We start from the raw sequence: 144,179 nt of genomic DNA on the forward strand, positions 1-144,179 counted from the left end.
GAAAAATTAATAAAAGAGATCAAGGACATAAGGATCAAGATGTCAGTTTTCTTTCCAGTGTTCCTAATTATTTTATTCTTAAACCTACTTTATAGTTAGAAATTATGAAACATAAATGTCACAAATCTGTGACTCATAAGTGACACTAACTTTTCCTCGATGAATCCAATGAATCCTTTTGGCTTTTGGGTTCATGGGGTTCACGTTCAGGGTCATACTGACTTCTGGGAACTGCTTCCCCCCTGCTAGCACACAACCCAGCAAAGTGAATCGTTACCTCCTTGATTGCTCTCTGTCTTCCTTAATAACATCAGCTGGACTTCCATGACCCTCCTTCCCCCTTTTCTAATCTCCCTCCTTTCTAATCTATCCTCCGTGAGGATATACAGAACCAACGAGCCTTCAGTATAGGTTGCGAAACTGCTGTATAAGTTGCATAAATATTTGCGGGACAATTAGCGTCAAGCACTGTAGGAGGCTCCAGAACCCATCAGTGAACACAAGAGATGTTTCCATGAAGACGATACAGACAATAACCGTTACAAAAACAAATAAACACGCTGAATAAACACATGAGTAAATTGAAAAAAAAAATTAAGCAACTTCTGCCATTGATAATGACCAAGAGAAAGGTCAAAAGAGGTCACTGTGATGGAGGAGACGGAGGGCCGCTTTAGCAAGGTCATTGGGGAAGCATGTCAGGGAGGGTGACACCATAGTTAGACAAAGCTGATAAGAAAGGGATACGCAGAGGGCACTTCCTTGTCTGTTTTGATTACTTACTCCCTCTTGGGGAGTGGGAGGGACCTCACAAAAAGAGTTTAAATTACAGAGAACTAGACAGTTGGAAGCTTGACCATCGTTTGTTTGCTTTAGAGAAATAAATATTTCTTTAAAAAATAGTGTTGCAGGGTATAAGCCATACCTCATTTACATACTGTAAGTTTTATTCTCTTTAGTTAAAAAAGAAAGCCCAGCAGGATTGGATGAGTACAAGAAACCGTGAGAATGCAGAGGTTTAAAGATAGGGACTGTTTTTCCCCAAAGTCACCCAACCAGGAAGTGACAAAGCCGAGAAATAGAAGAACCCTTTAGTCCGTGTTTTGTGCTCTTCCAAGGACATTGGTGCCTTTTTGTTACGCACTTCCTGCTTTATCAGGGACCACAAACCCAGCCCCTGACAGAGGCCAAGAAAATAACACAATGAATGAACTTGTCTAGTGGTATATGAGAAAATGAAAAGAACTGTCCTATCTTTAGGGAGCCTTCACTACTCAGTTTAGCTAATTATTGCAGAACCAGGGCTCTCAGATTTTCTGATTTTTTAAAAAAATTTTTAAATGTTTATTTCTTTTTGAGAGAGAGAGAGAGACATATTGCAAGCAGGGGAGGGACAGAGAGAGGAGACACAAAATGTGAAGCAGGCTCCAGGCTCTGGGCTGTCAGCAATGAGGCCAATGTGGGGCTGCAACTCATGACCTGAGCCAAAGTCGGATGCTTAAGCCACCCGGGTGCCTCCAGATCGTTTGATATTTAAAGAGAAGCCAGAAACTGGAATTTTTATGTCACATACGAAATTATTTTAAAATCATTTTTTTTAATGTTTATTTATTTATTTTGAGAGAGGCGGGGGCAGAAAGAGAGGAGAGAGCGAATCGCAAGCAAGCTCCGCGCTGTTGGCTTGGAGCACAGTGTGGGGCTTGAACTCACATACCATGAGATCATGACCTGAGCCGAAACCAAGCGTAGGACACTTAACCGACCGAGCCACTCAGGCTCCCCCTTTAAAAAAAATAGAAACACATTTTTAAATGTTTATTTATTTATTTTGAGAGCGATAGAGCAGGGGGAGGGGGAGAGAGAGAGGAGAGAGAGAGAACCAAAATAGTTTAAATGTTAGCAATTAGCACAAAACAATACACACACGCACACAGGCACACTCCATCTGTCAGCAGGATGCTGTCCAAGGGCCCTCAGGGTCAAAAAATCCCCAGGATTTGGGTTCAGCTCTCAAAATGTACCACCACAAGGGGGAGCTCAAACTTTTTTTTTTTTTTTAAAGTTTCACTGGAAGGTAACGCTAATTAATGCAGTAGCAGAAATTCTCATCCTGTGACGTCTCAGGCTACCTCTTCCTGCTGAGATTGTTTATGCGGCTTGGTTTTGTTAAGAATTGTTTCATTAACTGTAAAAACAGACAGCAAACAAACTCCGCTAAGAGCCAGCCTGACAGCGTTATCGATCTATTTTTATTTTTATTTTATACCGTATTGTTTTTGTTTTCCAAATTAATTCAGGGTTTGTTTGTTTTGTTTTGTTTTTCTTTTTGAGCAACGCTATGTGCTCCAGGCAGAGGTAAAGGAGCAGGAAGAGTACAGAGCTTTGGGGGCCTATCGGCTCATAATTCAAATTTTAAATTAAAAACAGACAAACAACAACCCAGGATTCTCTGAGAGACCAGAAATAGGTTTTCATTTAGGCAAAGGAAAACTTACATTTAGTCCCTCTAGGCTGAGGTACATAAAGACACTTCTCCAGCTTGGAATCTAGCTGTTTCCTAGGTTTCCGGCTTCAGTCCCTTCAGGCTTCTCGGCATCTCTGTCAAGCTCGCTCTCCTGACACGTCCATTCGCACACCACACCCTGAGCTGAGATGTAGCCTGCGTGTGGTTTTGTCTCCTGGTTGTTCCTGCTGTCCGGAAGGTGCTTTGTTGGCCCACCTAGGCCGCGGCCATTTTGTGTTTTTGTTTTTGCAAATACCTCTTGTTTCCAGGCTTAGTTGGAATCGAAAGCTCTCTGAGAAGTCTCTCCAGACCTTCTCGGTCCGCTTTACTCACCTCGTCTTCCCTGAGGGTAAGAAGTTCTAACACAGCCTCTGAGCACCACACAGGGGTTCACTCGGGCAGGCCTCACACTAGACCGAGAGGTTGTGTGAAAGTTCTCCTCGACGTGCAGTTGAGGCAGTGGAGAGGGAGAGGCTGTGCCAGCAGGGTTAATGGCACTGGAACCCGGCGAGTCTCCCCCTGCTAGGTTAGACAGGTTGGTACAGCACAGGTTTCATGGCTTTATCTTAGCATCTATAACTTCCTTTTCTCCTTCTTCTCCTCCTTCTCTTTCCCTTGCCTTTCCCTTCCTTCCTCCTCTTCCTCCTCCTCCTCCTCCTCATCATTACAGCTACTTATTTATGCATCTATTTACCCCATTAGAGTCTGGCTTTTGAAGGCTAGAGGCCAAGTCTTGTCACTACTGTCCCAGCTCGAGGGTGCCCATGCCACGTGGAGGAGGGGGGCCATGGAGCCTTGAAGAGCATGAGCTCCAGGGTCCAACGTTCGGGTAGCATCTGCCCCTTGTTAACCAGGTGAGCGACCTGGGGAAAGACATACTGCCCTCTAGGCTTATTGTCCTTCCCTGTAAAGCCTGGAGAATAACAACACTTCCCCCACGAGGCTTTGCGAGAGGAAGTTGAATTAAAGTCCACGAAGCGCTCCATGCAGGGTCTGGCACATGGAACTTCAGACGGGCTAGGAGTTACAGCGGACATTTGATGTGGATGAACCTTGTTGAGTTGACATCCCTGGAATTCAGACTGTGACATAACTCACAGTTTTCAAGGCAGTTTTTTAAGCGTTTTGAAAGAAAATTCTAGCTAGATTGCTAATATTTTACTTTCCCTGGTCTTTAGCATGAAGAAAGTTTACGAATTAATGACTAGCATTGGGAGACTGGAACATGAAACCAAAACAAATGTCAAATAAAAATTATTTAAAATGTAAAGATTACCACATACCACATGTATTTAATGTTTAAAAGTTAACATCCTTGAATTAAAAAAAAAAAACAACACGTTGATAACCGTGATCTGTTTTGTAATGAAGATCACTTTTATTCTGCATTGGTGTTTGTTCACTCATCCAAAAGATTTTTTTTTCTTTTTAAAGTTTATTTGTTTATTTTGAGAGAGACAGAGAGCAAACATGAGTGGGGGAGGGACAGAGAGATTGGGAGACAGAGAATCCCATGCAGTCTCTATACTGTCAGCATGAGCCTGATGTGGGGCTCGATCCCACAAACCATGAGAATATGACCTGGGCTGAAATCAAGAGTTGGATGCTCAGCCAACTGAGCCACCCAAGTACCCCATAGCCATCTTTAAGTTGGGTATTAGGATACATATTGCTTCATATAAGTTTATTTCCTTTTTAAACAATGTCGAGTTTTTGTTGAAATCAATATGCTTTTGCTCATTCAGATATTAGGTCAATTTCTGATCTCCCAAGGGATAATCCTTCAATAATATTTACATCTTCTTTTCCTTGCATTTCCTCTTTTAAGTCATTTACAAAGAACTGTAGACTAGAGCAACTATTCAGACCCTCAAAATGCCAGAAAATGTCATTGGGCAGTATATGAATGAATGACAGTAAGATCTCCTAGGAAGTTCACAGGACTGTTCAGAATCACTGATTGAAGTTGCTAATTTAAGGACACCTTCTGTTTTCCAAACTTTTTATTTTTTGACACACCACTCATTGGATTTGTTTAAAATATGCCATGAGATAAACTTATCGGTATCTATTTCATTGACAAGAATAACTGTTAGCAGACTGGACCATGAACACTCATTTATACATGACAAGAGCTACGGCAATACTGGATTAAATCATTCCTGCTTCTCTCCTCCGTATTCCCGTTCAGGTTTCTGGAAAGGTTAGTCCCAAACTTCAGATGTCTTGCTTTCTACTAGATACCAGGGAATTCCTTACAACCAGTAATTCCTCCATGTTGATTATTAGCTTGCAGAAGAATTAGAGTCCCCCCCCGCCCCACCTTAATTCCTCAACTGAGCTTTCTTGAGATTCTGAAAAACATGACTTCCAATGACATCCTGGGCAAGAATATCCACACTGACACTGCAGTGCAAGATACTCTGGGTGCTCTTCCCGCCTTTTCCGCGGGAAATTTCTCACACTTTTCTTGTGCTATGAGTTTCCTTATAAATCCAACCTGTTGGGCTCTTGTATTTCCAGAATTTCTCACAATTTCTTATCTATTATAAGAGATGTCTTCTTTTTATTTTTCAGCGTGGCTGAATATCCTTTAAAATGTGTTTTCTGTCATCTCTGTGGGTTTGATGTGAGAAAGAGTGCAACCATTACAATGTCTTGAAATGACAGTTTAGCAATGCCATTTCTAAACTGACTCCTTCAGTAAAGAGATAAGTAGATGCTCTTTGTAAATGTGGTATTGGAAATGAAGGAGATGTGGGAGTCCCCCCTGCTTTAGGGAAAAATGGTGCTATATTGAGCTGTTCCTATAACCTGTGCCTGGGCACTAAGTAATTTGAGGAGCAGTGGTTTGACTCTATTTTTTTAATCTTTATTAAAACGAACCGTTCTCATTGCAATAACTGCTTTGATAGATTAATCAGTACTTTTTGACTAAATGCCATATTTCATCATACCGTGCCGTTGAAATGACTGGCTGCGTGATTAGAGACAACTTTCACGTCATGAGCAAATCTGGCTTCAAATCTGTTCACTGCTCACAGCTGCCCTCCCCAGGACCATGTGAGTGTTAGAATAGTCAATGTGGCTTCAATCCTAATGCTTTCTAGCATGCCCGTTTCTTTGTTATTCTGCTTTAATTTGTATAGTGAACACTTTACAGGTAAAGGAGCAGAATGAGTGAGAATGAGAAAAGTCTCCCTCCAAGACCCTCCTCCACCAAAGCATTTTCCATCAGTCTTGCTTTATAGCTGGGGAAGGAGGAATGAATTAAATCCATCATGGGAAGTGACACGGGGCACCAGAAGTCCTTGACTAGCATGTTCCCAGTGAAATTTCATACAGTTGAAAAATGAGCACCGCAAGCCATCAATTTGTAGTGCCATCTGCAACCCAGCATTTTAGTTTAACCCAGGCAATGCTGGTATCAGACAATTGGATAAAAATGATGACATTTTAAAATCTTATTTTACCAAAAAGTGACAAATGGGAAAATTAAAGAGCAACAAGTAACAATACCATGGAAATAAAAACGGACTTCTCTAAAAGATACTTAAATGATAAACCCCAATCTACGTCTAACACTTCAATGAGGTGTGTGGATGAGAAAGAAAAGAATAGATTTAAGAACACGTTCAAAATGGTGGAAGACTCTGTTGTAGTGAAGATTTGACACTTTTTGGCTGACTTCCTGTATTAATCAGGTTCTCCAGGGAAACAGAACAGGACCGATAAGTTGTGTGTGCGTGTGTGTGTGTGTGTGTGTGTGTGAGAATTGACTCACATGATGATGGAGGCTGATAAGCCCCAGGATCTGCTGTCAGCAAGCTGGGGACCCATGAAAGCCCATGATGCCTTTACAATCTGAGTCGGGCTTGAGCACCAGAAGATCTGTTGGTATAGATCCTGTCCAGAAGCTGGTAGGCTAGGAATCCAGGCAGAGCCAGAGTTACCAACATTCCAGCTCAAGGCAGTCATTAGTTCCCATTACGTTCAAATAGTATTTGTTCTATTCAAGCCTTCAATTGATTGGATGAGTCCCACCCACCTCAAGGAGGGAAATCTGCTTTCCTCAGTCTAAAATTTAAACACAACCTCACCCAAAAAATCCTCATAGATATACCCAGATTATCCAGTCAGGTTGACACATAAAATGAACCATTGCAGTGCCACTGGGGAGGTTAACTTCTGTTTGGAGTAGTGTCTCCCCTGTGGAAGCCAAAGGGGCCACATCTGTCTCTATTCTGATACAGCCACAGAGCCGGCATGTGACTTAGGCTCAGCCAGTCAGAAACTTTCTTTGACTCTCACATGCGTGATGCACAAAGACATGCTACCCATTGGAAACCCACTGAGGGGAAAAATATTGTGTGTGTGTGTGTGTGTGTGTGTGTGTGTATCTTGACTGAATACTTTTAGCATATTTTATTTTTCGGAGAGGAGAATCTTCCTTACAACATATGCACTCAACAGTCTTACACATTTTTCAAGTATGTGTGACATGAACAAGCAGAAGATTGACTCTATTTCAGAAAAAGAACTAACCAAAAGGCCCCAGGCTGCAACTATATGGGTTTCCGTTGAGGGGGTTTTCACTGTAGATTGTAGAAGTAGGAATGAAAGGGAAAAAGCCACTATGGAATTTCCTTACCTACAGATTAGGGGTAATATACAGACCTCATAAGAATGGGAAACTGAAATGTAACTCAATGAAAGCTACAGTGCTCAGAAAAATACCTGTCACTTAGTATGTGTTTAATAAACATTTGATGTTGATGGCAACGATGACCACGACGACGACGATGAGGCTGATGATGACATGTGGTGAGTTTGTTTTTTTTTTTTTCAGGGATAATCCAGTGATAGGGGTGAATATGAGCCAGAAAAGTAGGTGGTGAGAAGAAGAACTTCTGGGAATCTGAAACAACAGTACCAGGATACCAGTACCGGTTACCAGTAGCCAGATTTATTTCAGGTGAGTGAGCATTGATTTAGCACTCAGGGGATATAAAGGTTAAAAAAAAAAAAAAAAGGAAAGGAAGCGTAAACAATGGTGTCATATCTTGAGCTTCCATCTTTTCTTCTTCCAAGGCAACAGGGCCTCCGCTTAGAAATGAAGCCCGAGATTCAAATGAACCCACTCTTAAGTTGAGATGTCAAGTGGATCCTGACCCATGACTCATCACTACACTAGTGTGAGTTTGAAGAGATGTTTGGTATATTGGTCAACAGATTTGTTATCATATATTTCTCAAAAAGAGGAACTACAATTTTTCACACAGACCACGAGAGAGCCCAGTACAAATTCCCAAAGCTTCCGTGCCCAAGTCAATAGGATGCGGCTTACGTGGATTTGGAAGCTGCTGAAGGTCAGGGAAGGCTGAGGGAAGCCAACTCGGTCTGACCATCTCTGGATGAGTTTAGGGAAGGCCTCTGAATTGGAAACAGTTTCATAACCAATGTATAGCATGAGACCACTCTGAGAAATGTGTAAGACACTACTTACCAATAAATAGGACATACATACCATCTTCAATGGATTCACTGGTAAGGATGGGAGTGGTTATTAAATGCTCGTTAAATATACAAATTTCTAATCTCTATCTTTTTTATCTTTTCAATCTTCGTCCCTGCTGAGTGGACCCTGAACTCTACATTTTTAACAAACTCCCTTGGTGTATTTATGCAGGATAACATTCAATTGCCCTGTCTATTTAAACCAACAGGAGTCCTGGAGGAAATTAAGTCTCTGGAGATGTGTTCCCCACCACCTCCAACCGAAGAAGGCATGGAGCTCCAGGGGGTATGAACTTTCCTGGATTGCTGAACTCATTGGGGAGAATCTCAGAGCTGCCAGGACTGTTGACTCTGTGCCAGATGATCTCCATTATCAAGATCATAGAAGAACGTTCAACACTATGGCGTACGACAAGTACTCTCCTCCAGAGAGAAACTCCTGCATGATTTCAAATGTAGTGATGATCTGAAAGATCGGAAGCTAAGTGGGGTGGAAGATTCAAGATGGCCTCACTCTCGTGTGGGTGGCGGTCATAGACTGGGATGTTTACCATCATTTTAAAGTCTGTCTGAGCCTTATTTTGTTGTAATCTCAACTCCATGTTTCTTTTCCCTTCCTCCTCATTTTTCCAAAAGCTGTTGCACCATTTACTTACATTAACCGTGTACACAAAACTTGTAGAGATATGATATATTAAAAGTAATAGGGTCCCTGAAATTAAATTCATGCTTACTCTAAGCTAAAAGTTGAAAGTAGAATTTGTTCCTGGATGAAACATCACATTTTCCAAAATGCATATTCTGTTTGATTCTTGCAACTAAATATATAGTTGGAGGAAGTAACAATTTTAAAACTGCATCTAATTCTGATGCAAATTTAAGGACAGAAGGCAAGGCAATTTACAAAACCACGTTTTACATAATTTGAGAAATGGAAGAGAGATGGAATTAACACTGTTACAATTTTGATGTTATTTTCGACCAGTTTTTAATCCATATGTTCCATAATGTTGTCATAATTGCTTTAAATGCTGCCTTTAAAATAAGCTTATGCCACAAATAATCTTTCATATTACTATATGATACTCAACACATATTTTTAAGGGAGGGTTAATTTTCCATCCAGTGAGTGAACTGTAATTCATTTAACCAAGTCCCTATGGGTGGATATACACTTTGTTTCCAAATATTTTTTGTATTGTTTTGCCTCCTTTTCATTATTACCTAAGGCCAGATTCCTATAAGTGTAGTCAAAACTTATGAACATGTTTATAAGACATTGCAGATGTCAGTTCCAGAGAGGTGGACTGATTTACTTGCCCATCAATAATATATGAGCGATATTATCTGAACTCTCCAGCATTTCTAGTATTCACAAAATATTACTATTTTCATAATTTCTTCAAATATATTTATTGAATGCTTTTCTATGTGTCTACAGATACAAAGAAGAATAAAGCCTAAAGAAGTTTGTAACTAAATAGGAGATACAGACATCTGAAAAATGTATTTCCAGTTCAATTTTAAAAACCCATTAGGAGAGATTTTCAGTTAAGATGGCCCTAGATCATCATGACTGCAGTCTGCTTCAAATATATGCCAGTGATGGGTAAAGGGCAAAAAGTATACAATTAAAAAGGCATAGCTGTATTAAAAGCCAAATAAAGCTGAAGCTATGGCCTGCGGGGCTCCTGGTTCTGGCATCTGTGGCGTTGGAGGAGGAAGAGACCAGTGAGTTGACAGATCCCTCCCCCGACCCCAACGAATAATACATACCACTATCAGTGTGTGGCAATTTACACAGAATGTCAAATACATTGATAGATCCTTTAATTCCGCAATGGAAAACACATACTTTTTTACTTTGTTTAATGCTTCATTCACTAAACTCAAAACCTCTCTGTTATTAACACTCACTTAAACATTGAGTGACCACAAACTTTCTAAATATTTCTGTACTACTTATAAAGCAAATCTATCAAAACTTTTAAAGTTAAAGTTAGAATATCTCAAATATTTAAACAATTAGGAACCTATTTCACTTTACTCTTCTAAATGTTTAATTAAAATCAAAACATAAGACATGAAAATCTCTTAAATGCCTTTAGCAACTTAAGGAGCAGTTAAAACGTGGACATAATATCACACCAATTACAAATACTAGAGTAAAATTCAAATATAGCTGACCCTTGAATAACATGCGTTTGAACTGTGCAGGTCCATTTATACGTGGATTTTTTATAGTATAAATGTATTTTTCTCTTCCTTATGATTTTCTTTCCTGTAGCTGACTTTATTATAGGAATACAGTATATAATATATACAACATACAAAATATGAGTTACTTGGCCGTATGTTATCAGTAAGCCTTCCAGTCAACAGGATAGTAGTAGTTCAGTTTTTCAGGACTCAAAGTTATACCAGAATTTTTTACTGTGCTATAAGGGTGGAGGGGAGGATTGGAGCCTCTAACCTCTGCCTTTGTTCAAGGGTCAACTGGAGCTGTAAAGATAACGATGAAAGCATTTATCTGCATTAATTAATGATTTCATTACATATTTACATTCTTATTTTTGCTCTTATGTGTTTACTTTTCCAAAATTGCAGTAATTTTACCGGAAGGTGTTGATAATATTTTCAAACCCTAAAGCAAATGAATACTCTCTCTGACTTGCCAAGGTCCAGGGTTTACATTCTAGAGCAGTTGATTCTTTGTTGAGTTGCAGGACCCAAAGTTGCATTCAAAGTGATGCAACGCTTAGGATAAGTCCTTTCTAATGATCAATCTCCCTTGTTAGATCATGAGACCTTGAGACCATATATTTTATGAAATTATCTGTTTTTGAAACTTGATACTTTTCCAAGAATAAGGTATGCTTGAAAATGGACAAATACTGATTGATAGTCCTCTCATTTTGAGGGTTTTTTGGCATCACTGGAAATTTACATATATTTTTATGAGGGTGTCATGATTACTGGGAGAATCATCAAGGGTGTAAACTTCTAGAATGAAATTAATGAGGGAGTGTGGAAGGAACCAAATTTCAAGGATAGAAATGGTGAGAAACACGTTTTTTAACAGCAGAAATTTTAAATTTATTGTAAGGAGTAGATTTATTATAAGGAGTAGATGTTTGGCAAAAACAGTATAATCCAGATCCACATAGACTTTTGTCTTTTTTTCTCTAGGGCTTGGATAGAGCTCTCCTCCAAAGGATCCTGTGTCCCTTCAGTCCACCAGAGTATTAAAGACCAAAAGTTAGATGTTGGATACAGCTCAGTGGTGGGAGTAGAAAAGAACATTAAATTAACCTCCTGAAGGAGTTTATCCTTCTTGATGCTACTGTAAATGGAATTGCTTTCTTAATTTTCTATGGAGATTGTTCATTGTTAATATATAGAAGTTCAACTCATTTTTGTGTGTTGATTTTGTATACTGCTATTTTGCTCGATTCATTTATTACTTCTAACAGGTATATGTGTATTTTTGTGTGTGTGCGTGTGTGTGCGTGTGTGTGTGTGTGTGTCTATGGAATCATCAGTTATTTATTTATTTATTTTTATTTTTATTTTTGAGACAGGGAGAGACAGAACATGAACAGGGGAGGGTCAGAGAGAGGGAGACACAGAATCCGAAACAGGCTCCAGGCTCCGAGCTGTCAGCACGGAGCCCGACGCGGGGCTTGAACTCACGGACCGCTAGATCATGACCTGAGCTGAAGTCGGCCGCTCAACCGACTGAGCCACCCAAGTGCCTCTCATCAGTTCTTTACTATGAACTAAAGCTGTATAAAGTTTTATGAGTCATATAAGATCAACTTGTCTGTGAACAGAGATAATTTCACTTCTTCCTTTCCAATTTGGATGTCTTTTATTTATTTTTCTTGTCTAATTGCATCATTTTTAAAATGTTCATTCACTTTTGGGAGAGAGAGACAGAGCATGAGCAGGGGAGGGCCAGAGAGAGAGGGAGACACAGAATCTGAAGCGGGATCTAGGCTCTGAGCTCTCAGCACAGAGCCGCACACAGGGCTCGAATCCATGAACTGTGAGATCATGACCTGAGCCGAAGTCAGACACTAAACCAACTGAGCCACCCAGGCGCCCCAACTTTTAATTTTTAATTCATTTTGTGAAATTGATCTGAATCAGGATATTCAGGCCTCGAGGCAGAAGTGGGTCAAAATCCACTCTAGGTTTTCAAACAGAGGAATCAAATACAGGGAATTGGTTATACTCAGATAGCTCTGTGGGACCAGCAACAAACCCTCTATCTGAAGGAATATTTGGAGGCTATGGGCCATCAGAGTCCAGAATCCTGGAGAAGGGGTCTGTCTGGACCAGTGCTGAAACCAGAAATAAAGCACCACCCAAACCCGTACTGGGGCAGCTGAGGGGCTACTGGCCAGCATGCGATGGTACCTACTGTTGCTGCGGATGCCAGAAGTGCCATCAGATGATGATGGAGTGTTGGCTGCTCTCTTGCTGCTGGAAAGTGCCAACAGAATCCAGAACAGGAAGCAAATCCCGTCTCCCCACTCCAGCCTGCAAGACTCCTGCCTGTACTTCCCATTGGTAGAAAGGATCCCAGAAGCTTGGGGCAAGAATCTGTGAAAATGGAACATGCAGATCCCTGGACCCTCTGAACTGAGCTGAGAACAGCAAGCCTACTTGTTGTCAGGGACTCTGAGTGGGTGAAAACGTTCCAGAAGGTCATCTATTTTACTTTTTCAGTATGTGTCTTTTCTTCTTTGAGAAATGAAATCAGTCTGGTGCCTTTTTATCCTCATTTGGATTGGTTTATTTCCACAGGTTTCTGAATCTCCACCAGGTGGAGTCAGAGGCCAGTTTTAAAGGGTTAAATTTAAGAAGCAAATTGGTTGGGAGTTTCAGTTTCAGATTGGACCAAGCAAGGATAAACAATACCAAGGGGACTCTTGCTTTCCTCTGATGTTTCCTGCTAGAACGTTACCTTGTTATTATTATATTCACTTTGACAATTCTGTCAATGTGCCCCATTCTCTAGCTATGACTTAGGACTCTTCCGTTCCAAGGAATGGAGACTCATTCCAGCTGGCTCAAGAAAAGAGAATTTTATTATAAATATACAAGAAGAAATATCACAGACATTTCTGGAAGAGAAACAAAATACAGCAAAGGCTTACTGGGGGCTGCTCTTTGCTTCTTTAAGGGAACACATACTCACTCTTTTGTCTGCTTCTCATTTATTCATTATTCATTCATGAATATGCAAAGTATCTGCTATGGTGCTAGGGACTTGAGATACAGGGGTAGATAAGGCAGTAATAAGGAAGAGAGATATTAAACAAACATGCATATAAAATTGTAAATCACTATAAATGCTCCGCATAAAATGTGTGGCTTTTTAAGAGACAGTGTAACATGGGGACTTAATTACAGTTATGAGGTTATGGGAAAAAATTCTTTAAGTGGCATTTAAGTATGGACTTAAAAAGACGACTCACGGCCCAATTAGAGTGAAGAAGCAAATTTGCTCAGTTACAAAGTGTGTGAATGAGAATCCAATTATTTTCTATGTATATACATAGGCAGAAGTCTTGTTACTTAAGTACCTTATTATTTTAATAAGGGGCATACATATTTGTGGTGAGTGGTGGAAATCTTATCAAAATTAGTGAAAAACCTTTGTTGTGAAAACCTTTGAAATATACACAGTGCTATTCCACTCAGATGGTTTTTTTTATTTTATACTTGTTTTATGTAGTACCTGAAGGTAGAAATCATCAATTTGTGATTGACACAAGGTTTTCCAATGCTTGTTCCTAAAGTAATCTTAAAGTGTATGCAAATAACTCGCTTCACATTTTCAGTTGGCCAAACTCCCTGCCTCTTGGGGGAGATTTATTACATACACTAGCAGATCTGGTTCTCTTTCTTTCCACCAAAATGGCACAAAGGCAAATCTGAGCTGGGCAAATAAACAACGTCCTATCTACAGATGATTTTTCTTTTAAATCAAGTCGTCGAACGTCCCTACACACTGCCTGACACGCATCTGGTGCCACTGTGTCCAGGGTGTAGACTTGAGTGTCAGAGATCTGACAAACAGTCCTAATTCTCCCTAATCCTTAGCCACAGTGCAGCAGGCTAATTGTGAATCAGCGCTTTAGCCACCCTGGGTCACAATGTTACCGGTGGCCTTATTGTCCCCAGGTCCTGATTTCACAGATAACAGTCCACAATTAGTGCACTGATTTAATAAAGCTCCAGTAACAATTCTGATGCCTATGTTGATGTTCCTATAGTTACTGGATTTGGGATACATATTAATAGACCACAGATGCACACATAAAAAATTGAAGAACAGGAAGCAGATCCTAAAAGTCTACTGGAGTAAATGAATGAGTATAAAATGATCACTATTCTCGCTTAGCTACGTAAGCCTAGCAAATGGACTATTTGAAAACTCTAGGGGGTGCCTGGGTGGCTCAGTCCACTGGGTGACCAACTTCAGCTCAGGTCATGATCTCACGTTGTGTGGGTTCGAGCCCCGGGTCGGGCTCTGTGCTGACAGCTCAGAGCCTGGAGCCTGCTTCAGATTCTGTGTCTCCCTCTCTCTCTGCCCCTCCCCTGGTTGCACTCTGTTTCTCTCTCAAAAATAAATAAACATTAAAAAAGAAAAAAGAAAACTCTGTCCATAAAGGAAATATTCCACTTAGAATTTTCCGAGAAATACCTAGAAAACATAACTAATGCAAATTTACTTGTATTGCTGGAATGATAGAATTGGAAATTTAAATGAAAACTTTCTAGTAATCCAAGAGATCCTTTGTAGGTATTTATTTAAGGGAGAGAAGGTATCCAGGTCTTTTTTTTTTTTTTTTTTTTTTTTTTTGCCTTCTGTTAACTCATTCCAGTAAAAATATCTAGAAACATTTAGCCTCAGCCAATAGTATTTGATTATTTCCACAGTTAGTGGTTGGATGGCCAAAAGATAAACCAAGATATGAAACTTATTCCACTCTTCAGAATTAAAGCCCATATTTTTCCTAGATATATGGGCTATGGGCATTGCTCCCATAACTGAATCATCTAGAATTAACTAGATTAATTAGGTCCGAGGTGGACAAGATAGAATACCCACAAAAGAAGTGGGTTAACCTATAAATATGCATTCTCTTATGTTGACAGTTTTATGTTTAGTCTGTGGACATGTAAAGAACATGAGAGAACCAGCAAGACTTAAAAATGTTGTTCATATGTCAGTGCATGGATTAAGATGACAGGCCAGGATTCAAATCTTAGCTCTACCTGAAACTACTGCATAGCTGATAGGGTCAGTTACTTGAGTTCTTGGTGCCTTAGTCCTATAAAAGGGTCATCAATATGATTTATACACGTCAAAAGGTTATTGTCAGGGTGGGATGATAGCAGGTTTCTAAAGTACTTGGCACGTAACAAGCCCTTACTTAAAAATCAGACAGGGCCACCTGGGTGGCTCAGTTGGTTGAGGGTCCGGCTCTGGTCATGATCTCGTGTTCGTGGGTTCGAGCCCTGCATAGGGCTCTGTGCTGACCACTCAGAGCCTGGAGCCTGCTTTAGATTCTGTCTCTCCCTCTGTCTCTGCCCCTCCCCTGCTCGTGCTCTCTCTCTCTCTTTCTCTCTGTCTGTGTCTCAAAAAAATAAAATGCTAAAAAAAATTAAGAAAAATTAAAAAAACCAGACAGCATTATTAACAACCTGCAATTTTGTTTCATTGCTTATCTCTGCCATGGTGTACCTCCAGGTCCATGATTCTGAACTGGGGGCTACCCTACCTCCCATCCCCAGGAGGCATTTTTGGTTGTCAAATCTGAGGAAGGAAAGTGTTACTGGCATTTAGTGGGTAGAATTCAGAGGTGCCGCTAAACATCCCACAACGCACAGGGCACTCCCTACAGAAAAGACCTATCCAGCCCCAAATGGCAATGGTACCATGGCTGAAAACTCTACTTTAGAGTTTACTGGGTCTCCGTTTCACTGAGTTTGTGTTGTATAAGGGTGTGACTTTGTGTTGTGTGCTCTAATTCACTCTCTTCTTCTTCTTCCCCCATCCTCACTCCTCACTCTCTTAGACTCCAAACTCCTTGGGGGCAAGTGTTGGGGCAAGTCTATCATGGCCATGCTTCCATCGTCCAGCCCAACGCCTGGCCCAGACGCCTCAACAAATGCTTGCTGAAGGATGTTGCAAAAAATGCTTTTCAGGAAGTCCATAAAAAGCTAAATCTATTATCGTTGGCTAGGCATGGTCACCATGTATAACCATGTATAACTAAAACTCAGGCCATTTGTTTTGACGAGGTATGAGAATGTTTATGGTATAGTCAGAGCACATTTGTTTTAGAGTTAGAAAGACCCAGGTTTTAATTTTGCTCTGAACTTCCCACTTAGCTTGTTACTTTGACAAGTTACAAAACTGTTGATAATCATGCATTTACTCCAGGGGTCCTGTGAAGATTTCACAAAATAGTCCATGCGAAATGCTTCGTTCAGGACACAGGTTCTTAGCAATGAGGATATCCTATGACTTTGGGCAAATTCTCATCCCTACCTCCCCAGCTACAGCCTTCATCAATACAATAGAGACAACTATTTCTTGGCATGAACTTCAAGGCTTAAATGAAACCATGATGTGCATAGCAGAATTTAATACGCAATAACTATCATGGTTATTATGTTTTTATTTCAGTGGCAAAAAGAAAACTCAAGAAAAGAAATAATTCTTTGCCTTGTCCTTTTTGCTGATGCCGTCTCCCATATCCATACTCCCCAAGAACAACAGGAAGGAAACAAAACAGAACAGAACATGGAATCCAGGAAGAGACATTTTAAGATCCTTTGCACATATTCCAAAATAGTGACATGCATTTAGAGCTCTCTTCCAAAGCAGAGTTGGACCCCTTAGTTCTTGTAGCTACATTGCCTAGAAGAGCACTGAGGCCTTTTACTTGTGTTTCCGGGCTGTTCTTCAAAGTATTAAATTATCCCAGAATGATGAGTTTCTTTTCTAGGACATGCAACAACAAAAAATAAATTGTGATGATTGCTGTCACCTTCTGCCCTGTCTCTTTTTAAACGCAGAGTTGAAGCTGCCCAAACATTGAAAAATGGTTTCTATCAAAAGTATGGTGGCAGCTCAAGAGAGAGGAAATAGTAGGTATATAATATGGGAATATCTCTTATTTGGTTATGAGTATGGGGGGGGGCGTGGGGGAAGAGACAGGGAAAGAAAAAGAGACAGAATGAGAATTAGGCAGGTTTTGTCTTGTTTTCAAGGGCAAAGATTCAAGTTAAAAGGAAACTTTATGGCTCACTGGCCCATGCCTTAGGATGGACTCCATTTGGGCTGGACTGAATTTTATGTCATACCTGGGTACATCTCAAGGAAGAGGATGGAATATTGTTTTCCTCCCAGCGGGAGATTGGAATTCATCAGGGGCCCAGGGGATTAGGCATTATTGATTACAGGTACCTCTCCTCTGGATTCTTTCTTTCTTAATATCTTCCTCCTTTCTTTCTTTCTTTCTTTCTTTCTTTCTTTCTTTCTTTCTTTTTCTCCCTCCTAATTTTGTAGTGATATGAAACCATTTGTTACCTTTCTTACGGGACCTATCTTTTTTTTGTTTATTTTTTTGAAAGAAATGGGAAATTTTAAAACATCATAATCTATTGGTGGATGTGAGAAACACCGGCTTGGCGTTACAGTCACTAAATAATGCCACAAGTTGCTTTTAGTGACCCTGACAGCTTTTCAGAGTCCAACATGTTGAATGTGCCTCAGGGACCCTGGGATGACCAGGTCCTGATGTGGGGCTCCACCCCACGATCCCCCATGGGATCATGACCAGAGTGGAAATCAAGAGTCAGACACTCAACTGACTGAGCCACACAGGTGACCCTCTGTATCTCATTTTCAACTAAAAATCTGTTGTTGAAGCAGAGTATGTAAATAATACAGGAGATGTTCTGGTCAGAGCTGGAAGGAGCAGGCAGAGCTCCCCAAAGCTGGCCATTCACCCTTTGCCTTGCTGCAAAACACCTCTGCCCCGTTCCATCAAGCAGGCCACGTGGGACAGTTTGCACAAACCAGAATGAATGCGCGAGAAGCAGGCTGTCACTTTAAAACAAACCTCCATCCTGTTGAGCCCCAGAATGATAACCTCTTATCAAAACTGAATGGCAAGGGCTATTATACTAAAAGAGCAAGACCGTTCCACATATGCTAGGCTGTCACCCTCAATAGGATGCAAATTAAGTAGGTCACTGGTATGGGACTACAAACCCAGGAAGATCAGAATTCACTCAGAGTCAACCGGATGGGAATTAATGCCCATCCCAGCAGTTAGAGAACATGCACAGGTTCCAACTTTCCCAAACCATATGAAGTGAGAATGGAGTAAAGCTGGCTCCCCAAACACATACTAAGTTGGTACAACAAACCAACCACCACCAATATGTATGGCAGCAACTCTCAAGTCACTTCCCAACTCAAGGTGCAAATAGCAAACATTTTTTGTTTAGAAAATTGTAAGTTGCGAGCTGCTGGGAAAGATCCCAGGCGACAAATCAGCAATCCTAGATTCTAGTTGTAAAGCTGCCACTAAGTAGCTGTGTGATAGCGACCATCTCGCTTTACCTCTAGGACCCTCAGTGTCTTCATCTATATAATGATAGGTCTGGGCTAAATGTATACGTGATTCCTTCTCCCTTATAGCCCCGTGGCAGGTACAGAATGATTTTGTCTGTTTCTAGAGGGCTGATATTGACTTTGCAGTCATTCGATGCTGACTTCCTCCTCAAATCTACAGCGGACAATCTGTCACAGCCAGAAGAGCCCTGGAAAATTCATTGCAATGTGGATGACTTACAGAAATGGAATTTCAGTGCTTCTCTTTTACCTGCTGGGTATAATCATGTCAGAGCTTCCCACATTTCCTTGATTCTGAAAAAGCTTATAAACCAGGAGAAGATCAGATGGGATATTTATAAGCCTAGCAAAGCCATTCTTTTTCTTCAAATTGCATCGTCTGCCTTATGGGAAAATCCTACCTGGTTTTTCCTCTCCAGAAAGTAACTCAAAATGATTGGAGAGAAAAAAAATGGTAATGCAACAGTGGAGAGAATATCCTGCAATCCTTTAATATCCTCTGCATAGTCATTTTCTGCCTATTCTTGCAGTTTGAGATCACAGGATTCTTGACAACCTAATAGCACTTCATGCCAATAAAGTCGAGACTGCCTTTTTGTTTGATGTCGTTTGGAACGTGCAATTATCCCAAGGGCAGGTTGTAGCTAAACATTTTCATCTACCCTCAACCCTTTCTGCCCGAGGAGAGGCTGTGACAGACTTCTCAGTTTCAGTTATGCAAAGGTCCAGGATTGGCAAGGTTCAGGGCTTTTACCTTTTAGAATGCCTGATGTTGCAAATCCTGTTTGGGGGAGGTTTTTTGGCTCTTTAATCATGGCCATTTTGCTTCTAATATTTACTTGGATGACAGATCCAGAAATTTCCATATTGCTCCACCTCCATCACCATTCAGACCTTCTTTTGAAGCTTTTGTCCGTCTTTTAGATATGAAGGGATTTGCGATCAAATTCTCAAGCCCCAAATAGAGAGGGATCTCTTCTGGATGGAGGTACAGACAGCCTCTATTCTTACACTGTCCCCACCCACCCTGCCCTATGCTCTACTTACTATTTAGAAATGGCAAGGAAACAAGTAAGAGGAGGTCAGAGTTTTGAAAGGAAACAGAGCATCCCTGAGGAAGTCATGTTACGGCGTCGTCATCCCAGGAACACTGAGCGCTGCATCCCATACGTGCATCCCTTCCCTATGCAGAGCTGACCACACGCGGCTCTCCTTTGACGTTCATTGGCAAAGTGAAGGAGAAATGCCACACTGCCTCCATGCGCCACCTTCCTTCCTCCCTTTGACTCTTTCCCCAGTACTGAGCTACTGTCCTTTGCCATAGCTGCTTCTCCAGCAGGCTCTGAGTTTAAAAGTATGGTGAGAGAAAGAACAATTATTGACGGAAGGGCACTGTCTAGGAGCCTGGAGTAATGAAATCAGAAGATTTCAGCATCATCTTTGTGCCGTTATGCCTTACCTGTGTGAACCCGAGCAAGTCGGTAAATCTCTTAGAAGTTGGGATTTCTTATATATCCAGTGGGATAACCGTACCTTCCCAGCTCACTTCACGAGACATCACAAGGATCAAATACAATAAAGTGTGGGCAAGTATCATATAAAATGCAGTAAAAATGTTAGCTGTCGTGAATAATTTCATAGTTAATGATTTCCCAGCTAACCTGTACGAACCAGGGGCTGTGAGCCGAGAATCAGGCTAAGTTAGTTACTTACGTGGATTCTTCCAACCCTCCAGAGTTTTCACTGTTATGTCCCCGTTTCACTGAGGAGATGAAGAGAGTAAAACCTAGAACGGTTATGCCACCCAAAGGGGCTCAGTTACTCACATCAGAGTCGGGAGCTGGCTCTTTTGAAGCAAGTCTGTGTGATGTTCGAGTTACCTCTCTTGTGCAAGATCTCTATAGTATTTCTTGTAAGGTTCGCTGTGCCTGCCTGGGTGAAGAAGGGCAGATTTCTGATCTTCTTAGCTTGTTCTTCTCTACCTGCAGCCCATGCAATGACGGGCAGCTCTGGCTCTCTCTTAGTCTCTTTTTCTTCGTCACTGGGTTCCATACCCTTTCCATCATTCCCAGACATAGAGGAGTGGGAAGAGCCAATGGCCAAAACCAGGGTCGTGGCAAATCCAACATATATGATTTATATATGAGACCATTTTTTGGAAGTGTAAACAGAGCTTGCAAAGGACCAGGGTATTGGAGCGCAAATTCACCCTGTTACTTTTATTTGAACTTCTAATACATGGTAAAGCACGATACTGGATCTCAAAATCTAAAATAAAAGCAAAGCATCCAATCTCAGGTTGCAACTTTTCCATCCGATGAGTAAAGCAAGCAGGTAAGCAGAGGGTGACAGTTTGGACCAATAACTTCCAGGTGAGAGATCGACCGAGCATCTTGGGGAGTACATAGGAGAGCCAAATAACTAGATGAGTGGGAGACAAGCGTGCAGTAGGGAGGCTTCTGGGTTAAGGTGACCATTGACTGAAGCCATGAAAAAGCATCACCAAAGTCAACGCTGTAAGAAAATACAGTTCTTCTTTCCCCTTCAGCACCTGTGACTCCAATCCCCTTGTGCTTTCATTCCTTACTTCTACAAATCTTACCCTGATTTTCCCCTGAACCATCACTTCGCTCTTTGAAAATTCTTAAAAGTAAATACGTCTTCCTCCACCTTTTCCCTTCAGACTTGATTTGACCGAAAACTAGCACTCCCTTGGTTATTGGAGGGGATGAGCCCTAATAAAATCCTTTTATCTTTGAACATCGGCTGAGAGCAGCTTAAAAGTCTTGAGATGTTACAGAAGTATGACAATCAATTCTCTTGGCTGAAGAAGACCTTGGGCACTGGAGTTGTGGATGCCAGTGTTTTGAGCATCATGAAGCTGGGGAACATTTTAATGCATGAGATGACGGCTTCCTTTGTGTGCTCCTTCGTGAAAATGATCATGAAAGAGACATGGAGGGACTTCTCCAGCAGCTGTGTCTTTGGGGGTTAACTGCCACCAAGACCTCCCAGTCTATGGATCTTTTTGACAGCAGAAGTCAAGAAGAATATAACAGAGAAGTCTGGGACATCTGGACTTAAAGGTCAAAAAGAGGAGGAAAAATAAAATATACTTGAAATCTGAAAAGTCTCAATGACTTTTCATGCAACATTTAAGGCAAAAGGAAAAAAATTAAGTTTTGCTAATTATACTCTATAGTTTGGGATTGCCTGACTGTGCTTTGATGCCCAGTTATTACAGTTTATTGGTTAAGAATGAGGAGGGCTATGTAGTTAGACTGCCTGGCTTTGAATTCTCATGCTGCTACTTACTCAACATGTAAGCTGAATTTTCTGCACCTCAGTTTCTTTGCCCACAAGTTCAGGAAAGTAGTTCTGGTCTAATGTAGTTGTTGAGAAGAGGTGATGAGATGACTCATTGAGTGTGCCTACAATAGTGGCTGGAGTGAACTAAGTGGTCAGAGAGGGGTGCTGCTGGTCTGTGTGTTGTTCTCTGGTGTTGGGTGATATCCCATGGTATTTCGTGGTATTCTGGGGCGGCTGCACCTTCCACTCTGCAGGGAGGGTCACGAGTACTTCTGAGGATCACCATAGTCTTAGCCAGATTTAGCAGTTGGAAGAGTAGAGAACAATCCAGGTTCATGTGGAGACAATCTAACTTCTGGAGGGGGGGAGAAGCGGAGGAAACCAGTCTGTTTGGCAGTACGTCAAAATCTCCTGAGGGAGAAATTACATGCTTTCTACCTCGAGCTTTCTGGGGAGTACTCACGAATGGAAATGAATGAAGAAGACACATAGTGTAGAAAATCTACTGGCCTGGTTGTCTAAGACTATGAAGCACCCTTTCTCCCATTGTGCCCTGCACTGTACCCTCAAGCCTTTGTTGAGTATCCAACACGGTTGCTGAAAGAATTGTTTCTTCTATTTTCTCAAATCTAACTCAGAACTTAGATTCAGTTACACTTTCCAGAAGTGAGGAAATGGAACATTCTCTGTTTCTGCCAACAGATCCTCCTCCTACTTACCTACCCTTTCATTGTTATCCTACACTCATACTTGGTTGGAATATGATAAGACAATTCCACTCAATTGAGAAGTTATTAAAGAAAAAAATAGTGAATGTCTCTCTAGAGGTATCTATCTTAGGATCTGGCAAGACGCTTCCCATTACAAGTAGTAAAATGCAGGGGTACCTGCGTGGCTCAGTCAGTTGAGCCTCCAACTCTTGGTTTTGGCCCAGGTCATGATCTCACTGTTGTGAGATTGAGTAGGGGTGTGGAGCCTGCTAGGGATTCTCTCTCTGTCTCTCTGCCCCTCATCCTCTCTCAAAACAAATAAATAAACTTAAAAAAAAAGCCAAGTGGTAAAAACGCAGCCATATATTTTAATTTACCACACACAATAACTTGGATGAATCTCCATAGAATTATACTGAGAAAAAAGGTCACATACTGTGTGATTCATGAAATGACAAAATTATAAAAATGGAGGACAGATGGCCAGGTGTTAAAGAAGGAGAAAGGTGGCAGAGACAGGGTATGACAATAAAAGAGGAACCTGAGGAATCCATGTGATGATGGAAAGGTTCCGTATCTTGTCTGCGATGACATCAATGTTCTGTTGTGATATTGTACTACAGTTTTGCAAGATGTTACCATTGGGGGAAACTGGATAAAGGGCACATTGGACCTCCATTTTTTTAAATGTTTATTTATTTTTCAGAGAGGGCGAGCATAAGCAGAGGAGGGGCAAAGAGAGAAGGGAAGAGAAGATCTGAAGCAGGCTCTGCCCTGACAGCAGTGAACCCGATGTAGGGCTCGAACCCACAAACTGTGAGATCACGAAGTCAGATGCTCAACTGACTGAGCCACCCAGGCGCCCCCGAATCTCTTTTTATTATTTCTTATGACTACATGTGAATCTATAATGACTAAAAAATTAAGAGCTTAATTGAAAAAAATCCACTTAAAAAAAAAAAAAGAAAAATCCCACAACAATGTATTTGCTGTTGATTTTAAGAGTTCTCCTTGTTAAATTTTTATGGCTTAACTTGGAATTCAAGTTTTCCATGATCTTGCCCCAAACTGCCTGTCCAGCTTTACTTCTCCACCCAGCAGGGCCATGTAAGTTCACCGTTCACCATGTAAAGTGGGGCTTTTCCACTATTACTTTTCATTTCCAGGATAGAACATGCTCCTTGCTTTACTTGCTCATGTTCAGGGTCTGCTGCTCTGTGTCGGGTTGGGCCACGTGCTGCCTATTTCGTGAAAGTCACTCCAGAAACTGACCATTTTCCTTCCCGCAAACAATTGCAGATTTTGTTGCTATCCATCTTACGGTACTTCATACATTTGATCTTTTATTTTCATGATTTCGTGTATATTTCTCATCTCCTCTACTAGATGGAAGCACGGTACGAGCAGGATTTTTCATTTTTATATGAAACAAATAACCTGTCTAAGGCACCTAAAATTGTGTTTGCACAGGACAAGGACTTAATATTCATCCTTTCTTTTGCAATACACAATATTTTGTACACAGTAGACTTCTGATAAGTTAAGAAGTTAGCACATTTAATGGATTTTAATCTTTGTAACTCTATCAAGACACTCTGCTTTGCAAGTGGTTGAAGGTTTATTAAAAAAAAATATCACTTGGAGGTTTTTCCCTTTTTAGACAAAAGGAGTAAATTCCAATAAATAAAATACATGCAAACAAAATGCAGCATTACTTTTTTTAGACAAAAGGAATAAAAATAATAAATAAAATACAGCACTGCATGTTACATATTTAATCAAGTATCAACGTAAGCATCTACGATACCGCATGGGACACAGGCAGTGGCATAGAACTAGGAGTTAGAATATAGGGGTTATTAGCTAAACCCTGCCACTGATAATTTAGTGATGCTTCAAGCATCACTTGATTTCTGCATGCCTCTGTGAAATGAAGCTATTGGGTTAGAAGGACGCTAAGTTATTTTCTAGCTCTGACATTTTGTGGTCGCATGAATGCAAGGTGACTGAACATTGAACACAAATGCTAAGCCATGTGCTTTTAAGTCCACTAATCCTCACTGAATGCATGTGGGCTGAGTCTCTGAATCAATCACCGGGTGACCAATGTCATTGTAGGTTCCTGTGCTGCATTTGAAACCAGCCTCTTCAGTTTGTTGTTCTCTTAGTCCCGCTGTCCCTGACTATTAGCTTACGGATTAATCATTATGACTGGCAACTCAGGGGTGAAAGGCAGTTGGGTTCATTTAATTAGAACTAGCCCCACTTTGGTACTAAATGTATTTAAGTTTCTAACTTCGATTCTAAGCCAAGTTTTTTGCTCACATTGTCCTCCACTCTGCTCTTTCTTTGATAATGAATTTTCACCTGTGTCTAAAGGAATTATATTTTTTAAAAAAGATGGTGGGGAGGGATGGGCAGATCATAATTATATGGCCCTAACTGAAGGTAGCCTAATAGCTAGGACACAGGAAACCAGAGAAAGAACTTACAGAAGATACAAAGTCAAGGTCAAGAGAAAGATACTTCCTATAGTGTCTAAAGAAACTTTATTATCTTTGTTGATATTGTTATTATTCTTTTTTAATTTTTTAAATGTTTGTTCTTGAGAAATAGATACAGAGCGTGAGCAGGAGAAGGGCAGAGCAAGAGGGAGACACAGAATCTGAAGCAGGTTCCAGGCTCCGAGCTGTCAGCACAGAGCCCGACGCAGGACTCGATCTCACTGGTCGTGAGATCATGACCTCAGCCGAAGCCGGATGCCCAACCGACTGAGCCACCAAGGTGCCCCGATATTGTTATTATTAATTCCAGAATCTTCATCAGTAGATCAGTAACATGTATTCAGTATTTGTTATATGCTACGAAGCTTACTAAGCATTTTACAAACATTATTTCTTTTAATAGAATAACTCAGATAACTACAGTATTAATTCCTCCTTACAGATTAAAAAGCAAAAACAAAAACCTGAAATTTAGAAAGGTTGGTTATTTTTTTTCCAAATCCCAAGGCCAGTGGGTGCTGAACAGGCATTGGAAACCAGATTGCTGGACTCCAGGAGCCCATGGGCTTATGTACAATATTATATTGCTTCCTAAGTATCAACAGCCACCATTACCTGTTGAATGATGGCTAAATGGGAAGGGCTTAATAATTGACCTAAGCTAATACCACTCGTGAGTGGTAGAACCAGAATTTAGCGTCTCTTTGACTCCAAAGATCAAGATCTTCCTACCACAACTGTGCTTTGAGAGTAAAGTCATTTAAGATGTTTCTAAGTCACCAAGGGATTTGTAACCAAGTACAATTATGGTGCCTCCCTAGATGTCATCAGAATGCGGACAACCTGTTATTATGGGAAAATATTCAAATAATCTAGGGAATGAAATGAAAATGGGCAGTATTGCAATAATGCATGTAAGAAGTAGGGACTAGCGTCCTCAAGGGAACACAACTTTTCTTCAGAATTGTCCGAGAACGGAGACATGTTTGTCAGCCTGTATGTACAGAATCCTTCTCAGTTTTATCATGAAGGATGGTAATTAATAATCAATCTAGAAATGAAGTATTTATTCTTTAAAACTATTTAATGCTCTTTTCTGGCTTCTCTTAATTTAGCTAACTCTGTGAGTTTTGTGTGTTTCCTAGGTTTCTCTCCGGGCCAAGACATTAACCAACCTGGCAGAATATTAGATGTGTTTACATGTTACACCACCATTAATAAGGAAGAGTAAGACGAAAGAAAAGCATGAAAACCAAATGCAATTAGTGATCCTGGATCAAATTTTGGACCACAGGCAGAAAAAAATGCCATCAAGGACAATAAGGGCACCTTGAGAAAATAGTATGTGGATTGTATATTGGATACTAATATTTTGTCAATGTTAAATGTCCTGAATTAGGTCATTACTCCCTGGCTTTTGTGAATGAGCTTGTTCCTAGAAAAAGATATTGAAGCATTTGGGGGCAAAAGGACATGATATCCAAGAGTTATTCTCCAGAGCTTCCCTCAAGAAAAAAGTGAATCTATCCAGAGAATTGGAATGATAAAGTGAATGAGGGAAAATATTAGAAATCAGCGAATAAAAGATATATGAGAGTTCTTTGAACTGCTATAGCAACACTTCCAAAAGTGAGGTTATTTTAAAATGAAAAGTTGAAGGAAACTGTTTTGTGTTCTTATATTTGGTAATATTTTTCTAGGCATGATGAATATTTATTACTTTTTAAAGTCTTATTTATTTTGAGAGATGAGCAAGTAGGGGAGGGGCAGAGAGAAGGAGAGTGAGAAAGAATTCCAAGCAGGCTCCGCACTGTCAGCATGAAACCCGATATGGGACTTGAACCCATGAGCCATGAGATCATGACCTGAGTTGAAACCAAGAGTCGGGAGCTTAACTGACTGAGCCACCCAGGCACCCCTAGGCTTGATGAATCTTTAAATAAGTGACTTGACAAAAACCAAACTAAACTTTTAAAATCCGGTGAAATCCACTCCTGGAAAACACTATGTCAGCCTCCTGTGAACATTTCTATAAAACTCAGAGATGTCCATTTTCTATCCTTTTTTAAAAAATTTTTTTAATGTATTTTGAAAGGGAGAGAACACAAGCGGTAGAGGGGCAGAGAGAAGGAGAGACAGAAACCCAGGTGGGCTCTGTGCCATCAGTGCAGAGCCCGATGGGGGGCTCCGACTCATGAACGGTGAGATCAGGACCTGAGTCGAGATCAAGACTCCAACTTTTAACCAACTGCACTGCCCAGGTGCCCCCCAGAGATGTCCATTTTTCTAAATAGAACAAAAGGCTAGGGAGCACATGGCACTAAAGTAAACATGTGAAAAGCATTGCTATACCTTTGCCATAGATATTTCATTTGGAAAGAAAGTTAACTTTCTAGGGATTTTGGAATTAGGGTAATGCCAAAATAGGTGTTGACAGATGTGACTATTTTTCCCTGGGATAAACCCACTGCTCAGAACCCAAGGGCCCATTTAGAGACATAATGTAGGGCAATCTTTTTTTTATTTTTAACTGTATTTATTTTGCCAGAGAGAGTAAGTGGGGGAGGGGCAGAGAGAGAGAGAGAGAGAGAGAAGGAGAAGGAGGAGAGACAATCCCAAGAAGGCTCCGCACTATCAGTGCAGAGCTCGAACTCGGGAACTGTGAGATCATGACCTGAGCCGAGATCAAGATTCAGACTCTTAACCAACTGAGCCATCCAGGCACCCCATTCTGTGTTGCAATCTTAAGCCCAACTAAGAAGTTTATGGTCGTCTTTACCCTTCCACAGAATGTCAGAGGTGATAATTGAGCTGTTTCTCTCTCATTTGTGTCTTGACTCAGGATAGCATCTTCCAGAATACCACAGTCCCAGCATGCTGTAAGAATAAGCTTCCCTGCCCTTCCGGCAGTCACTGCATTTTGATATCGAGAGAGAACAGCCACCATCTCCAATTCTTTCCAGTATATTCTTTTACCATCAAAATGATAAGGCTCAAATGCATCCCCAGAGAATATGTAAAATAAAATTTTTAAAAAAATCCCAAGATAAATCAACGAGTGAAATTCCAATTGGGAACTTCTGTTTCATGTCAAAATATAACCTGGTTATTTGATATACTAGAAAGCAAGCAAGCAAGAAAGAGAGCAAGAAAGAGAGAAGAAAAGAAAATAAACAGGAAGAAAAAGCTTTCAGTAGATGGTATATGTACACTTCTAAAGGTCCAAGTGAAATGTGACTCAAAAAAATCATGCATTACCCAGGGAAAAGGGTCTTCTAAGTTCATCACTGCCTCCAAGTATGTGAGGAAATGGTTAAAATTCCCTACTTTGAGTTAGTTCTATTTTCAATTGGCCACAAAAAAATTTAAGAAAAAATACTTTCCCCCTATTTCCCCTTGGCTATTACACTGGAATCCAGAAGCATGGATCATAGAAAATGGGCAGGGGCGGGGTGCGGGGAGGAAAGGAGGTGGGCAGACATTCGGACATTTGTATCGTATCCCTGACACTGTCTCTACCTGAACAGTAGTTCCAACATCTGTGACATCATTTGGCATTCCTGGAACAGAAAACACTTTCTACCATGTGGATACTGGGGACAATGATATCACATTAATGATTGCAGAACTGAATTCTTCATGATAAAATTCCTTATATTTTCTGTAGCGCATAGGCTAATAAAATACCCTTTAACTTTTCAAGGTTTTAAGAATTATTGCCAGCATAGCTTTATAAATCGAAAGAAAAGAAATACAAATAGTGTCTAGAGGCTCAGGGCAAGCCAATATAAAACAGATATTTTCTGTTTAATCCTGTAATGTCTTATTTATACAATGAAGATTTAATTTTCAAATATTTAAACTTGCTTCTGGCTTTTATCTTGCTCTGGGATCAGCCCTCTTTGTTTTACATTTTAAAATGTTCTGGTGGGTTGCCATTACAATATTAACTTGTTCGCCTATTAATTTATTTGTGCATAGTTTTAAACACATCTTTTAAAAATGTAGACATTGTCTGGTTTTGGGGAAATGCGATCCTCCTCTGTATTTGGATATTTTTTCTTCTCAACGCCCAAAGATCTTTCAGTTCTCCCTATGCCTTTGACTTCTCCGGATTTCAAAGTAATGAGGTCCCAAATACTACGAGACAGTCTAGATTGCAAATCTTACAGGCCCACAGAATCCCAAGAAATTCTTGCAGTTGGAGTTCGGATTATTTCGGGTCTGAGAAGCCAAAGAATTGCGTTTGTCCATACATTGTGGCAGCTGTTACATGTCCTAACAACAGTGTTACTGAGGTATCTGCTAATGTAAGGTGATAAATAATTATTTTTATAAAATCTGAATCTGAAAAAAATGTTAATCTAAACATTTTAGGTTGCTGAACGAAGAGCCTTTTAGAATATATGTGCACACAAAATACTCACTTGTTTTTACTTTCTACATGGGAACCCAGGCAGAAGTTCTTTGTATGAGGGCACAAATATGTTAATTTACACTGAGGACATTCATTCTTCCAGCTGTCCCGCTTTGATCTTGATCTCTAGCTCTCCTCAGAGCACTCAGTGCTAATTTGTTGTGTAGAACAGTGTCCAGCAATGTGGATTCCTAAATGTTAATCAGTATTAACTGATAGGAGAAAGGGAAGGTCTACGGTTAAATAAATTTAGAAGAAAATATGTATCAAACAAAACTGAGCAGGTGCTAGAACTTCTCAGAACCTAGAAAACAGCAATGTGCAATTTGAAACTCCAGGAGAGGAAAATATGATATAGAATTTTTCCATTTTTTCCAATGGAACATGCCCTGAGAGAAAGTATGATATGGAGCCTCTTTCCTCTTTATTCACTGCAAATCTGCTCATTATTCAGGTTCATATCCTGTTAAATTTCTTCCACGAGGTTCTTCCCAATTCCCTCAGTTAAAGGTCATCTCTACCCCATTGGTACATTATTATCACGCTCTTCAGTTTTCTTCAATTCTCATTCCCTTTCTATGCCCCATCACTAAAAAATTTTTTTTGGTGTATGGCGTCTTTGTTCCCCACTAAATCAAAGCATTTTGAGGTAATGGAACATCCACTATTCACCTGTTTTTTTTTTTTTTCAATAATACCTAATGTAATGCACAGAACTATCTGCAAACTCAATAAATACTTGCTGAAAGACTGAAGCCATTTACTTTAAATGTTTACTATTGATTTCAAGAATTCCTCTAGAAAAGAAAATCTCTTTCTTTACCTATTTGAGAATGAGTGGTTTTGACTTTTCTTCTTAAATACATATTTGTGCCCAATTTAACATTGCTTTTGAATGACAGGGAGAGTAGAGTAAATCCCCATAACCAAAACTTCTACTTAAAAAATCCAAACTTGACAAAAATCATGCAAGGTTGTTTTTATTAAGCTTTACGTTTAGATTACAGCTAAGTATTTCAAGCAGGACTTCATTTGACAAGCAGACATGACATTCTAGGAAACATTTCAACAAACTCCAGTGACGTCAAAACTATTGGGAACAGAACACATCTACTCTGCAGTTCAAGGGTGTGTTGAGGACTTTAAGGGGTCATTAGAGAAAGAAGCTACATGGCAACTGGTCCTCTTCTATAACATGATTATTCTGGACAAGTAGCTACAAAGAGAAGCACGTAACTATCACAGAGCTTAGAGAGATCTTGCCTCAAATCCATCCTTTTTATTACCAATAGGACTTGGGGGTCACATATCAGAAGAAAAAGGATTCTTTCAGAATAAGCTACATGTCAAGTTTTCTATGTATAATCTTAATGCTAATACGATTAGCTTACGTTTTAAAACAAAATCAAGAAAAGAACAGTTTTATATTTAAAACCCACTACGATATATTAGCGACTGGAGGAGATGCTTATCCACTGAGGATTCTTTGCTCCACTCTTGTAGTTTCTTTATGAGTTCTTCTGAGAAATTTTCATTGTGACCGCCTTGACCTCTGTGTATTCGTGGAGACCATATTCTCCCCTAGACAGGGGGAAAACCCACAGAATTTAGCACAGCAGTACAATTGTACTAGTCCATGATTTGGTACACATTTGTTCTTGCCTATCTGGTTAGGGACAATGGAAAATATTTTCTGTGTACAGAAGCATTTCAAATAGTAGCCAGCCAGCCACCCATAAGATATCTGGTCTCACATAAATCCCCTTGTGGGGCAAATTTTCAATTTTTTTTTTTTTTGCATTTTAAATGACCGTGTACATTCTGTTGATTTGCACAGAAATTGTCCAGTTTTGACATTGTTCTATTTGACTATAAACAAACAGTCACCACACAAAAAAAGACGGTTCAGTCCAAGAAGAATTGTATCATTTCTAGTTTAGGTTCAAATAAACAAGACATATTAGTACAAGAGGAGAAGTAGTAATATACAATCACTTGAGTAGTGGAGTAAAACTGTAAATTCAAGTACAGCTTAGCTTAGTGTTTTTACTGTGTGTGATTGGCCTGGAAGTGATAAGGGGCCAAAAAATGGCCAGACTTCTATTTTCATTCTAAAGTGCCCTGATACGGTTTGACACAAAATATTCTCTAGCAGTAGTATTAACAGTATCTCTTGACTTTTGGGAAAACAAAACAAATCCTGACTTTTATTGTTACAGTTTTTCTTCCTCCCTCCCTTCCTTCCTTCCTTCCTTCCTCCCTTCCTCCCTCTCTCCCTCCCTTCTTTCTTTCTTTCTTTCTTTCTTTCTTTCTTTCTTCTTTCTTTCTGTTTTGTTTTGAAGGGAGAGAAGACAGGGTTCATTGGCCCAATTTCAGACCTTTGGGCTGCTTGTGGGTTTGGGGTTTTTCTATTCAGACAACCACTGCCATTTGCTTCTATAACTCTTAAATCCAAACCAAATGACCAAGAATTAACCTGAGTTAATCAATTAGGATCCTGGTACCCTATTATTGGGTTCATTGAGAGTTCCTACCCATTTTGGAAACTGTGATTTACCCTCTGCTGAAGAAATAACGAAAAGCATTGAGCTTCCTTATTCTCTGGATTATTTTGATGATAGGACTACATCGCATGTACATAGGAACACTCTTAAAATTATAACACTCAGGCACATGCAGGCTTGCAGAAGAAAATGATCTTGATCCTTTTCTACCCCTCCCATCTGGTGAGGTAGACAGGTATGTAGAAGACATCTTTTTCTCTTGGGTAACCTAATCTTCTTACACTGATTATTTTCCTGGGCAATTAAGCTTCTGAAAATACCTTCTAAAAGCTTCAATGAACATGTTCTTCAAAGTAATTAAAGGGCTTAGCCTCAGTTGTCTGAAACCCATTAAGGGATAATATTTTAGTAAGTATTTTGTCTCACAAAGTTAGATAAATTAACCCATGATTTCTGCCAATAGGCTTTCCATTGTATTTTGTTACAGGGACACTTGAAACTCTCAGGAGAGTACTAAGTGTCATTATTGTCATACTCAGGTTGAACTAAGTCCCACTCCGGAGTATTCCAATACGTAGACATTCCTGTCTATAATATAACACAAAAACATCTGTTTGCATTTCTCGTTATCTTGCCAGTCTATGAGCTACTAGTTTTGTGCTAAATTCCTCAATGTACCAATCACCTGGGACCTTATTAAAATGCTGATTCTGTTTCAGTAGTAGTATTTCCAACAAACTTACACATGATAACCTTGCTTCTCACCCAAGGTCCACACTGTAGTAATAAGGTACTAGTAAATAAGCTACATCTGTTGTTTTGTTTTTTTTTTTTTCACTCTGTACCCAGAACTGAGCCTGGCACTACTTAAGTAAGCACAGAGGTAATGTTTGTTAGACTGACTTGGTGAACATAATCAAACAAAAAATATTCCTGCGAGCTTGGTTTGTAAGCCCAGTGGTTCACAACAATTTCATGCTTCCCTTTTCTCCAAGGGACAGGAGGAAAGAAAGAGCTTGTGAGGTGCCGAGAACCAATGGAGTTTGCAATGATATACTAGTAAAGTCACAAGTGACTTACGTTAACTGAAGTGAAAATTAGTACAATTACACACAGGAAGGAATGTCTACCACTTGACTCATTGCAGGGCCAGCACCATGATCTGAGACCCAAAGCCTGGTTTGGGCCCTTCCTATTACCACCACACTGAGGTCTGTGTACCACTATTTTTGGCTCTCTAAGGAATTTGTTCCCAACTGATCAATTATACCTTCCTATCTTTGAGGATAAATTGTAACTGAGCCCTTAGGAGTCGTGTGAGGTTATTGCTTCAGTAATTCTCTTTAAACATCTTGTAGCAAATGACTTGTTTATTAAGTTCACCAAATTTGGTTTCAAGTAGAAATTAACAGCATCCTCAACCGGAATTTTTGAAGGAAAAAATGACAGACTAACTCTTTTATTTATATTTATACAGATGTGAAAAGGAATTATCTGTATTCATTTCCCAGAATTTTAAGAAATTACTGAAGTTTAATTCCGACATTCCATGCCCTCCCTTATTTGATTTCTGTATGCCTCAACCATAAAGTTGGACCAAACTATAATCAACAAAATTGACCTATTTGGTCCTTCTTCGTTATTTTGTCCCCTTTGATAGTTTTATCTTCAATATTCCTAGGGAAATGTCTTAGGTAGCTGGGCCAGCCACGAACTCCGCCCTTCAAAATAATCTAACCTTTGTTACAGCTTTTTGTACAAAATGGTTCTGCCAAGGGACTCTCTGATAATGAATACTGTAAAGAAAAGAAACCAAGGAAGGAAGGAACCATTTGCCGAGTCCTCACCTTGTGACAGAATGCTGGCGAACAGGCACAGGGTGTGTCATTTCACTCTCAAACGACTATCTCAAGAGGCTTGCTAACATTGCCATTTTGAATAAGAGGAAATGGAGGCTCCAAAGTTGGACAACGTGAAACAGGCTGCATGGCCAGCAAAAGGTGGAGTTGGGATACAAGTGCAGGTCGCTTAGTGTCCAATTAAGCTTCCTCTACAGGGCCATGTTCCCTTTATATGTTGATCCTTTGTCATTCCACCTCCCCAACACCATTCTACAGATAGCCATGGCTTTTCACTGCTCTACTAATGAAATGTAAGCCAAGACTTCTTAATCTGTATCCTATTTAACTCTGGTATCATACTCTCCAACTCCAGAAATCCTCGCCAGCCATCCAAATTCACAAACCCCTCCACGTGTCACATGTAACGTTGTGATCAAGAATGCTCTCTTCTCTGCTTACTGACATCCTACATTTGTTTCCTGCCCTAGATCGAGTCCTGTATTTTCTGTAGGGTCAACTGCCAGTAAGTTCTTATCCACTGAGTTATCACAGGGGTTAATACTATAGAATCTTAAGTATGGAAAGGAGCTCGTAGACCTTCTACATCATTCTCCCATTCCTATCCCCACCCACAATTGCTGATTTTACCTGATGGATGAAAATTGTGGAAGATAGAGCCATGCCACAGATGTTATATTCTGGTGGTGCCCAGGTTTTCTGTCCTTCAGTGCTGTGTGCTCTGCATTTTATCTACTCTTCTACCTCATGACTTATGAACTCACAGTTTATGACTATTTACTTCATGTTGTGTATAGGTTATTTTGCACTACTTATCTTTTGACATATTCCTCCTGCCGCCACAATTATGTGGAGGATGGGATGTGGTATCATGTTTCTGGGGCTCCTGGGCAAGTACTTAACAAATGTGTATTGAGGAGAAAGATGGATCATTTTATCATCCTTCTTTTTTATTGGTTCTCCAAGGAGATTGCGTCATTTCAATTTCGCTGATTTATTCAAATGACAAAGTAGATGGCTACCTAATGCATTCATGACCTTTAGAAACTGAGACTCATTTGCTCTTGCTATTTACAGAATGAACAGCTTTAACTATGTTTGATTCCATAGGGTTTGTATATGATGTGTCTTTTTGCCGCATGACTTTTAAAATGTGTTGATAAATACAAGAAATGTTTAAGAAATAAAATGGTTAGAATTGTTTGAATAAAATCAACCAAACATTTTGTCACCCCTTTCTGTGTATACACGTGTATATGCACATTATAAAAAGTCTATACACCCAAGTTTCTAAAGCAACTAAAGGCTTGTAAATGATTTTGTATATATATTCTGAGCATAGTCATGACTATAAAACATGTTTTCCTTATTAAATTTCCCTTTCAGCTTATATTTTAGTACAAAAAGATAATTAATTGAGGTAATTTAAAATTTTAGATTCCACATCAAAAATATTTCAACACGTGAGAATCACTCTTCTTACGCTGAAAAGCTTTTTGAGATAAAGTCACATGATTTACTTGTTTAAGAGGCATATTTAAATGACTGGAGTGTTCTTATATATTCACACTTCTCACAGTCACCAATTTGTAGTTTCTACCTCCTTTGTGGAAATGTTTCCCAGATGGATTACATTCTTATATACAGGAAGAAATCGTAAAAGTTGGCATTATTTCAATAACTAAGGTAAAGTGCTTAGCATGGTCCCTTATGAATAGTAGGAGCTTAATATGTTATATTTCCCCTATGCCATCACTTTTTTGCACTCACGGGCTAAATCCAGCTTTTAAAAGCTATTTGACAGTAGGAATTTCCAGGGAAGAACAGAGGTAGGTTTTAATTCAAATAGCAACTATGGATTAATTCCATTGAGTGACAACCATTTTTATCAAGGTAAACATTTGTCTTAATAGAAAGTGGTTCTTACAGTTCTCTTCCATTTCCAGACATCTTGAAACCACCAAAGGGGCACTGGGCAGATACCACGCTATAGCAATTCACCCTGAGGAAAAAAAGAAGTCTATGTAGATCATACATAACCTATGAAATAACTCCTAAATTTGGAATTTTAGAAATTCAGAAAGCTCTTTAACAACCTTGTTAATTTCAATGTTACATACTTATTGTTATTTAACAAAAAAGCAGTACTATAAATTAGAATGCAGAAGTATAAGTATATGGGTAAGTACTGCCTAGAAAGAAATACAATGGTACAGCTCTGTGTGTAGAGAGCCATTTTGAATGATAATAGGATAGCCAACATAGCATAGGAGAAAGGATATGGTTTGCCAGAGAATGGAGTCTGGTGGGTGGATATTCTTTACTGCCTATATTCATAACCTTTATAATTCTCTTGAGGACTGTGTACTTAACAGGCTAGAATCAGTTATCTTTTGCAATTGTAACATGTATCACATTCCTCAGTTTCCTTTTTTCATTAATTGCTTTCATACAACAGGCCTTGGCAGGAGTTGGATTTCACTATTAATTTGTTTTTTCCTTGCCGTATTTCATAAAATGTTTAAAGATGCTTGTATGAACAAATATAGTTACAAAAACATGAATAATTAGAATTAAAAAAAAAGTTACAGTAGAAAGTCAAGACAAGGAGGAAAGGTTAGAATGTAGTTTCGCAGGACATGAACAATTTGTTTAAATTTCCTGGTGGCCAAAGTCAACAGCAAAATTTAATTACCTATATGATTCTCATTATATATGAGGAAAAATATACTATTTAAAGGAGAAACAATATTTTTAAAGTATTTCCTCTCCTTTGATGTTATTATAATAGGCAAACAACAATGTGACTTCTAAATACATTGTATTACGCATGAAGTTTCGTTACTAATTTGATCCTGAAATAATATCCACAAATTTCCTCAGTAAAGCATTTACAATCCCGATTCCCAGAGCTCCATATTCTCACTGGACTACAGATTCTCATCCAAGTCTCTCCTTCTGGAGCATAGTTCCTTAAAAAAATGTATGCTTTCAAAAGACAACTTGTCTCAGTTTTGTTTAATTGCCCTTTAAACTGCAAAATAAGATCCCTACTCTGAAATTATGGGTAAAATCCCAGCAACCCTGGGATTCAGTAGTTATCTTGAATACACCATGTGAAAACTATGTCTGGGACAATGCCAGAACTAGAATTATGCTCTAGAATAAGTAGCAGTAAGAATATGCCTCTGTTTTAATAGCAGAGGAATTCCTGACTGGGGATTTCCATGCCACTGGGCAGAATGATGTCCTAAGCTTCTTGATCCAGCAGGCACATAGCATTCCAAAGTCAAAAACCTGAAACTTGTCTTTGTTGAAAGGTGCCGAAAATGAGTTTAGTCTTTTGACCCTATACTGGAAATGAAACTATTTTAGTTTAAGTAAATGGAGAACTAAGAAATATCCAGTTGGAGAAAACTGCAGTTCAAAACAATCAGCCTGGCCAATTGGTTCTCCTTCCACAGTCCTTTCTTGTTTTAAAGAAGGGAGGTTCCAAGCCCACAAATCCTGGCTTTGCCCCTTAGTACCCAGTTGGCACTGGGAAAGGTGTCTGGCTTCTCTAAATATATGCTTTCTCTCTGTACAACGGAAGTGACAATATTTAATTGGGTTATTTCAAGGTATAAGTAAGATGATGCATCAAATATGCTTCTTAGAATGCTTGGTACTGAGTAAGTTTTTAGTGACTGGAGATAATATTCATACATGCATTAGGAATGCTGAATCCTACAAATAATTTTATCGTAGGAAAATCCCACTGTAATCACTATCCTGACTGATTATTGCTTGACTTTAAGCCTCTGAAAGAAAACATCCCATTATAGAAAGAATCAGGCTTTTTGAGCAATTTCTCAGTCCTAGTCCCAGTCCTAGAATCACATGGGAGCTTTGAAAAATACTCTTTAAATAAAAATCCATATTGAATCACAGAGATTGATATAATTGATGGATTTTATGCGCACCACCCCACGCCGGATCAGTTTATTATTTTTAAAGCTCCCCAGATGACTAATGTACAGCTGGGTTGAGAATCACTACTTTAGAGTCTTGAAATAGGTCTGCATCTCGGCTGCCATTTATTGTGTTAGCTTTGATCAATGGCTGAACTTCACTAAACTTCAGTTTTTTCATTGACAAATTGCACAAATTACACAGATTAACAATTGCACAGTTGTTGTAAGGTGAAACGAGATAATGAACATAAGGAATGCAGAATAATGCCTAGCATAGAGTGTATTAATTAATGGTGACTCTCTTTGATTAGGAAAAAAGATTTCAGAGCTACGGAGAGAGGCAAGGACTGCTTGGCTGTCTCTTAAAGATAAATACCTTTCAATGTCCAGTGGATTTTTAACCTGAGTAGATGTGACTTATCATCAGGAAAGAAAATAAAACTTTGAATGTTGACAAGACTGAGGGAACAAAGTGAGGTTTGGGGAGGGGGGAATTACCAAAAAAGCCGTCCAGAGATTGGGGGCTGGACAGAAGTGTAGCAGTTTGTGAGGCATAGGCTTAAAGTATAAAATTCGGAGATATAAATAAAGATATAATATAAATCACAGGGCACCTGGGTGGCTTAGTTGGGTAAGCATCCGACTTCAGCTCAGGTCATGATCTCACGTCCATGGATTTGAGCCCTGCGTCTGGCTCTGTGCTGACAGCTCAGAGCCTGGAGCCTGCTTCGGATTCTGTGTTTCTCTCTCTCTCTCTCTCTCTCTCTCTCTCTCTCTCCCACTTGTGCAGCTCTCTCTCTCTTTTTCTCTCAAAATGGGTCTAAATCAGTTAAAAAGGAATAGACACGTTCCTCAAAATTCACTATGTTTTCCCAAATTAAGACCTTCAGACATTTCTAATAATCTTAGAAAAAGAAACTGAAATAAGATTTAAATGTTTTCTGACATAGGGACATTGAATAAATATTGTCCTAGCATTTAATTAACTTGATGAAAGCAGAACTTTCATCTCCTTTGTGTATAGCATAGTGCCAACTACCTAGAAATTAGTAACACTTATACTATATTAGCCAGACAATGAAATATTTTAGGGGAGCTATTTAGGAGGCCAGACAGAAAATACCCTTCCGAAGTTCTTCCAATATAGCAGGTTTTTAAAAATTAAAAAAAAAATTTTAAAACAAATTTGATTTTTGTTATTTTGTTTCATATTGTTTTGTTTGTTTTTGGTGTGGTTTGGTTTTTAAGGCAGCAACTGCTTGTCTAATAAGACAGGTGAGTCTAGGAAAAAAAAATAAAAAAATGAGTCTGAAAAAATTCAAGTTAGGGGCAATTCAAAACAGTAGTATAAGAGCATCCTGAACTTACCTTTTTTCATGGATGCATATGTAAATAACCTAACTTTACACTTAAAGAAACCGAAAAAAAAAAAAAAAGGAAAAATGAAGCCTAAAGTTGGTAGAAGGAAGGAAATAATAAAGATCATAGTGGAAATAAATGAAATAGAGACTGGAAAAATGGTAGAAAAGATCTATAAAATTAAGAGCATGTTATTTTTTAAAAAATGTTTATTTATTTATTTTGAGAGAGAGAGAGAGAGAGCCTGTGTGTGAGAGTGGGGAAGGGGACGAGGGAGGATGGGGTGCGGAATCCCAAACAGGATCCACCCTTAGTGCAGAGCCCCAAGTTGGGCTTGAAATCAGGACTGTGAGACCTTGACCTGAGCCAAAATTAAGAGTCAGATGCTTAACTGACTGAGCCATGCAGGTGCCCCAAGAGCATGTTCTTTAAAAAGATAAACCAATTGATAAATTTTACCAAGACTCACCAAGAGCAAAAGAGAGAGATTTAAAAAATAAAATCAGAAATGAAAGAAGAAAAGTTACATCCAGTACCACAGAAATAAAAAAGATCATAAGAAAATACCATGAATTATACACCAATAAATTGGACTACTTAGAAGAAATACATAAATTCCAAAAAATATAAATCAGAGTTTTTCAAGATTGAATCATGAAGAATAGAAAATCTGAATAGACCAATTATTAATGAGGAAATTAAATCAGTTTTTAAAAAATTCCCAATAAACATATTTCAGGACCAGACGACTTTACTGGTGAATTCTACAATACTTTCAAAGACTTAATATCTATCATTCTCAAACTCTTTCAAAAACTTAAAGACAAACTATTTTATTAGGCCACCACTACCCTGACACCAAAACCAGACAAGGACACCACCAAAAAAAAAAAAAAAAGAAAACGAATAGAAAATTATAGGCCAATATCCCTGATGAACATAGATGCAAAATCTCCAACAAAATATTAGCAAACCAAATTCAACGTTTGCATTAGCATTAAAAGAATCATACACCATGATCAAGTGGGATTTATTCCATGGATGCAAGGATGGTTCAATATCTGCCAATCAATCATCATGATACACCACATTAACAAAATGAAGGGTAAAAATCATATGATAAGCTCAATAGATGCATAAAAATTTTGACAAAATTCAACATCCATTAATGATAAAAACTCTCAAAAAGTGAGGATAGAGGGAATATAGCTCAATGTGATAAAAGCCATATATGACAAACCCACAGCTAACATCATACTCAATGGTGAAAAGCTGAAAGTTTTTCCTTTAAGATCAAGAACAAGACAAGGATATCCACTCTTATCACTTTTCTTCAACATAATATTGGAAGCCCTTACCTGAGTGATTAGGAAGAAAAGGAAAGAAAAGCTATCCAAATAGGAAAGGAAGATGTAAAACTGTCACTACTTGCAGATGACATGATTTTATACATCGAAAACCTTATAGACTTCATGAAAAGACTTTATAAAAATCAGTTGCGTTTCTATACATTAAAAATGAAGTATCAAAAAAAGAGAAATTAAGAAAAAATACCATTTATAATTGTATGATAAAGAAAAATACCTAGGAAGAAATTTAACTAAGGAAGTAAAAGACCTGTGTACTGAAAACTATAAAACCCTGATGAAAGAAATAGAAGACATAAATAAATGGAAAGATATTCTGTGCTCATGAATTGTAAGAATTACTATTGTTAAAATGTCCATACTCCCATAAGCGATCTACAGATTTAATACAATTCCTGTCAACATGTCCATGACATTTTTCACAGATACAGAACAAACAATTCTAAAATTTGTGTGGAACCACAAAAGATCCTTAAAAGCCAAAGCAATCTTGAAAAAGGAAAACAAATCTGGAGACATTAGTCTCCTCAATTTCAAACTATACTACAAAGCAATAATAATTAAAACAGTATGGTATTGGCATAAAAACAGACACACAGATCAATGGAACAGAATAGAAAACCCCCAAATAAGCCCATGCATGTATACTGAATTGATTTATCGCAAATGAGGCAAGAACGGACAATGGGAAAAGGACAGTCTCTTCAATCAGTGTTGTTGAGAAATACATGCAAAATACTGGCTCTAGGCCACTGTTGGGCACCATACACAAAAAATAACTCAAAATAAATTGAAGACTTAAATTAAGACTTGAAACCATAAAAATATTAGAAAAAAACATAAGCAGTAAGCTACTTCAGTCTTGGCAACAAATTTTTGAATCTGACTCTACAAGCAAAGTCAACAAAAGCGAAAGTAAACAAGTGGGGACTACAGCAACATAAAAGACTCAAGGGTCGCAAAGGAAACCAAATGAAAGGAAACAAAAGGAAAGTCCAACGAATGGGAGAAAGTATTTTCAGATCATCTATCTAATAAGAGATTGACATCCAAAACACATAAAGAACTCATGCAACAAACAATCAAAAACCAGACAGTCCAGAAAAAAAATGGGGTAGATGATCTAACTAGACATTTTTCCAAAGAAGGTATGTAGATGGACAACAGACACATGAAAAGAGGCTCAACGTCCCTAATTATCAGGGGAATGCAAATCAAAACCGCTGGAGATATTGCCTCACACCTGTTAGAATGACTAGTTTCAAAAACGATAAGAAATAACAGTATTGGTGAGGATGTGAAGAAAAGGGAACTCTCTTGTGCTTTTGGCGAGGATGTGAATTGGTGGAGCCACTATGGAAAACAGCAGAGAGATTCCTCAAAAGATTGAAAATAGAACTACCATATGATCCAGCAACTCTACTGCCGGGTATTTATCTAAAGAAAATAAAAATACTAGTTCGAAAAGACGTATGTGCCCCTATGTTCATTGCAACATTATTTGCAATAGCTAAGATATAGAAACAACCTAAGTCCCGGTCAACAGGTGACTGGATAAAGATGTATACGTATATAAAATGGAGTACTACTTAGCCATAAAAAAAGGGGATTGTGCCATTGGTGACAACACGGATGGACCTTGAAGGTATTATACTAAGTAAAATAAATCTGAGAAAAAACAAATACTGTAAGATTTCACTTACATTTGGAACTTTAAAAAATCCAAACAAAAGAAGACTTATAGATACTGGTGGTTGCCAGAAGGGCAGGGGTTTGGGGCGTGGAAGATATATGTGAAGGGGGGTCAAGATGTACAAACTTCCAGGCATAAAATAAATAATTCATGGGGATATGATATACAACATGGCAACTCTAGTTCATAACTTTGTATTGTATATTTGGTAAAGTTGCCAAGACAGTAAATCTTAAAAGTTCTCACCACAAAAAAAAAAAAAAAATTAATTTTGTATAGTGACTGACGATAACTAGGTTATTGTGGTGATCACTTTGCAGTGGATACAAATATCAAATTATTGTGTCGTATGCCTGAAACTAATATAATGTGAATACCTCAAAAATAAATAAGTAAATAGAGAAACAAAAACATTCAAAGTAACATGTTAATGCACTTAACAGTGAAAAGGCAAGATGATGTAGATTTGACTTACCACACTGTCCCAGCCTGCAGAGCAGAGGAGACTGTTATGGCTTTATCCACATCTTTGGTAAAGATCCCTGCTGATAAGCCATAAAGGGTATTGTTTGCTCTCTTGATCACTTCATCTAAAGATTTAAATTTCATGATTTGCTGCACTGGTCCAAATATCTATACCGTAAAAAGAAAATGAATGAAATAAATCAGAGTAGCAGGTGAAAACTAAATGTTTTACATGGTATTGTAGTTTTATTCCCCTACAAACTATCCCCAATCAAGATTTTATTTTGTATTTTAAAATTTAGGAATCAAAATGGTAGGTCCTGGGATGGCAGGTAAGGACAGGCAATGGTCATGGGTTAAATTCCCTTTGGAACAAAATGGAGCACAGATAAATAAGGCAATATTTATTTTCTTGGTGTTGGAATTAGACTTCCAAGACTTACCGTTGCGTAGCAAGTTACTAACTTTGAGTTTCTTTTACCTTTAGGAATGTGTTATATTCTCTCTCTTGTTTTCTTCATCATCCAAATCACTACCTAAACAGTAAACCCAAGAAACCAATACTTGTTCTACTGGATAAATGAGTAAAGCAACAATGGATAATAATTATAATTATTTGTCTTAGCTATCAGTGTACCGCCAACTGAAATCTATTGGACTTAGATCTTTTCACAATCAGTCAAATTAGGTGAAACAACATGAATTTTTGTTCAGCTCCTACTCTTCGGCCAAATCTTATGCAACTCACATATACCAAACCATATAGTCTATTACTGAAAGAGCTTAAACCTTCAACCACTAACCAAAACATGGTTTCATTAACAACGACCATAATCACAGGATAGGAAACAAAAATCACAGTTTGCTCATTCAAGCCTAAACTACTCTTTCACTTTTGCTGGATTCTCTAGTTAGCTCAGCCCGAAGTCAACTTATTCTTTATCTCCTCCCCAGATGGGAGAAAAGCGACTGAGTTTTCTCTTAAAACTTAAACTCCTGTATTATGTTTCTATAAAGCATATATTAAAACTAAAGGAAGAGGGGTCCTTCGGAGTGTTATGAGAATTTTCTGGGAAATGGAAATCAGGGGAGGCAAAGATCAGTGTTCATCACTGACCTAAGTATTGGGAGTTGGGGGCTACCATTCCACAGAGGCTGAGTGCAAATCCTAAGGCTGTGAATCTAATTATAATACCGTAACCTGGGAACCAGATATATAGCAGCAACCGTAATAAGTATGTTAATATCTTACATAATTTTAATTGAGTACAGCACGTGGCTCAAGTCTTCTTTGAAACAAGCAAAGCTACTCTACTATGTATATTATAGGGACACAATAAATGCGTCCTGGATTGAATGGTGTTTTACTTTGTTCTTTCCCATGGTATGCAAGAACGGCAGTTCTAATAAGACAAATATTTGTCAACACACGCAAAAATTATATGCAAATAAATGCAAAAAATCAGTGGAGGGCTGAATTGATGTGGAGAAACTGGTTATCCGTATGCATCTGTTTTGTTATGGTTTATTTTTCCTATTTGTTTACCGTTTGCAAATCTGATTCTGCACTTCCCCTCTTCCTTGATAGCATTTTGGGGGGTAGAGAAAATAACTCTCCCAGATTCTCTATTGTATCACAAACATGAAATACAAGTTCACTGAATGAAAAGGTTCTGATTCAGTATGTTTGAGTTGGCAGGGCCTTGCTGCTGTAATGCATATTGTGTAACACCTTCGTAGCCCAAAGTCAATGAATCGATCTCTGGATTTGCTAAAACCCTTCTCTCCATGAGGTAGATTATTCATAATTCCCAAGTGCAAATTAGCCTTTCCTAGTTACATATCATATCTCTGGATAATATCTTCTTGGTGTCAATTGGTTTGTGCTCACAAAATATTTAGCTGAAATATATTTGTCTAGGAAAATTACGAAGTGTAAGAGCTGAAAACAGGGCCAAGAACATAGGGAAGGTAAGGAGTAATGTAGGGGACGAACGTTGTTTTCGATTATACGGATGGCTTTTATGTGGAAAAGGGCAGAGTGCAGATATGAGGCCAATAGATAGAACATAAGAGGAGGGATTCGTAGGCCGCCAGAAGCAGAACTTTCTAATGCTTAGCATTGTCTAAACATGGAAAAGCCTAAGAAATAACGAGTTACCCATTGATGGATTTGTTTAAAGAGACACTGGCTGGCCATTAGTCAGGAGCAAACGGATGGACATAGTGGAGATTGGAGAGGTGGGCTTAAGAGATCCTTCTAGTTTGATGAAGCTATCTACAATTCTGTAACAGTAAGAAGTCACCTAAGCTCTTTGCATCTTAATTACCTCATTTATAAATTTGACTTTTGGCTTAAATCATTCGTAATGTTCCTTGTAACATTCACATTCTATCACCTTTTAGCAGAAAGTTTCCCACATGCTCCATGGGGTTCTACAATGTCCGGTTAAGTGGAATTGGATGGATAACGAAGCTGGTATGAGCAAAAGTAGGTCACAGTAGAAAGAGCGGGGAACGGGGGTCATGAGAATCGGCTGTACTCCTAAGCTGCCTTTAGCTAGCCATGTGACCTACCCCTTTCTGCTCCAGAACTTAGGTTTTTCATTTACTATTTAGGACAAGAATCCCAAATCATAGTTGAGTCTGTGGATCAAAGGCAAACTCAAGACCCAGAACACATAACAATACAAAAAGGTTCAAAAAAGTTTGACATGTTATATTCATAGGGGTAATAAAATATGTATAATGTGTAGACGCTGAAAACAACTACCATGTCGTTACTTAGGAAAATTCTTGGACCGAAATATTATGTTTAATTTTATTTAATAACCAGTCATAACAATGTAATATAGGAATTATACACTTTATAAATGCCCTGAGGTTTTTATTAGAAAAATACTACCACTCTAAATAGGTGAAAATAATAAAAGAGAGCATTTGTTTCTGGGAAGAAAAGACTAAAGAAAAGAATATAATAATACTCCTCTCAAGAGGTTGATGTGAGAATGAAATGAGAATATTTTACATTATAGTAAATATTTTATATTTATTTATAAAAATATATTTATATACACTAAACTTTATAAAAAATAAATATAAATGTCATAAATATAAATATGTATTGATGATATAAATAAAATATTTATATTTAATATATTTCATAGGAACATATTTATGTTTTATATTGGTCCTGATAAGTCACTTAGCACTATATCTGGCATATAATAAGTAATCACTAAATGGTTCTTATTATAAAACAAACAAAACTATAGACCAATATCCCTCAGACTAAAGACGAATATCAACCACAGCAAAGGTTCTTGAAAAGCATTAACAAATAGTATTCAGCAATACATGCAAAGAATTACACACCATTACCAAGTGAGATTCATTCCAGAGATGTACGGCTGGTTCATTATTCAAAAATCAATTAATATAATACATCACATTGGTAGAATGAAGAAAAAAATACCGCATAATCATCTCAGTTAACACAGAAAAAGCATTTGACAAAACCATTCTCCTTTGGCTCTCAACAAATTAGAAGAAAGGCACTTCCCAAACCTGATTAAGGGCATTTACGAAAATCTCACAGCTAACATCACATTCAATGGCAAAGACTGAATGCTTTTCCCCCTCGATAGAGAACAAAGCAAAGGTGTCCGCTCTTGCTACTCTTATTCAACATAGTGCTAAACAGCTAAAATCAAAAACAATCGCAACATTAATGTGAGCGAGGGTGCAGGGAAACTGGGTTGCTCATACATTGCTAATGGGAACGTGAAAGTGTTCAGCCACTCTGGAAACCAGTTTGCCAGTTTCTTTAAAACTTCCGTCTAGGGGCGCCTGGGTGGCTCAGTCGGTTAAGCGGCCGACTTCGGCTCAGGTCATGATCTCACGGTCCGTGAGTTCGAGCCCGTGTTGGGCTCTGTGCTCACAGCTCAGAGCCTGGAGCCTGTTTCAGATTCTGTGTCTCCCTCTCTCTGACCCTCCCCCGTTCATGCTCGGTCTCTCTGTGTCTCAAAAATAAATAAACGTTAAAAAAAAATTTAAAAAAAAAAACAAAAAAACAAAAAAAACTTCCGTCTACCATACGGCCCAGTAATTGTACTCCTGGGCATTCATCCCAGAGAAAGGAAGACTTAGGTTCTTACAAAAACATGCACACCCATGTTTATAGCAGCGTTATTCATAGTAGCCCCAAATGGAAAACAATCCACACGTTCTTCTGTAGGTGAATGGTTAAATGGCGGTACATCCATACAACAGAGTACTACTCTGCAGTAAAAAAGAACAAACTATCCTTACATGCAACGACGTAGTTGAATCTGTAGAAAGTTAAGCGGAGTGAGAAAAACACCAAAAACGCCAATCCTGAAGGGTTGCCTGGAGAATGAATCTATTTATGTAAAATTCTTGAAACAACAAAGTAATAGAAATGGAGAACAGATAAGTGGTTAAGGGAATGCCTAGGGTGAAGGACAGTGTGGTGTAGGAGGCACATGGATTTGACTCGAAAGGAAACATGAAGGATTTATGTGGTGAGGAGATGTTCGGTGTTTTGCCTGTTTCAATGTCAACATACCTGCTGTAATGTTATGCTATAGTTGTGCAAGATGTTCCCATTTGAAGGAGACAGGGTAAAAAGCACATGGGACCCGTCTGCATCATTTCTCATAACAGCAGTTGAATCTACAATTACCTCAAAATAAGAGGCTTAATTTTGTTTCAAGTATTTTTTTTTTTTTTAATTCTAGCTAAAGTATAGTGTATATTAGTTTCAGGAGTAGAATTTAATGTTCATCACTTACCTATAACACCCAGTGCATATCACAATTAAGTGCCTTCATTAAAAAAAAAAAAATCCTGCCTATCTGGGGCACCTGGGTGGCTCAGTCGGTTAAGTGTCCAACTTTTGACGCAGGTCATGATCTCATGGTTCGTGAGTTCGAACCCCGTGTCTGGGTCTGTGGTGGCAGTGCAAAGCCTGCTTGGGATTCTCTCTTTCTGCCCCTCCAAACTCTCTCACTCTTTCTCTCTCTAAATAAATAAATAAACTTAAAAAAAATTTTTAAAATCCTTCATATCATGTAATAATAATCAATCCAATAATCTTCAAATATATTATTTCCAGAGGAGAAAAAGGAACAATGAAGATGAAGTTTTCTTCATCTCTCAGGCTGTGGAAGAATCACCTAGAAGTTATTAAGCATTCTGATCTGCCCTTGGCTGGAAACTCTTGGCCAGGCTCATGACTCCCTTACTATTTTGAGTCTTGATCACAAATAAACGTTTATCGGTAACAGAAATGGAAAGTTACATGCAAACCAATAACGATGTTCAAAGAACTGAGAATTTTAAAGGGACACTTTGTACCCACACACGTAGAGAAAACTTGGCAACAAAGGGAACAGAGCAGGATGAAAGCATTTACCTCCTCTTTGGCGATGCGCATCTCGTCTGTAACATTAGAGAAAACTGTGGGCTGGATGAAGTAGCCTTTATTCCCCCAGGGGCCTCCACCGCATTCCAATTTGGCCCCTTCTTTCTTCCCACTCTCAATGAGGTCAAGTATTTTTTCATATTGTTCCTTGTCAATCTATTTGAAAAATATCATACGGAGCGGAAAATAAGTGAATGAATTAAGAAAGCAAGTTTATGGAAGTAATACATCACCCAGCCTGTTAATGAGGGCTTCAAAATGCTCGAATATTGTTATGAAGTCAAATATCCTATCAAAATAGCTGACAGAGGCTCAGATTAATTCTTTGTTTATTCTCCTGACTTTTCTGGAAAGAACACTTAAAGATAAATATTTGTATTTAGTATCTGTTTTATAGTTACATAAGAAAAGCACATGATCACTGCAAACAAGTGTTATTTATTTACATTATTTATGTATTTATCCTGGAAAAATGCCTGTTCACAGTCAAACATACTTACTTGACTACCGTAGTCCAAAGTGAAATAAAGAGTGAAAGGAAAAAAGAACTTTGGGAATGGGTTTAATTAAATATGGCAATTGGCAAGCAGATGTTTTGGGACTTTGCCGATCCCTAGACCTCTCTTTGGTTCTCCTCATTCCTATCTCCTCTGGCCAGATCCATGCTGACCACAGTCTGGTCATCCTCTTCAGTTCAGGTCCCTCTCAGCAGGTTAAGGTTTAGTTTTAAAGGAAAAAGATTAGGGGCGCCTGCCTGGCTCAGTCGGTTAAGCATCCGATTTCAGCTCAGGTCACAACTTCAGCTCAGGTCATGACTTCGGCTCAGGTCATGATCTCACGGTTCGTGAGTTAGAGCCCCGTGTATCTGTGCTGACAGCTCGGAGCCTGAAGCCTGCTTCGGATTCTGTGTCTTCCTCTCTCTCTGCCCCTCCCCTTCTCTCTCTCTCAAAAATAAACAAACATTATTAAAAATTTTTAAAGGAAAACGATTGAAGATCCAGGAGTCAAGTAGGGGGGGACCCTCTTGCTAGCTCAACTTGTCTTTTCTCACTACTTAAAAAGTGTTGCTCTTTATCATCTTTTACCCTGCAATCTCCCCCATCTTCTAAATCCCAGAAAAAGGTTTCAAAGACCTCTGACCACACAAACCAGCTCCCATATCCAATTAGATTATGTGCTATCTGAAACCAGAAAAGGTTTTCTAAAATCTGACACAATATTCGGTACGACGTTGCTCAATCCTCCGTAGTGCACGATATTTAATTGAATAGTCTCCAAAGAAAACGTTCTTTCATTTCCAGCAAATTAAGGAAGTCGTAGGGTTGGTTTAAGAACTGTTGGTTTGATATTTAAATTGCTGCATAATATCTTCTACAGCCAGACTAAGTGGTGCTGTTAGTTCTGCCTGGTGAAAATATTCTGGTTTGTCAGCAAATAACCAAGCATCCGTGTGTCTCCGTGCAAAGCTTCCCTGGCCTATTCCAAAATATTCACTTGTCTGTGGCCTCAAAACAATCATGATTGTTATGGCCCTAAGCCATAACCTTTCCCTGCCTATGACCAGAGTGGGTACTTGGTGACCGTGCTAGTCTGGCTTATGCACTGGGAGGTAAAGGCTGAAAGGATTTGACTATTGGAAGACTTCGATGGCCAATAACCTCTAAAAATATAGGAATTCATCTTTTACTGGCTGGCTACCGACAATGTGGTTCTCTAACCAGCAACTTTAGCATTACTTGGTGGCGAAAATGCATTTCTCAGGCCTCACCCAAGACCTACTGTGTCAGAATTGGCCTTTTTAACAAGATCCTCTGGTGATTCAAATGCACAGGAAAGATTGGGAATGTTGCATTAGAGCTAGGCCTAGTGAGGGAAGTTTTCAGTTATACTTCGGGACATACTCAGTTGAGTCCCGCTGATTTTGATCCACCATACATACTAATCTTCCTCAGAAGGTTTCAGACTGGCCATATCTGAATTTGGCTCTCCTTTTGGCCCTCAGGAACTTCTCAATAATGCTAGGATGTAGCAGGGGCTCTCTACTGTGCGATGGGCCGTTAGCCCATGGGCTAGTCTGTGAAATGTAATAGGGCATGGCATTGTAATAGCCTCAGAGTATACATTTTGATGTGTTTGAATGCGCAAATTCTCTCATTCCTTAGGGTTCGTGGGCTGAGAAAGAAGACAAAGGGGGAAATGACACGGACACATCCTTCAACTTATTTGGAGACCATAGATCAACAAAAGCAATGAGAGCAGATATATGGAGTTATTGATCTGTGATAATAATTGTCACCACAGTTGTAAATGGGAACCTGCAATTCTCATTTATTTAACAGACATTTGAGCATGTACTGTGAACCAGGCACTTAGGTAGATGCTTTATATAGATCATTGCATTTCACTGCACAATGACCCTACAAGATTGGTGTTACTACTCCCATTTTACAGATGAGAAAACAGAGCCTCAGGGAGGTTAGATTTTAAATCCAACCTCGATTTCCAAAGCCCATCTCTCTGCATTAAGACAAATGCAACTGTGCTGATAATGTTACAACATTTAATATTGGTATCATTACTTCTTTTTCAAATGAAAATATAGATATTTCCAGGTGTTTAAAAAGGCACATTTTGGGCTGTGAAATCAAATTGGAAAATCACTTTACCCATTAAGAAATTTATATATATGTATATATAATACACTGTACACATATGTATATATGTGTGTGTATATATGTAATATGTATTTACATATACTTGTATCTATAACTGTACTTAGTGCATAAATGTCTCTTTCTGTAAGTTTTGTCTTATAACAACAGATATTTTTAAAGGTGAAGAAGTTTCAAGGCCTTTTCAGTCTTCTCAAAAATCTACTTATTCTACTTACTCAGTAAAACTTGCGATGAAAATCTATTTGCTTATAGAGATTAAGGCCTCATATTAAGCAGTTAGATCACTGTTTACTTAAGATCCTATGAATAGGAATTTTCTTAAAGTCTATTTTAACTCCTTTCTCTTAGGAAGAATGAGGTATTCTAGATCAATTTTTGAGCCTCTGGTTGAATTGCACGGATCCCCCAATGGGAGAGTGTATTGCCCAACAATGTTTAATATTAAGTATCTTACATATTCTATTCTCTTCATTTCCCCTTTCTTTCCTTCCCTGTTCCTCTTTAGATCTATCTATCTATCATCTATCTATCAATACATCAAATGGGAAAAATGCTTTACTTTTACATAGCTAGGTAGTCATTTATAGAGAGAAATAATCAAACTGAAAGCTTAGAATCCCATCCTTCTTTTAGAATTGGAGACCAAATCAAAATCAAATTTATTATATGTCTTGGCATCCATTTGAAAACCTACCTAATATGAGCAAAATCATCAATTCTATGTACTCATTAACTCAAAGATAAAACCAAAACACATGTGATTGAGATAAATCAATGTATTACTTCATTTGCCAGCTGAGTTATTTTAGGGCTTTTAGGTTTCAATACCTGGCATTGTCTAAATCCTAAGATTTTCCTACTTGGCTATCTTGCATGAGCAGAAGAACCCAAAACATCCTTTTAACCTTTCCAGACTGTAAACTCCATGAGGTCAGGTATCATATCCTCCTTGTTCCTTTTGGCTTTGCCAGGTACTTATCCCAGTAAATTCAGTATTTTGGTAAACCACATTTATTTTTGGTTTAGTAAGTTAAGATTAGTGTTTGCTTCAAATCAACAGCATGGAACAGTGTATAACTTTTAGTGTGAAAGAATAGAGACTCTAAGCTTAATGTCTAGACTCTAGAGAAGGATTTCTAAACAGCAGCCTTATTGGCATTTTATGGCAGATAATTCTTAGTTGTGGGGCTCGCCTGTTGCATTGTAAGATGTTTTATAGCATCTCTGGCCTCTACCCTCTACTAGATACCAGTAGAAACATCCCCTTTCCCAACTGAGAACCACTGCTCTACATCAAGGTCCCAGAAGGTTGGAGTAAATTTAGAACCAAAGATCCAGGAGCTTGCATAACAGACAATGAACAGGAAGGAAGGAAAAGGCAAAGATAGCTTTTGGACAAGAACAAGACTCTCATGTTGATAATGGGTCTAAGAAGACAGAAAAAACTGGGAAGCCTAGGGTTGTTGGAGAACTAGGGTTCTCCACCTAAAATGAGAAGTTTGTCACAGAGCCAGGAACTCAGGACCTTCTAGGACACCCAGGCCACCATTAGAAGGCCAATCAGAGTAACTGAAGACTGGAGAGAGTTTAGAGGTATGCTTCCTGCCCACATCTGTGGGATGTAAACTGAGAAAAAGGACTGACTCAGAGGAAGATATAAATGATAGGACTGTATACAAACTTCCAAAGTGGACGGAGACCACATACGGGAATCAAGAGGTGTGCAGGTGGGGAAAAACAAGAAACCTACAGCATTTGTTGTTTTTCCTCACATCTTTCATTTCCGACATGCTTCTAAACTGTTTCAAGACATGAAGAGGGGGCAACACACAAGAAAGGATGCTTTCTTTAAATCGGGTGCTGTATTTATTTATTTATTTATTTATTTATTTTTGTTAAATACCAAACTGATACAGTATTGTCACCTAGGAAGATCTGTGGCAAGGAAATAATCTTATTCAGTAATAAGTAAGCCTGAAGAGGGCACTTTATTCTTGTCCTCTGTGAAGGCTATTCCTTCCATTTTATACTCACTTGAGGGCCTTGGCTGACTCCTGGGGTCAGAGGATTTCCAAGAACGTATTTTTTAGCCCGTTCAACACTCCTTCGAACAAACTCATCATAAATTGATTCTTCCACAAAGAGTCTGGATGCAGCTATGCAACACTGGCCTTGGTGGTAGAATAATCCATGGTGGGAAAATTCAATGGCATTATCCACTGCAAAGAAGACGCTCACATTGAAGAAGAGTTATTTTCCAAAGGTTACATATTTTTATACATATCTGTCAGAGGCAATATGGTGGTGTAGAAAACTTATGAGTTGCAGAGTCAGACATAAATTCAATACATCCCACCTCTTATCATCCAGGTGACAAATTACCTTTTCTAATCCTCTCTGTGATATGGAAATGATAGCAAAAAATATAGAATCTAAAAAAAATTGTGGTTATTATTACAATTTTGATATAGGTATTACCAAGAATATAGGAAGTGTCACAAGATCCAATCCCACTGCAAACGATTTTTATAAATATCTCCATTTATACTTAGTTAGGTGACTATGAATATTTCAGGCTCCAAGTTTTAACTACATGACAAAGAAAATATGAACTATCAATTGCATTAAATAACTTAAAAATATTTTTAGACACCCTGATCAATAGGAAAAGTGTTATTTCTGAAAAAAATTGATATCCAGAATCATTCACCAAGCTTTAGAACCCTGTTCCAGAAAAAACATTCTCCAACTTTATTTAAAATATACTGTATTATTTCATATATGCCTCTAAGCTCTTCTTCCCTATGTATTTGAGATGGTAGAATGGGTCTTGAAAGGGAGGAAAAGGTTGCGTCATTATTAAGTCCTAAACAACCTGAAGAAAGTTTTCTCTGCATTTTAATTTTTTAAATGCTGAAGACTTAATTGAACATATGTCAGTCGAGTGCTGTTATATTTCTTTTGTGAACTAACCACACCTACTTACGTTGTAGTGGAAACAGTTCACAGAAAGGTTTGGTAAAAATCAGGAATCTCGTTTGTAGACTATATAATAAGGTAGTGTGGTCTGAAAAGCTTCAGTTACGACCACATTCAGCCATTTTTGTTCATTGCCACATACCTCAACTGCTAAAGAAAGAGCTAGATGAATGCTTGACAACCTATTTCTGCTAATTGACATCCATTTAGAAAATAACTATGGGATTTTACTCGGTAATATACTGAGAATGAACCTGGGATATTGTATAGTGGAGTCAGATCATGATTGGAGATTGAATATATGTAAATTTGACTACACTTGCTAGGAAGAGGAAGAGAGGGAGAAATTCCTTGAATAATAGGCGTCATTTTCCCCTGGCCATTTCATTTAATGTGTGTATGACCCAGAGCGAAGGGAAAGGACAAATGTGAAATTTACTGTCTCCCTAGCTGGTCCCAGTACAATTTCACCACGCCTAACCCAATGCTAATATTTAAAGGCATAGACTTAATTAAGAATACACCATGGCTCCTAAGTGCAAAACAGTTAGTTTGCCTGGAGTTCAGCTGAGGAAATAGCAAACTATTCCAAATCACGAGGAAAGAGTGTCTGTGTTAGACTTATCTAGGTGTTGTACTTTAGGACAGTTTGAGAGACTTTCACGAGTAATTCTAGATTCTCATTAATGCCTTACATTTTGACGTTAGGGGCAAACCCTTTTATAAACTTCAGGTTCTCCGTACGGCATTACGGGACACCAAGGTGAGGGGTGAAAAGTTAAGAGTGGCTTTCACTCACAGTCGGCGTCGGCAAACACAATGCAGGGGCTCTTTCCACCAAGCTCCAGCGTCACCCTCTTCAGATTGCTTTTCCCGGCAGCTTCTTTGATCATTTTGCCAACCTGTAATGGAGCATTACAAAGGAGGAGGCTTAGTCTGCTCCCGCGAAGGTGGGTTTATTTGGCATTCGAAATTTAGACAATGTTTGTGCCATAGTTACGTTTCATTAGGGAGAGACATTAGTGGCATTTTTCGAGACTGGCACCTTCAGATATCAAAGGTTCCTCCAACCGAGCACACACGATGAATCCGAAAAACGCTCCTGAGAAAAGATCCACCGCTGACCTTGATGAACACCACTGGACAGGAGGTAGTTTTCATTTTAATCAGAACTTCCCCTTTCTACTGATGGACTTGAGATGTCACGGTCCAGCCAAAACTTACCTACTTTAATTTTATCCCTCTACTGCAATCCAGAGAACTCTGTCCGAACGGTCATATTCACTGACCCCCAAATCTCGTCTCTGTTTCTCATCACGTGCTCCTTGTGACCTGGGTTGACTCCAGTCCTGCCCTTCCTTGGGGTCCAGCTGATATCTGAACACTTCTTTGAAGCCTGCTCTGTTGACTCTGGGTAGACATGACCTTTTCTTCCTCTTTTGCCCCATACAACGCTCATGAGGATTGCTTCAGTGTCTACCTCGGATTGTATTATTTGTGTCCATATCAATTTCCCAAACAGGTATCACCTCCTTGGTAGCAGTGATAAAATCCTATCATTGTGTATTTCTTGTTAACACTATCTGTTGCGGTGGGGGTTTGTTTAACTATGAACTGACTGACAGGTATCTCTCTCTCTCTCTCTCTTTTCCTCTCTCTGTCTCCCCCCTGCATTCTTCCCTTCCCCTCTCCCTCCACACCTTTGAACAGTAGAGCTAGAAAAAAGAAATTGGATCTGTGCTCTCTGCTGCTACTTCAGCTAGCTGGAATCCTACTGTTCTGGTTTCTTCTTTAATGCTTGCTGCCTCTCTTCAGAGAAAGACATTGTTTTCATTTTTTTTCTTTGTGGATCACATCCCATCAAGATTATTTTCTGTAGTTGTTTTATTTTTCCATCTCTAAAACCTGGCCTGCTTTACAACTATTTCCTCTTCATTAGTTTTATTGAAGTCCGAATGTACTTAAATGATCTTTGCTTTGCTTTTTTGAGAGATGATTCATTTTATCTTGCTTCTGGGTTTCTTTTCCTATTTGACACATCAGAGTTAAATAAAAAGTTTCTATCCCAATGGAACAAAAGATAAGTAGATGCTTGCTGAGTGTGTGTTTGATTTTTACGTGGTTACTGAGCCGAATGCTACTGTGCATTACAGAGTAAAGCATTAATTAATCTGTCAATGTTTTTATCTTATTTCAAGATGTTGTGCACAAACCCTTTAATATGGGTAAATAAAGAGAAACTAACATGCTTGCAGTGGGGAAATTCTGTCTGAAATTTTTCTTATATACCATTGTCTTTCTGTAATATACTTCTTATTCAATTTTCATTTAAGATGATTAAGAATTCTGTATTTCCTACATAATATGCTTTTCTTTTCCTCCTTTGAATTTAATTCTTTCTGCATCTTTTTTTTTTTCTTAATTTTTTAACTTAGAAACATTTACTGGGGAAACTTGATTAAAGTAGGTAAGTTTTGCCTTGGGGAAGGGAATAAGATTGGAGATATTTTTCTTAAAGCCACATATGTCAGAAGAATGAGAATGAAGAATGGTTAGAAGTATGAGTAAGAGTCATCTGCTTAGGACAAGTTTAGATGGCAAACAAAAGGTTTGTTTGAGTTTTCTCAAAGGTCTAGCTAACGCTAAAAGAAGGAAACATCAATTTTTGTCTTGTGATTTTGTTCCTTTACTTGGAAAAAAGTAAAGGTTTATCATTTTTCTTAAAAAAGCTCTGCAATGAGAAGGATAAGAACCTTCAAGACCATGGTCAACAATATGTGGCATGATAACGTGGCATTGCCATGTGGAGCAGAAACAGCAGATGCTCGTGAAAATAGCCGAGCTTATCTCACCATGCACAGTGTATGTTGGATTCTGTTTTAAACGAATCGAATGAGGCATGAACATTCTTCTCTTACCAGAAGGATTTTTAGAAAGAGTGTCATTGCTATAAGGACCACGCAAGATGGAATCCCCTGTTTGCCTCTTTCACGGCCCTTGGTGAGTTTCTTGCTATCTGCTAAACACAAACCTGAAGCTAAAAGAGAGCCCAGGAAGACCGAGTTTTCTGCGTGGCCTCTAAAATCATCTTGGTTACACTTGATTATTTAATGCTTATTCAGAAGTAGTTACTGTACTGGTTTCTGCAGATAACAATGCATAAAATAGTCTTTGAGGATGGTCAGCAAAGGAGAGAGATCCACGACCAAGCAAAGAGCACGAGCTATTATAATCATGTACCATGGTTAATGGGGACACAGGAGGGGAGGTTCAAATTCAGGATGAGGGCACCTGGGTGGCTCAGTCGGTTAAACATCTGACTCTTGATTTCAGCTTGGGTCATAAGCTCACAGTTTGTGGGATGGAGCCTCGTGTCAGGCTCTGCACTGACAGCATAGAGCCTGCTTGGGATTCTCTCTCTCCCTCTCTCTCAGCCTCTCTCCGTCTCTCTCTCTCTCAATAACAAATAAATAAGCATTTTAAAAATTCAGCATGCCCCCGGAACTGCAGAGAGAGCCATAGAAGTAACATGTGGCAGCAGCCTTATCATAGCAGGTGTGGCCACTAGTGGGCACAACCCTGGAAGAAGGAAACGATACATCTGAGTCCTCTATAGGGTGCTCGCTAGTAGGGTGTTTACTACTCATTAGCTCTGTCAATTTTATTCTGTACACTAAGGTAGACATTATTACTCCCACTCACAAATTAGAAATGCAAGTTTAGCAATGATACTTAACTTTCGGAAGACACACTGCGTAAAGGGATAGAGTCAGAATTTGAGCCCAGATGTTGCCTAGGCTGTTAACCTCAAAGTTTTTCTATTTTTGGCAGGTAAAGTCCCCCAAAATGCTGTAGGGGCCTGGGGATGGGCCAAGACAAATAGGCAGTGGTTCCAGAGAGGGGGTCCGGCAACAGCCCAGATGAACTAGAAAATGAGTGGGCATGGGATCTAGAGGAGGAAATATGCATGGAGTCCTTTGGGGGAAGGTCTAGAATGCTCAGTTGAGGAGTTTGTACCTTCCTGCCCTTATCTCCTCTGCTATGATTCAGATCTGTGACTTTACCACTTTCTAACTTATTGCCATGTCTCATTTCCAATTATTTTGTCCCACCGAATGCAGGATTTGCTTTCCCTCACATCAACTAGGGGTTTGCAGAATGTAAACTTTTTCTATTCTATGTCTATGAAATGTAAGAAAAAGTACATAAGTATTTAATTTTTTAAAAAAATCAAGAAGACTAACTTTTGATTTTCCACCATTTAAAAAAAATTTTTAATGTTTTATTTATTTTTGAGAAAGAGAGAGACAGAGTGTGAGCAGGGCAGGGGCAGAGAGAGAGAATAGCTGAAGCAGGCTCCAGGCTCCGAGCTGTCAGCGCAGAGCCCGATGCGGGGCTCAAACCCATAGACCGCGAGACCATGACCTGAGTCGAAGTCAGACGCTTAACCGACTGAGCCCCCCCAGGCGCCCCTCCACCATTTTAATTCTCTATGTAGATGTTTCTTTATACTGGAGTGGCTAAGTAGGAGTATAAAATAATCCAATTAGCTTCTCCTCATTATCTAGAATGTTCTTCTTGCTTCTCAATCTCCAAGGGAGTTAAAAAAGTAACCCCTCTTCAAAATTCAGAGCAAGTCCTAACACCTACGTAGACATCACCATTCCTTATTCCTTCCTGTGAATGCCCTCAGAGCAGTCAACACATATCATAGTATCTTATCACGTCTTGCTGTGTATCTTATTTCTAACAGCCACTTTATAGGAAAGCATTCTCATTCTTCAAACTTTCTACTGAATACCAGTAAAAGGTTTGCACTGATCTTCTAACAATGTCACATAATCCAATAAGAGGACTCAAATTGTGTTTTACTTGGTACAGTATGATTTTACCACTGTCTTTTGCTTGCAATAGGAAATCATCTCAATAGGTGGGAATCTATTCTCCCAAACTCCACTTTCCAGGAAGCGCTCTCTCTCTCTCTCCTTCCTGCCTCTTCTTGCGGTGCCCATGGCTGAGACCCTGTTCTTTAGCCTTCCAGAAGGTCGCACTGGAGCCAAAAAGGCATAAAAGTTAGGCTAAACCAGCAGTAACATTCAGGAAGCTGAGTTGCTGCCTCCCTTTCAGAATGATCAAGAAACAGAGAACCCCAAATAAGGAGCTAAGGGTGATGTTCTGCAATTTAATTTTCGTAATCTACAGGGTAAAATTACATTCATTCATACAAATCACTGTGGCTCTATTTAGAATTTCTATCATAAACCATACTAATCACATGACAGGGTCCAATCGGCTATAGTTCTCATCAGGGAAAGGAATGAACATTCTAAAAGCAGTTCACTGTAGTCCGAGTTTGTCACAGGTATTCCGTTTCATCTCAACTACATCTGCTTATGTTCTATAAACACGTCTGAAGGCTTGAATAAGGAACAAATCATTAAAAAGAACTTTTGTTTTAAAGAAACGTCGGCTTAAAAACAGTTACATAAAACACACGCTTCTGACACCTGGAGACACAGACATTCCTCACTACTGGCCCCAGTAACTGATTACCTCTGTAGATCCTGTGAAGGCTACTTTGTCTATGTCCATGTGGGAAGAAATGGCCGCCCCTGCGGTAGGTCCATAACCAGGCACAATGTTCACTACTCCTGGAGGGAAACCTGCCTGAAGATACAAAGTAAAATATTTACAACAGAACTGAGAATCTCATTCTAGGACAAAAAAGAGGAGTGTATGGGATCAAAGTTGCCTCTTTATGCCGAGCTTATGAGTTTCTCTACCAGGAAAGATTCGTTTATGTGGTTTTATTATTATTATTTCATTTCTCAGCCCACTTAAAATAACCTCAAGAGTTGCATTGCTGGGGAAGTATTTCTCCTCGGGGTAAGACCATGTTTGACTTTTATGGGTCATTGCCCCAGTGATGGCTGTCTCAAGTTTCCTAACGGTAACTCAGAAAGATAGTATGGGTAAAAGAGCTTGGTAAATTACTCACATAGAAGGAAAGCAATGCGTTTATTAACCTATCGGCAAATCTAAAAGGATCTTACATTTTTAGTTTCTAGCTATTGATTGTACAGGGCATACCAACTGGGTGGCGAAAGCCTACTGGCAATATTTAATCAGTAAAACATTAGATAAGAATTGCCATCCCGTGCATGATTAAGTGGCACAGACTGATTTCACTCCTGGTTAAAAAAATGATGAGGTAGAAAACAGTGTGTACCTGAGATGGGCACAGTCACATTTCATGTTGTAGGCACCAACATGCCCCATTTTGATATATCTTTGCCTTGTTTTTTAAAGTGAAGAATAGTTTTAAGATTTACACTCAGGTTTTTAAAATTTAAGTGTCTAGTAACTAAAGCTTGTTTTCTAAGTTCTGGAAAGACATGAAGGACAATGGGCAATAAATTGTTTGCAAGAAAAAAGATATGAACACAATCCAGACAGTGGATGGAAATAAATTTCACGTGCAAATTTTTTTTTGCCCCTTGTTAAGCGAGAAGGCAAATGCAGAGGAAACTGGAATAGAAAACAGAATATAAACATGTCCCCTTGTGGGTAGATGTGTTCAAAAATTATGTGGCACGATATTACAAGTGAGCAGAGAGGCCTCCAACCTTCAAATGGACTAGTTTTTTTTTTTTTAATTTTAAATCGCAGAACCTCCAGGCCATCGGTACCGGTTATAAACGAATTTTCATTTCAACATTCGAAAGAAGGATACTTCAGTTTCAACATGAAGTCACATTCATGAGAGTTAGGCCAAAGAAACAAACAAGGGGCGCGGTCTCCCAAAAATGAATAAACATTAAAAAATTTTTAAAAAGAAACAAACAAACAAAGGTGATCATAAGGTGACTGTTTGACATGAGGCCTTTGAATCTGGCATCTTACCTCCATTTGGGCAGAGGTTCATTTGGGCTGATTGCAAAAAATCTCAACTGGCAGCCATATTAAATTTGTCTTCATCACTGGCCGGGAGCCATTGGGAGGTAGTTTAGGGGAGCACGAAGTGAGGTCTTCTTATTGTAAGTGAAGCCTCCCGAGTTCTTGTGCATATTTTGATGGGGGAAACTCACCTCTTGTATTAAAGATGCCACGTGAAGAGCAGTGAGAGGAGTTTGCTCTGCAGGTTTGACAACCACTGTATTTCCGCAGCTAAGGGCAGGCCCTATCTTCCAAATGAGCATGACCAACGGGAAATTCCACTAGAAAGCAATATATAACAATAGATTCTTTGTATCACTGAAAGCTACCTTTGCCAATCTAACTTCTACATTATCCACTACCCATCAATGTGAAATAATAATTGTGGTAGTTTTGTGCGGTCAACTGGTGTATTCGAATTCAGTTAATTGCTAAAAGCAAATTCATAAATGCTAAAAAGCTCCAAATAAGCTAGATGTGGGACGGGAGTGGAAGAGAGCCATACAATTTTATCAAGGGCTGTTATTATGAGTTCTTCATCTACTGGAGGGGAAAAAAAAATCACTGCATGGTTTAAAAATCAAACGTTGCTATTAAACACACTAGAAGTTATCTGTACGTGTTTGAAAAGTGTGATTATTCCTCCCTCCTTATAGATCATTTATTGTAACTACACACCCAATAGTAAGACTTAACAGTGACCTGAAACTAATATAACACTGTATGTCAGCTATACTTCAATAATAAAAATTATATGTATGTGAGTGTGAGTGGGGGTATGGGGGTATGTGGGTATGTGTTTATTTCTAAGACAAATATCTCACTAAAGACATTAAAGTTTAGCATCTGGTGGCTAAGAACTTGGTTCAAATCTCAGCTCAGTCACTGACTAGCCCAGTGAACTCAGACAAGTTACATGCTCTCCCTGGATGATTTCTTCATCTGTAAGTACTGATAAAAATCCTCTCTACTTTGGAAGGTCATCCTGAGGATTCTTCAAGAAAGTAGGCCAAAGACTTAACAGACTGACCGATTCATCATAGTCATGCAATAAATATTAGCCATTATTAGTGCCCAGGGTTTTGTAGTTTTTATTAATTTTATTGAGATTTGTGAAGTAATGAGCAATTTCATTCAAAAAATTGTATGTATGCATTTCAGTCTCATTGGAGCAGAAGATAATTCATTGTGACTTCCTCATTTAAAAACTTCACGGGTGGCTGTGTGGTTCCATCAGTTAAGCAACCAACCCCTGATTTCAGCTCAGGTCATGATCTCATGATTCAGAGATGGAGACTCGTATTGGGCTCTTTGCTGACAACCTGGAACCAGCTTGGGATTCTCTCTCTTCCTCTCTCTCTGCTCATTCCCTACTCGCACCTGCTCTCTTTCTCTCTCTCAAAATAAATAAACATTTTTAAAAAATAATCAAAAACTTCAGAATACTCTGCCAACTTTTTATTTGGCCTCTTTGAATATGTTGGCGAAATCAGTTAGGTAGCCTCCTCTTTTGGGGGTTTAAAAGAAAATCTTCATGATTCTGCTTAAAAATACTACTAAAGGTAGGATACATTTCATACAGTGGTCCAACAGTTCCTTCCATTTTAATTGAAAACAGGCATTTAGGACATGAACACCGGTTGCTACTATTCTCCATGATAAGTCTCAATGAGGAGATAAAAAGTGAAGAATAGAAGCAGAGAAGTTGGTGATGACCACTTTGGTTACATGTGAAACACGGGTCTTAAAAAGAGTATATAACACAGCATTTTAAAAACAAGCCATACAGTAAATGTCAATGTCAATGCTGAAACACACTCAAGTACTGAAACACTCAAGAGATACACCACAATATAGACACGATTCTGGACTAACTCATTTGTACCTAAAGAGTTCAGTCACAGGGAGACCTAAGCTCATCAGTTACTACATTTGGTCCACATTTAGCAAATCTCTGAGAACGTATTTATGTTGGATAAAGCTTCTTTACCAAATGAAACAGAATTCTATTTTTTCTTTTTTAAAATGGAAAATGATATAGAAAACCAACTTACAGGAATGATTTGGCCACATACACCAATAGGCTCATGTCTTGTATAAGTAAAAAAGTTTCCATCTGGAAAATAAAATAATCATTTATGGACAAGTATATTTGACATACATGGGATGGTGGTTTGGGTTGATACTTACAGAAAGGTATACACAATAACTAAAAACAAAAACAAGGGTGCCTGGGTGGCTCAGTCAGTTAAGCATCTGACTTCAGCTCAGGTCATGATCTCATGGCTCATGAGTTCGAGCCCCACGTCTGGCTCTGTGCTGACAATTCAGAGCCTGGAGCCTGCTTTGGATTCTGTGTCTCCTTCTCTCTCTGCCTCTCCCCAACTCACACTCTATCTCTATCTCTCTCCAAATAAACAAACATTGAAAAAAATAATAATAAAAACAAAACCAAAAATTTAGGAAACCAAGAAAACATATCTGCAACCACTTACAAAATGAAAAATTGTGTTCTGAAATACTAATTTGAAATGAGAGGAACCATAAAACTGATATAGGTCAAGGAAAAGATGTGAAACCAGAAAATATCTGAAAGATATTTAGTTCTATCTCTCACCCATGTAGAAGGGCTATTTATTCTAAATTATCCTCATTCTCAAAGTTTACTTTCTTTCTTAAGAAAAAAGGTAAAAGGGGGGCACCTAGGTGCCCCTGTCAGTTGAGCATCAGACTCTTGGTTTCAGCTCAGGTCATGATCATGGTTTGTGAGTTCCAGCCCCGTGCTGGGCTCTGTGCAGACAGTGCAGAGCCTCCTTGGGATTCTCTGTTTCTCTCCCTCTTTCTCTGCCCCAACCCCACTCATGCACGTGCACACGCACATGTGCTCTCTCTCTCTCTTTTTCTCTTTCTCAAAATAGATAAATAAACTTAAAAAAAAAAAGAAAAAGAAAAAAGGTAAAAGGTGTATGACTAAGAAAATACCTGTTAGAGTGCTATTTCTGACAGTTCTAACTTCTATCAGTAATGGCAGAATTTTTTTGAAGTAAAACTAATAAAATTAGAAGAGAGTAGAATTAAAAAAAATATATCTCCCTACAAGCCTACTGCTGATTCTAAAGGCTTTTTTTTTCCTACCAAAAAATAAAAGCAGACTCTATTAATCCATGAAAAAAAATGCCAGAAGTAAAAGACATTGCTAAAAAAAGTGTCAGAAGTAAAAGACATTGCTTTGCAATCTGGATTTCATTGATTGATATACCTCAAAGTTTGATGTGGTCATTCTGAGGTTACATGGCACATTTTGTTCTGTTCTATTCTAGTTCTCACAAAAACTTCCTGGCTATCATAGCAAGAAAGCTCCTTATCAAGTCTATTTGTATTTAAAATGGTTTCTCCCTCGTCAAAGGGTAAAGCAAGAATTTCTAACATAGCCACATTTCTTGTTTTTTACCATGGTCTCACTCCCCCCACCCCCCCCCCCCCCCGCCTTTTAATTCCTGGCTATCACTTTTAACCTGCTGGAGGCTGTCATGAGATTGAAAATACCCAGGAGGGCCAGCCCAGGGGGTGTTGTACTTCTACAGCCAGGAAGTGCATTTATAGGAATTAAATTCTACCCATCATGTTTTCCAAACTGATGCTTCTTTATATTCATATCTCATTATGTGCATGCTCTACTGAAATAATAAAACACGTACATACACATCTACTCACACAAATTCTTAAATTGGGCTGTAAACACAGTCTCATCTTACTTTGAAGCTACTTGAAATAAATCAATGTGAATTGGTTTGTTTAATTAATCTGCTGTAACTACTGAGTTAGACCAGGCACAGATGACCATAACTGACTCACTCTGGAACATGCAAAGACACTTAAATAATTACATTATAGGAGGGGTATAAATGCCACTACTGGAATACACAATAAATAATTTGAGGCCAGCTTTGAACAGTTTGTGCCGTGAGAGAGACAATTGCCCAAATTCAGTGACTGTGGGCACAAGACTGCTCTTGCTTTAAAATTGTCTAACACATCTGTAGTGGTACTTTCTGTGTGACTATGCAGAAACAATGTTAAAAAGCTATGTGATAAATCTTAGCAGAAGTTCAGAGCTGCATCGTCTCAAAGTCAAGGTGAAAATAAGACTGCCTTTTTGGGTGACATCTTTAAAAAGGAGGGTTTGGAATAATTCAGCTCTACAGTTATCTTCTCGCACCTACCCCCCATCCCTGGTGGTTTCTCAAAGCTCCTTACCGATGGGTATCGTGCGACCCTGGATCTTGTCAGCCCACCCTGCACAGTAGCGTAATGTCGTTATGCAGCCCCCTAAATCCATCTGATATGCGTTGGAGAATAGTTTTCCACCATTCATTGACTCCATTGTCTGAAAAAGAAATCAAACCTCAAACATAAACTTCCACAAACATTTTAGATTAAAAAATACAGCGTTATTATTTTGAATGATCATGTGTTAGAGAATTTTGGAAATAGAAAGAAATCCTGTAAGCCATCTTATATCACCTTCCCTTTCTAACAAAGGGGGTAAAACAGAAAAGAGCTAAAATGACTTACTTAGACTTGCTTAAGGTCACATACCAAGATCCAGATAGAAAGGGCAGTGAGATTCTGGTTACTAACCCCTAGTGTTCCTTCCTTCTATCTCATTCTGACTGTCCTCCAGCTGACCAGCTTTCTAGGAATCGGTTCCAATTTGATAGACACGCAGTTGGTGAGAGTGAGTGCAACTACGTGCACTGTTGGATCAGAGCTCCAACAAAATTTCACTTAGTGCATAAATACAACTGTGGGACAGTTAAGTGTTGGGGACTATTAATAGTGCCTCAATGATTGGGGCGCCTGGGTGGCTCAGTCAGTTGAGTGTCTGACTTCGGCTCGGGTCATGATCTCACCGTTTGTGGGTTCGAGTCCTGAGTCGGGCTCTTGTTTACAGCTTGGAGCCTGGAGCCTGCTTCAGATTCTGTGTCTCCCTCTCTCTCTCTCTGCCCCTCCCCTACTCTCTCTCTCTCTCTCTCTCTCTCTCAAAAATAAAAAAAAAACATTAAAAAAATTAAAAACAATAGTGCCTCAATGATTTTTAATTTTTGCATGCCATTTGGATATAATCAATCAAGTTACACAAACTTCAGTGACCCCTGCATCTTTTGGTTCATGAGTTTTCTTCAGCAGAAGTTTTAATTGTGAAACTCCCATTTTGCCACTATTATCATAATTCTTGTTTGAGTGGTCAGGCTGTAAAGCGCAACATTTTCTGGTCTAGTGCTCTAACCGTCTATTGGTATCAGATGACCTGTCTTCCTTTCCTCCTTTCCTTAAGCAGGAACTCTTAAGAGCTCTTTGGGACCTCATGTCCTGCCAGGGCAGGAATGTCCAGGTGACAAACTGTTAAAACAGCTCCTCATTTATCAGACAATCTTCTGTCTCTGCATTATATTGTGAGCCATCTCAAAACTTAGATCAAACGTGATTTTCGTGTCCTGATTTTCTTTCCCCCTTAGGATCTTATCAGACAGAGGGAGCAAGCCCTCTACACTCCACAGAACAGCTAAATAAGAAAAGTCAAGTTTTGGCAAATTCTGCTTTCTTCCTCCAGGACATTTTGGTTAATGTAATATTATTGTGTGTAACTCCTAAGTCCACACTTTTGCATACTTTGAATTACGCTGAACCTTTAAATAATAAATAGTTCTTTGATTAACTATAATTGCTCTTGTTGATTTAAAAATAAGTATAGAGGCTTCTTTGTTACTGCCAGTAAAAGATTCTAAAGGTAATAAAAATTTGCTCTGAAACTTGATCTTGGTTGGTATTGGTTTGGGTTCAGTTGGCTTCACTATAATACCTACCTAAGAAGAAAATAAGGAAACACCCCGCCCATTTTACTTACTGACTCATCTAACTGCCAAAATGTTTTTTTTTATCAGTATACATTAAAATATAATTATCATAAGCCATGCACGATTGGATTTCTTTCCTTATTCTTCACCTTTTTCAACTGTAAAGAGAATATCATTTAATTGAGATCATTGTGGATGCATACATTTCAGGAGGGGAAAAAGCAGCCATTTATTTATTAAGTGTCTTGGTGGGCTAGATTAAAGAGAAATAGGTTTATTTTAGAGAAATATTCTGGGCACCTTTGACAAATTGTATGAGATTTTCCATAAAAAGAGTCCCGTGTTCAAGTAAGTTGGAGAAACCCAGCGTACTATTCTAGGCTATTAACTGCATGTGACCTCGTTGAAGGCTCTAAGGAATTCTAGAATAGAGAAAAGAAATTTGTGTAAGTTGGTTTAACTTGGATTGCCAAGGGTTAGACTGTAGAATCTACACAAGTAGAAATTAACATCGTCTGGAACTAGAGTGCAGATTACCACTCGAGAATAAGCTCACTGATAAGATTTTCTGTAGTGGAGCTGGTCGAGGTCTTTTCGTTTTGTTTGTAGTGAGCATGTAGTGATGACTAAAACATAACCGACGTGCCAATCCAAACAATGAGTACTTTCTAGAGATCTCGCTACCTGCACAGTTTGATTAATACTCACTGCCAGGAGAAGACGATCTCTTTCAATTAAGTCAGCCAACTTGTATATTAGCCGCCCTCTCTCTGAAGCATTCATGGTGCGCCATGGAGAGCCGATCTGAAAAGCCTGTCTTGCGGCCTTCACTGCTTTGTCAATATCCTCCTGTAAGTCAAAGGTAATTCACTTCAGTAGCCTAAACGCGTTAGCGAATCCAATGGCAGGAACCCTATAGAACAGACTAAAGGTCCTCATAAGTAGATGCTGTGTCCTCATTAGCCCAATGTCTAGCACATTGTACAAACTGAAGTATCGTATACTGGAATTATATACCTGCTGCCTAATCTTTGGAATGATGAATTCCACACACAGAACTCAGGCTTGATTTCCTAGAATAGAAATATTATAGTATTTAAGTATTGCTATCACTGAAAGGCTTCCCATACATATATCAAATCATGTTCTAATTACTTTACACACATTAACTTATTTGATTCTTTTCTTAAGTGTTTATTTATTTCTGAGAGAGAGAGAGAGAGAAAGCACAAGCAGAGGAGGGGCAGAGGGAGAAGGGGACAGAGGATCTGAAGTGGGCTCCTCACTAATGGCACAAGAGCCTCAACGCTGGGCTAAAACTCCCAAATCGTGAGACTATGACCTGAGCCGAAGTGGGATACTTAACGGACTGAGTCCCCTAGGTGCCCCAATTCATTTGATTCTTAAGAATTTTGTGAGACAAATACGTTCCCCATTTTACCGATGAAGAAAGTGAAGCAAAGAGAGAGATGAAGTTTGCCCAAGTTCAGTGGCAGGAAGTGGCAGAAGGGAATTTTAAACGGAGAGCCTCTGACTGTAGGGACTGCTCTTCACCACTACGCGATACTGCTTTGGTGACTGTGTTACCAAGAGTTCCAGGGAAAGCTCAAGATCGACTAAAATGGTGTGTATCTTCTTGGATGGCCGGTGACCCTATAGCCTATACACTTTCATCTGGAACCTACTGCAGGTGTATAGGAACTGGGTTTTGCTGTTGAAGGGCAAAAATCATAATCGTGTGTTCATTCCTCTTGTGTAGAGAGAACAAAGCATAGCAGAGTGAAACTGGTATAGAGAAGGATCTATCTACATCTGGTTTCAGCTCAGGTCATGATCTCATGATTTGTGAGTTCGAGCCCTGCGTCGGGCTCTGTGCTGGCGGCTTGGAGCCTGCTTGGGATTCTTTCTGTCTCTCCCCCTTCCCCTCTCCCCTGCTTGCGCTCTCTCTCTCTCTAAAAATACATAAATTTTTTTTCGAAATTAAAAGAAGTGTAATCTGGTGTGATGCAGTGATAATATTCACCGAGCACAAGTAAACATGCTTTCACTATAATACATCACACACTTGTTTATCTCACTGCCTAACCTTTGAGGTTAAATATGTATATAGTCATATTTTGGGTATTCAGCTGATCACATTGATTGTTTATATTTGGACGTTGTTTTAGGCCATGGGTTCTAACCTTTTCCAAGTTATTTTCAGACAGCAGTGTTTGGAAAAAAAACACACACACACAAGAGTCTGAAATTGCCAGCAGGATCTGTGGATACCACAGCTTATAAAATATATGCTGGCCTCTCGAAGGGATATGGGAAAAAATGACTTCAAGACAATTAACTCTGTCATATGGAAAATACATTCCTGAAATAAAGACCTTTTTGTGGTTGTGTCCTTTGGGTTATAATCCTCCTTTTCTCCTATCTTCTATTTTATCTTGCAGGCATAGAAATAGAGTAATGGTGGTTAATACATAGATTTGGAAGAAAACAACTCAAGTTTGAATTCTGTTTCCTCATCTATTATCTCTGTGAGTTTTGGGATATCCATCCTTCCTTCCATCCATCCATCCTTCCACCCATCCAAAAATATGTCAAACACTATTCTGTAAGTCTCGGCATCAGGTTGCTAATGATAAAATAGCGAAGATGGGAGACTGTCCTTTTGAAAATTAAATAAGGTAACACTGGAAACACATTTTCTATGTGACAGACATTACATTGAGTGTTCACTAAGTGGTAGCACGTGCTATCATATTTGTGGCAAAACAACCTTAAAACAACTCTCAGTTCTAGTATATTTTAATTTTTTCCTTTCAGTTTTCACTACCCTGTATCATTTTAGGGCTTTATTATCTCATACTGCTGCTAATCTTCCCATGTCCATTATCTTCTCTCACCAAACTGTCTTTTCTACTGCTATCAGGCTAATCTTCCTCAAACAATTTTACGTGATCCCTTTCCCTTTCAAATATTTGCAACGTCTCCCCTTGCCCTACCGTCCTAAGGCCCGACTCCTCTTCCTGATTTTCAAGACCCAACGTTATGGGGCACCACCTCACCTCACCTACCCAAACTTGTGTTTACATTTTTTTCTCCTCTGTCTAGCCCAACTGCTTCTCATCTTTGCTCCTGCCATTCTCTTTCCCTAGAATGTTCTACCAGCACACTCCTTTACTTTGAAAATTCTACATGTTTTTTAAGACCCAGCTCAGGGGCAGCTGGGTGTCTCAGTCGGTTGAGCTTCTGACCCAACTTCGGCTCAGGTCATGATCTCACGGTTCATGAGTTTGAGGCTCACATCGGGCTCTGTGCTGACAGCTCAGAGCCTGGAGCCTGCTTCCGATTCTGGGTCTTCCTCTCTCTGCCCTTCCCCCACTCACACTCTGTTTCTCTCTTTCTCAAAAATAAACATTAAAAAAAAAAAGACCCAGCTCAAAGACCAGAATCTACCTAAGCTCTTGCCAGGCTAATCCAGCTTGATAATAGCTACTAGTTAAGGGTTTACCAAGCTCTACGCACTAAGTGACACCCTCCATAACCGCACAGTTTCTACCACGGTTAAGCACCACACACCTTGCTTTATAGGACATGAAATGCAGCAGGAAACCTAGCAACCAAAATTAGATCTCACATCTGGCTCCAAAATCCAATTTCATAGCTTTGCAAGAATATCCTGATAGTGATCTTTGCAATGAATATTTATTGCTATCTGTATTAAAAGCTGTGCTATTCCTTCCTATTCTGGGCCTACAATAGGCAGTTAATAAATATTTAATAATTTAATGACCTATCTTTTAAACTCTTCATATTACATTGATTTTATAGAAGAGTGCTCCTGATATAAATAATTTGCTTATATTGACATTCACATCGTAAATCATACTTTAATCAATGCCATTATGTAACAGAGCCTTTACATTAACCGTATTAGGCATGAAGCTTGTTGTTACAAACATAATAAAAGTTTTACGACTAGTATCTCTTGGCTTTTTATTCCGGGACTATAGCATCTGCAAGGACATTAGCTTTTTAATCAACCAGTAAACAATTTGGCACATTCAGATTTGCCACCATCAACAACGCTTTTGCCTTAGAGTGTTTAAAATGTTCCTTTTTTTGAAGTAAGGGACTAAAGCTGAATGTATGAAAGCGGATTGAATGAAGATAAAATATGAAAGTCCTCTTAAACATGGTTAAGGAAAGACAAACTTTTCTATCACTCCCAGGATGTGCATTTCCATATTAAATCCATTCCAATTTGGAGAAAATAGTTCTCAGACCAGTTTTACTTTTACACTTGTCATAAGCACTTACTTTAATGGACATTTACTTTTATCCCCACCAATTATTTGTTAGGTCATGCTTAGTATTAAAAGCAGTTTTCAGGATTAGTCAATATAGCCTAAAAGAGCCAGTGAAGTGAAAAGAAAACAGTTCCCACCCACATCAGTGCTTTGCTTTGTAACTTCCATTTGTTCTTGCCCCTCCTCCTTTCTTTATAACACCATTGAAAGGCGGTATATAGCCCATTGTTAGCTCCATTCTGCTCATAAATTAAATCCCCAAAACCTCTTGGCTCATTATCTAAAGAGTCAGTTCCAGAATATTAGGTTTACGGTGACTGTGTAATTTACTAGATTTGTACCTTTCACTAAGCAACGTTAGAAGTTAATACACATTTGTCGGCAAAACTGTGAGACCAGCAATAATTACTTAGAAAGAAACGTTAGTAGATTACCCCTGAAAGAGAACACGATGACAAGAGTGCTAAATATTAAGCAAACTGCTGCTTACCCTGAACAGTTTATATCATAAACAACTGAACTCAAATGATCAAGTATCCAGCAACTCGATTAGCATTGTGACCTGATTTGAAGCTTTGCTGGATGTTAATGAGTGTCCCTGATCTACATTTGCACAGACAATGCTGCTCTGCTATGAGCAGGAGTAAAATTGCCAAAAAGCACACAGCAAACAAATGACCAACGTTTCTAAAGCTTCAGGTTTGAACATCAGCTCTCCCTCACTACGGTTTAGGAAGAAGGTAAATGCCACCACGATGCCAAGAAAAGTCCTCAGACTGCCTGAGGAGATTCAGCTGGAACTCCTGGCACAGATTTGTTTCAATGATGAAACTAAAGTTGGAAGCCCGTGGCAAAGAGAGATGTCCAAGGCACCAGAGCCAAAGCATCCGGAATACTTGTTCTGTTGTTAATTGCAAACTGCAACCAGTTCTGCGGTCTTACTCCTGAGTAGCATTTATGCCTCTGGAGAGAAAGAGGAGGCAGCTGTCAGGGGGCTCAAATGTACCTTACCTTGCCCTTTATTGTTTTCCCCACCACCCCAGAGTCTCCAGAGCTACTCAAGCAACAAGAAGGACACTTGATGTAATATGGTGCTTTAATGCAGCGCTGCGTAGATCTCTGGAAGTCTCTGATAAAACGTCATTCCTCTTTGCTGAATGTGAAGAACACATTTTCCTCTTATTTCTAGGAATAGCCCAAAGAACACAGACTTCCAGGTCTCCTGGAGCATGTGACCAGGGACCATCAGTATATCTCTGCTCAAGTTTGGTCTTGTCACATTTCATAGAGGTGCAGAGTGATGATCACAGTGCAGGTTCCAACTCTAACATTTTACTTATTAAGTCCATGCCCTCCATTAAATGCTAACAGAGAGGATACAACTTAATACCTAGTTCAGTGGTTCTCCAAGTATTTTCCTCCACCTCCACCCCAACCAACTGGCAACATCAGAGTCACCTGAGAATCTGTCAGAAATGCAAATTCTCAGGACCCACCCTAGAATTATGGAAACAAACTCTAGGGGTGGGTGAGGCCCAGCCATCTGTGTTTCAACAAGCCTTCCAGGGAATTCTGTTGCACGCAAAATTGTGAGAGCCACTGCCTTAGTCAACAGTTAATTTAGTACTAGATCTTTAAGATGAGGTGTGTGGAGTATATGGAAGCTCAGAGCTTGACGGAGGAGATTAGCTCATTCATCCGTTACCTGGAGAGTGTTAGACCCCGAAAATATAAAGGTGAGATGCAGTGTTGGTCTCTACAAGAAGCATGCCGTCTCAGACAAATTAACCCAAACCTATACAACACAAGGGTGATAATATAGGTGCGTATAATGTCCTCTAATGACACAGGAAGAGGGCAATGCTACCTGGGAAGTTTGGGGTGTTTTAAAGAAGTGTAAAACCCTATAAAGACTGAGGTTTTTGGGGGTGCCTGGGTGGCTCAGTCAGTTAAGCGTTCGACGTCCGCTCAGGTCATGATCTCAGAGTTCGTGGGTTCGAGCCCCATGTCGGGCTCTGTTCTAACAGCTCAGAGCCTGGAGCCTGCTTCCAATTCTGTGTCTCCCTCTTTCTCTGCCCCTCCCCCATCGCACTCTGTCTCTCTCTTTCTCAAACAAAAAAAAAGACATTAAAAATTTTTTAAAAAAAGACTGAGGCTTTTTTATGTGCCTGGCACTGTTAAAACATTTTACATCTTTTCTTATTTAACCTCCCCCAAGTTTTCCCTATCTCTTCATTTTACCCAAAAAGCAACAGAAACTCAAAGAGCGTAAATAAAGTATGGAGCAGCTATGGTCTCGCTGCAGATAATGATCTGAACTGGGTTCCAAGGGCTGCACCGTGACCTTGGCAGTCATGGAGGCTGATTCTGGGCGTGGTGAAGGTAGGACTCCTACGTTTTGGGGGAGGCCTGAGAAAAAGCCAAAACCAAGAGAGTTGTGGTTTGTTTGTTTGTTTCCCCAGAGCTGGTAAGAAGCCCGTGAAGAATTTATGTACGGATAAACTCTGGTGTATACACAAAGTGAAATCTGAAAGCAGGTGACATTTGTCTCCCTTCTATTAGGCTTCTACTTCTCAAGCTGTCGACCCTTCTGGCTAAACTCTGCATTCTTGCCCCTTGAGGCACGGATCTTATGTCTTCTGATAATACTGCCACCTGAATCCAGGCGCTTCTCTAAACCCAAACGAGCCTCTCAGGTCTATGGCTATCTTAAAATAGATCTGCAAGGTTTAATCTCACCTCGGTGATCTCACCAAGTGGGTAGAAGGTAATGAAAGAGTGGGAGCTGGGTAGGAACATGGCACTGACCCAGCAAACCGAACATTGTGCCACAAAAGGTATGCACTTTGGATTGTTATCCTGACTTCATCTTTCAGTGGTCTTTTTACATAGTGAAATAATTTACCTTTTGATACCTTACGAGACAGAGATTTAAAGCTTGATAACATTTGGACTACTAAAGACTGAGAAACAGGGGCGCCTGTGTGGCTCATTCAGTTGAGCATCTGACCCTTAATTTCAGATCAGGTCATGATACCAGGGTCTTGGGATAGAGCCCCGTAACAGTCTGCATGCTGAGTGCAAAGCCTTTTTGGGATTCTCTCTCCCTTTCTCTGCCTCTCCTCCACTCACACTCTTTCTCTCTTTCTATAAAATTAAATTAAATTAAATTATTAAATTAAAATTAAAAAAAAAGACTGAGAAACACATATACATTTTAAGGTATATATTCATATAAAAATTTTGAAGGCTTTTACTCTCCTCATGCCCAGGCTATTTAATATTACCCTATCTTACTTTTATAATAATCACAAAGTAAGGTTCCCCTGCCAGTCTCAGGCTCTGGGGTCAGAAGGACAGCATTTGAATACTGATTTTGTTATTTATTAGCAACATCACCTAAAGTAAATTAGCCAGCTTGTCCGTTCTGCTATTTCATTATCATTTGTGAAAGTGGTCGCAAATGATAGGTTTCCCACTGGGATGCTTGAGGATTAAATTAATATTTAGAATTTTTTTAAAAAATGATAAAAATTGGATTTTGTTGTTGTTAGCGTGATTAACTAGAAAGCAACAATACCTTTAATGGTTCAGTTTTAGTGATTTAAAAGTTCAATTTTTAAAGGTACTAATCAATGTTCTTTCAATGATTTTTAATCAACTAACTTGGCAATATACCATTTCAAACGTCCTACATTGTTTCCTTAGTTTCATTTTGCAACTTAAAAAAGAACAATTTTAAATCTTTATTTTTTTAAGTTTATTTGTATTTATTTTGAGAGAGAGATAGAGAGCAAGTGAGGGAGGGGCAGAGAGAGAAGGAGACAGAATCCCAAACAAGCTTCGTGTTGTCAGCGCAGAGCCCGATGCAGGGCTTGAACCCACAAACCATGAGGTCGTGACCTCAGCGGAAATCAAGAGTCGGACGCTTAACCGACTGAGGCACCCAGGCGCTCCAAAAAAAAAAAAAACAATTTTATAAAAATAAGGGATTTCTCTACTCTATCCGTCTATGACCAATCACTTTACATATAGTCTGTTTGTACAATAAACCCCAATATTATTTAAATTGAAGAGCGAGCAAGGAGAAATAGTGTAAAAAAACCCAGCACAACACCCAGAAACCTAGGCTCATCATTATCACAAGGCTACTGGGTGCCCTTTATGTACCAAGAAAATTTTCCCACAGGGCCCCAGAAATGGTATTTTCATGACATGTTACAAGTTGTGGCCTGTTTGGGAGCTCAGGATGTTGACCAACAAAGAAACCCGGCCTATGTGCTGCGAAACCCACCTTATCTCCTTCTTCTACTTCACAGAGTTTCTCTTCGGTTGCAGGATTAAAGACAGGAAATTTCTTGCCACTCACTGAATTATGCCACTCATTGTTTATGAAAATCTATAGAGAGGAAAAGAAAGGAGCATTTAAATATGCAGCAACTTTCAGAAGTTCTTTTACAGACTTACAGCATTTCAATAGGCCTAAGTGAGGCCAATGTTAAAACCTTACCTCCTTCACCTACCTCACCTGCCCCACCCTACAAGGCATTTTGGGCCGTTCAAGACATTTATACACACGGACACACAGGCGTGTGCATGCGTGTGTAAACACACTTATTAAAACAAAGCAATACTTTGAAATTACACTGAGGTATGAGGTCGTTTGAACCCTAGAAAATACAGATCAGAGAAAAAAATCTACAAATAGTGCTTCTATCTGAGTTTGAGGTAAGTGCAGAGGCTTTGGTGGCTTTAATTTCGATTAATCATCTCAATTTTTCACTTCAGATTCTGAAGTTTCTCATGTTGGGCTGCTGGAGATTTGGTATCATAAGTGACTATTTTCTGATCCTTTATTTTACTGTTTTAAAGGTAGGTTTTAAAAGAAGTTTGCGTAGAAAAAAAAATTGGTGAGTGAAATGTTTTCATTGACTTTTTCAAGGCATAAGGGTTGTATTCTTTTAAAGAGATTATCTAATCATTTATTTGCCCTCAGATAAAATCAGGCACTAGATTTCTTAGTGATATCTACGAGACTTGCATCTAAATAGACAGAGGGGTCTAGAAAACATGGGATTTTGTTCTGTGTATGAAAGAATAGTAATATTTTAAAATGTTAGTATGTCATTTAAAAAGTATGAGTTTCAACCTTTGCTTCATTATGGAGCCTAATAGGGCCTTGATGTGTCATTTTACAGAGTAAAAATATTTTGCAAAGCTTAATTAAGAAGTCCTCCTTTTGTGGTAAATAAAGTTATGTTTTGTTTCTGGAAAAAGCTAGAATTTCTTGTCCCTTCTCTCATTTCATTATTTCTTGTTTATTCCCCTTTTTCGTATTTAGTTTTGAAACATAAAAGTCACCAAAAGCATGCTATTGAACATTATGTATTACAACCTTCCATTAGATTTATTATTACAACGTGAATTATTGTATCTAATTGTGAATCACAGAATCACTGTGATACATACAGTTTTAAATGAAGGGTGACATATGCACTATATTTTTAACATATATCTTAATTCAGACACCGCCCCTTACTTGATATTTAAAGATAAGTTATTAACAGTGCAACCCAGAGGAAGAAAGTATTGAAACACTGCCCCCCTCTCCCAAACCGAGGTTTAAATTTGTTGCTATACTAAATACAAATCAGTTGGCTATTAAAAATTCCCCAGTGGTAGCTATCAAGCTTATACATTTTTAGTTTAGTTACTCATATTGTATATATTTCAAATAACCTGTGAATTTACACTAACTTAGCTATTCTATGAAGTCGTGTCTATACCATAGCTTAATATTCTGTCAAATTAATAAAATGTATATTATCATGTATCCCTAAATGCTTAAGTACAATTAATTCTATATTCTGTAATTGACAAGATTACTTAGACAGCCTGATCTCAAAACTGTTTCCCTGGTCTCCTAAACTTCCATCGTAAAACTTGTCACTTTTTTGAAAAGTCATTTTTAAATGTCTCCCCTCTCTCCTAGGCTGTAAGCTTTGTAAGATAAGGTCAAGAACTATGTTGGTCTGGTTTTCTGGTTTATCCACACAGTCCAATACAATCTCAGCCTTCAGGTGATTTTTTTTTTTTTTTTAATTTTAACGTTTACTTATTTTTGAGACAGAGAGAGACAGAGCATGAACAGGGGAGGGGCAGAGAGAGAGGGAGACACAGAATCTGAAACAGGCTCCAGGCTCTGAGCTGTCACCACAGAGCCCGATGCGGGGCTCGAACTCACGGACCGTGAGATCATGACCTGAGCCGAAGCCGGATGCTTAACCGACCGAGCCACCCAGGCGCCCCTTCCTTCAGGTGATTTTTAAGGTCCATCAAAGATTCTTGAATAAATAACTTAAAATTGAATCAAAAGACCAACAATCCAGTAGCTACACATGGGTAAGACCAATAATATTCTGCACATGAGCACACTATGATATTTGTGATTTGCTGGAAAAAAAAAACAAAGGGAAGGATGATCTTTCTTATCTGCCTATTCACACCAACACAATTATTTGTATGTCAAAACAGCATCAGCCCAGGTGTTTAGAGGAGCTCGAAAAACTGTAGTGCTAGCCTGGAATTGACAGGGAAAAAATGTGCATGAATAAATAAAGAGGGAGGGGGGTGCATAGCAGTTCTGATGAGGAGACTAGAGGTTCAAGGACACAACCATGGAGGTGTGGGAAAGGGTAATGGCACGCAGCTAATGTCCTTCATGAAAAACATGATGTCATCTGAGTTCACCTCGAAGAAAGATAAATTCAATACTGACTTGCCCTGGGGCACCTGGGTGGCTCAATCAGTTAAGCCTCTGACTTTGGCTCAGGTCATGATCTCCCGGTTTGTGAGTTTGAGCCCCCCGTGAGTTCAAGCCCTGCATCTGGTTCTCTGTTGTCAGGGCAGAGCCCCCCTGGGATCCTCTGTCCCCTCTCCCTCTCTGCCCCTCCCCTGCTCACACACACGTGCTATCTCTCTCTCAAATATAAATAAACATTTTTAAAAAGAATTAAAAAGCTACTGACTTGCCCAACGAGTGCATCAGCATTCTAGCCCTCATGAACACATTTTAGAGAATCTTGTAATTACTTTTAAAGAGTATTTTCCTGTATGCATCCCTAGTCCTTACTTTCTTGTATTTTTCTTCCCAAGGGATGGCTGGGAAACATCTTAATGTGTCCCAAATTCATTTCACTGTCATCCCTAGCTTTATGCTGTTTACACATTCTCTCTCTCTCTCTCTCTCCTTCTCTCTCTCTCTCTCTCACAGGCGCACACACACACACACACACACACACACACTTTCCCTCTCCTGTTAATGGCACACACAATTCCTAGTTATCCTTTGGTATCACTTTGTCTTATACTCTCATAAAAAGATGGCTTGTTCTTCCTGCCCCCACCTCTGCCTCATTAAAATATAATCTCCCCACGCCCCTTATCATAATCTTCCTAAACCAACCCAATTCACATTTTGGCCACTCCTTGGGACACTTAGGTGGTTCTTCTAGGTTTTCCAGATATGCTTCTCCTAACCATAAATAGCCCCAATACGCTTTTCCAACTTTTTATTTTTTTCCTCATTTACCCTGTATTTTAGTTTCCTCCTACTGTCGCAAACACCATGCCCTTCTGCTGCATGCTGTTCCTTTATTTATTCATGCTGTTCCTCAGGCTGAAGTTTCACTGTTTTCTTCTACTCATACTTCAAGCCTCACTGATTTATTTATGCTGTTTATTTATTTATTTACTCATGCTGTTCCTCAGGCTGGAGTTTCACTGTTTTCTTCTACTCATACTTCAAGTCTCACTTAAAGTATCATCGCCTCGTGATGATTTCACTAGTTGGTCCAATTGGACTTAACATTCTTTTCCCCTCTTTTCTCAACTAGCCTTTCATATCCTGCTATTAAATTACTTATGTTCTTCCAAATGGTGAGTAAATACCTGAGGCCCCTGGAAGGTACCATGGGAAAGCATGAGAGAGTGAGCCCCTGCCTTCAAGGGGCTTGTGATCAAAGAAGAGCATGTATTCACATCAGGATCAGCCAGTAAAAAATGGAAGGTTGTAGGGTAAAGACCAGAGCAGTGCTTTAGTCAGTAAATTGCAGGGTGGAACTCACAAAAGGGTAGGAAATGGGCCAGAAGAATGCATCCCTGAAGGATAGGATCGGATTGGTGGAAAGAAGGGGAACAAGAGCAAAGGAAGGAACCAGCCTCTGGACACGTGTAACACAGGGAAGAGGTCGCGGGACACAGGCAGAGAATTTGTGGAAACAAGTCATAGATAAATTTCGATGATGAAAAGGACGCCAGATTGTAGTGAATCTTGATCTGGTCTGTAGAGTGAGAAGGTTGGACTCTGTTCTGGATGCAGTAAGGGCATGACAGGATCAAATGGGTGTTTTAGGAATGCTGATGTGAATGTACCCAACATGGATTTGAAGCAGAGCAGCCAGAGTCCCAGGAGATTAGCTGGGAGACAATTTTTAACATTCCAGGCGTGCGTCCATAAGGCTGGAGAGTATACTGAGATAGCAATACAGTCTTAGGATTACGAGATATATGCGTTCTCCCCCAAACCGGGGCCTTTCGGCAAACAAACAGAGCCCAGCATACATAATGAGATGACCAAGGTGGCTGTAAAGGCCAGGTACCCTCCCTTCCTTTTCTTCTCCTCAGCCGTGGAGAAGTGTTTGGGCAAGAACTACCTTAATGACCTTTTTCTTTCTGCTTTAATTTTGTGGGTCTTACATTTGACATCTGCCTTCCAGCTAACTGTGTGACCAAATGTTTGTGAATAATCATCTTTTCTGTTGTATAAGATGGTTATGTGAAGCCGTGTAGCCTAACGGATGTTTGGCATAATAATCATGAAACCTATTTCAGGCCCGTGGAAATGATCTATCATGGTGACAACCTCATTTTCCATTTGCTGTTTGCCTTCAGCAAGTTTTGGGGGGAAAGGGATCATCGTATAAAAGAAAAAAAATCTTGGGTCCTATTTAACTGTTGTATTAACTGCATGCTAATTACGAGTTTGGGACGCAGGATACTTGTGAATAATATATGTAACTAGACCTCAGCTTAAAGTTCACAATATTGATTGGGAATTAGAGACTCCTATGCATGCTGTTAGACATCAAGTGCTTCTCATTTGGGGAAACAATCAATGGGAATGTGGAGGAAACTTAAAAATTGATTTTTACTTTTCAAATTTTAGATATGTCAGCCTTTAAGGGATGCCTCATGACCTTTGATTTTAAAAAGAAGTGGCCGTTTCCTGAATGCAGTTTAGTGCCCAAGAATACATCATAATTTTGAGAAAAAAAAAAAGGGCTTTCCAGGGTAAAAATTATGTCTTAATGTGTTTGGCATAAAGTTACAATTCTAAATAAATAAGCCCTTTCCTCAAAATATTTCTGGCTTGGATCAAGCCGAATTTGACTAATAGGCAAAATAAAACCTATTAGCCTTTCCTGTTGATAGAACATTTTGGAACCTGTTGGCTTAAAGGGGAGAGAGGCCCTGACTCCCTCCAATAGATATCCAAGGTGCCCTAAGGTCACATCACCTCTTTGGGGCTACAGCAGTGGCTTTAGATCCTCTAAGGGAAGCCAGCGCTTTCTCAGTGGCAGAGGGATGTTAATAGCTCACATTTTCAATGCACAGAGAATTTCTTTTGCGACACACCAAGGGTGAGGGAGGGTAACGGAATTCCCCATCTTAGGTCCCCTGTGTGCATTTCCAAAACTGAGAACCTGGGTCACAGCATGTGGAGTGATGGGTAAATGTACAGGAAGGGGTATATGCTGTAAATGTGCAAACTCTTCTCAGCATTAGGCACCTACAAAAGTACCAAAGGCTTTGGAGGGGGAGGGGGGATATTAAGATGGGGCATGAATAATAGGAGAGGCTGAACAAAAGTCAGGCGGAGGTGTTAAACATTTAAAAGAATCAAAGCTACATCTCTGGCAACTACTTTCACCCCAAACTCTGAGGCAGCAAAGCAAAATGTTGAGACTGAAAGTAAAAAAAGAAAAAAGGAAAAGAAAAAAAATCTAAAAGGAAATTAAGGAGGAAATAACAGAAGGGAGGAAAATATTTAACTGTAGTCAGAGGAATGAAAACAATGGGAGTGACCAAAACAATTGTAGGAGAAAGAAAATTTTCCTTTCGTTTCTGCTTTATATTAGAGTCTGACTTCAGTAACACGAATGTATACTCTTTTACTCTTGTTTGAAAAAGCCCTTCAGCTTTTTCAACTCAGGAAAGGAAAAGATGAGAAGGCATGTCTGTTTCGAACCACAACTTCCCTATGTTCCACAGGTGACAAAAGTACTCATCAATGACCTCTGCACATCACGCATACACCGTATCAAAGAGGTAAGATGCAGAAGCACCAGAAAGTTCGTACTTTTTTTCTCTGTATATTTCACGATATTAAGGTTCAACAATACAATTGCTTGCATGGGAGCCTTCTCCCTTCCAAAGAGAGTGCCAGATAGAGAGCACAGTTCAGTTATGTGTTGTTCGCCTTGTTTCAATTTCATATTAAGGATCAGGAGAGCAGTGGAAATAGTCCCATGATAGGACCTGGATGGAGGGGGGAGTTGGTAGTTGTTCAGGCAAAGTTTTGACATCTGTGATATTTGTGCAGATAGATTCCCAGGAAACAAATTTTCGTTAACGATTTCAGCATTACAATACAGTCATCAGGTAGAGATATTACAGCGTGTGATCAGAAAACCAAATATTAGCAACAATTTACATCCCTTGCAAACAGTGTCTGTGGGGGGGAGATTTTGATACACAGACGTGCTCAAAATATATCCGTTTATGGCATCAGGGTTCACACAAATATCTGCTCCTCTGATATTTTAGCAGTGGCTCGAGTTATCAAGCAACCATTGCCCGTGTTCTTTTGAACATGGCTCTATGTTGCTACTTAAACCTGGTAAATGGGTGAGGGATTTGGCCATAATTATAGCAGCATCATGAAAACCCAAACTGCCACCATCAGCAACACCACCACAAGCCAGGTGACTGCTGCTTTGAGAGAAAGGTATCACCATTTTATCAATGCCTGTTTTCCCATGAGGTTTCAGGTATGCATCTGTATTACATCAGCCTACAGATTACTCATGCCACATCGGAGGCACGACCTTAACTTTGGGTCCCTCTGCAAAGGAGCTTTTTCCCATAATCCCTAAGAGTCTTCTCACACAGCCCTCTCATTCTGGCAAGAAGGTACTGACAAATCCAGTAGGTGAAGTCCAGTTTAAAGAAATCACGTGAACACTTGAAGTGGCAAGACTCCTCGTGAAATTGGGCTCAAACCATCCCTTAGAGCATGCGTTATTCACTTTAGGATTGCTGCCGATTAGGTTTCTTGAAGCAGGCAGGTGCCAGAGAATGAAATGATTTGCCAAGACAGTAGTCCTCAGAGATGAGCTAAAACATTGCATTTGTACTGAATGGTTACCTCCCGGGAGCAAAATCAATGTTGGTTCCACCATGGGCTCGTGGCCACCACCTGGCTCCCGTTGGACTCAGGCACTTTCTGAAGGGGGAAGGTCAGTGATTCTGAGCTGGCTGCATGTAAGTTTCTGAGAGAAAGAGAAAGTCAGGTCCCTAAGCAGCTAGGTGATGGTCATTACAGGTAAAATTATGAGGTTGACCCAAAACTATTAGGCCATTACTGTTGGTCAAGTGGCCACACTTTGAGTGGCATCAGCAAAACGTGGAAGTCTGTTAGACATGCAGAATCTGAAGGGTGTCTGGGGGGCTCGGTTGGTTAAGCATCTGACCTTGGCTCAGGTCACCATCTCACAGTTTGTGAGTTTGAGTCCCGTGTCGGGCTCCATTTTGATAGTGTGGAGCCTGGAGCCTGCTTCGGATTCTGTGTCTGCCTCTGTCTCAGACCCTCCCCCACTCGTGCTCTGTCTCTCTTTTTCTCAAAAATAAATTAAAAAAAAAAAAAAAAAAAAAAGAAATGCAGAATCTCAGACCTCACTGCAGAATCAGAAGTTACATTTCAGCAAGAATCCTCCCTGAATCACCTGCATAGTCAAATTCGAGAAGCGCTACCCTAGAGTGCCTTCTCTCTTGTTGGTCCACCTGTCTGGGGATCTAGTGCCCAAATCATACCTCTTCTTTCATCATCCAAATGTCCACTCTCTCAATCAGAGTGAGGAAGGCACAATACAAATGAAGCAATGGGTCTGAAAGCTCTTGTTAGAGACCATCCAGGAGGATGCGAGTAGGACCGCGGCTAGTGTGTAGGGGGAAATGGTATAGTGTGGAAAAGTATCAGATCTGAAATGAGAAGCTTCGAAATCCAGTTCATTCCATCCATGCCTCCTGAGGGCCATGTGACCTTGAGCAAATCACTGAAGATGTCTGCACTCCGGTTCCCTCAGCTTTAAAATGGGACACTAGTAACATGTTCTAACTCCCTCCCACGGGTTACTTAGGAGCCTCAAATGAGAGCAGTAGATGTAAGCATTTTTAAACTATGGCAGGCGTTGCAAGAATTCATTCCATGTCCATCAGGAATAGAATCCCTAGAGAATTGCAGGAGTCATCTTGGGAAGGAGAGGGTTAAAGAGAGCCTGGACCAAGCAGCTAATAAGTGCCGGGCGTTTTCCACAAATTCCCTCACTTAATTCTCACGGCCACTTTCCAAGGTAGTTATTATTATTCCCAATTTTCAGACAGGGTAACTGAAACTCAAGGAGATTAGAAGCCTGGCCAAGGTCATAGCATGAAATAAGTAGAAGAGCTGGAAATCGAAGCCTCGTTTATCTTGTTAAGCCACCGTCCCTTGCAGCCACCCAGCGATTTGTTCAACTGCTTGCAAGCCAAAAGCAAACAGAATATTGCCTCAATCAGAAGGGAGTTAGCAACATTTCCCAAGTGAAAGCAGGGCCTCCGCACAGTCAGCTTTGCCTTGAACTTGAGTCCCGTTCTGTTTGAAGCAGCCCTCTGTGGTCTCCCTCCTACAAAATCCATCAGGCGGTCTGGCCACAGCCTCCTCCTCCAGCCTCACCTGCTCTATTCTCTGCCTCCCTTTACTACAGCCCTGTTAGCTTTTTGATAGATCTTTGAACACAGCAGGCTCTTCCCTGTAAAGGACTTTGCACCTGCCCTCACCTCCGGTTCCTTGTTCTCCCCCCAACCCCCTACCCCCACCCCCACCCCCAGGTCTCCAAGGACACTTTATGCTCTGCATCAATCAGGCTCACCTTAAATGTCCCTTTCTTAAAGAGACCTTCCCGAACAGCTCATCAAAAGCAAGCTCTTCCCGTCAGTTGTCCTCTTTAGCATTTATCAAAATTTATGATGAAACTATTCACTGACTTGCTTGTTTTCTTCCCCACACCCTCCAAGAACATAAGCTCCCTAAGGCAAGAACCCTATTAGCCTCCTTATACATCCGACCAAGCACAGAGTGGTAATTCAGTGACTTGTTAAATAAACGGAAGGGAAAATGGGAGGAGGGAAGAGAATGGGGTAGCTGGAAATGCACGCAGCCTGAATTTGTTTGCTGTAAGAATTTAAAGAGGAGATACTGGCCCGTGGCCCCTAGTGTGCAGTGATTTATAACTCTTCTCTACCAAAAAAGTATCTTTAACTCCGATGTGTTATACGATGATACCAGAAATCTAGGAAGGTCATCTCTTACTCCAAACAAAAGTGATTCCATAGGAGTTGAAGACACATAGTTCCCATAGACATTGCACACCTATTTCTAAATCCTCTGCATCACAGCCTCTCCCAGCCCAAACCCCACCTTTTCAATCAAAGCAGAATGTCTGTTTGTTTCCAAGCTTCCCTATTGTTCTCCTTTTTTTTTTTTTTTTTTCCTCAGTTGGCCGCCAACTTCCTCCTGTTGGCCTGGGAACAGCTGAGCAGCAGCTGGAAAGGCTCATGGTCAAGTCCCCTCCAGTAATCAGGAATGGACAAATGAGAGTCAGAATAAAGGACAGAATAATCCAGCAACCCCATGTTCCCAAGTAATGGTCTGGATCTTAGACAAGACACTTGGTGTGAGGGCTTGTCCCATTCAAAGTCTAGCTGTGTCACTTTCCAGCTGTATGTTTTGTTTTTTTTTTTAACGTTTATTTATTTTGAGAAAGAGAGAGAGAGAGAGAGAGAGAGAGAGAGAGAATGAGCGGGGGAGGGGCAGAGAAAGACAGAGAGAGAGAATCCCAAGCAGGCTTCTCTCTGTCAGCAGAGCCCGACATGAGGCTCCATCGCAGGACCATGAGATCATGACCCGAGTGAAAATCAAGAGTTGGACGCTTAACTGACCGACCCACCCAGGCGCCCCTCTAGCAGTATGATTTAAGGCAAGTTTCTTGGCCACTCTGGTCCTCAGTCTCCTCATCTAAAAAACAAGAAAAAGAACCTCCTCCTAGGGTTATCCTAAGAAGTAAACAGAATCAATGCAAATAACTTAGTCATTAGTACAGCGTAAACACAATGAATTTTAGCTACAACTATTTCCTGCGTGTAAGTGCCCGTGTCTGCAAGTGTATGAAATGTCATTAGCAGATGAACATCTTTTCTGGTATGAACATCTTATTGTTCAGTGAGTTAAGGTAAACATTTTGGGGTCTGAATCCCATCCGAGAAAGCTTATCTTCTTGAATTTTCTATTTCTCTCTGTCTCTCTGTCTCTCTCTCCCTCTCTCTCTCTTTTTTAAGGTAAAACAACAATGTTGCAAAGTGAGAATGGAAAACAAAGTTACTGAATCCTGTAAGAGAAAAGTTTTGATCCCTGAAATAGTGGATAAACCCTGGGAACTTCGCACCAATGTGATAGGTCTTGGAAAGGCTTGGAAAGGCTGAGGTCTTGGAAAGGCTGAGTAAAAGAAGATTCTGGAAAATTGGAAAGAATGCAGAAAAATAAATAGGACTGGGATAACCAATGTTAATCAATCACTTCCCATGTGCCAGGCACTATTTCAAACGCTTTATATGCTTTCAACTCACTTAATGCTTTTATCTCCCTTAGAAAATTGGGACCTTTATTATTACCATTTTACACAGAAGGAAACCGAGGCAGAGGAAGGCAATGTAGTTTGCCCAACAATCACATAAGTGTCGAAGAAGATCTTCATTTAAAGCCTCAGTAAAACGGATGAGCTGGTAGATATGGGATTCATTTACAATTGCAAAGGGGAAAAATCAGGTTAAGAATGGAATCCGAGTTTATGTGGATTCATAATGATGTTATTAAGGTTTTAAATTCTAAAAATGTTTGTATCTTTTTAAAACAACTTCTTAACGCTGACCTCTGTTTTACCCACCCCAACAACAATAAAAACATAATCAGACTGTAATAGAGAATAAGTCATAAAAGATATGCAACACTGACTTCTTTGGTTTGGGTGAAAAGCAGTCTCAAACTTGAGAATGGGGAGCTGCAATCACTTTTTTGTTACTCAACCCTGCTCTTCTGTCCCTCCTCTCCACCTTGCCCCAGTGATCGAGATTATTTCTGGTGACAATAGAGAAAGACATTAACATAGTAAGAGACAGATAACAGAGTTTAAGTGCTGGCCATTGAAGGTAATTCCACACACACTGTAAAATGTCTCCTTCCATGGTTTGCAATCAGGCAACTTAGTGAATAACCATCATTTTTCCAACTCCTCTTGCAAGTACAAATTCAATACGATTCTTCAGTGGGGCACAGTAAAAAGCGAATGCAAAGGCATTTGAAAAGCTCACCCATTTAGATTTAATTACATACATAACTGGTGTCCTCCCAAGTGTAAAAACGCTGTAACTAATAAATCAGACAATAAAATGCTATCTGAGCAGAACAGATTTATAGAGAAGATGTGTGAGCAATCAAAATTCACTCCCTTGCATTGGGTATTTCTACCCAGAAAAGTTCTTAAAAACAAGAACAAATGGCTGCTCTTTGAATTGTACCTTCTTTTGAACACTCAGGGCTCTCATTTTCCTTGGAGGGGTGTTCTCCTCTACCGGCTTTGAAGTGAACAGGAGATTCCAATCTTAAAAAACATCTCTCTGTGTTAAAGGATTGCCAGATCTGTGTTTGCATGCTAGATTTTTAAGGTCCATTTCATTTATCCACTACTGTTTTTTACATGCTCAGTTCACAGCTACTAAATGAAGCTTAATGCAGTAGAAAGAATATTTCACTTTAGAGCTTCCTCAAGGTACACATAACAAAGAAGATCGCAAACTTCTGCAAAGCAGTTTTTTTAATTTTTTTAAATGTTTATTTATTTATTTATTTATTTATTTATTTTTTTAACATTTATTTATTTTTGAGACAGAGAGAGACAGAGAATGAACAGGGGAGGGGCAGAGAGAGAGGGAGACACAGAATCTGAAACAGGCTCCAGGCTCTGAGCTGTCAGCACAGAGCCCGACGCGGGGCTCGAACTCACGGACCGTGAGATCATGACCTGAGCCGAAGTCGGATGCTTAACCAACCAAGCCACCCAGGCGCCCCAAATGTTTATTTATTTTTGAGAGAGAGAGAGACAGAGCACGAGCAGGGGGAGGGGCAGAGAGAGATGGAGACACAGAATCCGAAGCAGGCTCCAGGCTCTGAGCTGCCAGCACAGAGCCTGATGTGGGGCTCAAACTCACAGACTGTGAGATCATGACCTGAGCTGAAGTTGGACGCCCAACCGACTGAGCCCCCCAGGCGCTCCACCATTTTTTTAAAATGTGACATTCTGGAACTACGAAAATATCTTCCCAAGTATATCATAGGGGGAAAAAAAGACCTTGTAATAATTAGTAGTAAGATAATTTTTAGTCATTGCCAATGATTTTGACATTTATGAAATGCATTTCTTAATGTGCCTGCTTTAGATTGGATGTTTTGTGAATGACCAATTTGGAGTAAGGAAGCTCGGAAGACTGAAGTCTTGTCATCTTTTGGGCACACCTTTCCCAAGTGCAAATTGTTGGAGGGTATGGACTCACCCCCCTTTTCCATGTTTGCATTTGGAATAAAATTAAATTCAAAACATGTTTTCCTTTTGAATAAAACATCATAAAAATAACACCTCAATACATTTTCTAGCTGCTGATCACCATGTTAAAGGCACAATCTGATCTCGGCAGATACTTTTCCTAAGGAAAAGAATCAGTCAGCTGAGCAACTTCCTCATCTGTTGTGCTTATGAAAATGAAAATGTAACCGACCTTAGGATTTCAAAGCCATCCCTGGTTACAAGTAAGGGAAGAAATCAATAATAGTGGGGCTTTTGCTTTATCATTAAGTTGTATTGCTCTTGATTTTTCATTGGCTAATTCAGAAAGCAAAATGGCTCTCCCTAAGTTGGAACGGTGCCTCTCTTCGCTTGCTGTCCGTAGTGTACCATAAAGCCAATTTAAGTGATTTTGTTCAGATTGGTTTGTTTGCCCGTTTTATCTGTTCACTTGGGAGTTCTAGACTCTCACAGGAAAGCAGGCATATAACAGGGTGAAACAGGCAAAGTTCAGAGATACTTTTGAACAACTCAAACAGGATCCATTTCCTCGTTCTTCCTAGCTGTGGATTTTTAAGTCCAGGTCTGGCTCCTGCTCTGGTTTCTCTAAATATTTATCAGTTAACAATTATGCATCTGCTCCAATGGCAACAAACTTGGCCGAAGAAAGAAATAAGAATGCTTTCTTTCCCTAGATATGCTAAATAGTGCAAGTCTATTTGGGGTTTTTGAAACAGGAGCTTTCCTCCAATTATCAGACGTGGGTCCTTTGATTTTGGCACTCATTAAACATATAGAAAAACCATTTACTTCAGCGTGCGGTTTCTCCTTTAAAAAAAAAAGGATCATTTCCTAAAAAAAAGAAAAAGATCATTTCCTATTTGTTTGGCTCTTTCCAGTAAGTTTCTCTAGTAAGTATTGGCCTCTCTTATCATGCATGCTGGGTTACACTGAAGTTAATAGAACTGCTTAGTAAAGTCTACTGAACCCTGGTGCAAGAACCTTTCACACAGAAGAGAATTCCTTTCACTGAGAAATATTTTAAGAAATAAATTTAGGAAAAGTTGCCTGGTACAATCTAGAAGTCATTATTTGATCAAGATACCAAACCCAAACCTGCATTTTGCAAGCCTTTTATTTTTGTATTTGCAAAGGGCTCTTTACACAAGGTTTACTTACATTGACCTTTTATGCTTTCCACACATGTAGTTTTTAGCAACCTGAAGCAAAGCAGCAAATATAAATTGTACTAACCTTAGTATATTTATATGTCAAATTGGTGAGTGGGACAGGTAAGTCTGGCGTGCCTGAAGACGACATTTCTGGTTCGGCTGCTGGAACACAGGTGACAGGCTCAGCGATTTGGTTCTGATAGAGCCCTTGGCTTTATTTGTTCCTTTTTATCTGCACGGGCTAAGGTTTATTTGCATACTGGAATATGATTGGATGAACAAACTCGGAGCAAAAAGAAAACGACACTACTTATTTGTAACACCTAGGGCAGGAAGCCCTTGACTTTAAACTTAAATCCTTAAGAAACCAGTGCTCCAGCATTGAAACTACATCTGGAGACAGGGCACTATTTGCAGACGAATTAATTGACAAAGCCGAAACCTGTGATAAGGATATGCGGTGCAGCTGCTCTGGCCACTAAGGCCAGTTATTATTTTTTTGGCTTTTCATGCTTTTTTATGCTACTGTGAAACTTTCCGTTCTCTGACAGACTTGGAATCAGAGAATTTGAGGATTGGAAAAGAGTCTCAGAGGGCACTTGTTCTCAGAAGAAGCTGGTGAGGGGAGGTCCCTGGCCAGGTGTCCTCAGGACAATGCTGGCAGCCAATCAGTCCATGAGCCAGAAAAGCAGAGTGGGAAGAAAGTCCCTCCATACAGACCCTACCTCGAGTCAGGTTTAAAAGATCCTACCAATCGCGTGTATTCTTGGTGCCGGGTAAGCAGACCTACTGTGATTGCAGAAGCTCCGAGTTATCTTTGTTATATAGGAGAACAGAAAGGTCAGCAGGAATTTTACAGATCTCCGAGTACACTGTCACACACAGTCACCCGTATAGCAAGATGGCAAGAGCGTCTGTTAAAACCATCTAAAATGAAAGTAACCCTTGGTTTTGGAAGTTGGCTGTATTTATCAGTGATTGATACAGGCAGTTGTACAAAAAGTGGACTTAAACAGGACCCTAAGTCGTTCAATTTCTTAGAATGAATGTTTCAGTCTGGGAACATTAAAAAAAAAAATTAACCGCACTCGTCCCATTTTAAACACAAGACTTTATTGTATTGAAGCTCAAGCAAAAGTTACAATAGGAACACGATGGAAAATCACGGATACTCTTAATTCTGATTATTGAGAGTTGAGAATGACAATTTCTTTTTCCGGGAAAAATTGCCAGCTCTCCCAAATATGGGATTTAGGTAGGGAAATGTAGGCTTATTAAACAGTTGCTCCAAATCAGGCACAGGAGCCTTACTTTCTCTTTCCATTCTTGCTTGGTTCCCCATTTTGCAGATAAGGAGAGAGCAAGTAGCTTGCTTAAGATCACAGATCCAACAAGTGCAAAACCAGAATTTCATTTCCCAGTTGGGCTCCCTAAGTGAATAGTCACCCTCACGCACACTTACAGTTATTAGCCCTTTTACTCATCTAAGATAGAGTCAGCAAACATTTTCTCTTAAAGAGACAGAAAATGTTTTCTGCTTCTCTGGCCCAGATGGTTTCTGTTGTAACTTACTCGATTCTACATACAAGAAACTATAGACAATAGATACATTAATGGGTATAGGTGTTTTCCAATAAAATTTTATTTACAAAAACAGGAGGCAGGCCAGATCGGGCTCATGGGCCAGCCCTCAATTTCTGAAACCACCATCTCCAAGGACCATGCCTGTTGCACCACGTGCTTGAAGGCCAGATAGAAACGTCTGTGTTATTTCACTATTTTTCTCTTTGTCTCTGTCCCTGCCTCTTTCTCTTGCTCTCTTTTTGGAAAATCTAATTGTTTTGTCTTTTAAAAATGTGTTTTGAGTTAAATGCACAATTATACAACAGCTATTACATAACTTGCAGAGCGGTGCTCCGGCCATGCCCAAACAGCTGTGTTTTGCTGCTGTCTTTCTGTTTCCAGCTTTGCAGCGGTCTGTGGATGCAAACACTGGTTCACTTGCTGTCCAACACACTTGTCGTGTCAGCTCACTAGCTGCATGCTCGTCCTTGATTTTATTTCACTGAATAATTACATAAGAAGATTTCCCTTCACAGCAGACATTACTGAAGGTAGGTAAAAAGAACAGCTTTGGAAACAGGTTACCACACCTGCCCATTTGATTCCAACAAATATTTACCAAGTATCTTTTCATGGGTGAAGCACCGTGATTGTAGTATCAGGAACTCTCCAACTTCAATCTTACTTGAAGGGCAAATTTTGTTTTTCTGCCCAGAAACCACAGGGCCCGCGATCTCTACTTTTGAAGGAAGCATCGGCCTGTCCCGAGAGCTTGCCTTGTGGAATAGTGTATTCCTGGGAATGGTTGCACGGATGGAAGGCTTTATCAGACCACTTCCCTCCTTCACACACCGCACACGGCTTTGGTGAGAGCACAGGGGAGACCCACTTTAAGACTGGACTCAGGGGTGTGCATTTTTATTTTATTTTTATTGCTTTTTTAAACATTTATTTCTGAGACAGACAGACAGAGCGCAAGCAGGGGAGGGACAGAGAGAGGTTGACAGAATCCGAAACAGCTTCCAGGCTGTCAGCACAGAGCCCGATGTGGGGCTCGAACTCAGGAACTGTGAGATCATGACCTGAGTCGAAGTTGAACGCTCAACCGACTGAGCCATCCAGGCACCCCTGTTGCATTTTTATATGTATGGGACTTGAAGTTGGGAGTAATAAACAAAAGATGTTTAATCTTCCTTACCTTCGTATGGACAAGCTAAATTACACACACACACACACACACACACACACACACATACACACGCACAGATGGGGCAGAGGGATGGGGCAGAAAGAGAAACATAATTTATTCTTTTCTTGACTCTCATAACTTCTTCCAGTCCTTTGTGAAAGCTGTCATTATACCAAGAAACATACAAACTATGACTCCAGCTACTGTTGAAACTACTGCCTTATTTTATAAGGAATCCCTCCAGAGCTCCATTCAGGACTTAGTCGCTGGAAAGATAATGGAACCTTACCTTCTCCCACCCACATGGAGTAGTTAAAATAGAAACCACTCAAATTTGTGAAACAAACATAACTATTTGGTCAAATAAAAAATAGCTTCTTTTTACATTTTCTGCTCTCAAAATCCAGGGTCGATTTGTCGGAGCTAAATTTTTATGCTGGGTGACATCTCCCTCCCTGGCTCCTCAGTGCTGCCCTAAGCATGGCTGGATGAGTCTGCCGGTTGGTTAATCCAGAAATGGATATATCCCTCTGCTTTGGATCGCTGCAATTTCTGCAGACACCACATTGTTCTTATGCCTACTGGGGCTTTAATAATTTGGAAAAAGTGGGTCTTGTATGTGGCGACAGGATCTGTGCTTGGTTGGCGTGCTGGTGTTAAAAATGGAGGTGGAAGGCAGCATTTGAGTACAGGAGCGAACGTATTTGAGGGCTAACTTCTGTTCCTCCGCCAGTCTTCTCCAATTAGCAATATCTCCTCACCTCTGATTTCTCCTGCCCTTCACACACCCTTCCATTGTTCTCTCTTTGTTTTGGCAGATGCCCCTCTTATCTGACACAATCAGGACACTGATCAACTAGTAAAGTCACCGAAACAAACAGTAGGCTAAAGCCTCCCTCAGATCCTGAGTTTAGCTTATATAGGTGTTTGCTAAATTTTACGGGCCAAAGACATTTCTTAGAACTGGGTCAGCTACCAGAGTTTGAAATAATCTTGCATGGCCTTCACAGGGCACTTGTTTCCTCCAAGTGGAGAGAGAAATTAAAGACACTAACGGCTTTTTTGAGGCAATGTGAATATAGACTACTTTGAGATTTTTATGACATTTCCCATGTTGTTTTACCATGGTCTTGTGCGTAGATTACACAGGAACATGCTGAACAACTTGACAAGGTTAGGTGTTTGTATAACACTCAGTTTTACACATAGTTTTCATAAATGCAACACTCCTTTTCCTCCAGATAAATCTCCAATTTAAATTACATTTAATTCAATCATGCAATTGAAACACTAGGGCTCATGTGAATGATCAGGTTTTGGAGCAGAGATGTGACTATTGGTAAGCAGAGGAAACTGTGCCTTAAACTGGGTGAATACAAACGTAAGTGTCAATGCTGTGGTTTTGCTTTTTTACTTTTTCAACATATATTAGAAAAGTTTATTTATTTTGAGACACACAGAGAGAGAGAGAGAGCATGCACACACATGCACATGCATGCCCGTGAGCTGGGGAGGGGCAGAGAGAGGGAGAGAGAGACAGAATCCCAAGCAAGGCTCCACACTGTCAAGGTAAAGCCGAATGAGGGGCTTGAACTCACAAACCATGAGATCATGACCTGAGCCGAAATCAAGAGCCAGACGCTTAACCAACTGAGCCACCTAAGCGCCCCAGCTTTTTCAACACTTTAAAAAAAACATTTAAAGTCAAACATACCATACATATATAGAAAACTGTAAAAATCATAAGCGTACGTTTCAATAAATACTCATAAAATGAACAAAACAAAATCACCATTAAGTCAGGGAACAGAGCAATATCAGTACCTCAAAGCCCACCTTGTATATCGTCCCATCTTTATCCCCTTTTCTCTCGCCCTACATTAAGATATCACCAATAGCCTAACTTACAATGCCATGTATTCTTTTTTTCTTTTTTCCTGAACTTTCCTGGCTTTACTTGTCAGCTGCCTGTTGGGCACCTGAGCTGCATGTCACATAGTCATATACCTGGGTTTCCAAACTCAAGAGCCTACATATTTGTTTCATGTGAACCCATGCAGTGTATAACAAGAAAACGAGAAACATTTGAAACGTTTCTTCTTTTAGTTTAAAAAATTAAAACCTAGATTTTAACTTCCTAAAGGAGAAGACTCAAGGAGTGGTGTTAGCCTGCTGGCCCACTGAAATCACCCAGGGAATTCAAAACAACATAAAACAAGGCAAAACAAAACAAGGCAGAGATTCCGATTCCCTGGGAGTGGTTTGAGCCCAGATATCAGTATGCATGCAAAGGTCCTGTGGTAGTTCTGAAGCGTAGTCAGCTGTCAGAACCACTGACGCAGTTCTGGCTCCACTTTGTCAAGGTCCAAAGTTGCAGCAACATCCACTTCTCACGGAAGACTTCTACAAAATGCAAAGTCTCAGACCTCATCTCAGACCTACTGAATCAGAATCTTTGGACATAGAGCCCAGCAGTCTGTACTTTAATGAGCCCTTCAGGTGATTCTGAGTCAAGCTTAGGTTTGAGAACCGCTGCGCTCTGACATAGACCCGACCTATCTCTGTTATAAACAGGATGTTGTGCTCAATTAACTTAACCTAGTCCTTTCGTTTATATTTTAAGAACCCTAACTGAACCTGGTATCATTTCCCAAAATCGAATCTCTTTCTTGAATTTCCTGTTTCTGATCATGCAAAAACGGTACCACCAAACTTCAGGCATCTATTTTTATTGGTTAACCTAAAAATTTTAACACACTTAGAAGCATATGTATACATTTAATCACCATCTCACACAAAATTTAAGGACTCTGAAAATTTTATCTCTTGATTCTCTATTCCTATTCTACATGTTATATGCCTGCTACAAATTTTTGTTCCACTGCCCCAAAGGAATCATAATTATATAATTATTGCCCTGTTCAATCAATTCCTATTTTACTTTACTTAATTATATAAAAATTTCTTTGGCCATTGCTCATTCTTTTACCTTAGCCCTTTCTTCTGCTATAGTTTTCTTCTTTGAGAGTCTCATAGAGGCTCACATTCTTGTCTTCTTGTCAGGAGATTGTCAATGTTGGTAGTATTTCAAAGAACTTTTGGCTCTGTTGGTTTTCTCTACTGTATGTTCACTTGTTTGACTAATTTCTGTTCATAACCTCACTTTCTTTCATTCTCTTCTCTCGACATTTGTCCCTTTTCTAACTTCTTCTTTTTTTAATGTTTAATGTTTTATTTTTGAGAGAGAGAGCATGAGCAGGGGAGGGGCAGAGAGAGAGGGAGACCCAGAATCTGAAGCAGGCTCCAGGCTCTGAGTTATAGGCACAGAGCCCCATGTGGGGCTCGAACTCATGAATTGTGAGACCTTGACCTGAACGGAAGTCAGACGTTTAACTGACTGAGCCACCCAGGTGTCCCTTTTTTCTAACTTCTCGATACTTACATCATTTTATTTTCATCCTTCTTCCCTCTAAAGTTCTATATTTCCCTCTATGAGTGTCTTTAGTGACATCTACAAGTTGAATATAGTATTTTCATTTTTGCTCAATTAAAGATACTTTCAAATTTCCATTGTGATTTCTTCCCTGACTCATGATTTATTTGGAAGTGCATTTCTTCGTTTCTCTGTTGGCTGGCAATAAACAACCCCTCAATCATTGCAGTTCACATTAGTAGGGCTATATTTTAATCTGCTTATAAAGTTAGCATCTCTACGTCTTCCTAGGAAATTGAACTTTTTTATCATTATAAGCTCTCTCTGCTCCTCTTTATGATTTTGCCCTAGAGTTTCCTTGGAGAGATTATCCCTATAGTAGCTTTTCCTTCAGTTAGGGTTTGCATAATATGTCGTCTTCCATCTCCTTACTTAATCTCTGCATATTCCCAGTGTTCATAGCAGCATTACCAACAGCAGCCAAATTATGGCAAGAGCCCAAGTGTCCATCGACTGACAAATGGATAAAGAAGATGTGGTTTATATATGCAATGGAGTATTACTCGGCAATCAAAAAGAATGAAATCTTGCCATTTGCAACAACGTGGATGGAACTGGAGTGTATCATGCTAAGCAAAATAAGTCAGAGAAAGACAAGTACCATATGATTTCATGCATATGTGGACTTTAAGAAACAAAACAGAGGAACCTAGGGGAAGAGAAGGAAAAATAAGATACAAACAGAGAGGGAGGCAAGCCATACGAGACTTGTAAACACAGAGAACAAACTGAGGGTTGCTGGAGGGGTGTGGGGTGGGGGGATGGGGTGAGTGGGTGATGGGCTTTGCGGAGGGCACTTGTTGGGAAGAGCAGTGGGTTTTGTGTGTGGGTGATGAATTGCTGGATCCTACTCCTGAAACCATTATGACACTGCATGTTAACTAACTTGGATTTAAACAAAATTAAAAATAAATAAATAAATAAATAAATAAATAAAGCAAAAAAAAAAAAAGTCTGTATCTTTATGTCTTGCATATGGTTCTTCAAATGGCCCATAGTTGGGTTTTATTTACCTATGCAATTTTATAAACATTCTTTTTTAATTGGATCATTTCCTTTATTGATATACAATATACAGACAAATTTATGTTTAAAAATTCTACCATCTTATGAAATACTTTGGTCTTACTTACTCTATGTTCTTTTTCTCTCTTTTCTTACCTTTTTTCTAAAAAGTAGTTTAAATTAACTTAAGATGTAAGTCTTAAAATTAGGGGCGCCAGGGTGGCTCAGTGGGTTGAGTGTCGGACTTTGGCTCAGGTCATGATCTCACAGTTCTGGAGTTCGAGCCCCGCGTCAGGCTCTGTGCTGACAGCTCGGAGCCTGGAGCCTGGAGCCTGCTTCGGATTCTCTGTCTCTCCTTCTCTTTCTGCATCTCACCTGCTTGCACTCTGTCTCTCTCTCAAAAATAAATAAACATTGAAATTTTTTTTAAATTAAACCAAACTAATGTTAATTTTACATTTAGTGTACATTCATTTTAATTAATTTAAAAATTAATTCCTCATTCCCTCTATCAGCTTAGGGATTACATATTGTCTTTATTGTTATTTTAATGGATCTTTGAGATACTAAGAGTATTTTGTCACTTATCAGAGTCTAAAATTAATTGGTGCTTTTACTTTTTTCTTCGGTTCATCCAAATACTTGAAACACTTTATTTACATCCCTCCCCATATCCATGTGATTGCTGATAGATGTTTATTTACATGTTTGTGTGCATGGCAATCTTACTTTTTTCCACTCCACTTCCATTTCATCACTGCCTCAAATCTTACCTCTCTTGCTCCCTGGTTTCTGATTTAGTTTAACCAGTAGAAATGAGGGGTGGGGGTGGGGGTGGGGGAGGAGGTGCTGACCGGAGAATGACGTGTAGGAGGAGAGGAAAGCCCGAGTGCTTCCTCCCTTGCTTCTTTTTTGTCTGAGCGACACTCTGGTGCTTTCTGGCACATTCTGGCACGTTCTGGCATGTTCTGGCAGGGCGGCATCTTCCTCCCAAGACCGAGGCCCTGCTGAGTGTCCCTCCCTGTGGAGCGTTGGCTTCTACAACTCCCTTATTTACTGGGCTCTGAGAACACCATTTCCACGTCTATATCTTCGGGTTCTGAGGTCTTCAGTACCCTTCATGGACTGCCCACGTTCTGTAAAGAGTCCCTTCATTAAATCATCTTCAAAACTCCAGCCAGGTGTGCCTTCTGTTTTTTTGCAGTGACCCTGAAAGGATTTTTAGAACTTCAGAGGCCTCTTTTTTTGAGGGTGGGGGTGGGTGGGAGGAAGGTTCTATAATTAGTTATGTATAATAACAATAAGTACCAACAAGCCATTATGCAAAACAAAATACTGGGAAGATAACCTACACGTATACTTGTGGTCCTTCATCTGATTGCTCTGTCCCCTCATTCTCACCCAAATGGGAGAATTATGAAACCTGTATTCATTATTCTCTTGACTGACTTCCATTGTGTTTCTAGGTGCTCCACAAAGTTATTTCTAACTTTATAAAAATGAACTTATGTTTTCCTTAAATATTATACCAATAAGAGTCATCCATATTATTGAATATCACTGGAGGTTCTTTATTTTGACTGCTGGATATTATACCTTTCTGATAATAGTTTATTCATCCAGTCTTTTGATAATGGGTTTTTGGGGATTGCTATTGTGAATAGTGCTTCTATAAAAAATATTTTTGTGTATATTTCTCTTGACTGTATATATCTGAAATCAAATTTTCTGGTTCTTAAGGAACATGAGTGTTACACTTTGGGATATAACGCCAAAGCGTCTCTATCAATTTAGGCTTCCGCCTTCAATGGAAAAAGGACTCTGTGGATCTATATTCTCTAGCATTTGCTAGTGTTTTCTCATTTGGATAGATTTTTATAATGGGTTTTGTTTGTTTATATGTAAAAACCCACTGTTAGTTTAAAGAAGGTTCTGTTTTATTTTTACTTTAGTCACAGCTTCTGTTTTATTATGAATGTGTTGAATGTTGTAAACTTATTTTCTTTCATATCACCTTAACTTTTCATGTTTCTTTTTTCTTTTTAAATTCTGTATGTTGTCAGTTACATTTATGGATTTTGCTAATATTAAAAAATCCCTGCATGCAGGAGATAAAGCTAAATTGGATTTACATTTGATGACTTACACTGGAATGAAAATATCAGTATATCTAGAAATGTACAATAATAAAATTGCCATGTATTAAAATCTGCGAGGCCCAGCAAAAAAGGGAAACACTTCAAAGGAAATTTTTGTTCCTGAAAACTTAAGTTAAAGAAGAATTTTTCAAATTGAATATTCATTTTAAATAGCTAAGAAATCCATAGCAGTATGTACCTAAAGGAAGTAGAAAGAAGGAGATAATAAAAGTAAAGACAGGTATTAATTAAATGGGGAAAAAAAAGAGAGACAAAATAGAGAAAATTAACAAAGCCAAAGGGTTGACATTTTGGACAAAATAATAAGATGGAATCCTTTGCAAGACTGACCAATAGAAGAGAAAAAAGGTACAAAAATATTTTGATTAAAATGGGACATGCTTGCAGATAAAATAATGATTTTTTTTTAAAAAAAGGAAAATAGTATCAACAACTGCATATGAATTAGGCAATTGTTCCTGCACCATTTATTGAAAAAACTATTTCTTTTCCATGAGGTTACCTTTGTACCTCTGTAGAAAATCAACTGTCCACCTATATGTAGGCTTATTTATGGATTCTCTATTGCATTCCGTTAATCTCTTTCTCTGTCTTTAGACCAGTACCACACTGTTGTAATAACTATCACTTTATCATGAGTCTTAAAATCGGGCAGTGTTGTCCCTCCAACATTGTTCTTTTGCAAAGTTGTTTGTGTTTTTTTTGATCCTATTTATTTCTTTATAAATCTTACAATCAGTCTGTCAATCTCCCTAAAAGGCTTCTGGGATTTCAATTGGGATTCCATTGAAACTTCTCCCTTCTCCTGGGACTCCAGCCACATTTTATAGATCATATCACTGTATCCTTTATTCATGTACCTTCTCTTCTCCATTTTTCCTTATTTTGTCTGTCCAGGCTTCATTTATGGAAAATTTCTTCTATCCAAATGGATTTACTAATTCTTCCTTTATCTATATCCAATATTTTTAAATGTTTATTCATTTATTTTGAGAGAGAGGAGGGTAGAACACGAGCAGAGGAGGGGCAGAGACAGAGAATCTCAAGCAAGCTCCATGCTTTCAGGGCAGAGCCCGATGCAGGGCTCAATCTCATGAACCACGAGACCATGCCTTGAGCCAAAATCAAGAGTCAGACGTTTAACCGACTGAGCCACCCAGGTGCCCCAATCTGCATCCAATTTTTATTAAATAATTCACCCAGGCAGCTTTTGATAATGGCCATTTTTAGTTCAAGACATCTTCCTTTATTATCATTTTTTTTTTTTAGTTTCCAGGTCTCATGAAATTTTCAATTTTGTCTTTTAAATCCAGATCTTTTGAAGTCTATGTCTGATAATCCCAATATCTTAAGCCTCTGCACTGAGAAATACATCTTGTCCTTTGTTCTTTATGGCTTTTCTTCATGTCGTCTTCCCCTCTTCTGGCTCTGCTCGCTCTTTGGCATGAAGCATTCGATTGAAAAATTTGTTTCTAGAAACAATCAGAGAACTACAATGATGTTATCTTCTCCCAAAGAATGTGTGTATTTGCTACTGCTAGACTCCTGGTATCTCTAGGTCTCTCCTAACAACTCTGGGCCTTAGTATTCTAGAATCAAAGTAGAAGGGTTTCATCAAGGCTACCCTTTCCGTCTCTGCATGCTCTGGGCTAAGTGCCACCAGATTGTCAAATGGGCAGCAAAGCCTTACTCAGATGTTATATATCCGCAATGAGGAAATGCCCCCAATGTGAAGATTGTCCAAACAGTGGGCTTCCTTTTCAGGACTTCCATCCTGCCCTGGAATCTGGCCTGAGAGCATTTCACTATCTGTTAGCAAGTTTTGCTTATAAGACACTTGTTTAAATAAATATTTTGTCCAGAGATTCTCATTGCTCTTCAGTGGAGGGTTCAGTCCAAATTATTTGTTCTGCCATTATCAGAGTCAGTTATTGAGAAAATTTTCTCAGTTTTTAAAATGAAAGTTAGGTTAAATGATAATTCTAGATTGGCAGCTTTGTTTTTCTGTCAGTCATTTATCAGTACTCTCTGTTTTTTTCATGGTACTCTCATTTTTACTATGATATGTCTAAATGTATGTTTTATTTTTATACTTTTTAGGGTTTATTTTGATACCTAAATCTGAGTTTTATGGCCTTCGTTAGTTTTGGCGATTTTCAGTCTTTCTTCCTGTTACACGTATGTTGTATCTTCTGATTTTAGCTTCTGTATTATTGAATTTCTGTTTTCTGTTTCCCACATCTTGCTTTCTCTGTGTGGTGTATTAAACCTTTTCCTCAAATCTATACTCGAGTTTACTTAATCTCTATTCAGCTGTTTTTAATCTGCTATTTAGGGCATCCGTTAAGCTTTTCATTTCAGTGACTATGTTTTGTTTTGTTTTTTCTTTCTAGAATTTCATTTGATTATCTTAAAAATCATCGTATTCTTTTTGGTGTTGTCTTGTGTTGATTTAAATAAGATGAAGAGTCTGAAATCATCATTTAACTAAAGAATTCAACAGAATCACAGATGTATTATATCTTTACACAGAAATGCTAACAAAACAAAAGCCTAATGTACTTCTGGGCTAATAGTGAAACCTCAGAATATTTGTCAGTACAAATAGAATTACTTGGGTAAAACACATAAAAGTCCACTGAGGTTATATTTCACAAAACACAGCACCAATCTCCAAAGTCTCAATGTCATTGAAGGCTCGTGTGTAGAAATAACACTTCCAAGAATGTGTTATGAAATAGAGCAGAGTTATTCATTTTTATACAAATCTCCATAGCAGAAAGGAGAATCACAGAGACGTTTCAGTGAGTGTTCTTAATTCACCACTTTATCAGAACTACATTTAAGATGCGAAATTATTTTTGCTACTCTGTACTGGAAGGGGGAAGAAGGAACATTGGATTGTTAGCCTTCTGATATTTCTTTCATTAGCATTTGGGAGGGACCGTAGCTTCAAGGCTAAGTGATAGGACACAGACAGCGAGTATAAGCCTTTGTTTATGAAATCTCAAAGAAGAAAGAATTTTTTTACACCCACAGCCTAGGCTAAGGAGCTCTGGCCATGCCGTTGCCTAGTCACCCAGTCATTCAGAGGGCATATTTTTCTATTACTTTCTTTAATGAGCGTCAATCATTCCAGGAAGTCGAGTTTCTTGGTTTCTATCTCCTCTTCATGCAACCTTGACTGCTCTCCTTACTTGGCTATCAAGGCAACACATTCTCAAGGGCAGGAATAGTTTGCCCCAATTTTTAGTTTCCTCTCTTCTTTTGTCTTCTGGGGATTTCTCTTGCTTTCTTTTTGGGCCAAATATTCTTTTGATAGCTATTTGTTATATTTTTATCTTGCATTTTTAGTTGTGTTTTTTAAGGAGAATTTCCACATAATCTAGTCTGCTAAAGTGAGTGAAATAGAAATTACTTTTCCAAAAGAACACAGTCATTAACAAAAAGTAAACCTGGGGCACCTGTGTGGCTCAGTCAGTTAAGCGTCTGACCTCAGCTCAGGTCATGATCTCACAGTTTGTGGGTTCGAGCCCATGGCTGGCTCTGTGCTGACAGCTCAGAGCCTGGAGCCTGCTTCTGATCTCTGTCTCCCTCTATGCCCTTCCCCCTCTTGTAATCTGTCTCTCTGCCTTTCAGAAATGAATAAATGTTAAAAAAATTTTTTTCTTAAAGTAAACCTAGTTGGCTTATTAAACTTCTAGGCTTATGACTTGTTTATTTTTAGTTTGCACATACTTTGGGGAAGCTTTTTCTTATAAATGGCAATCAATATCAGAAAATGTTCTTAGTCTGTTATAGTTTTTTTTTTTTTTTTGCTTCATTATTACTTATATGCATCAAGGTGTATCTGTTTAGAACAGCTTCCTTGATTTGGAGCTATTCCAGAAATTTCAGCTTTTGCCCCTTTATAGAAACTCTTGGCTGATTTATGCTAATAAGTTACAAAGTCATACCAGGTTATTACTGCTCCAAGACTAAGTTAAATTTGTACTTAGAGTTCTAGATGGAGTCTAACCTCAAAGTTCACTAGATTTCGGATATTTTTGGATTTGTCTTGAGAACTGACCATATTAATTCATTAGAAGTATTCTTAAAGGAGGGGCTATGATGTTCCTGGGAATAATTCTCTAAGTGAAGATCGCATCGGACAAATAAATCTCTGTTTATATAATGCTTTGGTTATCAGAGATGAGGGTTGAAACTGATCACAACTTGTTATTTTCTGGGGAGATTTACTCCTGATTCGGCACTCCCTTTTTTAAACGTGGTCTCACATCATAACGATAGGGAAAGAATAGGCTGAAATTAATCAACTAAAAAGTCATTGACTAACGCAAAGTCATTTTTACATATACATGAAGTAATCCCAGGGGTATTCAATTTATCTCTATTACCTACATGATAAAGAGACATGTAAAAGGGAAGAGACAGATTTATTCCTTAGATATTGGCTTAAAGGCATTAACAAACCCAGAAAATACATTTTCACTGGCATTTTTGGAGACTCTACTATATCAACTTTGGCAGCAAAGATGTAGGACCCAGAGCAATGCCCAAAAGATAAGGTAGCCAGGGAGATAAGATAGTATTCCAGCAGCTAGGATAGGTACTGGAAGCTTAGTGACCACCAAGAGACAGGTTGTACCTTTGGCTCTAGAATCAGCTTTATTCAGCTGTAAATGGCAGCAACAAGGTGCTCTCAGGTGATTCTGTGGACAATAAAAGGCTGGAAAGAGCCCTCACTCAAAGGAATGGGTCACAAAAGGGGAAGCAGATGAGCCATAATGCTGACTGGTGGTAGCCAGGGCCTGGCAAGAAACTGATGAATGGGTAAGGAGTTTTACTTTGGAGTGACAGAAATATTTTGGAACCAGAGAGGGGTTGTAGTTGAACCATACTGTGAATGGATTAAACACCACTGAACTGTTGATTTTCAAATGGTTAATTTTATGGTATGAAAATTTCACCTCAATGAATTACTTGAAACATATAAAGGGGAAGAAAATAGAAGCTTATTCTTGACCACAGATGACAACCCAAGAAACACCCCAAATAATGGGTGATTCTTCCATGGGGCTCTGGACCTTACAACAACATGGATATGAAAACCCTGAGAAACAGTTTTTATTCCTTTCAAACCGATCCAGGAATGGTTGCCCTGGGGAAATATGAGTTTCATGCCATTTAAAATATTTTGCTCCCATGTCCTATTGTTTCATTCTCAATCCTTAGATATTGTGACAACATAAATAATGATTAGCATGTATCGGGTAACACTTCAAGAATATTCCAAAAGGGTAACTTTTGTATACTTTTCTTGTTGTTTCCGATCATTTTCTAGAGGATAAAGGATGGTTTCTCTCACATCTCCCCCCTCCCTCAAAGAATAAAACAAAACTAGGTACTAACCAAAATTTTTCGCAAGTCATCCTGATTAGTTTTGGAAAGGGTTTGTACAACATCCTGAGAATTGGGAATTTATTTCTGTCTGAAGCCAGGCGAGTATAGCTTTAAAGCACGGAACAGCAATTTAGAATGTGGAGTTTAAACATTTTGAAAACAAATGGTGTGTGAACATAGGAAATGGCTTCCCTCAGGCGATAGCATCATGATTGTCCTGGGCCCACATTTCAAAGCCTCCCTCTAAACCATTGGGAGGTGGCTCTCCCAGGATAGAACTTTCCGAGACCAAAAAGCAATGGCACATTTATCTCCCTTAAGTTCCTATATAAAGAATGATTTATTAAATAAGTGGATCATGAACTCCATAAACACATATAATCTAACACTATCTGTAGGCTATCCAAACTGTTCCTCAAGAAAATGAACTTCAACAGTACAGAGTCCTGGAAGAGCTCTGGAAAGTTCATTGTGCATTAACTAGTTGATTTTCCATGAGAATTTTGTCCTCCAGTACAAATTTAGGCTTCCAATTCAATTCCCAAGCTGTGAAATGTCAAGAAATACACAGCTAATGCCAAAAAAAAGGCTTCTTTGGATTTTAGCAAGCACCTGTGTATAGAGATTCGAGTCTGTTTCATGAAATTGTGAGTCACTCATGCCTTACCCAAGTAGACCATTCCAGGGTATTGAAATTGACCTTGTATACCTATTCTTATCTCAACTACCTTTTGAGTGGGGGCTGACCCCATAGCAAAAAACTTTTACGTGCTTCCAAATCTGGGCTAGCGCTGTGTGTACATGGACAAATTCTTTTACCCTGGGGAACGTATAGAAAGAGGCTGGTGGTATTCTCCCCGAAGAGTGTAAAACAGGACATTCATAAAATTGAGCAAATAAAATCACTCTTTGTAAATATAGAACCAAGGACAGAAAAACCACGGTGCTTCAGAGTCCCTTTTAGGCATCTGGATTAGAAAGGCATTTTGCTTAGTAAATCCATACTAAATCCTATTGCATTCTGGGTTCATACCAATGAAGTATCCAGCAGCTGATGCTTCCATTCCGTCTGCCTGACTTTATACACTCCAAAAACTGTAGCTACTGGAATCCTGTTCATTATTCAAAATCAAAGTTTCAAAGAACGACATTAACCACAACAAAAATAGCTATGATGACAACTGACGGGTTTTTAGCATTATTATGAACCCAATTCTGCTCTCTGTTTTTATAAAGATACAGATGAAAAGTGCAAATATTCTTCCCATTTGTGCAGGCAAGAAAACTGAGTTTGGTGAGGTCAGTTATAGCCTCAGTTTCATGTCTTCCTGACCCTTCCTCACCGACCATTCCAAATCAGTTTGCTCCCTACCTTCTTTGCCTTGCTACATTTTATAAAAATGCATTAACTCTATCTTGCTATATTTTTAAATCTAGCACCCATACATACCCTGGCTCATTCTTGCAGAGGCTTAGAAATTGAGGGAATGGCCCACCTCACTCAGCCTTGTACCAAATGAAGTACAGAGGGAAGTGCCTTGCATATTAACAGGATCTAACATAATTATTTTTAAGTTTTGTAAGTTACTGGCATTGATGTTAGTAAAGTACTTAGACTTGGGTATAGGCCACCCAGTGTCTATCTTCTGAATAACTGATGGTTTATTTTTCCACATTTCCTCGTGATGGTTCAACTTGATTGGCCATAGATAGAAATACTCATATTACGGTTAAGAGCCAGGATCCCCAACCAGCATACCTGGTCCAAAGCATTCTTGGAAAGTTGTTAGCACCACAGTTTTCCATCCACAAAACTGTGATTAATCTGGTTAGCAAAACAAGATACATGGTGTTCCTCATTGGTTAACATACAAGGATATTTCTCACAAAACTTTATGTTTATTTGCCTTGAGAGGCAAGGAGACCATGAGCATGTCACTTGGCCGGAATTCTTCTTTGTGGCAGCTTTGAACTGCCAGGTTTTGTTATCTTAGGTTGAGGTTAATTTGTTCTGTGACCATGTTGTCATTCTGCCAGCTTTCTTCTCATAATCCAAAAAGCTAAATATATCGAAGCTTCAGTAACTGGAAAGATATTACATTTCCTCCTCTCATCCCCTAGTGGAAGGGTGAGAAGATCTCTGCATGTTTCTCATAATTCAGTTTAAAAGTAGAAAACCCTGGGGAGCCTGGGTTGCTCAGTCGGTTGGGCATCTGACTCTTGATTTCGGCTCAGGTCATGGTCTCACGGATCATGAGTTCAAGCCCCGCATCAGGCTCTGTGCTGATAGCACGGAGCCTGCTTAGGATTCTGTCTCCCTCCCTCTCTGTTCCCCCTCTGCTTGTGCTCTCTCTCTCTCTCTCTCTCAAAATAAGTGAATAAACTTAAAAAAAAAAAAAGAGTAGAAAACCCTGGAGAATTTTTCTGGGCTTTCCTTTCAAGCAAACACCGTTTATAAATTACCTTATGATCTTCACATTTTGAATCATATTCTTTAATCTCTGTTTAGCATGAATTCTTCTAGATAGAAGACTATTATCTCTTGTAAGGAAGAGAATGCTACTTGTCCACCAGAATCCATTATCCTCATCTTCCAAATCAATAGAATTGAGACTGGTACATGCCTACACATCACAGTTCCAGAAGTTATGTGTCCATTTCTCGGTCCAGGACTTCAAACATGAAGGCTACCCCCTCCGTCTTCTCTTTCCCTTTTCCACCAGCAAGAAGCTAGATGAGGTGAGGATTCAGTTCTCAGGGATGGCATTGCAATGACAGAAGGAATCTGATCTATGAATGACCTCAAGTAGTAGGGATCTCTGAAAACCTAGAGTGAACTCATAGGCACATTTATGGGAGAGAGATATGGACAGCTTTTATTCTTAGATCACTGGATTTTTGGAAATCAGTTAAGGTGGTTTAGTCTCACTCTGACAAATAATCTGCTCTTGTGTCACCGTAACTAGAAGAGTCAAAAAGCCAACAGAATATCCAGAAAATCTAGTGGCAAAACTGAACCTCTCACCATTTATTTTTTTGATCTTTTAAGTTGGGTCAGTTATATCTATCTTGCACATGACAGAAGACTTTTCCAATTCATAGGAAATATTTGGCAATCTGTCCAAGATTTTCCACTATGCTTACTAGATATCACAAAGTCTGTTATATTTAGTCACAACTTGATATCAATTTGGCATGAACACGCTCTGGCCCTTGTTCTCATCCAGTTTCTCTTCAACTTAGTATATGTGAACTCTGTAATTCCTCTGCAGAATAGTGATCAAGAATCATCTCATCATTTCATTAAAATACATATTTCTAATTGCACCAAGCATGCTAATTTGTTTGTTTGTTTGTTTACCTAATGGTCTGGTCTAAGGGTTAGCAAACTGTCTCTATGTGTGAGATCATAAATATTTTAGCCTTAGCAGGCCCTATGATCTCTGTCACAACAATGAATTTTCACTGTGACAGACCTAAAGCAACCATGGAGTCTATGTAAATGAATGGATGTGACTCTATTCTAGTAATTTGCAAAAATGGGTAGTGGCTGGATTTGGTCCAAGGTCTACATAAATAGGATATAAAACATAAATACGTTGGATTTGATCCACAGGTCATAGTTTGCTGGCCCATGTCTTGTCTGTATACGAACACAAATAGCTTGGAAAATTATTTCAACTTCACTTCTACTGATGTCTTCGGAACTTTAACGCCATCCATCCTGGCAGGGTTTTTTTTTTTTTTTTAAATCCTTTTTTTTAAATTTGTTTTTTAAAGGTCTTATCCAAATTCCAGTTAGTTAACATCCAGTGTAGGGGAGCCTGCGTGGCTCAGGTCATGATCTCTCTGTTCAAGACTTCGAAGCCTGTGTCGGGCTCTCCGCTGTCACTGCAGAGCCGGCTTCGGATCCTCTGTTCCCCTCTCTTGGTGCCCCTCCCCTACTCGTGCTGTGTCTCTCTCTCCAAAACATAAACATTAAAAAAAAAAAAAAAACAAAACCCAAACATGTAATATATCCTGACAGATTTTTTTTAATCTCATCTTGATCTACTTTCCTCACTTTTGTGGCCAAGCTTCTAAGTACATCTGGAAACTTTTACGCCTTTCAGTGCTATTTCACATTTTATTTTGAATATCTGCTTATTTTTGTGTTCATCATACTCAATACTATTTCCCACTCCTCTTCTAAACCTTCCATTAATCATCCTGAATGGAGACAAACTGTTCTTCAAAGTGGTTGAGCTCATTTACACGTCAGTAAGCAGTGGCCGAGGTTCTTACTGCTTCACATCCTTGCCCATAGTGCAGATATTTGAATTTCTGCCAGTTTGCTGGTTGTAAAACAGGGCCAATGCATTCCACAGTTTGAGGGGGAGGAGATGGCATCATATTCGAGTGGATAAGGATGATGCTCCCTGGAGTTGAGCAGTGCGCGATCCATGCAATTGTGTCGAGCAACCTTGGTATGAAACATATCTCAATGTGGTTTGAACTTCTAACCTTTGATTATTAATGGGCTTGAGAATCTTTTCACTTGTTTCTCTATTTATTTATTTTTTTTTTATTTTCACTTGTTTAATGGCTACTTACGTTTCTTCATTTATGAAGTATACATTCGTGCCTTTCACCCAGTTTTCAATTCTTGCTACAGTCTGCATACCGGACCTTTGTCAATCATATGTTACAAATATCTCCTCTCAATTTGTGTATTTTTACCCTTTGCAGGGTGTCTTTGGATAGACATAGGTTTCTTATTTTCATGAGGTTAATTGGGTGTTAGTTTTCTTCCATGGTAAATGCTTTTACTATATGGTTTGATGAGTTATTCCTTGCCCTGAAGCCAGAAAAATTTTCTTCTCCGTTATCTTCTAAAAGTTTTCAGTTTTACGATTCACATTAAAGTTTTTTTAATCTACCTGGAATTGATTTTTGCCTTTGTGTTATCAGCATTATTTATTGAATAGTTTGTCTTTCATTTAATTTCAGTCGTAAATTAAGTTTTAATACATGTATTATTTGTTTCTGTTTTCTTTATTTGGGTCAACTTAGTCTTTGTCTAAATGTATACTTTTTGTCTACATAATATATATATATATGATTTTGTATACTGTTTCTATATTTCAAAAATCATCTCACTTTCCATATTTCCAACTGATTTTATAACTATGATATTTATAACTATGACATTTTTGGAGCATTTTTGTCTATTCGTTCCCTGTTCTTTGTCAAACTTTTTCTATTTTTTTTTTTTTTTATATTATAGAGAGTGCAATAATGGACATTTTATGCGTATACCTTTTTCTTTTTCTTTTTTTTTAATGTTTATTTATTTATTTTGGAGACAGAGAGAGCAGGGGAGGGGCAGAGAGAGAGGGACACAGAGAATCCCAAGCAGGCTCCACACTGTCAGCGCAGAGCCTGATGCGGGGCTCGAACTCACAAACTGTGAGACCATGACCCGAGTCAAAAATCAAGTCAGGCACCCAACTGACTGAGCCACCGAGGCACCCCCATATACCTTTTTTGTATGCTGAATAATATCCTGAGTACATAGTCTCAGGAATAGGCATATTGACTAAGAGTAATGATATTTCATGGCATTAAATACCATAAATTAAATATCATCATACTTAATTCAAAAATGATGATTTCACTTAAACATTATAATTTGCTTTGGCTTGGTTTTTAATAAGCACTTATTTGATTGTCCATGACGCTAAACAGGGTACCTTGAGTCATTATTGTCCACGGCCCTTCACCAGTGGGTCTCCTGGTCACCCTCTTTATGTTGAAGTTTGGTGCTTTCCATGAAAATTTGAATGGGCTCTTTAGAGGTTACAGATTTATACCACCTACTGCATAACTTGACTTTTTTTTTTTTTTTTTTTTCTCAACAGCTAACATCTATTTTAAGCCCCTGTTCGGTCTGCTTTTTTTTCGTTCCATCATATTGGACAAATCACACAAGATTAATCTTGAGCTCTTGAATAGAGGCAAAGGACTTCTTTTCCAGCTGTATTTTGGCACAGATGTGGCATCATCGCTCTGAAATCACTATCACTAATACCTCTGGGAACTGGAGATCGAATTGCTGCTCTGCTTGGAGTTACCCACAAAGATCAGCTTCAAAGATGAGGGTTTAAGTTTCTATCCCATTCAAAGCAGTGGCAAACATAGAAGCAGAGCACCGTGAGCCAGCATCATCCTTTTGTGGGCACCCGGCTTAGCTGGCATGTCACATCTGACAGTGCCCAGCTTTTAGATGAAGGAACATCAAGTGCCATGCTAACTGATTACACTGGGCTTGGAACCTGACTCCCGTAGCACCAGGGAAAAACTGGACACACAGCCTCTGTTTCTTCATCTTGGCTCTTCACCAGGGTTCAGTAAACCATATGGATTTCCTTGGACGGAGCCCCAAGGAGAACTAAATCATATCCCGCTTTTTCATTCATTCATTTTAGTTAAGAATGCACCCTTTCACTTGCCTCAGTGTTATGGTGGAGAGTGTTTCATAGATAACATCTGTCACTCTTCATTCTCTCTCACATCTAATAACTCACCAAATCTCTCGCTCATTCAGGGTTCATACATTTGGATGTATACTCTCTTCTTTAGCTCCATTGTCTTAGTTCAGGCCCTTATCTTCACTCATCTAGATGACTTTAATTCCTCTCAGTACGTCTGTCTGCTTTCACGCTTATCTGACTTTCACTCTACATTAGTGAGAACATTTTCAACTACAAACACAGATACCAGGATCAAACTATGCTTACGAAATAAACAACAACAACAAAAATAATTTATTGAAGAGTAGAGTTGATTTTAACTTAGCTAGGTACAAGCGTTCAAAAGATGGCATCAGAATTCTCTCTTTCCATCCCGCAGCTCACCTCTCTTCGAAATCAGCCTCCTTAGGGCAGGTTCTGGCCACATAGTGATGAAGATGGTCGAGGAGCATAGGCTTACCTGAGCCTCGTAGGTAGATATTCCAGAGAAAACAGCATGATGCCCCATTGCATGGATGCTATCTGCCCTCCCTACCCTCAAAGGCCCGTATTAAGCTCTCTAGGGTCAGGGTGCACTCCTGGACCACGCTGATTAGCAAGCTTGTACCACGTGCCTGAACTAATTGTGGTAAGACAGCCCCACCAGAATCGCAAAGAGCACAGGGAAGAAGGGACAATATGCAAAACAAAGGCTGGGGGTGGGGGGACGGCTGAAAATTAACAGATGTTGACTAAATAAGAGCACCCGAATTCTCACTCTATTTTTAAATTTACTTATTTACTTTTTAGAGTTTATTTTCTGTTGACAGAGAAAGAGAAAGAGTGTGCCTACAAATGCATGAGTGGGGGAGGGGCAGGGAGAGGCAGAGAGAGAGAATTCCAGAGAATTCCAGAGAATTCTGACAGCGCAGAGCCCAACACAGGGCTCCATCTGACGAACCGTGAGATCGTGACCTGAGCCGAAATCAAGAGTCGGATGCTTAATTAACTGAGCCGCCCCGGTCCCCCCCAGAATTATCACTTTAAAATAAAGTTGCAGTGTATCTCCAGTTTCCTGCTCAAAAGTCCTTCAAAGCCTTTCGGTTTCGCATGGGGTAAGAACAGTCCTCTTGCCTGGCACATAGGTACACCAGACTCATTCTATGTTCCCTGTCATCTCCCATGTACTCCCTACCATCCTTCAGGTTGGAAAATGTCACTACCATACAAATCACCATCATCTTAATGTTCCTAATATAACCTTTTAAGTTTCTGTAATTTATGATGTGCCCTCCGTCATACAGACCTTTGTTCCTCTTCTCCAAACAGCTCAAGTGTTACTTTCCCAGCTTCAGTTCTACCTGTTCCGTCAGTTGCTAACCTCTCTATTGTTATCGCACTTTGCACTGATCTTGCTTATAATCTTAATCATACTGTTTTATAATTAGGGTGATGTGCCTGTTTCCTTCGCTTGCCTTTGAGCAGCTAGAAGACGTGAACCATCTCTCAACTCTCTTCGCTTTCTTCTCTACACTATAGCTCCCGACAAATACCTGAACAGACACGTGCTGATTCACTGAATGCATGCATGAAATAGGACCCCCAATTTTTGTGTGAAAAAGTTATCGAAAGTATGATATTTCCAACCAAGTGAATCTAGTCCCTCAGAAAATACTTTGTGCTAAGAGAACGCATCGAATAATGCGGCTCAGCAGGACGGCAGAGGCATGTTGGCACAGTAACTTATTTGTGATGCTAAAGACATTCTGTGGTTTGCAAGCATTTTCAAATAGTGAAGTGAAATGTTATATAACAATCCAAGAGATTATAGGCCTGAGTAATGGAGTTCATTAAAAGTATTTCCTTCTGGGACTGGGATCTACTGGGTACCATCCAATAGTCTATGTTTCTACTTACTGAGAGGTGAACAGGTGCTTTAAGACTCACATACGTTTTAAAAAAAATTTTTTTTCAATGTTTATTTTTTTGAGAAAGAGAGAGAGAGAGAGAGAGAGAGCGCACGCATGAGTGGGGGAGGGGCACAGAGAGAGGGAGACACAGAATCTGAAGCAGGTTCCAGGCTCTGAGCTGTCGGCACAGAGCCTGACGCGGGGCTCCAACCCACGAACCGTGAGATCATGCCCTGAGCCGAAGTCGACATTTAACTGACTGAACCACCCAGGCACCCCTAAGACTCACACATTTTAGATAAACTAAAGTATTATATGTTCATGAACTAATATGCTTGAGGTAATGTTCTAATCTCTTCTATGATGTTTCCCTCCCATGAACCGCCACAAAATGACTGCTGTATAACAAAAGGCAAGCATTTTAGCAAGACTTGAACTATTAGGATCAAGCACATTCAACATTTTTTTTTGCCACGTAGCCTCTTTCTCAGAGCAAGGCCTTCACTGGTCTCCTCAAGTCTCTACCAAAGAGGTAATTATCTCTGCTAAGACCAGAAGACAGAAGTCACAGAATTATGGGAAGCAGTATTGACATACAGAACAATGGAGTCGCATGGAGTTCACTTGTGTCTCCTAAGTTCTGGTGTCTACAGGTCGAGTCTGAATTAGAGTTTTGGTGCAAACAGCAACACCTACCACAAAAATGCTCTTGTGGGTACCACCGCAGCAACCAAATACAAACAAGACCTCAGGTGTATACACAAGGTGCACGCATGATTGCGAAAGACCATACATAATGGTCTTTGGGGGTTGTAAGGAGGTACAAGGTTATGAGAGTGCCATGGGAAAAGAGAAGGGCGTAGATTTTATTTTTATGGGTTATATAACAGCTAGTGTGCAGATTAGTTTATTGCTTTACCAGCACCAAATAATGCTGACTCACTGTGCAAGAAATTAAAGGTTAAGTCCTAACATCCAGATTAAATCCAGGGAAAACTGCATTTTCCTCGGGTTAAAGACATAGTCTTTATCAACAGATGCTGTATGAAGTCAAATGCCCATTTGGAACTCTCTTTATTGTTGAAAAATGTTTCTTTCTTTTTAAAGTCTATTTTTATTTATTTTGAGACAGAGAGAGGGAGAGAGCAAGCGGGGGAGGGGCAGAGAGAGAGGGAGATAGAATTCCAAGCAAGTTCTGTGCTGTCAGCATAGAGGCTGATGTAGGACTTGAACTCCCAAACCGTGAGATCATGACCTGAGCCAAATCAAGGGTCTGACGCTTAACCGACTGAGCCACCCAGGCACCCTGGCACTTTTATTTAACATACTAATTATTGATCAAGTTGGTGGTAGCATTCAGAGCTCCACAAGACCCATCTCATGATGCCTTTATCAGAAATGTTACACTTCAGGTGTGTGTCCGTGTATGTGTGTGTGTGTGTGTGTGTGTGTGTGTGTGTATTATGTTATATATAATCTAACCAACTGGTATATCCTTCCAAAAGGGTTGAATATATAAGATCCTAAGGTTAAAGTGCCTTAGAGATCATTTAGTTTTACTGTTTTATTTTGCAAGTTTAAGAATTAATAAAGAAATATTCATTAGGTATGACAAACTACAGATAGAAATAGTGAATACCCAAGAATGGCTTGCCATTTAATGCAGCCCCCCTGCAGTGATAACCACCAGGAGTGTTGAACAGTTTCCAGAACTTCCTTGTTTGTCAGTTAGCATTTTAAACTTTCTATAGTGGTTTTATAATTTTCAGGAATGTAGGACAAATAATCAGCAGTTTAGTGGGGGAAGTGACAGGCTACAGGTAACAGATACAATATTTGAGTGCCCATATTTTAGGGGTCCGCTGTGAGCTATATAGATTAAGGCTTTCTTCTCTTTTACTTTTGTTTTCTTCTTCACTTTGCTGGAAAGTTCTTTTGCCCATTTTCTTCTGCTTCATATCCTGAGTTAATCTGAAAGAAGATTCAGATCTACATTTTTGGCTCTTTAACGACCAGATTTCTTGATATAGTCTCAAGTGTTAGTTCTTTGATCTTCCCCCGAAGCCTGCTACTCACAGAGGGAGTTATTGTGGGCTAGAGTTTGGGGGGAAAGTGTGCTTTGAATAACCCTTATTTCGGTTCTGTGTTACTGCTCAGATCTTTATCATATGTCCTTTAGTGTTTCGTAAACCTGTTTCAGCTGTTGCCAGCATTACTTGCTGATGGCTTAAATACATTCCGAGAGATGTGTGTATGAATAATGGAGAGTGTCTTTCATTCATCTTTCAGTTCTTGGTGATGAACCACAGATTTTCTTAATAGTTAACCCAATGTGTTTTAAAAAGACATACACTAAGATTACGTTGTGGGACTAAGGGCATGCTAACTCTTAAAACAAAATACAGAACCTCAAAAGATGTTTTCACTGTGGACAATCTCCTTCAGAAGGTCCATTTGGAACCAAGTGGCTCTGGATATGTTCTCTCAAGTTTCACTTTTTCCCATGGTGCTGTTGTTTTTTTTTTAAACTTTTTTTTCCTTGATACTAGAGGTGCCTGTCAGTAAAGCAAAGCCAGGCTAGAGTTTCTGAGTTTTAGTAAGTACATAGGAAGTGCAAAAGGGAAATAAATACTGAAAACACGAGATCTGTTTTCTTTCAGGTGAAGATGCGTGAATCATTTTCAGGGCCAGGGATTTGCCTTATTCCTCTAAAACCCTGACACTTAGCACAATCTTGGCATGTGGTAATTGTTCGATACACTTGAATGAATGAATACTTGAGCGATTAAAATACCTAAGCACTTTGGATAATAAAATACACAGGCCTAACACGCCAGTGGGCTCTATAGTTTGAAGTTTCTAAACTTCAGCTCCAAAAGACTAGACTAATTTCATAACCCCCTTGCAGTACTTTCTTTGTTTCCTTGATCTGACTGTTGCCACGTGAAAAATCACCACCTTAAAACCCTGGCCTTCCAATTGCTTCCTGGACGCAGGGGGCTAAGCTGTGATAAGAAGCAGATCCCCCTCTGTTGCTAAGTGAAGCTCCAGGTTCTTGTACAGATGTCTCCGTCTCCCCCAAGGCACGCTCCATGGCACAGCCAGAATTGTGTTTTAAAATACCAAAAGGAGAGGGGCCCCTGGGTGGCTTAGTCGGTTAAGCGTCCGACTCTTGGTTTCGGCTCAGGTCAGGATCTCACTGTTTGTGAGTTTGAGCCCCAAGTCAGGCTCTCTGTGCTGACAGCATGGGGCCTGCTTGGAATTCTTGCTCTCCCCCTCTCTGCCCCTGCACTTGTGGGTGTGCGCCCGTGCGTGCTCTCTCTCACTCTCTCCAAATAAATACATATATAAACACTTAAAATACCAAAAAGAGAAACAGAGACTAAGATGGTGGTTACCAGGAGCTGGGGGTTGGGAGGAAGGGTACAGACTTCCAGTTATAAGTCTGGAAGTAAGTTCTGGGATTTATTGTACAGCATAGTGACTAGAGTTCATGATGCTGTACTATAAACTTAAAATTTGCTAAGCGAGCAGATCTTAAATGTTCTTACCACATAAGAGAAATGGTAATTATTTGATGTAATGGAGGTGTTGGCTAAAACTGTGGTGGTCACCATTTTGTGACATCTATGTGCAAAAAATCAATATGTTCTATACCTTAAACTTACAAAATGTTATATGTCATATTTCATAAAACCGGAAAAAAAGTGGGGAGTGTTTTTTTTTTAATTTTTCTAATGTTTTTATTTATTTTTGAGAGAGAGCAAGACAGTGTGGGGAGGGGAGAGACAGAGAAAGATGGAGACACAGAGTATGAAGCAGGCTCTGGGCTCCAAGCTGTCAGCACAGGGCCAGACGCAGGGCTCGAACTCACAAGCCATGAGATCATGACCTGAGCCGAAGTCAGAAGCTTAACCGACTGAGTCACCCAGGAGCCCCAGGGAATGTTTTTGATCACAGGTAATTTGAGGTCACTGTTTTTGCAAAGAAATATTTAAATTTTTTTTTTAACGTTTATTTTTATTTTTGAGACAGAGAGAGACAGAGCATGAACGGGGGAGGGGCAGGGAGAGAGGGAGACACAGAATCGGAAGCAGGCTCCAGGCTCTGAGCCATCAGCCCAGAGCCCGACGCGGGGCTCGAACTCACTGACCGCGAGATCGTGACCTGAGCTGAAGTCGGATGCTTAACCGACTGAGCCACCCAGGCATCCTGCAAAGAAATATTTAAATCAGACTTAATAATAATTTCTATCAGTTTATTTATAGTTGGGAAAAATAATTGAAATGTCATGTTTCATTAGTTTCTGTTACCCTTTAAAAAAATTTTTTTAACGTTTATTTATTTTTAAGAGACAGAGAGAGATCGAAGGTGAGTCGGAGAGGGACAGAGAAGGAGGCACAGAATCTGAAGCAGATTCCAGGCTCTGAACTGTCAGCACAGAGCCCGATGCAGGGCTTGAACCCACGAAGCATGAGATCATGACCTGAGCAGAAGTCAGATGCTTAGCTGACTGAGCCACTCAGGTGTTCCCTGTTACCCCTAATTAAAATATTAATTGGGTACAAAATAAAATACCAACAGGACCACCCCATTTTTTTTTTTTTTTTGCTTAAAATTCTTCAACAGCTTCTTGTGACCTGTAAGGTAAAACCGAAAATCATTAACAAGGTTTACAAATTATTTTTACCATGTCTTTAAAAAAATTTAATTTGGTTAAAACATTATTTTCAAATGACAAATCAAATAATCAGTCAGATTAATTTTCAAACTGAAAATGAAATGGTATGAATTTAGTGGGTTGAGATCAGCATTTAAAAAAATTAAATGCAATAGACTAAAATCAAATAGATTAGAATGAACTGAACGTAGTGTTAGCTCAAGAATTTTTTTCAGTTATGTTTATATATGAGATTATATTATAGACAATATTAAATACAACATATGAAATACTCCATATCACATCATGTGTTAGTATTTCCTGGAAAATAAATAAAAGCTGATGAAAGTAATAATCCCCGAGAAATAACTGTGTTGGGGAGAGGTACCCTGATAGTAGATTTGTGAAAGAGAAGCTGTGCAACTCAAGGAACAAACTTTTAAAGAGAAATGTCAGGGCTCTGTTATCAGCTAGGTGCTCTTTTCGGGTATCTCTCTGAATCTGGCTGTCATGGTGGCCATGGTTGGACAATGAGTCATTGGGTTCAAAGGTCTGATGTTGAGAGTGCTTTTTGAACAGAATTCTCATTAAAACTACAATTTCCTAGGAAGTGTTAGGTTCAAAATCACAAGCTCTTGCAATTCTTTAACTCTGCATGTCATAGTGGATCTCTATATACCTTTCCCCAGGATCCTGAATGATGTTAGAAGACTTGTTAGAGTACCTTTTGCTCTGTCTTTTAGGAGACTGTGCCTAAATTATACTGTCTGTGCCTGTTCTGAACCAAGTCATCCTATTAAAAGAATAAGGCTTTGAGAAAAAAAATAATTCGTTTCTTATTTAGATAACTTCCGTGGCTTAGGGAATCAGTGAATAGATAACATGGGTTAATATATCATAGGAGTCACCAATTAGTCAAACAATCTGTGAAAGCTAGTCAATGATTATGTTAAGAATTATCCTCAAAATCTTTCCCCAAAAGGGTTAATTTGGATATATGTAGCTAATAGGAAACACAAAATTGTATATATATTATATAATATATATAATATGGCATGTTATATCTAATATACTATACAATATATAATGTGTTACATAATATAACACATACTATATATTATATTATATATATAATTCGCATGCGTTTGTGAAATTTTAGGTAATTATTGGCAGTGGAAAGTAAAAAACAGGTCAGTAAACTAAAATATCCTCCAGAAAGGTCAATGACTATAATTGGTGATCAAAATATAAAACTATTCCGTACAAATGACTGGTGTGTTTTTTTGTTTTTGTTTTTGTTTTCAGTAGTTCACAGTCTATTAATAGCTCCAATTTGAAAATCCCAACATAACAACTGAGACTCAGGATCGACTGAAGAGAGCCCAGATTTATGTTAGGAGTCTAGGGCTCCAGCTCCATCCGTCCAAAAATCAGCAGTGTGAGCCTGACAGGTGGAGGCACTTGGGGTTTCAAGTCCTCTGTGTTCCCAGCTGAGAAACGATGCTTTGGACGAGATGGACCTGCCTTTCAATCTTTGTCATGCGTGATTCCATGTGAATTTTATACTCCCAAGCTGCTCATTAAGATACTTATTTGCCATGGATGATAACAATCTGACTCAAATGACATATCTAAAGAGGGCAAATTAAACATTAACATGAGTTTTTCCTACTTAAAAAAAAAAAGAAAAAATTACTTCCACGCAAATGTTTAAAGGATGGCTGATAAATTTTTCTGCATCAAATATGATATGAGTAGACTAATAGATCCCCATCCCACACCAGATTGCAGATAGTCCTTAGGCAATCAGCTCGTACTGAAAAGCATTTGGGGTTAAGCAGCTTTCAACTTTCCCTGGAGCAATCTTGGTTTCAAAGCCAAGATTAAGGCAGCCTTTTGATTTTTACATGCCTGATATGTGGGCAGTAAATCTGTAGATAAATATTTTTGCAATTAAGCATCACATTTAATGGCCTTCATTTTGAAGCAGGTAGAAAGGAGAACCATAGATGTAGTGATATATGACAACAGGAATGACTGCTTAGAGGTGAAACATTTTCTCCTCCATTGCATTGGGAAAGGCCATGTCCAAAGTGTTTTGCCACTATAGAATGATTCGAGTTAAATTAGTTTGATGTCGAAGTTCACAGTTAAAAGTTTATTCTTTAAAAGACCCCCTCCATCAAGCACACTTCCCCCCACCCCCCCACCCCCAACCTAGACTGAATGCTCAGAGAAAGGATATTATTGATCTGGCTATGTTAAGGAAAGCTTTTCCTTAAGGAAGAGATATATGCAGAAATTTGGTAGAAAAAAGATCCAAATATTTTTCTATACCCAAACTAGACTATATGATCACAGAAGAGACTATTCTAAATAATACTTCATCAGATATTTATTGAGCTTCTATAGTTTTCCAGGCACTATGCTATAGAGTTGTTTATAAGGGCAAGAAAATACCAGAATAGCCCATCAGGGCAATTGCAACATATCAGAGAAATAATGGTTAGGTAAATGTTCTTGACTTTTAAGACTTTGGTTTGTACTGAAGGCAGGGATTAGACCTAATGACCTTAGCTATTTGTTTCCATATAATTATGAGATAGTTTTCCAAGTTGTGTTTCTATGATAATTATTTGAAGGAAAGTCCCCATTGCAGGTAAAAATCGTTGAATGAGCACTCGAAACATTTCCTTTTTGGAAAAAAACAAGAAATGCAGACAGACAGGACTGCCTCAAGATTGGTCACTCTGATGTATCTTGCCTGTACCTGGGTCTTTCTAATCTTTTTTCCACAGAGCCAGACAAATCCTTCTGAAATCCAAATCTGGCTGTCACTTTCCTGCTAAAACCTGGTAAGTGGCTTCCCATTGTGATCTGGATGCTAAAATTCAAGCTTTTTAGCAAGGAGTGTTAAATTTGCTTCATGCTGTACATCTTGCTTACCTTCGAGCCAACGGTTCACTTCCCTGCCCATAAATGTTAAACTTCATCATATGATGTCATTTCTCTGAACAGAATTAGCTTTCTTGCTTCTGAGGATCAGAACATACTATTATGCTATTTTTCTCTATCTGTAAATCTCTCCATTTCTTTTTCCTTTTCTTTGTTTTTTTTTTTACTGCCTCCCACTCCCCACATTCCCTCTTCGCTTCACTGGGTTATTTACGACTTCAGGTTTTAGCATTACTAGGACTTATATCTAGGAAACCTTCTCAGACCCTTTAAGACTGTCTGGGCTCTTACCACACCCGGGTGTCTATGAATCTGTCACATCCACTGGGTTATTACAGAACTGGGTTTTGTTAGCATTATATTCTCAGAAAATAGGATCACTTGTGTCTTAAAGAGGTGAACTCGATAAATAACTATAAATGAGATGAAGAAGCATTTACCATGATCCTAGGAGATGATGCAAGAAACCATTCCTTTCGAGCATGAGGCACATCACAGACTTTTTTAAAATATGAAAACAGGGCACACTAACTTCAAAAGCCGAAACTTTGTTCCAAGAGAGCTGCAAGCAGCCATCTACAGAATGATTTAGACCTTCCCGCAGCAGCATTGGAAGACTGAGATTGTCTAACAGAACTGTGTAGAATAGGTCCCCTGGAGAAACACGACTATAAAAAGTAACTGCTTCCATTTTTAGGCACTCCGGTCCAGCGTGTGCCAGGTACATGCTGCCTCTTGCTTCGCAGCCTGGGATAGAGTTACGTCCTCTGTACTGCATTTCATTCCCTTGTTATTTACATAATCCCTCTGGCTGTGCCTATCAATTTACAGACCAAAAGGAATCCCATCACTGGCACACCACATCGTACACTTGGCTGCCTCGTACAAATGTGTTTCACCTGGATTATGTCTGTCAGAGCAAACCCCCAGGTGATGATAATTTCATTGTATTTAACACAAAGTGTTCCTAAGACAGTGGCAGGGTTGGGGGGCAGGGGGGAGATACCTGAGGTATAAGGGAAATCAAGCCAGTTAAGTATAACCACCCTTGAAAACCTGTCTTCTTTCCACAACTTGTGACTTGAGAAATGCATTGCCATACAGGGTGTTTAAAACTATTTTGTGATAAAATGGCACTGGGGCCGGCCCCCTTTGAAAACGTCAAGCTCGTGCCATAGTAGGATACTCCGGGGATCATTTTTTGAAACGTTAACTTCAAAGCGGCTCATTTTTCCTCCCAAATTATGGACTGTGTCAGATCCCTAAATACTTTGAAGGGTAAGACAGGCCACCGTGTTAACGTTTAAAAATATACAAAATGAAAATACATAGATATCACCAGTAACAAATTGAGAAAGAACTATTTTATGAGTAGAAAGATCCAGAGTAAATCTTAGCTGCAAACAGCAAAACAATTATGATGGTGCCCATAGTTCATTTACAAGTTTGAGGCCAATAAAACGACGTAGTACTAAAGCATTGGAACGTCTGAAGGTGCCAAGAGAACTGAAGACCATTTCCCCGATGTGCTTTCAATGAATTCTCTGATACCAAGATAAAGAAAAGTAAGAACGGCATTTGAGTACATCGGTGTGATCCTGCAAGAGACTTCTTACTTCTCAGAAACACCGGTGGACTTCACAAAGATTTTAGTGAGCGCTTTTAAACCTTTAGGTTTTCCCGTTGGTAGGAGCATGTTCCTAGAAACAGAAACAACAGAGTCTAATCGGAGCCATTATCTCTCATATGATCTTCAAAGTCCAGAAATATTTAATAAGAAGTGTTCGTTATTCATTATACTCTCATTTGTTGTTTGCATTATTAAAATATGACAATCAATGCCGTCATAAGTTTCTTCAACTTAAGTGAAGTCCTGGAGAAGTTCTGTTTCCCAAATTACCCAAAGAAGGCTCAAGAAGAACATGAGGTTCACTTATGTGGAGTCTTGGGCAAGCTGGGAGTCGGGGCACATGATTTCTCTACTGGTTTTAACACTGACTACGTGATTTGGGGCAATTCTGTGCTGCCTTTTTGTATGCCAACAGCTCTCAAACTCAGAATCACCAGGGGGACTTGTTAGAACACAAATTAGTGCTCTAATTTAGTAGGTTGGGTGGGTCCCAAGAATCTGCATCTCCTACCAAGTCCCTAGGTGTTTCTAATGCTTCCGGTATGGGACAGGTTTTGAGAACCACACCAATTCACACATCTCTCACTCTGTTCCTCTTTACCGAGGAGGGAAGCAGAGGGGTGACAAGGGAATGCAGCCTGGCAGGATGCGTTATGGTCTTTAGATGATGCTGTGGGAGGAGTGTGCTTTTATGGGAATGGAGGGAGGAAGAAGCACACATTTATTTATCTTTTTAAGTTTCATTAACGAGAAGATGAGCCTAGCACTTGCAGGCAAAAACCCCAGAGTACTCTAGGGGAAGAGTGAAGAAAGTACCAGAAAATCCCAAGTGGATTCTCTAGCTCTAGCTCTCTAGCTCTCTAACCTTGGCATCAAAAATCCCAAATCCAAAATTAGGGGCGCCTGGGTGGCTCAGTCAGTTGAGCATCTGACTCTTGATTTCAGCTCAGGTCATGGTCCCAGGGTTGTGGGATCAAGCCCCGCATCGGGCTCTGTGCTGAGCATGGAGCCTGCTTGAGATCCTCTCTCTCTCTCTCTCTGTCTGTCTCTTTTTCTCTCTCTCCCCCTGCTTGCATGCTCTCTGTCTCTCAAAAAAAAATCCAAAATTATACAGAAATGTGAAGGGGCAAAGCTGACCTGAAGTTATCCTACTGGTAGGAATATACTCTTTTTCTGCATAAAAAGTGACAACTCTCAACAGCTTTGTATTAGAAAAGAACAAGGTTGGGTATGTTGTTTTAAATAAAGACTATGAAAAATCATTATGCTTTAACTAGAGTATTTTTAAATTTAAACATGAGTAGATGTTCTTTGTGAAACATATGGATAAATACATTTGTATGGCTAAATACGGCATGACACATTGATGAAAAACGTTTTCCAGTAGGAACACCAAAATGCAAAACAAGATTTATCTAGCACATAAACTTGCAATGAATTGCAAGATAGAGCTTCCTTTGTATTTTCGGGAGCTCAAATCCCATTGCAAGTATTGCCATAAAATAAAAATATGTGAAAAGAGTGGCTTTCTACACTGTAACTGGTGTACTCCCTATTACATGCAGCACTACATAAAATAAAATGCCAGTATAAAAATTGCCAGGTGCATTAACAAACTTGCTGTAATAGGATTTGTCTTGTAAAAGCTATTTTCTTTTAAAGAGATGAGCCGGCATGCTTTCCTATTTGCACATCATTCTCTGCCTAGAACACGCCTTTGTCGCTACAATTCATTGCCTCTTCATGGAGTTACCAGACAGTTTGGCATATTTATGGTGGCATGAATTACATTGCTGGAATAAATATTACAACGCTTCTGTAATCACAGGACATCATGAACAGGAACACAACGAGACATCTGCTCTCTCTGAAGAGAATTACACGAGCACTCTGTAATTTTCAATGGGAGAAAGAACAATCTGTGAACATAGGGCCAGTCTGTGTCATTTACCATAAAAGTCATTCAAATTCACACCGAGTCAAGTCCAGACACAAAACTGTCCAGATACAAAGCTGCCCATATCGCTGAATATATTTTGCAAACTGAAAAGGTTCAGTAGAGTAAGACCTGAAACTTTAACGATTAATTCGCTCCCTGTGTTTTGGATCCTCTCACTGACTGGTCATGGGTTGCAAAATTCATATAAAACATTCAGACAATGAAGGCTTGTAGTATTATTTTTTTCAGCATATAATTCTGAAACAGCACAATAATTTATAAGGAAAATAATTTATATGAGTTTCCACTATAAAAATTTTATCTTTTTCATCCCATTGAAGTGTGAAACAAAAGGAAGTTATTTACAGATTTTTTGAAGGAAAACAGGTACACGTATTTTCAATGAATAAAATCAAGAAAAGTGAAAATATTCAATTTTTGAAATATTTATTAGGAGCACACATTTAGCATATGTTTTTACATATGATATTAATGCATTTAAAAAAAAATTTTTTTAACGTTTATTTATTTTTGAGACAGAGACAGAGCATGAACGGGGGAGGGGCAGAGAGAGAGAGGGAGACACAGAATCGGAAGCAGGCTCCAGGCTCTGGGCCATCAGCCCAGAGCCTGACGCGGGGCTCGAACTCACGGACCACGAGATCGGGACCTGAGCTGAAGTCGGACGCTTAACCGACTGAGCCACCCAGGTGCCCCGACATTAATGCATTTTTAAGGTCAATTAAGCAAAAGAAAAATCAGGAATCTGAATGATATGTATCCATATTCTTGAAGAAGGAAGATTATTATATCATATTGGATTTTGTTTTCCTCTAGAGAACATATATTCAAGTTTTTCATCCTGTTAACTTAATGGTGACAAAGGTAGTACAAAATAATGTAATGGAACAGATTCTCAAGAATTTTTCCATCAAAATAATAAATCTTATCACTAAAAAGTGAACATTCTTCAGAACATATGGGAAGGATATAAAAGTAGAGAAAAATAGCACACTAAAACTTGCAGTAAACATTGTTTTTTTTAATGCTTGGGAAATCTTTGCAATGCTTGCACTGTTCTAGAGACTAGGAAAGAGAATGGTTGAGCGTGACTATTCAGAATTGTGTTCATTTCATTTTCCAATTTGCAACTTAAAAAGAAATAAAAGTTAGTGGGACAAATCAAACCTGTCTTCTCCAAATTCTTCATCTGTGGAAGGGCCACTGTCCTGAACAAAAAAATGTACTGAATTTTCTCCTTTATTCCTTGAAAGTAAAAACGTACAATGTCCCAAGTTAAAAGATATGTAAGAAAAGATGCTTTTTTTTTTAAGTAGGAAATTGTGAATGTGCTTATTACGGATTTAAGTCATTTTATGAAAGAAAAAGATGACAGCAGAGTAAATTAATAAGCAAATATAGGAAACTAGTACTTGAACAAAGTAAACATCTATTACTCTACAAAATCTTTTCTAGAAGCCTATGTCTTTTGTTAAAATACTATTTCTCGGATTTGATTAATGATTTACGTCTTTATTTGAATATTGTTTTTTTAAAGTTGTTATATATTCAGGAGCCATACTTGAAACATATCCAAAAGTGTATCTGCTGATTGAGAAACATATACTTGAACATTTTTATTGTAGCTACACAGTCTAACCATGCACAGGTCACATGTGGCTATTGAGCACTTGAAATATGGGTAGTTTGACTGAAGAATTGGCTTTTTAATTTTACTTTTAAAAAATGTTGGGGCACCTGGGTGGCTCACTTGGCTGAGCATCTGACTCTTGATTTCGGTTCAGGTCATGTCTCAGGGTCGTGGGACCCAGCCCCTTGCCAGGCTCTAAGCTAAGAGCGGAGCCTGCTGAAGATTCTCTCTCTGTCTCCCTCTGCCCCTCTCCCTCACTCGTGCTCTCTCTCTCTTAAAAAAAAACATGTTAACTATACTTGGGACAACTTTGTCAACCATAAATTTTATGAAATCTAAGTACAGATGAAGTATTTCTGATGGAAATCAAATCCTTTGAAGTGATTTAAGTGCAAAATATACACTGGGTTTCAAAAACAGCATGGAAAAAAACGAAAAACAACAAAGCAGTAATTTTTTATATTGTTCACGTGTTAGATTAGTAATATTTAGGATATAGTGCATTAAATAAAATACATTAGTGAAATTTTTAAAATTTACCAGTTTTAATATTTTTATGTGGCTGCTAGAAATTTCTGAAGTACAAACATGGCTCACATTACATTTTCAATGGAACAACCCTGATCTACATTGTCAATAGCAATTAAAACTTAACAATCTTTGCAGTTTACAGAATTTGTGGCATATCCAATAAACCTGTCACTAATTATTATGCATGTATTTTTTATTATATGCATTTCACATAGTTATAACTAATCTAACCACATGGGGCATGAGTTTCTCCATGTGAAATGATTTCAACTGTTAGTAAGTGTTCAGAGCCTACGTAAGGCTTTCTTGTTTTTGTTTTTAAGTAGGCTCTATGCCCAACTTGGGGCTTGAACTCATGACCCCAGGATCAAGAGTCCCACGCTTTAGCAACTCAGCCAGTCAGGTGTCCCTAAGGTTAATATTTTTAGTGAAAACTTGAATTTGTAAATTAAAGCACATCTGCTGAGTCACATGTATAGTCATAAAGGTTGTTCACAAAACAAGGTCTCCTAAGTACAAGATCCAGCCCACAATCACCCACCAAGCAATGGCGCTGGCAGTGACCCGCATTTGTCTGGAAAACGGGGCTCCTTTCTGAATGGCACAAAGACAGCATCTGGGCAAGCTAACTCTGCATTTACATCAAGATGCAACATGTAATATTACAAAATGCATTCTCAGAGAATTGTTTTCTGCTCAAATCATCCAGGTAGATGCAGTAAGAATTCTGTTATCACCTTACATTTGCCAAAGGTTTTATTATTTTCCCAACTTTCACACATATTTTATCAGTATTCTTGAAGGAGACACATAAAGGTAAGTATGCATTGTGCTCATTTCCCAACAAAGGCATGGAACTGAATTTCCTCATTTTCCCCTTGCAAATAAAATTGCAATCTCTATAACTCATGAGGCAGCCCCATAGATATAAACGTTGCAGCTAAAATGAATGTAACATTTATAGATTAAGAACATATTGTAATAAAAGGACACAACTCAATCATAATTTTGTTTGCAAAATTCAATCAGAATTTTGATTTCTCATAAAAATATTTAATCATATTTTGTCGTTTAACTTGTATTAAAATGTAAATGGCAATGTTGTGGCCACCCCCCCCCCCCGCAAATCTAATTTATTTACTGCATTACTTACTATAATTTTGGTTTTGTACAATTTATCTCAGTGAGCCCACGATAAAAGTCCTCCCTTGAAAATATTCTGACTATAACAGCTACCTTTGAGAAACAAGTTTACATTACAGTCAATTAAAATCTATTTTTAGTGAATAGGAACTACTGTTTTCATGCTATATATTTTATTCAAAGATGAGAACAAAACAAGTTAGCTAATACTTTTGTGAATCTACAGGACTCTGAGGAGAATATCTTTAAGATAATTCCTTAATATCCCTTTTGAAAGAGTATTAAGTAGTTTCTTATTCAATGTAGATTTCTTAAGTAGCTGACATTTATTTTGTTTCCCTACCACCTGATCTTGGTACCTTAAAACCTGTTTTTCATTTGTTTTACATTTATTCATGTTCTAATGGCTCCCAGTGATTTTCAACTAGAATTTTCTTAAGGAGTGGGTTTTAGATCTTTCTACATATACAACAAATGTTGTTGGAACTTACGGTTTTTTTAAAAACCTCAGTTTGGTAAACATTAATAACCCATTCAGACTGATTATATTCTTAACAGTTACTATTTTTTAACCATTGAACTGGAGGCTTAGAGTTCACTTGAATACAATAAATGCTATGTATATGTAATAATACCAAATATTATGCTCTCTTTTGATGTTTTGATAGCCTATTCATTCATTGAAATTCAGATTAGGATGAAACCACGCAGATTTTGAAGAATGCAATGTATATAACCTTTACAGCAAAAGTTGGCCTTGCAACCTACGCTCAAAATCAAAGTTCCCTTTTGGGGTATCAAACCACACCACAACCACCAGCCTGACTACCAGTTGGAGGTGATGGACCCACAACATTGTATATTTGTTTAACTCCCATGTCTATCAGGTCACTGTGGTCATCAAGAGAGATTATTCCAACACAGACTTTTTTTTTTTCATAATGAATTGAAGGGGGGGGGGGTGTTGATAAAACATGACAAAAATATAATTTATTTTAAAAGTAAAAGCATGAATTTACCCAAAGCCATCACCATCTATCATTCTGTGAGTCATGTAATGATCATTGTCATTTTGACATGTAGAACATTTCTCTTCTCCCATCACCTTTGCATTAATTGGATTGTAAGGGGTAGGGCAAGGCCACAAGAGACGGGTGTGGAATGCCCAGTGTCTCCATTGCTATTTGTATCACTGAAACATTTTGATGTCAGGTAGATATTAACCTAATAAGGAAGCCCCACTGGCTTTCTGTCTCCTCCAGACAATAAAACAGAATAATTATGTCTGTGCCTGTCTTTTCAGTTGTTCGACTATAACACAGGTTGAGACCTAACTACAGATTCTAATTAACTCAAATTAGACTGATGAGAGAGATTACTACTACAACATGAAGATTAGGAAATTAATCCTAATGGTAAACCTCAAAGACATTGGGTACAAAGGAAATAAACGTTAAGGGGACAAATTGGGCCACTAACTACTTCAAAGATGTTAGAAGTGAGTGCTAACCTGAGCAGTGGCTTCAACCCATTTGAATGCAAGTTCCTGACTTTCTGCAAGGAGAGATTTCAGCACTTGAAGGAGAAGAGCCCATATTTCAAAATGACATTAAACCTTTTTTTGCACTTCTTGGACTTGATTCCATATTTTTCATTAGCTTGGGGGGTGGGAAGGGTGGAAGTCATGGTGATAGAAAAACCCTCTAATGATTTAAAAAAATATTATTGATTTAAAAACTTGCTTAAGCAAACTTTCAAATTAGAAAGACTGGGTATGACAGCATACATTAAAGACATTTGTAAAAGACGTATACTGAGAACATTTATTCTAATATTGTTTGAGGAAACCATTTATTAATTATAGATATACATTGATGAAATTTCTAATTGAAAATGCACACACTTTCTATTTTTTCATGGTTCACAACTCTGAAAATTTACTTTCATACTGTTGCTTCTAATGCTCATTAATTTCTCTGAATTCTCAATTGCTTACTCCGAAAAAATAGGATTGGAAGACAAATAGATCGCTAACCAACACAGGAAAAGATGTTCATTATCACTTACAAATCTAAGCTACAAGATATCACCTCACACGTATTAACATTAGCTAAAATCAGTAACGTAAGACCAACAGGTTTTGGCAAGGAGGTGGAGAAAAAGGAACCCCCCTGCACTGTGGTTGGGAATGCAAACTGGTACAGCCACTGTGGAAACAGTATGGGGTTTCCTCAAAAAGCTAAAAAATAGAACTATGCTATGATCCAACAATTACATTACTGGGTGTTTACCTAAAGAATATGAAAACACTAATTCAAAGGAATACATGTACCCTTATGTTTATAGTAGCATTACTTCCAATAGTCAAGATATGGAGCAGCCCAATGTCTAATTATAGATGAACAGATAAAGAAGATGTGGTGTATATCCACAATGGAATACTATTCAGCCATAAAAAAGAATGAAATCTTGCCATTTCCAATGACATGGATGGAGCTAGAGAATTTTATGCTGAGTGAAATAAGTCAGAGAAAGACAAATACCATCTGATTTCATTCATAAGTGCAATTTAGAAAACAAAACAAATGAACAGAGGGGAAAAAAGAGGGAGAGAGAAAGAGATAGAGATAGAGAGATAGAGAGAGAGAGAGAGAGAGAGAAACCAAGAAGCAGACTCTTCTCTATAGAGAACAAACTGATGGTTACCAGAACGGAGGTGATGGGGATTAAGGAGTGATGAGCACCGGGTGACGTACAGAATCCTTGAATGACTATATTACACACCTGAAAATACTATATTATATTTTGACCAACTGGGATTAAAAAGAGAAAGAGAGAGAGAGAGAGAGAAAATAGGCTTGTAGAGAAAGTTCATCTTTTTCATGCTGCAAGATTCTCCTATATAAGTCATGTTGTTTGAAATCCGTATCATATGATAAGTTCACTTGTAAGTATATGTTTGTAATTCAAATCCATGCAACAGGAAGAATGTAAGATAAAAAATAAAATAACACCCCAGTGTAATAATAAAATACAGAACAATTTGACTCAAATTTAAAAAAGCAAAACCGTATCAAGGAGGAAGACTAAAATTAAACCCAAAGGACATATAATGAAGTATCAGACTTAAAATTTTCAGTAAACTAGAGAAAAAAGGGAGATAAAATAGGCTATCTGACTGTCATTATTTTAAAAAGATAGAATCAGGGGCACCTGGGTGGCTCAGTCAGTTAAGCGTCCAACTTCAGCTCAGGCTGGGTCATGATCTCACGGTTTGTGTGTTTGAGCCCCACATCGGGATCCGTGCTGACTGTTCAGAGCCTGGAGCCTGCTTCGGATTCTGTGTCTCCCTCTCTCTCTGGCCCTCCCCCTCTCATGCTCTGTCTCTCTCTCAAAATTAAATAAACATTAAAAAAAGATGGAGTCACACTAGTTTCTCAGAAGAAACACTATTTTCGAGAAATATGTTCCTGGAAGACTTTCAAAGAAGAACTTACATGGTGGCATACAAAGTAATAGTCTCTTCCATAAGTCTGCTATTTATAGTAGGTAGGTGTTTGCTACATTTGTAAGAAAAGTTTGGATTGATATTCCAAATAATACTAAAAAGAGAGTTTTGGTAAAGTGGCTTAAGCCAATTTGCCCGTTCTCAATTGTTACGCTCCTTTTTGTTGGCTTCTAGTTCCTGTCCTTCTCTCCCTGTCTCCTCACACTTGAGGTGGTGATGAGTTGTGGTTCCCTCTCCCAGGTACCAAGGGGGATGTTATTACAGAAGCAAGTCTCAGATACGAGTCCACACCACAGATTTATCACTAACAAGGGACAAAACGTTCCAACAACCTATCCCCCAGACTATGTGGAGTTCCAGCTCTATCCTCAGTTGTCCACCAGGACTTGCATGAATGCTTCTCTGGAGGGAGGTCCATCTGGCAAGTCTTGAGAACCAGCTAGTCATCTGCGGGGATGAGGTGTGGTTTCTGTCGTGCCCACGTGCCATGGGAAGGAACAGGACTCCTAGGACTAGGGCACTGCTTTAAAGAACATGACGGGCCTGGCTCACCAGGTTCTCATATCATTTTTACCATGGAAAAAAATGTTTCAGGCATCTCTTCTGTCCTGTTGCAGGTGGAGATGGGGATATTAGAGGCCATTATTATTGGAAACAATACAACCATGATTAGCAACTTTGAAATGATTTCTAGTTATCCTAACTAGAATACTTCAAGTGCTAATAATCTACTCTAGTATGAAGACTATAGTTGAGTTAGCCTACCTATCTCTCATACTATCTATGTTGAAGTATTTAAAATAAACTACAGGCGGGGTGCCTGGGTGTCTCTGTCGGTTAAGTGTCCGACTTCAGTTCAGGTCATGATCTCACGGTCCGTGGGTTCGAGCCCCACGTCAGGTTCTGTGCTGACAGCTCAGAGCCTGGAGCCTGCTTCAGATTCTGTGCCTCTCTTTCTTTCTTCCTTCTCCCTCTCGTGCTCTGTCTCTGTCTCTCTCTCTCAAAAATAAATAAACATTAAAAATTTTTTTAAATAAAATAAAATAAAATAAACTACAGGCAACACAACAGGAATTGTTATAATCTGCCCATGAGAAGACCTAGGGTTTTCCTAAGGTGTTTATCTATATCAACTCATTCTCTGGAATAGCTGCTCTTATAAATATTCTTCTTTATTAATATACACAAAATACTTGATTTGTAATAATAAATAAAAGCATTCTTTTTTAGTACCTTATGCATAGTATTTGATGTTTCAATTTATTTCCCACGTATTATTTGTCTACCAAAACCTTATATATTGGAACACCATCATGACTGTTTTCTCCATTATAAAAAAGGAAAGAGAAGGCCTCACCCTGATGACTCAAAGGGTCCGGGACTACACCACAAACTTTGTCAGAACAGACATTTCCAGTCTCCCGGTTTTCCATTCGGTAATTTTTCTCAGTGATCTTTTGTGAGGTAGCTCCTGCTGTCTTTCCAGGAAAGTCTACAAGAGGAATGCATTTGTATTCTTTTACTTGTTTTACTTCCCCCAATTGTTGATTTTAAAACATCCTCTTTGGCTGGGTAGGAGTATGTTTTTAAGGTCTCTGATGATCCTCCCCCCTCCGCCCCCCAAAAAGAAAGGAAAGTTCTTCAGTATGGAATTTAACTATAAATTAAACTCTCTTCTTGTTTAGTGAAGTTTGAGTGGTAGCCTATACTTTGCAAAAACTACAAAACATTTACTGCATAATAAGCCCAGTTTAACAGATAAATGGACACTTGTCCACTTATTTTGTATGGTGGAGTTAGAATATTGGGAGTATTTCAGAAAAATTCTCATACTTATTTTTGTTCTCTGGCTTCTGAGGACATTAAATTATCTCCATTTTATAATTCACTTCTTCTCTACTATCAATGCTTTCTTCAAATCAGAAGCAGCCCCTCCTGAGGAAATAATACTGTTTCATGAAAAAAAAAAATCATTAAATATGAGTCAGACAGCATGAGTTTGCCTTGTCCCATTTTTTCCAGTTATTTGCTAACCAAGGTTGCCTCATTCCTAACTGCATTAAACCTGGATTCGAACCCCTGCAGAGGCAGTAATATTAATGAGAACCCCATAGGGTTTTAGGGGAGTGTAGCTAGAATAGGGGCGGAATATGCCAGGGTGTTTTGTTTTCCTGGTAAACTCTTCTTCATGCTTCACTCGGGCACTACCTTCTTGGAACACGTGGGCCTTGCGTGCAGCCACTTATCTTACTTTATGGGATACACTCTCCTTTGTTCTTCTTTGCTGATCTGTTACATTTACTCCGCGCCATATCTGCCTAATTTATATGGCTCTCCCATAAAACGGTACTTTATTACTCTCTGTAGCTCCACTGCAAGAACAGTGCCAGGTACAGAGTACTCTGAGTCTTGACAAAGAAGTTTGTTGAGTGAATACACGGATGGATAGTGAAGGGAATGCCATGGAACGGGAAGGCCTATTTACCCGTCTGTCTCCCAAGGTGGTTGTGAAAACCGGTCACGTGTGTTAAACTTTCAAAGCTCAGGCGCCTCCGAGTTCCCCTCAGAAGTTGAGTGAAGCCAAACTCAAACTTAAGAATAATTTACCACGATTCTGTGCCTACCCGTACGCGGCCATCAGTGCTGACCTTTGCAGGTTAAATCCAAAAGGCCTTGTGTGAAATGGTGTAGCCCACGGCTGGCCCTCCCTGGCGTGGCCCTCCCTGGGGTCGAGGTAGGTGTCTCAGACTGCCAAAGCATAAGGGGAGATGACAGGTAACCAAATGGGAAACGGCTGCCGCCTTGGGCTCCCTGAGACTGGCCTCTGACAAGGCCGACGTGTCCCCGGGCCCTTTGGAGAGGAAATGAAGCGATGAACCAACGCTTGGCATAGGAGGCGCCGGGTCCTGACAGGCTAAGGTGTGACCAGCTGAATCCTAACCATCTCAGACATCTGTAGGAGAGCAAGGGAGCTGGGAGATGGCCAGGGGCAGGCGAGGCTGCGGGGGAAATGAGGTGTGTGCAGAGCCCGCAGAGAGGAGAAAAAGAAAGGGCAAGTGAGATTATTGGTCATCTGGTGTCTTAGATCCCATGCAAAGCAAACTCCAAGCACAACAGCAAACACAAGCTTTGAGTATTACTGTCTCCAAAGAGTATTTACCAAGTGCGGTCTGACTTGATCTCCCAGATTTGGTTAAATATGCATTTTGTGAACGTTGTGTTTCTGACTTTTCTTTGCTTTCCCTTTTTGTTATTGTTGTTGTTCTTCCTTCCTTTCTTTCTTTTTTTTAAATTTTATTTTAACACCTGACACGCTTTAACACTGTAATTCTGACACTGAGCAAATGGAGAAATAAGAGGAGTGAGGAAAGGAGAGAAAAATCTGACAGAGTATTTTAAAACAGCTTTTCTAATTGAAAAACATTTATGTATTCTTAAACATACTATGAAATATATCTAATTTTAATCATTTTATTAGATCTAACATATACCTATGATTCCATGTATGTTTTTCTTCACTTTAAACCCCTAATATTTAGAATTAGCAGGCAATTCATTTAGCTCACACCATTTTTATAAACTCCCTTTTCTCAAAATGATCAATAGTAACATTTTATTTGGTGGTTAAAGACACATCAGCATATCAAAGCATTTATACATACCATTGTAGTTTATTATGTTAAGAGGAAGTGGAAAAATGGAAAGTTATAAATGAAGTGAACATTTTTATTTGCTTTTATTGTGGCCACTGCATCACATTTTACCACTGTTCTTTGTTTGTATGAGCAATGCTCCAACTGAATCCAAGATCTAGGGAAATGGGAAAGATACTTGGCTCGCCCTTGAATTTTCAGTGGCTAGCAAAATACTTGGGGCAAAATAAGTTGTTAATTTAAAATATTCAATGCATAGAAAAAAAGACCTCACACATATCACACTGTTTTAACAATACAGTTTTAGAATTGGGGCAATTAATTTTTTTTTCTTAACATACAACACAGCTCTCTTTTTTCACGCATTGAAACTAGTGATGTATGTATAAAAGGTAAGAAAAGGTGGATTTTCTCATGGGTTCATCGCCAGCCGTGGATATTTAATTGATCACATTCTATTTTCAGCTCCATGAGAATTAGCAAGTAGCAAAGGAGAGTATTTATGTCAACATTCTACAATAAATTGAAGAGTAGAAAGCACTCTATCTGAAATACATAATGAACTTTATCTTTATAGGATATTTATCTTTAAATTTATCTTGCTGGAAGACCTTTAGTAAAAGTGGTTTCACTTGACTTAGAATAAGTTTTGGAATGTAATTTATATAACAAAATAGAAATTTTCACTCCTTTTGTTATCTACATTTTATTTGCATGTTGCAAAATCTTACTAATAGTTAGGGGCAGATCGACTAATAGAACACATACCCAGAAAATCCAATTCGTTACTTCTCAAGGACAGACTCAGTGTTCACCACTCAGGTAAGGAAATGACAGCAGGTAAAAATTTCTCTTGGATCCAGGCGGTACCTGCAAAGCTCCAACAGCCTCAGCTGCACGTAACTCTGAAAGAAAGCCATCCTTCCTCCCTTCCCCAGATCTTGAGAAACCACTGTCAGGCTGGAGTCTCAGTCATGAGTATCAGTCACCAAAGCAGCAACAGATAACAAAAAATTATCCTATCTGGTATATGTCTCTCTACACTCTTTTCCATGCACGTAGAATCACATACAGATACATACAAATACACAGGGCACACATAAAACACATTTTGCTACTTTGTTTTACACAAATGAAATGTTGTGCAGATTTCTCTGCATCTTGCTCTTGTCCCTTTCATCATGAATATGTCTCCAGGGAAATATATAGAGATCTAGCTCATTCTTTTTGATGGTTAAGAAATATTACATGAAGTCATCACCATACAGTATATTAAAGTCCCCAAATGGTAGACATTCACTTGTTTCCAAAGGTGTCAAATACATCTTTGTTATTATACCCGTATGCACTGATACTTTTATTTCTGTTTTAAAAAATTTTTAGTGTTTATTTATTTTTGAGAGAGAGAGAGAGAGACTGAGTGTAAGCCGGGGAGGGGCAGACAGAGAAGGAGACACAGAATCTGAAGCAGGCTCCAGGCTCCGAGCTGTCAGCACAGAGCCCGATGCGGGGCTCGAACCCACAAGCTGAAATCATGACCTGAGCCGAAGTCAGATGCTTACCTGACTGAGCCACTCAGGTGCCCCCTGATACTTTTATTTCAATGGGCTAGAATGTAATGAGTGGGATTACTGCATGAAAAGATACACAGATTATGAATTTTAGTATATAGTGTCAGAATGTTCTCCTCCAAAGCTATGACTATGCTTCCATCAGTAATGCAGGAGAGTTTTCTTCCTCACTTGTTACCACTCACTCCAACGTTGGCCAGTCTGAGGGGGAGAGGTGATGGCCTTGTGTTCAATTCATTTACATTATAAATGAACTTCACTCTTAGTGAAGCTGGGCATTTGTTTTATATTAGCTATTCGTACTTTCGCCCTCCTGCTGTATTTTTTAGCACAGTATCACAAATACTTTGCAAGATCTCAAAGATCAATATAGTAACACCTTGGAAAATTAAAGTGCTCTCTGCCTGAAAGCCTTTTGGGGAAAATGTATATACACATAACACAGAATAGCGGTTTTTACTCCCCAAATGCAGAAAACCATTCTCTGAAATTATTTTAGGCTGGTGAACAAAGATAAAAATCATCATTTTCCTAGAGTAAAAACTAATGAAGCTATTCATCTCCATGTTTCATTATTTGGTTTTAATTACAGTTTTCAGAACCGTTTTCTTGGGATAAAATTTACATACTATAAAATCCATCCTTTTATGGTATGTGATTCAGTGGTTTTCAGCATATTTGCATTTGTTCCAGCTTCACTACCCTCTGATACTGGAAGATTTCCAAGAGTCCAAAAAGAAACCCCATACTCATTAGCGGTCAGCCCCCATTCCCTGCCCCACCAAGCCCTTGGCAACCACTAATCCATCTTCTGGCTGTCCAGATGTGCCCATTAACTGTAGGCATTTCATATAAAGGGAATCATACACTATGTTGCCTTTTTTGTCTAGCTTCTTTCGCATAATGATTTCAAGGTTCATCCATGTTGTAGCATGTATGAATACTTCATTCGTTTTTATTGCCAACTAATATTCCATTGTATGGGCATATCACACTTTATCAAGTCATTGGTTAATGGACGTTTGGGTCAGTTCGATCTGGGTTCAAATCCAGATTTGACAGTTATTTCTCTTGTGACCATGGGTAAGTTAAGAGAAATGAAGCAGGGATAGGTGTCAGAGAAGGACACTGAAGGACAAATGAAGGCATCGCAACACCTTCTCATTTTTTTGAGAAATTTTTTGAGAATTTTTTTTGAGTGTGGGTAGATGTAGTGGGCACATCTCTTCAAAGCACATCCACTTGATGATTAATCACTTGCCCAATCTTCCCACGTGATGGGTCATATAATACACAGTTTGTGAGGGACAGTTCAGGTCATGTGGTCATTTTGATGTCCCGTGGTTAGGAGTTCAGTCTCCACAAGAATCCAAAATCACTCCAGGACTGTTCCTCAAAAGAAGAAAAGAGTATGTTAAGGGGAACTAGACTTGCTCCCACACCCCAAAGTTCTGCGCTGTGATCCTCCTGTCGGGGCTTGCCGGAGACCCCCAAGGGGCAGCCCTGTCCACACTTAGACTCTTTGAACCTGCAGGGGGGGTCTGCAAGCGGAGAAGCAGATTGCCCTGAAGCCTGAACTGGCTGCAGAACTTTCTCCGGTCTCCACTCAAACATGGCGTGTTTAGAGGTGACTTGGTAAATGGTGGTAGGAACTGGGAGAGGACACTGACCACTTTACGCTGGTTCTACCAAAGGGATGTTCTGGGTGTGCGGGAAGAGGCTGGGGAGTGACATAAATTGTTGCTGCTGCTGCAGTGACAGGTCGTTAATGGGATGACATCCACAGAAACAAGGAAATGGAAAACATGTCTCCTCCTCTCGTTCTTGCCTTCCAGTCACGTGCCCCTAATGGCCAAATATAACAAGAAACCTGCTGGAAAAGAGAAAGATTATTTACAGCCTCACAGCCTCAGCATCACAAAGCAGCGCATAGAAGAGTGTGTTTGGAGATGACATACCCTAGCTTTGCGGCCAGCACAGTAATGGCACAGTATGAAATTGATCATCAACTTTGTCCACCGCACGACACGGATAAACAACTTGAACTGGCTTATGTGCCTTTTAAAGGTATTAGGTGTCTATGGAGAAAAATGGAGAAACATAAAAATCACCCATCATCGTACTATTTTAAAAAATAGGGTACTCCTTGGGGCGCCTGGGTGGCTCAGTCGGTTGAGCGGCCGACTTCGGCTCAGGTCACGATCTCGCAGTCTGTGAGTTCGAGCCCCGCGTCCGGCTCTGTGCTGACACCTCGGAGCCTGGAGCTTGTCTCGGATTCTGTGTCTCCCTCTGTCTCTCTGACCCTCCCCCGTTCATGCTCTGTCTCTCTCTGTCTCAAAAATAAATAAACGTTAAAAAAAATTTAAAAAAATAGGGTACTCCCCTTATTACACATGTACACACATCTTTATATTTGCAAAACAACAGGATCATGTACCACATGCAAATTTTGAAACCAACTTTTAACTTAATAATCCAATACGCTGTTGCCATCTTTCTCGTTAAAACAGCCACAACATTGGGGTGCCTGGGTGGCTCCGTCAGTTAAGCATCTGACTCTTGATTTCAGCTCAGGTCATGATCTCCTGGTTCGTGGGTTCGAGCCCTGCATCAGGCTCCGTGCTGACAAGTGTGGAACCTGCTTGGGATTCTCCTTCTCTCTCCCTCTCTCTGACCCTCTCCTGCTCACACTGTCTCTCTGTCTCTCAAAATAAATAGGTAAACTTTAAATAAATAAATAATCCACAACATTAATGTTATTATCCACATTGGATATTGAGTATATCTCTCTATTGTATATGCTATTATAAATCATTTGCTCATGTCTGGATGTATAAATAATTTGTTTTAATAAGTTATATTTTGATGTTTATGTATTTTTTGAGAGAGAGAGAGACAGAGCGTGAGGGAGGGAGGGGCAGACAGAGAGGGAGACACAGAATCCGAAGCAGGCTCCAGGCTCTGAGCTGTCAGCACAGAGCCCCATGTGGGGCTCAAACTCACCAACTGTAAGATCAGGACCTGAGCTGAAGTCGGATGCTTAACCGACTGAGCCACCCAGGTGCCCCAAGTTATATTTTGATAAATATCTTTTAAATTCTTTACAAACATTTATTGACTTGTTAAATTTTGGAGAAATGTCCACTCACCCTTCTTACATTTTGTTTGAATCTTAACAATATTTACTCTGTATATAAAGCCCTTTGAAAGTAATGTGTGTCAGGGTGCCTGGCTGGCTCAGTTGGTGATATGAGCAACTTTTAGTCTCAAGGTTGTGAGTTCGAGCCCCACATTGGGTGTACAGATTACTTAAAAATAAAATGTATTAAAAAGAAGAAAGTCATATTTGTCGCAGGTAGTAAAGCAATTTCTTTAATGGCAGTTCAAATGCAAACTCACTTCCTTCCTTCCTTCCATCTTTCCTTCTTTCGTTCCTCCCTTCCTTCCTTCCTCTCTCCCTCCCTCCTTTCCTTCCTTCTTTCCTTCCATCTCTACCTCTTTCTTTTTTATCAATCATGATACGATGTCAGGCTGAGGCATTACTTGGATTACCGCACATCCCTTTCTAGAAAAGAAATTAAGACCACAAACGCATAGAGAGAGAAATTTTTTTGAGTGTGGGTAGTGATGAGAACAGCTGGGGTGGAGACTGAGGGAAATGGCAAGACATCTCACATGGATATAAATGGAATTGCTTAGCACAAAAACTTAGAATTTCTTGTGCTAGGAGAATAAATTAGAATTGAACACTTTTCTCCTTGCAAATATTAAATGCTAACTCTTAAAACCATCTGTGCTCTTTCTGAAAGTTTAAAATTTGAATTTAGGTAAGTCAAAATGAAAAGGTCTAGGTGGGGGCTGTTGTGTTGCCAAGCAACATCACTTATCTTAGATCTCACAATCAAGTGCCATAAAAAATTTGGCCATGATAAAGTGTGTCCCCAAAGCAAGTGAATCAGCGTCAGCTATTTCCGGAGGAGTTTGTAGGAAGCCCCCAAAAGAAGTCCCCAGTGAGGATGAAATTGTTTGCAGGCGGTTTTGTCTTTCTCTTGCAATGCAGACCTTTATGCCTCCATTCACTGGTCCCCAAATCAGATACAATCAAGGATCCAACATGTACTCTCTTGCATCCTGTGAAGGTTTTCACAATGAAAGCAGATCACCTCTGTATGCAGAGGCTAGGAAACCATTCTTGTATTCAGAGGACAGAAGCGCATGACTCCAGCTGACTAACTGGGAAGAAGTGGGAGTCCCGTCTGGATCTCCATATCAGACTGAGGGACAAGAAGAACATGGGAAAGCGTGACCGTGCTCTAGTTCCTGGAAGTGCTCCATTTAAATTCAAATGATCTCTTTTGCTGCCTGCCCCACCATGGGTTCTACCTGTAATTTTTTTTTTTTTTTTTTTTTTTTTTTTGGCTGTTTGTTTGTCTCCCCTCTCCCTCAAACTGCTTTGAAATGGAGTTTGTTGAAGATAAGGATTTGTCATTTTCTATAGAGTGAGTTTGGTCAAGTGAAACTTCCGAGAATTTTCAGGAAATGATTCAAAATTGTTAGTTGGGGTTCTTCCTCACCTATGAAGAGCTATGCTTATTTACGGACCAAAGAAAAGTAAGCCTTGATTTCCTGTGAGATTAAGAAGAAGGATTGGTGAAGATAAACGACCTAGAAGAAAGTTCTCTTCGCTGGCATAAAACTCTGGCAAGAATGAGAAGCCCAGCATGGGTAATGATATTTACATATATGCATTGGTTTATAATATTTTTTTCTGAGATGCATGTACATTTTCTAGCTGTTCTTGCGTGAAGATGACAGAACCTATAATTGCTGGCCTGGAAATCTGTGATTGGATTTAAACCCAGCTAGAGAAGCTCTGTCACTCACCAAAAATATTTAGTTAAGTTCAGTTAAAGTGGACAATACATGGGGGTTTTAGTCTTTGAGAAGGTGGGTCCCTCTGATGCTAATGATCTTTCTTTTGTTACAATATCTATAACTGTTAATGTGAATAAGTTATGTTATTTGGGATAGTTATAATAACCAGGGGTATGTACATTGCTTATATAGATGAGGTGAGTTTTTATGACCTGTTACTGTTAGTTTTTATTGGTAGGTCATATTATAGATGATGCCACACTCTGGTGATTCTTTAGTGTACCATTGGAGATATGAGTTGATATATATTTTTTAAATTTTATAGAAATGTTTCAATAAAGGCACTATAAATTTATTATTAATGTTCCTGAGGTGCTGAGCTGATCACTGCTATTTAATGCTAAACTAACTACTAACCTTGAAATTATAAAAGTTACGGTTGTCAGGCCATAAAGGAGATGTATTTACTATTTTCAGTTGCTGATCCTCTCAAATAAATCATTATTCCCTTTATTATTTTTGTAGCAGAAGTTTGTAACACTTTAAAGATTTAAATGTAATTGCAGCTGATTCTCGAAGATACGGAAACACGAAGAACACGTAAGAAGAGGGAAAAATCCTTCTGCATGCTTATCATTCAATGGTTAATTTCCTTCCAGTTTTTAACTCTCTCTAACCCTTTTTATCCTTACAAAATGTCCTTTTTCCCCCTGGAGTGGCAGTTTTTGATATCTCCTTTCTTTTATAGTCTGTGATTACTGTATATTTCTATGCCAGAAATGTATATAAGATACTGTACAAATTTATTTCTTTGGATAAAAAACTAGTCTTTTTTTTTTAATTTAAAGAAGCAGTAATTCGTGTTCTCATGTTATACCAATGCCTCATTAGTAGGTCCGCTTGATGATTCAGAAAGTCTTAAACAATGAAATATGTATTCCGGTGGCTGTGATGTATTTTATCTTGTGAATGGATTCATCTAAAAACCGGGATCTCAAGATAGCTCTTAAGGCTCCATGCACATACTCAGTTCAACAGTGGCTTATAATCATAGTTGCTATTGTTAACACTTGTTGATTTTCCTTTGGAAAATATTACTTTTGTTTCATGATAAGTTGTAGTCAAGAATATGAGGAAGATTCCAAGTTTCGTCTTGAAATTTGCACTTAATCACATCTTGTTTTCTTTTCTTTTCAGATATGGAATTAATTAATACTCTGTAGAAAATAAAATAAATTATATTTTTCTAAAGAAGGTTATGTCTGAAGAGGCATCATCACCTGTTTTTTGATAAAATAGACATTGCTGGTTTGGAAAGTTTGTTTTGGCAACTATGCCTTTAAATATCGGAATGCTTCTATAAATCCATGGGTATTTTTTACTAATATGCAATATATATTGCATCTTGAGGAGACCATTTAAAGAACATTATTGAGGAAGTATAAAACATGGCTGTGATTCTCAAAAAATTCACCTTAATTAATGATCATTGTGATCATTGTGTTCCCAAGAGAAATTATAGACTCTGAAAATCAAGTATTTCTTAAATGTACTTCTTAATTCACCCAGTATGATTCACTAAAACCTAGATTGTGTTCTCACTTGGTTTATCCAAGAGTATAAACCTGGAACTTGGATAGATAAGTATATGAATAAATCATGCCTTAAATTATATTATCCTATAATGAAATATATGTCTTCTGAGATTCTTTAATCACCCATAAGCATTTACTGAGTAATAGAACATAATACCTGTAAGCACTGACTGTGAACCAGACTGACTGTGTTCAGATTCTGGCTTTGCCATTTACAAACCCAGTGGCTTTAGGAAAGTCACTAAGTTTCTTTGTGCTTCAATGTCTCATGTATAAAATGCAAATAACAGCATCAGCTACTATCGTAAGAATGAAAAGAAGTAATATATTTAGAGCAGTAAGAACAGTGCTTGGCACATAGAAAGTGCTGTGTAAATAGAAGCTACTTTTTTTGTCACTATTAATTTAGCATCCTTCTATGATCTATGAGTACTTTTAAAGTGCTTGCTTTCAAAACTTAAAATGCAATAAAAGGATAAGAATTATACATAGGACACAATAGTGACAAAATAAAATATTATGAGTACAATCCTTCCACTTTTAGGATGACATTATTTTACACATAGTTCCCATCTGAAATACAGTTATAGCCTTTGTAACTTCTTACTTAACCTTCAGCAAGTCTTTACGAACTCTGTGACTTTGGGAAAGTTACATACCCACTCTGTGCCTCAGTTTTCTCATCTGTAAAGTGGGAGAGTATCATTGGTACCTATCAGAGGATTATTGTAAGGAATAAATGAGTTAAACATGTAAGTCTTAGAACAGTGCCTGGCATTATAGTAAATGTTCCACAAATATTAGCTCTCATCATCATCATCACCATTTATATTTCACATTTTACATAAAGTTATAGTCCTCACTCATTCAATCCAGCGGTAACAAACTTACCAAATGCTTAAAATGAGTGAGGCATTACTAGAAAGAGTACAAGTTAAAATTAAAAAAAAAAAACATACAGTTTCAAATAACATTCAGGCATAACATTTTTTTTTTAAATTTTTTTTTCAACGTTTTTTAATTTATTTTTGGGACAGAGAGAGACAGAGCATGAACGGGGGAGGGGCAGAGAGAGAGGGAGACACAGAATCGGAAGCAGGCTCCAGGCTCCGAGCCATCAGCCCAGAGCCCGACGCGGGGCTCGAACTCACGGACCGCGAGATCGTGACCTGGCTGAAGTCGGACGCTTAACCGACTGCGCCACCCAGGCGCCCCCAGGCATAACATTTTTTTAACTACCAGTATTAAGGTAATAAACCAGTGAGTTAACTTCAAGTACCGATTATGATATGAAGAAACTTAAAGAGGAGTGGAAAACAGAGTGGTGGCGTGGAAGGTCTCAGCCAAGTTAGACAAGTCCTTTCTGAGAAGGTGACGTTTGAATTGAGACCTGAAGACTAGAAAATATAAGAAAATGAGAAAATATAAGAAAATATCTAAAGAACTTTCAAAACTGAGCAAAGAATACAGATCATATATAGATAGGTCTACAGGCTACGTAATATAAAAGGATAGAACTCAGACTAAATATATCAATTATAATAACATATAAATAGGCTTGTTTTACCCACTAAAGATAAACTTTTGAAAACATTGTTATTCTTGTTTCACAAAACAAACTTGAAAATTTTCCTTACTTTTCTAAGGTCTGACACAGTTTAATACCATTGGAATTAGCTTTTCTTTAAGGTCAATGAAATTTTCATCTAAGCACTGTCTTAACTGCATCTCATAGATGCTCGTATAGAATGTCTTGGTTATCATTTTTAATTTAATTCTTATTTTCATTTGATAATCATTGTTTTTTAGCTAAGTTGCAAATTTGTTTGTATTTCCCCTTGAACTCAATTTCATGGAAGTTCCTATTCCCATGTTGTGTTAAGACAGAGATACATGCAAGAAACAGGATGATACAAGTGAGCCTGAGAGGGAATCTGTGGCTGTCTGCCCAATGGACCAAGTGTTGCTATGTGACTTCCAAAGCCTGGTCATAAAGTTTCCACTGGGCTCTCTCTCTCTCAGGGTGCTTGCCTTTGGAACCCAGCCACCATGTTATGAAGAAGGG

At 39.1% G+C, this 144,179-nt stretch overlaps 1 protein-coding gene across 1 annotated transcript; it reads right to left on the bottom strand.

Annotated features, from left to right (window-relative positions):
* Positions 1 to 30,593: 30,593 nt before the first annotated feature.
* On the bottom strand, positions 30,594 to 89,389 carry ALDH1A1 (aldehyde dehydrogenase 1 family member A1). Its single transcript, XM_049647313.1, has 13 exons — positions 89,273 to 89,389; positions 75,322 to 75,426; positions 67,432 to 67,572; positions 65,123 to 65,252; positions 62,920 to 62,981; positions 61,018 to 61,146; positions 59,483 to 59,596; positions 54,729 to 54,831; positions 52,985 to 53,169; positions 48,267 to 48,431; positions 42,840 to 42,997; positions 35,920 to 35,994; positions 30,594 to 31,210 (listed from the first exon to the last, which is right to left on the bottom strand). Exons 1-13 carry the CDS (start codon positions 89,336 to 89,338, stop codon positions 31,138 to 31,140), a joined length of 1,506 nt encoding a protein of 501 aa, XP_049503270.1. The 5' UTR covers positions 89,339 to 89,389; the 3' UTR covers positions 30,594 to 31,137.
* Positions 89,390 to 144,179: the final 54,790 nt, after the last annotated feature.

The sequence above is a fragment of the Panthera uncia genome, chromosome D4, assembly GCF_023721935.1.
Source record: "Panthera uncia isolate 11264 chromosome D4, Puncia_PCG_1.0, whole genome shotgun sequence".
Classification (NCBI taxonomy): domain Eukaryota; kingdom Metazoa; phylum Chordata; class Mammalia; order Carnivora; family Felidae; genus Panthera; species Panthera uncia.

Bases quoted from the DNA above. Each gene is read 5' to 3' on its own strand.
- ALDH1A1 (XM_049647313.1), bottom strand. From the start codon at position 89,338: ATGTCGTCTTCAGGCACGCCAGACTTACCTGTCCCACTCACCAATTTG. The intron at 54,832-59,482 runs GTAATCAGTTAC...GCTCCATTACAG, and splicing joins CCTTCACAGGATCTACAGAG to GTTGGCAAAATGATCAAAGA. The intron at 48,432-52,984 runs GTGAGTATAAAA...TTTTTCAAATAG, and splicing joins GAGTCAGCCAAGGCCCTCAA to ATTGACAAGGAACAATATGA.